Source organism: Boleophthalmus pectinirostris, unplaced genomic scaffold (genome assembly GCF_026225935.1).
Source record: "Boleophthalmus pectinirostris isolate CB_2022bp ecotype Guang Dong unplaced genomic scaffold, ASM2622593v1 HiC_scaffold_4, whole genome shotgun sequence".
NCBI classification, from domain to species: domain Eukaryota; kingdom Metazoa; phylum Chordata; class Actinopteri; order Gobiiformes; family Gobiidae; genus Boleophthalmus; species Boleophthalmus pectinirostris.
This window is the reverse complement of record NW_026571353.1, coordinates 37,625,828-37,756,589: the sequence shown is the minus strand read 5'-3', so window position 1 is coordinate 37,756,589 and position 130,762 is coordinate 37,625,828. Positions and strand designations below refer to the sequence as shown.

The window sequence follows — 130,762 nt, the reverse complement described above, 5'->3', positions numbered from 1 at the left end:
TCAAACACTCAAAAGCTTTAAGATCTGAAAACTCTTATAACTTCAGTGTATCAGTAGGGATGGGACCTCACGAGACAAAATATTAAAAATGATCTTTTTCCTCATGTTTTTATGTTTGGATTGACAAAATAAGAGCACCGGTGAGTTAGAGAATGTGTAATCAGAAGAGGTGGGACCAAGTCGATGATTTGCAAGTCTCAAGTAAGTCTCAAGTCTTTGACCTCAAGTCCGAGTCAAGTCCCAAGTCAAATACAGGTAAGTCCAAGTCCAGTCTCGAGTCACTGGCCCATAAGTCCAAGTCAAGTCCAAGTCAAGTCTTTAAACCAAAGTACCAAACATTGCTTAGATTTTTGCAATTTCATGAATTTTAAACTAAACTGTACTTAAAAGTCATGGTATATTTATATAAGAGTTGTACAAATGCAATTTTTTTTTCTTTTTAAATGTCTTGACAAGATCTTAGTGTGAATCATTACGGTCAGAACAGAAAGAATTCAGATTTAAAAGAGCTAAATACAGTTATTTTGTCATGAAGGATCATATTTTATGTAGTTCCCTCTGTGTTACTGTACTGTTTTGTATATTACTGCATTTTACTGTATTTTACTGTAGTACATTTGAGGATTCCACATCACAGTACTTCAGTTTCATCCAAAGTACCAAACAGAAGTGGGAGGGACATGTTCCAGTTTGTTCCTGTAAAGTTAAACACCTGCATTTATCAACTGTGAAGAGAAAAGTATTTTCTAAAAACATGATGTTCCTCCAAAAAATCAAGTCTTCTCAAGTCACAGGCCTCAAGTCTAAGTCACCTTCAAGTCCCAAGTCTTAGTCCATTTTATCAAGGTAAGTGTCAAGTCCTAAAAATAGTGACTCAACTCTGACTCGAGTCCAAGTCACGATCTGCAAGTCCCACCTCTGGTCAGGAGAAAAGCAGAGCCACAATGAAATATGAAATAACGTAAGTAAAAAATGGTGAGACTAAATTGCACAATGTATTTGTTGTAGCCTAAATTATTTCAAAATCTCGGCTCATTCTCCTCGATCCACTTTTGTATCTCGTCTCGTGGAAATTGTATCTCATCCCACCCCTTTGTATTAGTCGAATCATTTTATGAGGACAGAGAGAGGAGAGACTGATGAGGAGAAAAGACGCAGGAGAGAGGGAGGAGTGAGAAGGAGGAGAAGAGAGACTGAGGGGGTGAGGGGCAGGTGCTTTTTATCTTTGAAAAATCACAAACTTTGCACCAAGGCCAAAGGTCAAAGTGAAGTGAAGAGGTCAGCCCACCCAGGCCGCACGTCCCGGACACGTCCAAACACTGAACAAAAGAAATAAATACCCAGAGCAGGGGTCTCCAACCTTTTTCCTCCTGTGAGACGCTTTTACAAAACAAAAATGCCAGAGAACTGCTCATTTTAGCGATCACAAAAAACTGAGCAGAAGAAAGAAGAGGGCGAGCCTTAGATGGGGCAGAGTTGGATGCCGATACAACATAAACCATTTTTGCATTTATTAGTGCAGAAACTGAGACTCAGTGGTAATAATCATGTAATTAATACATTTTGAGTTATTCAGCACAATATGTATAATTCAGAAATCCCTTGGAAGAGGCTGGAGAGCTACAAGGAGACAGGGATGGAGACCCTGATATGTATCGGTTTTAGGAGCACAGATCTAAGGCTGCGTTCACACTGCAGCCTGAAGTGACCCAAATCAGATTTTTTGGCCCCTGTGTTCCTGTATCTGATCTTTTAATGACAGTCTGAACGACACAGAGCCGATTTTTAAAAATGTGACCCAGGACACTTGGATATGTGCTCCTGAAACTGATACATATCTGATCTTTTGACATGTGACTTCAGTCTGAACGGTCAAAGTGCATTCATCCACCTACACGTTATCAACAAGACACAAGCGTCACTATTCTGCGCTGAAGTAGGCGAAAATTGTTAATGAACTCCGTGTCACTGAAGTGAAGCACATCACCACTCACCACTCTTGGCTCCGTCTCCACATCCACACGTTCCTTTCAACGGATGTCGCTGCCGCTGTCCCACAAAACACCACGACCCAAAACCTCGTCCTTCTCCTTCTCAATCTCCTCCTTAAAACAAGTAAGTTGTTCATGTTCTGGCTCCGGTACGAGAGGAACTTTAAAATCTCCAGGTGCTCGATGCTGCGTCCATGTTTGGACAACTTCTGTAAACACAGAGACGCTCGCTGCGGTTGACGTCGTCGTGTCTCCAGTGTCACATGTGGGACACTTTTGGGCTGTTTAATGTTCACACTGGAGTCACATACAAGTCACATTTAATTGTAAATGTGAACGACCTCGCAAAAACATCGGATTTCACAAAAAAATCTGAATTGAGCATAAAGCCCTGCAGTCTGAACGTAGCCCAAGTGTCCTGGGTCACATTTGAAAAAATCGGATCTGTGTGGTTCAGTCATTAAAAGATCAGATACAGGAACATAGAAGCCAAAAAATCAGATTTGGGTCACTTCAGGTGCAGTGTGAACGCAGCCTATGTGTTTCTTAAATGTCAATGTCCGGTCCAACGTCAGTCCCAGGGATTTAAACTCTTCGACGAGGCTGAGCTCCATCCCGTCCAGAAAGACATTGGACCTCTGTAGCTCAGTTGTTTTGTTTTGTTTTTTTTATTTATTTTTTATTTTTTTTAAGGATTTTTAGTTTTTCGTTTATGGTCGTACAGACTAATAATAATGTTAACGAAGCCGAAAAAGTTTATCGTTTATGATCGTGCGAAACAAACAACGATGAGAATGAAAGAATGTAAGGATTATTTGTTTTTCGTTTATGGTCGTACAAACTAATAATAATGTTAACAAAGGAGAAAAAGTTTATCATTTATGATCGTGCAAAATAAACTACAATGAGAATTAAAAGTAAGAACATTTTGTTTTCGTTTATGGTCGTGCAAACTAATACTAACATTAACGAAAGGCACAAAGGTTTATCACTTATCATTGTAATGTTGTTTTTTTTTTTACTGAACATCATGCAGACGGTTTTCTTCATAATCGTGATAATGATTTATTCCGTAATTTATCTTGGTAAACTAATTATGCTCATTTACATATTTTAGGTATTTAGAAATAAGATTTGAACTGTGTTTTTGTGTTTTTGTCGCATACAATCAGCACTTTGAGCTCTAAATAAAACAAAACTTATCTACAAAACGTCATTTATCACGTTGGTTCCACCTTGTCGCACCACAATGCAACACACAAAACCTCTAAACCATTTGAGGTGGTCGCTCGAGTGTTGATGTTTTCACCGTTTATGATTTTAGGAAATGCTCAGAAATGTAAAATCACACTTTAAGATCACACGTTATCAGATTGTGTATTCAGTTTCTTTCTTCGGAGCACGTCCCCAGAGCAGGTGGAGCCACACACGGACACACATGAATGAGATTTGTGTGTTTGTTTTTTAGGTCCAGATGCAGTAAAGAATCAGCACAGTCCCGAGTGTGTGAAGAACGCCGCCCGCTGTGACCCGAGACGCGCCCGGGGAAAGGTCAGATCACACACTCTGCTGTAGGTTTTACACAGTGTCGGGGAGTAACAGATTACATGTACCGGCGTTAAGTAATCAGAGTACAAATTATGAGTAACTGTATTCAGTTACAGTTACTGTTTCAGTGAGTGGTAATTGGATTACAGTTACTTTGTTGAAATAAATGGATTACATGGCGATATTTTCCTGTTTTTACATTTTGGGCTAAACCAGGACTGAAGAAGATTTGAAACCAGGACTAAACTAAGACTAAACCAGGTCTAAACCAGGGCTAAAGAAGATTTAAAACCAGGACTAAACCAGGACTAAACTAGGACTAAACCAGGTCTAAACCAGGACTAAACCAGGACTAAACTAGGTCTAAACCAGGACTAAACTAGGACTAAACCAGGTCTAAACTAGGTCTAAACCAGGACTAAACCAGGTCTAAACCAGGACTAAACTAGGTCTAAACCAGGACTAAACCAGGACTAAACCAGGTCTAAACCAGGACTAAACCAGGACTAAACTAGGTCTAAACCAGGACTAAACCAGGACTAAAGAAGATTTAAAACCAGGACTAAACCAGGACTAAACTAGGACTAAACCAGGTCTAAACCAGGTCTAAACCAGGATTAAACTAGGTCTAAACCAGGACTAAACCAGGTCTAAACCAGGACTAAACTAGGTCTAAACCAGGACTAAACCAGGACTAAACCAGGTCTAAACCAGGACTAAACCAGGACTAAACTAGGTCTAAACCAGGACTAAACCAGGACTAAACCAGGTCTAAACCACTAAACCAGGTCTAAACCAGGACTAAACCAGGACTAAACTAGGTCTAAACCAGGACTAAACCAGGTCTAAACCAGGACTAAACCAGGACTAAACAGGTCTAAAACCAGGACTAAACCAGGTCTAAACCAGGACTAAACCGGACTAAACTAGGTCTAAACCAGGACTAAACCAGGACTAAACCAGGTCTAAACCAGGAATAAACCAGGACTAAACCAGGACTAAACCAGGTCTAAACCAAGACTAAACCAGGTCTAAACTAGGTCTAAACCAGGACTAAACCAGGACTAAACCAGGACTAAACTAGGTCTAAACCAGGACTAAACCAGGTCTAAACCAGGACTAAACAGGACTAAACAGGTCTAAACCAGGAAACCAGGACTAAACCAGGACTAAACTAGGTCTAAACCAGGACTAAACCAGGTCTAAACCAGGACTAAACCAGGACTAAACCAGGACTAAACCAGGACTAAACCAGGACTAAACCAGGACTAAACCAAGACTAAACCAGGTCTAAACAGTAGTGTGGACATAATTTAAAGCAGCAGTGATCTCATATAAAAATAATTTCTCTATCAATAATCTTTTTAATCTGGTTAAGGACAGACTGGACTTTCTGTGGCTTTGATCAGATAAAACATCTTCGTCTTTTCTTCTCTACAGTAAAACAAAAGCCTCTTCATGGAGACTTGGGCTCAACAGACAATTTGAAGAGAACAAACAAGAATTTTCAGGATGTGGTTTTTACATTCATGTCGTTTTAAAAAGCAAGACAATATCAAGTAATCCAAAGTATTACATTACTCACTTTAAGTAATTTAATGGATTATGTTACAAACTACATTTTGGGGTATGTAATCTGTAATCTGTAGGGGAATACATTTTAAAAGTCACCTTCCCAACACTGGTTTTAAAGGTGCAAACAGTAACATCTCCGTCCAGGTGGCAGATACACACCGCAGAGAGGTCTCACAGTGCGTCTTTAACATACTTTTGAAGTGTATTTGCGTTTTTAAACATCAGTGTAAATCTTTAACGTGTAAATATTGTGTTTGTTTTACTTATAGTTCATTTTAAAACAGGCACAGACACAGTACAGAGTGTGTTTGTCTCACAATGCACAGAAATGTTGCATATGTGTTGCCCTCTGCTGGCCGTTTGAGGTAACAGCGCCTTAGAAAACAAACAGGGCTTCTTTCTTTTTAATTAGAGTAAAAAAAACAAAAACAAAAAAAACAAGCATAATCAGAAATAGCAACCTGGTCCCCATGAGGCATTGGTGGGGTGAGTTCATCACCACAGAAGCAGTTTATGAGGAGCCCAGCCCATATCACATGATCATTATATCCACAATACAATGTGTGTATCTGTACAGTGTCCATGAACATTTATGTGGTATAATTTTTCATGAGTTGTGCATATGTTAGTTGTGTGACTGTAGATCAGTGTGTTGTGTATCACCAGAAAAACAAGAAATGGAAATTATTTTTAGAATTAGAATTTAACGGCTACACTGAAAGAGAAAGGAACTGTTATAATTAGTGATTATCTCGAAAACTATTCATATTTTACTATACAAATGTTAAGATATACTGGTCGGACCCAAATATGCAGAAAAAAAGGTATTTTATGAACAAAAACAGGGGGGGTGGGTTCCAGGGGAGGCAGGACAGGTCCAGGTTGGCCGCAGACGGAGACTGACCAGAGGTGATGTGACGTTCCGTATCGAGGCTTCGAAGCGTGTGTCGAGTAGGGAGGGGGCGTTTCCATGATGCGCGTATCGAGGCTTGCTTCATTTAGGGGAGGAGCTGAAAATGATGATGTCCGAAGCCTCGTTGCCCGGCTGTACCACGTGACTGATTCAGGAAATGGTTCGGATTTTGCTGCGATTTCCATTTTCATCATTTTCAAATAATCATTTTCCATCCTGCCAGTACATAGACACACACTACACTGCCATCACTACAATATACATGTTTTACATACTTACACTTTATTTTGCTGACAGTTTTATTCACAGACTTTCTGCAAAATGTCACACACTTCAAACTCATGTCAACTGATATTTTTGTGTCCAGTAGATCCTGTTAGAGCAAATGAAGCTTCAAGAAGCTTCGCGTTAGAGTGAACCAATTGGATGAAAGGCTTCAATGCGTCTTGAAGCTTCATTGGCCCATCACTACTGACCGGAGGCTTACGGTACAGGTGGCAGCGGGATGAGGCTGGCTCCAAACGGAAGTGCTGGGGATCGGACAAAAAGAAAGTGGTAAGTATCAAAATCTTCGGAATTCTCAAAAAACATACGAAAAGCCTGAGTAGTTCACCACTTGAATGACGGAACGATCGGGCAGTGGAGAGCAGGTCAGCAGGTCTTTTATGGCACCGCCCAGGAAACGCCAAACAAGGTAAGGAGAGAGGGAGCGGGGAAAGGAGCAGGATGAAACCCTCACAACAAATGCATAGAATTATAAATAGATAATATTTTTTCTGAGATTTTGAGACCACTCCCGTTGCTCTCGCTCGATCCTTCGTGGAGTTATAACCAAAAACACATATTTGAACTGGTGACCTTGACCGGTTTCAACCTGTAACATCCAGTGTGCCCCGGTTATGTCTGTGCCAACTTGTGTGATGATTGGGTGAATATTTTATGCCGCAGACGGTTCAGAAATTGCTGAAATTGCCTTTATTCTTTATAATGGCGTGACCTTTCAGTTGACCCGGGTGACCTCAAATGATCATCACCAAACATGTTTTTTGCAGCATCGGGCACGAGGGCTTGACCCACGTACCAAATTTGATGACTATTGGTCCATAAATGGCGGAATTATCGCGGGTGGACACACACACACAAGGTGAATACAAAACCTGGTCAGCCCTTCAGGGACCAGGTAATCATGGAATCCATTTATAGACCAAAATGTTTTGACTCCTGAAAGTGTCCACCTTTGGCAGATATAACAGATGAACACACTCATGACTCGTTCTTTTTACAACGAAATCAAATATTCTTCAGAAAGTTCTTCCCAAGTCTGTTGCAGAAGTTCTCATAAATGTGTGGCCACTTGTCGGTTGCTTCACTCTTCTGTCCAGTTCATCCCAAACCAGCTCCATGGGGTTTAAGTCTGGACACTGTGCTGCTGCTGGACACTCCAGGTTTTCAAGATTTACCATCTTGTTCTTTTGTCCTGAGGCAGTTTTGGCAGAGCTTGGACTTGTGTGTCTTGTTTTATCTTTTATGCCGGAGCCTAAACCCAGTTTTGTAATTTTTTCATTACTGAGATAATCATTCTTATTTAGTTTGATTTAATATTTACTTAAAATGTATGATTTTTGGTAATTTTGGTAATTCTTTATGGTTAACATGATAATTTGTTGATAATTTGTTGATTATTTGCTAAAAAATCATTTGATCTATTTACATTTTCCTTTCAATTAATTATTGCTACGTTAATAAAAGTAAAATTTCACTTACAGTAAGTAGTGTTTATTTTTTTGTCTTATTTTGTGTCTTTGGCTCCTTGTTTAAGGCAAATTCCTCTAGTGTTAATTTAACTTCCTTTAGTGTTAATTTGGCATCCCATGAGAGAAGACCAGCTTGAACCAGTTTTGTGCATAATTTCTAATTAAAATAAAGTGTAAAAATAAAACTCCTCTGTGTGTTGTTTTGCTAAGTCACAATAACCCTACACAGTGTTATCTGTTTACTCTCAAAACGTGAATATAACTCTTGATTTCGGAGTTAAACAGGAATATTTCCAAAAATGTAAAATTAGCTCTAGAACAGATTGGACTCATATAAACCCTGAGAAAATGTTAAAATTGATTCTGTGAGAGTCAATTTTAACACTCCACTTCTTCTGTTAATTCAACTTCCCTTAGTGTTAATTTTCCCTCTTCCCACCCACCACTTCAAACTCCCGTGACAGAAGACCAGTTTGAATGAAATTAACTAAAATAAAGTGTAAAAGTAAAACACCTCTGTGTGTTGTTTCGTTAATCAGAATAACCCTATAAAGTGTTCCGTTTACTCTCAAAACATTACGATAACTCTTGAATTGGGGGTTAAATATGAACTTTGGTCCAGTGTTTTCTTAATTAACATTTCCAAAAAAAAATGTAAGAAAATGAAAAAAACAACAACTATTTTCTTCATTATTTATCTCCAAAATCAAAATGAAAAACAAAAACAAACAAACAAACAAACAAAAACAGGTAACAGGTGTTTCTGAGATGCCGGACTGAAACAGGACTAAACCAGGACTAAACCAAGACTAATCTTGGACTTGAGCGCGAGAGAGAGTCCTGGTTCAGTCCTGGTTCAGTCCTAGTTTAGTCTAGATTTAGTCCTGCTTTAGTCCTGGTTCAGTCCTGGTTTAGTCTAGATTTAGTCCTGGTTCAGTCCTGGTTTAGTCTAGATTTAGTCCTGGTTTAGACCTGGTTTTGTCCTGGTTTTGATCTGGTTTAGTCCTGGTTCAGTCCTAGTTTAGTCTAGATTTAGTCCTGCTTTAGTCCTGGTTCAGTCCTGGTTTAGTCTAGATTTAGTCCTGGTTCAGTCCTAGTTTAGTCTAGATTTAGTCCTGCTTTAGTCCTGGTTCAGTCCTGGTTTAGTGTAGATTTAGTCCTGGTTCAGTCCTAGTTTAGTCTAGATTTAGTCCTGGTTCAGTCCTAGTTTAGTCTAGATTTAGTCCTGGTTCAGTCCTGGTTTAGTCCTGGTTCAGTCCAGGTTTAGTCTTGGTTCAGTCCTGGTTTAGTCCTGGTTCAGTCCAGGTTTAGTCCTGGTTTAGTCAAATTAACTCTGGACCAGATTGGACTCATATAAACCCTGAGAAAATGTTAAAACAGCTTCTGCGAGAGTTCATTTTAACACTTTTTGGTGTAAACACGAGCGCGTCGTCGGACTGTGGCCCTTGTTTTGATGATCCTGGGCGGTTTATGTCGACGCTCTGAAGCCCCGGGTCCCGCTCTGTTGTTGGAGACCGCGGAGCCCCTCGCACTCGTCCACAAAGACGTTTTGTTGGGGTTCACTGGGTTCGTTCCTGGAGAGCCCCGGGCATCACAGGCAGGATATGGCAAACTCGCCCCTGAATAGAGAGCGGGGGCCCTGGAGCGCTGAGGGCCACCGTGACCTGTGTGCGCGATTTGGCCCCTAAACCTGTTTCATCTCGGCGGCTTTCACATGGGCCTGAATGCGTCTCCTGTGTTTGGGGCTGCGGTGTTCACGCGGCGCTGGAGACGGTCGGATTCGCCGCTCGTTGTGAGGTGTGACAGCGCGGCCATTCACTCAGAAATTGGCCTCAATTAGTGCAATTATGGTGATTTTAGTGTGTCCCTCAGAACAGAGCGGAGGCTGTGCACACAACACTGACCCATCAATCATCCCCCGAGTGCCCGGGCACATTCCTCCAGCTGCTCTTCACACGGACACCGACAGACAACACACCTGAACCCGAACTGTGCTGAGACCTACGTAGAGTGACCACCGGCATGACGATGAAAAGTACAACTATTATTGGTCTGTTACGATTAGTGTCTCCGCTCAATTTAATTTCTCTCCAGCAACTAGGTCAGGAATCAGAATACACCAGACGGTTCACAAAAACCCCGAAAGTGTGAGTTCAGGCACCAGCCAATCAGCGAAGAGACATATATTCAGTGTTGGCAACGATTCCCGAGATCGAGGATTTCATCAAGGGCAGGGGTGGGCAAACTTTTTGGCTCGCGGGCCACATAAGGTCCTAAAATTTGCCTGAAGGGCCGGACAGAACACAGGACATGACGTGTTAAGAGCTCAGCTGCATTATATTCGTATTTACGCTTATGTAGGAAGCGCACTACGACATCGCCGTGAAAGATCAAGAACACACAAAAATCAACAGATCTGCTCCACTGCACACCACAGGCGAAGGTGAATTATGAGGAATTAAATTTTACTAAGAAACAGAACCCATGCTACGACATCACATGCAATTAACAGGACTTTTGAGACGTTCTGTGGGTTAAGTCCTATAACACAACATCTATAAAGTTCTTGTTTTTGATTTTTACCAACTCAAAATGGAAGCAGTGCAAAGTTATATCTTGAACACCACTACTTCACTCATGGTCCGAATAACTCCTGTAAGAACACTTTCCCATAAAGCATTGCGGCCAACATAATACGCCGCACCTCAATGTATATTTATATAGTGCGCCATCTACTGGGAAACACCGGAAATGCATGAAAAATAAAACATCAACAAGGTTTATTATTGTAATTTATTCCAGTTCGGCGGGCCGGATTAAAAGGTTTAAAGGGCCACATATGGCCCCCGGGCCGTAGTTTGCCCACCCCTGATCAAGGGAAAAGACGTTATTGTCCTTCTTCCTACGGGATTTGGGAAAAGCTTCATATGCCAGTTAGTCCCGGTGCATTACACACGTCACGACCAAATAGCAGCGATTGGTTAAATGATAAAAAGTACCCGCCTACTGTTGGGCGAACGAAATCTAACACTGCGACGTCAGACGGTTTGTACAAAGTGAAACGAAGTAAAACCGGCTGATGAATCAGGCTACCAAAAGTGTAGCCAGATATTTAGGCAGTTGCTTTTGTTCAGCGTCCGAAATGAGGACAAAATGAGGACAAAATGAGGACAAAATGAGGACAAAATGAGGACGCATAACACAGGTCCGGACAGAAGGCTTTGTTGTCATGACGTTTAAGTAAAGAAGTATGTTTTTTATTTATATAGCACTTTTCACAGACAAATTTCACAAAGACACTTTACAGAGCATTATTCTGTCACTCCACACCCGGTGGTGGTAAACTACTGTTGCAGCCACAGCTGCCCTGGGGCAGACTGACTGAAGCAAGGCTGCCAATCTGCCACTCTGACCAACACCATCACTCACACACACACCACTTTCATACTAGGCAATGTGGGTGAAGTGTCTTGCCTAAGGACACAACAACAGTTTTTGTGACTGGCGCCACACTGTGGCTCCTGATTTTCCCAGACGTCTCCCTCCAAGTCCCACCCAGACCCACAGACCCACAAACCCACAGACCCACAGACCCACAGACCCACAGACCCACAGACCCACAGACCCACAGACCCACAGACCCACAGACCCACAGACCTACAGACCCACAGACCCACAGACCCACAGACCCACAGACCCACAGACCCACAGACCCACAGACCTACAGACCCACAGACCCACAGACCCACAGACCCACAGACCCACAGACCCACAGACCCACAGACCCACAGACCCACAGACCCACAGACCCACAGACCCACAGACCCACAGACCCACAGACCGAGCTGAGCTTCTGAGATCTGACAGGATCAGGCTTTCACAGGTATGGACACTTTTACAGACACGTCTGCTGCAGTTTTCTAACACAGAAGTCAGTGCACTTGTTCTTTTATTAAGTTGTTTTAGATCAATTTTGTGATTTAAAATAATAAATCTATAGATTATAAAAATGTGTAAGTGTCTAATTAGGGCTGGGAATCATTACGAAGTTACTGATATGATACAAACATCGACACACAAGTCACAATACTTATCTTGACACAGTGAACTTTTGGTTCAATATGATTATATTTCAAATTGGTTCGATACGGTTCAATAAAAATAATGTTTAAATCACGGCTGTGATACTAAAAGTCTTTGTTAAATCACTTCTTGTGCAAAGTTCATATGAAACAAACATTTTAATCATCAAAACAGTGAAAATGTCAAATGTGTCGCACAAACGAGTTTCCTTCCTCTAAACAAACTGCAAAAATGTAGTGCTGAAACAAAATGATTTTGTAAAATATATTAAAAAAATACTCTTGGCGATATATCGATACAGCAGCTCATGATATCGATACTGTATCATCACATTAAAAGAGACATGTCAAACTCAGGCCTGGGGGCCAAATTTGACCTGTGACATAATTCTATTTGACCCACGAGATCATATGAGATGTGTATTAGAGCTGCCCATCGGCTACAGATTACACATTATTTATATTCAATTTAAAGTTTAATTATTTTATATTTTGCTTGTTTTGGGATCAATGTTTAAGCAAAACTATTATTAAACATTTATTTTAATAAGAAAAGATTTAACATTACATATATCGAAAGAAGAGAAAACATGCAGATGTTGTTGACATGTTTCAATAAATATTTAGTTTGGCCCTCGACTTAGTCCCAGTTTTTAATTTCAGCCTCTGTGATTTTGAGTTTGACACTTCTGCATTAAACGATACGATAATATAATACGATATATAACACGAAATATTTTGATATTTTTGCACACTTCTTAATCTAATTCTAACAAACTGATCCACAAGTATCACAGATTATAACTACAGAGCACATACAAGCACAGTACGTTTCTTTAACTTCTGTACCTTTTTTTCTTGTTCCTTTTTTTAATCAACATTACATCCTGTTTACAAATGTTACTGGTAGAATCTCTCCTGAATTCAGCTGAATAAGTTTTCTTCATATCTGGGGTCACGGTTGGGTAATATTTATCACATAATTAAAAAAAGATCCTTCGCACACACTCTTGTTGTTGAAGACAGGATGAAATGTGGCCTGGACGGTGGCAGATCAAACCGGCCGGGCTCTTCGGGGGCACACACGAGGAGAATGCTGGAGTTTACTTTACATTGGTATGTGTCAATACGAGCAGCGACGGACAAGGCCCTCATTCAGCCCGGCTCTTTAAAGTGTGAGGCTCTAAGTGCAATACTTCCGCTCGTTTACCAGAAAAACACACCGGGCCGACAGCGCTGCAGCGCTGTCCACGGACAAAACAACTCAACAACTCAAACTAAAGAAGAGCTGCTTTTCAGGCGCCACCACGTGATGGTGTCAGACTCTCAAACTAAACTAAGACTAAACCAGGACTAAACCAGGACTAAACCAGGTCTAAACCAGGACTGATGATGTCAGACTCTCAAACTAAACTAAGACTAAACCAGGACTAAAACCACTAAACCAGGTCTAAACCAGGACTAAACCAGGTCTAAACCAGGACTGATGATGTCAGACTCTCAAACTAAACTAAGACTAAACCAGGACTAAACCAGGACTCAGGACTAAAACCAGGACTAAACCAGGACTAAACCAGGTCTAAACCAGGATAAACCACGACTGATGGATGTCAGACTCTCAAACTAAACTAAGACTAAACCAGGACTAAACCAGGACTAAACCAGGACTAAACCAGGACTAAACCAGGACTGATGATGTCAGACTCTCAAACTAAACTAAGACTAAACCAGGACTAAACCAGGAAAAACCAGGTCTAAACCAGGTCTAAACCAGGACTAAACCAGGTCTAAACCAGGACTGATGATGTCAGACTCTCAAACTAAACTAAACCAGGACTAAACCAGGACTAAACCAGGTCTAAACCAGGACTGATGATGTCAGACTCTCAAACTAAACTAAGACTAAACCAGGACTAAACCAGGACTAAACCAGGTCTAAACCACGACTGATGATGTCAGACTCTCAAACTAAACTAAGACTAAACCAGGACTAAAACCAGGTCTAAACCACGACTGATGATGTCAGACTCTCAAACTAAACTAAGACTAAACCAGGACTAAACCAGGACTAAACCAGGTCTAAACCAGGACTGATGATGTCAGACTCTCAAACTAAACTAAGACTAAACCAGGACTAAACCAGGACTAAACCAGGTCTAAACCAGGACTGATGATGTCAGGACTCTCAAACTAAACTAAGGACTAAACCAGGACTAAACCAGGACTAAAACCAGGACTAAACCACTAAAACCAGGACTAAACCAGGTCTAAACCAGGACTAAACCAGGACTAAACCAGGTCTAAACCAGGACTAAAGATCTAAACCAGGACTAAAACCAGGACTAAAACCAGGACTAAACCAGGTCTAAACCAGGACTAAACCAGGTCTAAACCAGGTGTAAAACCAGGTCTAAACCAGGTCTAAAATCAGGACTAAACCAGGACTAAACCAGGACTAAACCAGGACTAAACCAGGTCTAAACCAGGACTAAACCAGGACTAAACCGAGTCTAAACCAGGACTAAACCAGTCTAAACCAGGACTAAACCAGGTCTAAACCAGGACTAAACCAGGTCTAAACCAGGACTAAAACCAGGACTAAACCAGGTCTAAACCAGGACTAAACCAGGTCTAAACAGGACTAAACCAGGACTAAACCAGGTCAAACCAGGACTAAACCAGGTCTAAACCAGGTCTAAAACCAGGACTAAACCAGGACTAAACCAGGACTAAACCAGGACTAAACCAGGTCTTCTAAACCAGGACTAAAACCAGGACTAAACCAGGACTAAAACCAGGTCTAAACCAGGTCTAAAATCAGGACTAAACCAGGACTAAAACCAGGTCTAAACCAGGATTAAACCAGGTCTAAAACCAGGATTAAACCAGGTCTAAAACCAGGTCTAAAACCAGGACTAAACCAGGTCTAAACCAGGACTAAACCAGGAATAAACCGAATCTAAACCAGGTCTAAACCAGGTGTAAACCAGGTCTAAACCAGGACTAAACCAGGTCTAAACCAGGACTAAACCAGGTCTAAACCAGGTCTAAACCAGGACTAAACCAGGACTAAACCAGGTCTAAACCAGGTGTAAACCAGGACTAAACGCTGCACGTGGGACATTTCTTGTATAAAACTGGGACTAATCGGTGGTTTTGTATAAATCTAGTGGCTCTGGTCTCAAATCTGGGCCTGTCCCGGGTAAACAGGGACGCGTGGTCACATTAACTCGAGTTTTTTTTTTTTTTTTTTTTTGTAAAATCAGAGTTCATTTGTAAAAAAAAAAATAAAAAAAATAAAAAAATCCAAGCCTGTTGTCTCGCCTCTGCTCTTCCGTCTCCCTGTTTGACCCCCTCGTGTCCGCGTCCGGGGAGCGGGCTGTGTTTAGGACCCAGCGGAGCGCGCGGGGGACCCTCTCTCGGCTTCAGTTGTCTCCGGGCTCCGAGTGTTTCGAGTTATTTGTGCGGAGGCGCTGCTGTAGCCATTTCCCCCCCCCTCCCTCTCCACTCCACTCCACTCACACACACACACACACACTCACAGTACGGTACAGGCCGGCGTCCGCACCGCGCTCGGATCTCCCGCTGAACGTGGCCACGGCGAGCACGGAGACGCGGAAAAAAAACAACACACACACGGGAGCGCGGCTTTGACCACGGCGCGGCACTCTCCCCGAGCCTCCCTCCCTCCCCCCCGAGCACTCCGTCCTCCCCCGCCGCAGAAAAAGAAAAACAACGCGGCGGCTCCGGGGAACGCAGGACACAAACTTCGGGATCCCATGTGGAAAGCGGCGGTGTGAGGAGGACGCGACGCACCGACGACCGCCTGTGGTTCCACTGCGGGGCACCGGGGCTCCACTCGCCCGCTCCGGAAAAACCTTCTTCTTCTCCCGAGTCTGGCTCTTCCGTCGGACACTCTTCTATGAGACCCCCGCTCGGTTTTGGGGGAAGTTTGCGTGTTTTGCGGTGGAGGAGTCGGTGAAGAGTCGGTGTGAAAAAGTAGCGGGGGAAGAAGATGGTTCGCGACGGCGCTTGGGGAAGGAGCTTACTGTGCGTCCTGGCTGTTTGTCTGGGCTTCGTTTCCCCGCCATGCAAAGCCCGGATTTACACAAACCACTGGGCGGTCAGGATAGCCGGGGGGACCGAGGTGGCCGACAGGATAGCGGAAAAGTACGGCTACAGGAACATGGGCCAGGTAAGAGACTTTGTGCCGCGGAACTCGTCTCGCACGCTCCGCTTTTCTGCTCGTTTTCGCTCCTCCAAAATGTTTGCCCGACCTTTCACCTGAACATTGTGCTCCGTGCCAAAGCAAAAGTCCAAAAACCAGCCCGGCACAACAGGTGTCACGCTAAAATCTGCAAAAATCTGGTGGTATCTAAATGAGGTGACGTGCAGACCCGAGCCCAGGGTGAGCACACGTCCCTGTTTACCCGGGACAGTCCCAGATCTGAGTCCAGTCCCACTAGATTTATACAAAACTACAGGTTTTATTCTAGAAATGTCCCAGGTGTCCCTGTTTTTGACAGATTTGATCGAAACCTGGACTAAACTAAGATTATATCATGACTATGTCAACTCTTTAAAAAGGACTAAACAGGAGACTAAAAAGGACTAAAACAGACTAAACCAGGACTAAAACAGGACTAAAACCAGGACTAAACCAGGACTGCGTCAACTCTAAACTAAGACTAAACTAAGACTGCATCAACTCTAAACCAGGAGTAAACTAAGACTAAACCAGGACTAAACCAACTCTTTAAGCCGAGACTAAACTAAGACTAAACCAGGACTACATCAACTCTTTAAACTGGGACTAAATTAAAAATAAACCAAGACTAAAACAGGACTAAACCAGGATTACATCATCTCTAAACCAGGACTAAATTAAGACTAAACCAAGACTGCATCAGGTCTAAACTAGGACTAAACTAAGACTAAAACATGACTAAACAAAGCCTCAACCAGGATTAAACTAAGACTAAACCAGGACTACATCAACTCTTTAAACTGGGACTAAATTAAAACTAAACCAGGACTAAATCAGGATTACATCAACTCTAAACCAGGACTAAACTTGGACTAAACCAGGACTAAACTAAAACCAAACTAAAACTAAACCAGGACTAAACTAGGACTAAACCAAGACTACATCAACTCTAAACCAGGACTAAACCAAGACTAAACCAGGATTAAACTAAGACTAAACCAGGACTATACCAATTCTAAACTAAAACTAAACCAGGATTAAACTAAGACTAAACCAGGACCAGGAACAATCTGAGTGAGGATGAGTGAGGATAGCCGGGGGGACCGAGGTGGCCGACAGGATAGCGGAAAAGTACGGCTACAGGAACATGGGCCAGGTAAGAGACTTTGTGCCGTGGAACTTGTCTCGCACGCTCCGCTTTTCTGCTCGTTTTCGCTCCTCCAAAATGTTTGCCCGACCTTTCACCTGAACATTGTGCTCCGTGCCAAAAGTCCAAAAACCAGCCCGGCACAACAGGTGTCACGCTAAAATCTGCAAAAATCTGGTGGTATCTAAATGAGGTGACGTGCAGACCCGAGCCCAGGGTGAGCACACGTCCCTGTTTACCCGGGACAGTCCCAGATCTGAGTCCAGTCCCACTAGATTTATACAAAACTACAGGTTTTATTCTAGAAATGTCCCAGGTGTCCCTGTTTTTGACAGATTTGATCCAAACCTGGACTAAACTAAGATTATACCAGGACTACGTCAACTCTTTAAACCGAGACTAAACTAAGATTAACTAAGACTAAACTAGGACTACATCAACTCTAAACCAAAAGTAAACCTGGACTAAACCAGGACTAAACCAGGACTAAACTAAGACTAAACTAAGACTAAACTAAGACTAAACTAAGACTAAACTAAAACTAAACCAGGACTAAACTAAAACTAAACCATGGCTAAACCAGGACTAAACTAAGACTAAACCAAGATTACATCAACTTTAAACCAGGACTAAATTGAGATTAAACAAAGACTACATCAGGTCTAAAACAGGACTAAACTCAGACTAAACTCAGACTAAACTCAGACTAAACTCAGACTAAAACAGACTAAACTAAGACTGCATCAGCTCTTTAAAAAAGGACTACACCAAGACTAAACCAGCACTACATCAGGTCTAAACCAGGACCAGGAACAAAAAAAGTCTAAGGCTGTAGAAACCTTTTAAAAAAAGAGTATAAAGCGTTATATTTTGAAAGATTTAGAGCTCTGGAATTAATGAATTATGCTTTAAATTTAGTTTGTTTTACTTTATATTTTGTCTCTTATATTTACAGTAAATTGTAAGTGAAATTGTAAATCCAAACTTCCTCTTCGCACGCTGCTTTTTTCTTGAAATTCTTTCATTTTTAGTTGAGCCTAAACCGTTTCAGTCATGATTTATGAGGTTGTAGTTTGTGTTTTGTTTTGTAGTGCTGCAATATGACCAAATAAACTACTACTAACTCAACTCTAAACCAGGACTTTCACAATTTTTGACTAATCTGATCTGAAGAGGAGCATAAATTGTTATTTCTTTTGCCAAAATATTGAAATCCGTGTTTGTGAATGACCATAAAACCAAAAAAATGCAACAGTCAGAAGTCCCTCAGATCATGACTGACACGAGAATCCACAATGTTACACAATATTTTCACAATTTTATTCATACCAACCATCCCAACCCCAGTGTGTCCCAGTTTAGAATTTTTGAAATTCTGGTCACTCTACCCAGACCACATTTATTTATTTAATTCTCCCATGCATCTATTACAAAGATTTATCGATAGAATTCAGTTAAAAGTGAATTATTTTAGGTTTAAATGAAGTCTAAAGGAAGATGCAACAATGATTTGATGATGTCCTGTCAATTATTAGACTTAAGACTTAAACTTTTTTGAAATTATTTGGACAGAGAAGCTCACACGTCACAATATAATATAAAAAAACAAAGTGTAAAAATGTAGATTGTGATCATAAATTTTAAATAAGTAGCAAAAAAGACAGTAAATATATCTACTGTATCAACTCTAAACCAGGACTAAACTAAGACTACATCAGGTCTAAACCAGGACTAAACCAGGACTAAACTAAGACTACATCAGGTCTAAACCAGGACTAAACTAAGACTACATCAGGTCTAAACCAGGACTAAACCAGGACTAAACTAAGACTACATCAGGTCTAATCTAAATCTAAACTAAGACTACATCAGGTCTAAATCAGGTCTAAACCAGGACTAAACTAGAACTACATCAACTCTAAACTAGGACTAAACGAAGACCAAACCAGGACTAAACTAAGACTAAACCAAGACTACATCAGGTCTAAACCAGGACTAAACTAAGACTACATCAGGTCTAATCTAAGTCTAAACTAAGACTACATCAGGTCTAAGCTAAGACTAAACCAGGACTACATCATCTCTAAACCAGGATTAAACAAAGACTAAACCAGGACTAAACTAAGACTAAACCAAGACTACATCAACTCTAAACTTGGACTAAACGAAGACTAAACCAGGACTAAAACTAAACTAGGACTAAACTAGGACTAAACCAAGACTAAACCAAGACTAAATTAAGACTACATCAGGTCTAAACCAGGACTAAACTAAGACTAAACTAGAACTACATCAACTCTAAACTAGGACTAAAGGAAGACTAAACCAGGACTAAACTAAGACTAAACCAAAACTACATCAACTCTAAACCAGGACTAAACTGACACTACATCAGGTCTAAACCAGGACTAAACAAAGACTAAACCAGGACTAAACAAAGACTAAACAAAGACTAAACCAGGACTAAACAAAGACTAAACAAAGACTAAACCAGGACTAAACAAAGACTAAACCAGGACTAAACAAAGACTAAACCAGGACTAAACAAAGACTAAACCAGGACTAAACAAAGACTAAACCAGTAAATAATGATGTAAATGTACAAGTCAATGATATGTCTAGAATTTATTGCCATTTTTAATGTTTTTTACTCTTTGTTTTTGTATTATATCGTGATGTTTGAGCTGCAGCGTCCAAATAATTCCCCTTTTTGGATCAGTAAAGTTTGTCCAAGTCTAAATCTTAAAGGTTGTATGGGGGATTTTTTTTTTTTTTTTGTTAGGGTTAGGGTTGTTAGGTTTGTTTCAATGAAAGTTTAAAATACCATTACAGAGACGCAGCAGCTTTGTAATTATGATGATCAAAAAAAAAAAAAAGAATGAAAATCCATCAACTGTGGACGTGTTGAGGCCAGATAAACATCAGCCAATAGAAAACAAGACTCCCTCATTTTCTATTGGCTGTTAGGTTGTCAATCAAATTCCCTAGTGTAAGTGACTCGCCGGCGCTTGGGGATTATGTGGTTTACGCAGCGGTTCTTGGAGGCTTTTTTAAACTGTCGCTTCCTCGCATTTCGCACAAAGCTTGTTGAGACGGCGGACGAGAATCCATGACCAGTTCGCCGCAGAAGAAAGTCCGTTTTTGAGGTCGCTGAAAGAAAGAGAGAAGGGGAAAAGGAGCGAAGACAAACTGAGGTGATTCTTGGAGATTCCTTCCACCGACTGAAGCAGACGAAGGGTCTAAAAACTGACGCGTCGGTCGATAAATTACCTCTAGACGGGAAACTTCAACAGTGATTCTGAACGCGCACAAGGACTCTCGCTGTATTTCTCTTCCCTTAAAAAAAATCCTCTATACAACCTTTAAGTCTCGTAAGTCGGCGCATCCAGGGAGAAACCGTTGAGAGGTCAAACTGGTGTTGAAAAAACGTGGATTAGAGCGTGTATTGTGAGCCCCACCTGTTGTGTTCTGGTTGTTATGGGGAGGCTGGTTGTAAAATCATTGAGTAATCTCTCGTGTCCCCGGTCCTGTTTGTGGTGAGACACATCAAAGCGGAGCCACAACAAGCGTCAGTCTGGACTTCAGTCAAAGGGCGACCACATGAGAGCGCGCCTGTGTGGGCTGGCACCGGGCACGGGCACTGAAACGCCGTTATTATGACGACGCCGACCTGTACGGCTCCGCGATAACAGTTTCAGGCTCTTTTTACGAATCTAGTAGCGAACTGTCTTTCTGACCAGTGTTGGGAAGGTGACTTTTAAAATGTAATCCCCTACAGATTACAGATTACATACTCCAGAATGTAGTTTGTAACGGAATCCATTAAATCATTAAAGTGAGTAATGTAATCTGAATACTCTGGATTACTTGATTTGCTGTAGAGAAACAAAGACGAGGAAATCTTCACCTAAAATGTTTTGTCTGTTAAAAGAAAATAAAAAGCCCAGATTTTACTGAACCAAATTAAAAATATTATTGATAGAAGAAGAGGAGACACGGTCTGCACAGCATGGATTAGTCCTGGTTTTAGACCTGGTTTAGACCTGGTTTTAGTCCTGGTTTAGACCTGGTTTAGACCTGGTTTAGACCTGGTTTTAGTCCTGGTTTTAGACCTGGTTTTAGTCCTGGTTTAGACCTGGTTTAGTCCTGGTTTAGTCCTGGTTTTAGACCTGGTTTTAGACCTGGTTTTAGTCCTGGTTTTAGTCCTGGTTTAGTCCTAGTTTAGACCTGGTTTAGACCTGGTTTTAGTTCTGGTTTAGTCCTAGTTTAGATCTGGTTTAGACCTGGTTTAGACCTGGTTTAGTCCTAGTTTAGACCTGGTTTAGACCTGGTTTAGACCTGGTTTTAATCCTGGTTTTAGTCCTGGTTTAGACCTGGCTTTAGTCCTGGTTTTAATCCTGGTTTTAGTCCTGGTTTAGTCCTGGTTTTAGTCCTGGTTTAGCCCAAAATGTGAAAACAGGAAAATACCGCCGTGTAATCCATTTATTTCAACAAAGTAACTGAATACAGTTACTCATAATTTGTACTCTGATTACATAACTCTGGTACATGTAATCTGTTACTCCCCGACACTGTTTCTGAAAAGCATTGCAGTTTCTTTTGTGATTCATGTTTTGTTTTTGTTTTTTGGACTAGTATTTAAATTATAATAATTAATTATATTCTCGTTTTACCAGATCTTTAGCATTTTTTTAGCCTGATTCATGAGACGGTTTGACCTCGCGGCTTTAAAATTCGTTCGTAGGCAGGAACTTTTTTTTTTTATTTAACCAATCGCTGCTGTTTGGTCGTGACGTCTATAATGCGCCGCAATCTAGTGGAGAGTCGAGTCAAAATGCTTAACTCAATTCTGCATAATATTACCATATTTTCTGCACTACAGTCTGACCGTCTGACCTCACAGTGTTAGGATTCATTCACTCGACAGTCGGCAGGTACATTTTTTATTTCACCAATCGCTGCTATTTGGTTGTGAACTGGTATATGAAGCTTTTCCCAAATCCCGTAGGAAGAAGGACAATAACGTCTTTCCCCTTTGATAAAATTCACCAAACATTGTCTTTGTTCTGGCTTTAAATCCTTGATGTCGGGAATCGTCGCAAACACTGAATGTATGTCTCTTCGCTGATTGGCTGGTGCCCGAACTCGCACTTCCGGGGTTTTTGTGAACCATCTAGTGCAGGCATGTCCAAACTATGGCCTGGGGGCCAAATGCGGCCCTTGGACAAATTTTTCTTGGCCCTCAGGCTTCCAAGTGAATTGGCCCAAATTACCTTACATCAACAAAAAAAAAATTTATTGCAAGTTTTTTGAAAATTTACCTTGATAAAGCAAATAATTAATATTTAGTGTGTGGTTTTAAGGATCTTAGCATGAATAAACTCTGACAGCTCACTCCAATATGTTAAACATGCAAATATTTCAATTATTCACTGCATTGAGCATCAGTCTACGGCCCTGGATCGGCCTCTGTGTCATCTGTGTTTAGATATGTGGCCCGTGAGGAAAAAAGTTTGGACACCCCTGATCTAGTGTATTCTGATTCCTGACCTAGTTGCTGGAGAGAAATGAAATTAAGCGGAGGCACTAGGTGGCATTGGCTAACATTTTTTGCCCTATCAACATGAAAATTGGCACTGCACACACCAGTACCATTACGATGACACCCTCTGAATTTGAGATCGGTCGGATGAGCGCTTCGAGAGTTATGTGTTGGAACAGACAGACGTTCCTTGCATTAATAGATAGATTTATTAGATTAATTTTTGTCATTTTGAGGGGATGAATACCCAGCACATTAATAACAAAACAGACATAAGACATTACAAAATATAAGACTAACAAACAAACACAAAACAAAAGAACAATAAATAAAGAAAAAGCGCTGGGGTAGAGTTGGGCATCATTAAGAAGTTGCCGATACGATACATACCTCGATACGGTGAAATTCGATTCTATATGATATATTTCAAATTGATTTGAGACAGTTCAATAAAAAATAAAGACTAAATCATGGATGCGATACTAAAAGTCTTTGTTAAACCACTTCTTGTGCAAAGTTCATATGAAAAACAAACATTTTAATCATCAAAACAGTAAAAATGTCAAATGTGTCGCATAAACGAGTTTCCTTCCTCTAAACAAACAACAAAACTGTAGCTGTAACAAAATAATTTAGTAAAATAAACCCAAAAAATACTCTTGGTGATATATCGATGCAGCAGCCAACGATATCGATACTGTATCACCACATTAAACGATATGATATATCGATATTTAGATCATTTTGCACACCCCTAATGTGCGTAGTGTAGTGTTTGCATGTGTGTATTTACTAAAGGTTTGCAAAAATATTGAGACTCCGATATATCGTATGGTTTAATTTGATGATACAGTATCGATATCGTGGGCTGCTCCATCGATGTATCGCGCACTTTGAGTAATTTCTGGTATATTTTACAAGATAATTTTGTGTAAGAGCTACAAAAGTCTTGATATTTTCAGTTTTGATGAGTAAAATTGGTGTTTTTCAGTCCAACATCACGTCCATGATTTAGCCTTTTTTTTTCTAAACCTGATTTGAAATATATCGTATTGAATCGAAAGCTCACTGTATCGAAAAGCGTATCGTATCGTGGCCTATGTAACGAGGTATGTATCTGCAGCTTTTTAGTATTTACATTTTAGGGCTTTACATATTTTTTTTTCCCTTATATCTTTTGTTTTCTGTCTTATTCATCTTTTTATATTTAGATTTTTTTTTTTCTGAGGGGTGGTTTCATGTTCTAACGAGAAAATTTACAAAAAGACTTCAATCTGAACTGCCAAACTAATAGAATAATCACGTTTGAGAGCACGGTTCACGGTCTTGATGCAAATAAGACCGAAGAGTTTGTTGTTTGTGGAAGAAAAGAAATTATGGCACTTCAAAAACTGCCTTCGTGATTTACTAATTGCGTCCGTTCTGATTTAATTGCGATTAATCCCGCAGTTGCAGCCCTGTGATTCACAAAAGGACAAAAATACAAAAAGGAAATCACTAAGGTCGACGTTATTTAAGCTTCAATTTCCTCCGCAAATAACTAAATATCCGGCCTTATCTGTAACCCTACAAACATGTTATGAAACGCACGGGATTCTCTCTTTTAGTTTAGTTTAGTTGAGTCTTTGCAAATTCTAACGCTTGAGGCTGTGTTTAAATTCGCAAACTCTTCACAATTAAAACATTCTCTGCTAATCTAACTTGCTCATCAAATAGATTTTCCTGTTAGATTTGATTAACCTCGTTGGCCTTGAACCGAAAAGCACAAATAAGCGTAGTTAAATATTGACGTAATCATGGCAGTGGAAATGTTTATACTTGGAACTGTCTCAATTCTGGAGCGTTTTCGAAGGATTCTCGTAAAATCGCGTTGCGTAATATCGCCTCGCGCTTTGCGTAATGTAAAAAAATGCAAAGACAAGGAAATAAACTGCTGACTGGAGAAAACTAGAACTGCGCGTTTGCTGTGAGTGACAAATAAACGAGGAGATAAAAATCATCATAATCCTGGATCTTTACAAGTCTGCAAACACCTGGAGTGGGACTGTGCGCAGGATCACGGAGCACCTCTTAAATTTAAAGCTGCTGGTTGGAGAAAAAAAAAACTCTCCTTGGGTCTGTGTTTAGGTGCATCTGGATGGGACAGAAGAGCCACGTTAGCGCCACCTACTGTCTCTGCGAAAATTTCTTTTTTCAAAAATTTTATTTACTGAAGCAGATTACACCGTTCAATGTGTAAAATTAAATCACATGTTTCTGCTTTTACATTTTTTTAGTGTTGGGAAGTCCTGGTTTAGACCTGATTTAGTCCTGTTTTAGACCTGATTTAGACCGGGTTTAGTCTTGGTTTAGTCCTGGGTTAGTCCTGGTTCAGACCTGGTTTAGTCCTGGTTTAGTCCTGATTTAGTCCTGGTTTAGTCCTGGTTCTGTCCCAGTTTAGTCCTGGTTTAGACCTGGTTTAGTCCCAGTTTAGACCTGGTTTAGACCTGGGTCAGTTCTGTGTTAGACCTTGTTTAGTCCTGGTTCAGTTTTGGTTTAGTCCTGGTTAAGTCCTTGTTTAGTCCTGGTTTAATCCTGGTTTAGTCCTGGTTCTGTCCTGGTTTAGTCCTGGTTTAGACCTGGTTTAGTCCCAGTTTAGACCTGGTTTAGACCTGGGTCAGTTGTGTGTTAGACCTTGTTTAGTTCTGGTTCAGTTTTGGTTTAGACCTGGTTCCAACCTGGTTCAGTCCTGGTTCAGTGCTGGTTCAGTCCTGGTTTAGACCTAGTTTAGTCCTGGTTCAGTCCATATACAGCGCAAAAGTTCAGCATCTTCAGTTATTTTGTTGAGAGTAATTTAAAAATGCTGTAATAGTCATGTCATGTTTTATATTTTAAACACAGTAATATTATAATGTAACAAATGACTTTGAAATGACAGGTCGTTCAGGTTTGAGCCACTTCCTTGTTATTGCCTTTTCACTTGCTGCCAACAGAATATCGCGTCATCTCTTGTTTGTGTTGTTAAAACCGTCTAATATCAAGTTACCGAGATACAAGGCTTCAAATCTCTGAGCGGTTTTCTTGGATGACCCGTCTCCGCTCAATTTCATTTCTCTCCAGCGACTAGGTCAGGAATCAGAATACACTAGAAGGTTCACAAAAACTCCAGAAGTGCGAGTTCGGGCACCAGCCAATCAGCGAAGAGACATATATTCAGTGTTGGCGACGATTCCCGAGATCGAGGATTTAAAGCCGGAACAAAGAGAGTGTTTGGTGGATTTTACCAAGAGGAAAGACGTTATTACCCTTCTTCCTACGGGATTTGGCGCATTACATACGTCACGACCAAATATCAGGGTAGCCTTAAAAGTCTTTAAAAGGTCTTAAATTATGTTGTCCAAGTCTTTTTTTTTCACATAGGTCTTAAATTTCAGTGCAGTGTTAAATGGAGGGGAAAAAAAACAAAAAAACTACGTGAGCAATGAGTAAACGACCAGTAGAGTGGAATAAGACGTTGGATGGATCATGGGGAAGTGTAGATTTAATCCACAGTGGCTTCGTAGATTCTAGATATAGTACCGTAGTTGGTTGGACATTATTAGAGTTGGATTTGGTGTTTTTCGCCCGCATAATGGGTGCGATGTTGTCTTAAAAAGATCTTTAGAAAGTCTTAAATTTGGAGTAGTCAAACCTGCGGATACCCTGAAACAGCAGCGATTGGTTAAATTAAAAAAAGTACCCATCTACCGTCGAGCGAAGGAATCCTAATGCTGCGAGGCTGATGAATCAGTCTAGGCACAGAAGGCCTCTCTGGAGAATTGTAATTGCACATTTTCAGGAGGTCCAGAGCTCGCTTCATCAACACTGACATCACCCAAACCAAACCTGGGCATTGTCCAGCTCCAGGACCTCATATGTCCCTTTGTTTGACTCTGACCGACCCCTTTAAACTAATTTGGGATTACAGAATAAACATGTTTTATAATTTAACCTCATGCATGGACTAAAGCTGCATTGCTTTTATTTTAAAGGTGTTTTTAAATGACATTTTTGTAAGGCGACTTCACTTTTTCATTGCTTCGTCAAAACATAAACTCTTACCAGTCTGACCAGCTCATCAAAACAATTATATTTACTGCTTTTTATAAAGAAATACATTTAATATTATGCAGAATTGAGTTAAGCATTTTGGTCTGGCCCTCCTCAAGATTTTCTGTTTCTCATGTGGCCCCATGGAAAAAATAATTGCCCACCCCTCACCCAAACGTACCCTTAAATAGTTTCTATTTGAATATTCATGATTTGAGTGTTTAATTAAATCAGTCTGAAAAGTGTTAAACTAGAACGGTGATGGTTTTGTGGAGGTGAGCGCTGCTGTGCACTTGGGTCCTGAACTGGCCTCCTCGCCTCGTACTGATCTATTGGAAATAATGTTAGAATCTTCAATCAAATCAAATCCTGACTCAAAGTTTGTCGTGAAATGTAAGTGTTTGCTTTGGACGATGGATCAATGCAAAGAACTGAGACTTACACTTAGACTTTATTGATCCACAAGGGAAATTATTTGGACAGAACAGATCAGGTTTGTTCTGCTAAAGATGCAAATGAGCACCTCTGTAATCTGGCACATCTACACTGGAAGAAGTAAAAATGTTTAACAAATACGTACAGGTAAAGCGACTAAGGCTACGTCCACACGGCAACGCTCCTGGATTTTTTTGTTTTTTCTATTTAATAATGTAGATCTCATCACTGTTTTTTAAACTTTAAGGTAATTTAGCAGATTTTGGATGTATCCCAGAAATATCGCCGTTTTGTTTTGCAAAAGTTAAACATAAGTCACAGAAAGAACCCATACATTCCACTGAGTCGTTTTCTTTAGTCCGACAGAAGCTGAACCTCATCAGCGCACAAGGAGCGAGCTGTTTTTATCAGAGCGATTCATTTATGCAAATGAGCCATGTGGTTTTAAGTTTCGTTTCTGTAAAACGTAAACAAATATGCTCAAAGCTGTGTGGATAGAGAAGACCTGCAGACACAGAAACGACGTGTCTGGACACAGATCGTTTCTGATACGGTGATGCGCGGATTCGTTTCAGTGTAAACGTAGTTGATCTGTGTGCGTAATCTGCGGTACGTGTTCTTAACATCAGCATTAGCGCGTGTCTCGGTTGCAGGGCGATGTGAGCGGCTCCGTAGGCAGCACCTGTCCCATTTTGGCGACGCTCTTGCGGTCTGTGGAGGCTCGTTCGAGGGCTTCGATGCATCGGAGGACCCTGGCAATGACGGGATTGTGACGTCATCATTTTCCAAAAGCTGCAAACCGCACAAAAACGTGATGCTGGCATTCTCAGATTTCTCTACTCTGGAGCCCGTTCTCAAAAAAACTCAATTTTCGCCCACCCGAAACGCTGGCTCCGTGTGGACAAAAGGCCAAAACGAATACAAACTTCTCAGTTTTGACCAAAAAAAACCCGCCCCTAAACCTGATGCCCGCAGCTCGTGTTTTGAGACTCTGTCAGAACTCACACGGGCCGCTGTGTCCTGCCCGCCCCTCAGCCTGGTTTAGCTCTCTCTTGCCCCTGTGCGGTGCAGCGTTTGGGGGCATTCTGACAGGTTGTTGTGGGGTAGCCTAGTCAACAGCTTTTGGAAACCCCTGTCGGGCCCGGTCCAGCCCGCCCACCCACTCCACTCCCTGGAGAGCGGCTCTAATGGCCCCTCTTTGACGGGTATTAAAGTGTGGAGGGCCCCCACCCCAGAGGAATTCCCCGCACCCCCAGCGCGCCCTCATTTCCATCTCAATATGTGGCCCTCGTTGGACTTTGACACCTCATAGACAAGAGTTTTACTTCACTTCCTGGTTTAGGGGTCAGCTCAGATCCACTCTCATGGGAGCAATAACAGCCCGGCCTGTTTCCCAACGTGAACTTTGACTCTGGCCCATAAACCCGCCCACGCCCATCGCAAAGTTTATCAAATTGATTCATGACATTTTGAACGCAGTTTGGTTTGGGAGGATAGTTTTAATGACTGAAATGAATAATATCACATTTTTATTGCTCTTTTTGTTTTGTTTTTGTAAAGACGTGGTGCTTTAACATTTAAAAGAAGACAGAATAATGAGGTGATCTGATGTGCAGTGTTGGGAAGGTGACTTTTAAAATGTATTCCCCTACAGATTACACTCACCAAAATGTAGTTTGTAACATAATCCATTAAATTACTTAAAGTGAGTAATGTAATACTTTGGATTACTTGATATTGTTTTCCTTTTTAAAACGACATGAATGTAAAAACCACATCCTGAAAATTCTTGTTTGTTCTCTTCAAATTGTCTGTTGAGCCCAAGTCTCCATGAAGAGGCTTTTGTTTTACTGTAGAGAAGAAAAGACGAGGATGTTTTATCTGATCAAAGCCACAGAAAGTCCAGTCTGTCCTCAACCAGATTAAAAATATTATTGAAAGTGAAATTATTTTTATATGAGATCACTGCTGCTTTAAATTATGTCCATCTACTGTTTAGTCCTGGTTTTAGTCCTGGTTTAGACCTGGTTTTAGTCCTGGTTTAGTCTTGGTTTACCTGGTTTAGTCCTCGTTTAGACCTGGTTTTAGTCCTGGTTTAGTCCTTGTTTTAGTCCTGGTTTAGTCCTGGTTTTAGTCCTGGTTTAGATCTGGTTTTAGATCTGGTTTTAAACCTGGTTTTAGTCCTGGTTTAGTCTGGTTTAGACCTGGTTTTAGTCCTGGTTTAGTCTTGGTTTACCTGGTTTAGTCCTCGTTTAGACCTGGTTTTAGTCCTGGTTTAGTCCTTGTTTTAGTCCTGGTTTAGTCCTGGTTTTAGTCCTGGTTTTAGATCTGGTTTTAGATCTGGTTTTAAACCTGGTTTTAGTCCTGGTTTTAGTCCTGGTTTAGTCCTGGTTTAGCAAAATATGTGAAAACAGGAACATCCCACCGTGTAATCCATTTATTTCAACAAAGTAACTGTAATCCAATTACCACTCACTGAAACAGTAACAGTAACTGAATACAGTTACTCATAATTTGTACTCTGATTACATAACGCCGGTACATGTAATCTGTTACTCTCCAACACTGCTGATGTGTGAGGAGTTGGTGTTTTCTTAGATCAATACAAACTAGAATCATAAATAATTAGGGATGTAACGATATCGAAGTCTCACGATACGATATCATCACGGCACGATATTTATTACGATCCAAATCTCTCATTACGATATTTTGTGGAGGCTAATATGCGACTTCTTCCTCTTAAAATGCCTCGACAAGACTTAATCCAAAGACTTAAAAGTGTTTAAACTGTTATTTCTTCTTGTCGTCTGCACTGAAATGGAGCAAAGGATCATGGTCTTTGTAGTTCCCTCTGTCTTTCTTTTATCTATTGCTGCTCCATAACTCTTAATTTAAGCAAAGAGACTCATAATTCGATATATTGCGATGATCCACGATATTATTGTGAGAACTTTGACGATATTTCGATTATTGTTACATCCGTATAAATTATTGATTGTATTTAGATGTGGGATAAACATAATGTTGCTTTCTGCTCATTATTTTTTGGAAATCTTATTCAAATCAAAGTGAAAACAAACACTAGGGGCTTAAATACAGGGCTGTCAAGTTTAGGTGCAAAATATAAACAGCATTTCTAGGTGAATCGCAGCTTTTTAAATGATCTGAGTCAAAGCGGTTGTCGTTCTGTCGCCGTTCAAACAATGCCGTTTCTTTCAACACAATTGTGATCAATCTTGGAGCCCGAACATTTGTTGCAGGGTTGATCTGTCAGTCTTCTAGGAACGAGACGAGTTTGGAGGGGGATGGGTGAGTGAGAAATCCCGCAAAAGGACAATATGTTCACAAAGATGGAGCGGACGGACACGAGGAGAGAGAGAGGAGAGCGAAAGAACGAGAGGAGAAAGAGAGGAAAGTGAGAGGAGATAGAAGAGCGAGCTGGAGGAGCCTTGGCCTGGAGTGTGAGAGCTCCTCATTGGGGAGTTCTGACTAATCCTCTTAACCGTGAAGCCCCCTTCCCAGACGCAGACACTGCCCCAAATTGAGTCTACATCAGCTGACAGTCCCGGCCATGGATCCTTCCACCCGCTCTGGAAAACAGGCACAACATTCAGATCATTTAGAGCGTTCATCTAAAACAAAAGTGCACAAACTATGGGCCTCTGACTAGTTTTGTTGGCCTTAAATCAAAAGTAGAGATTGAGCAATATGGGTTTATCTGTGGATGATGCAGATTATGATTTGTTCCATGTACAGATCTTTTGGGCCGATATGATTGATTCATTTGTTTTTTTATTTCGAGTTTGTGCCAAGAGAGAAACTATAGTCATACACATACTACGTACTACTACTATTACTACTACTACATTGTACAACAACAGAAAAGGAAAAGTTCTACAAAAGGAGTGGGAAGAAGAAAAACAAACCCGCTTCTATTCATGACATAAATGATGTGGTTTCTTTTGAACACTGATCACAGAACTTTACAAATATTTACATAATAGTAAAATACATTTCATACTCTGGTCGTAATGACAAAGAAGGCACAGAAGTCCATCCCCGTAATCTCCGCAAACAAGCACTTTTACATTTTTATAATATGTATTGTTTGCTTGGGGGTGGGAAGGACAAAGACAACTAATTATTTTGGTTTAATAAAAAACAAAACAACAAAAAAAAAACAAGCAAAATGAGAATGAGTAAAATGTAAGGATCCTTTTTGTTTTCATTTATATGTAGAACAGTGCAAATATTAACCTGGTATATCAGCCAATCAGCAGATACTGCTCTATAGTCATCTCTGGTCAAAACCTACGGCTACGTCCACACGACAACACAACTGGATTTTATTTTATTTTATTTTTTTTACAGGCTGAAAAACATTCACGTCCACTCACGCATCGGATCAATAAATATTCACGTCTAGAACGGAGCACTGAGTGAAAACGATGTAATACCTGTTTTAGATGTGTCCCAGAAATATAGCCATGTTTTTTCGTTTTTAGCCATAAGATTTGGTTTTAGCCATAACTTGGTCTCAAAATGCAACAGTTTAATGACCTGTAGATAATCTTTGTTATTGATCCGTGTGTGTAATCTGTGGTGCGTGTTGTTAGCATTAGTGTTAGCGGCGTGTCTCGGTTGCTGGGCGACGGGAGCGGCTCTGTAGTCTACACCTGTCACATTTCTGTAACACTCTTGCAGTCCGCGGAGGCGAGTTTGAGGACTGCGGGCTTCGCTGTATCTGAGGACCCTGGCGATGACGGGGTCGCGACATCATCGTTTTCCAAAAGCTGCGGTTTGCTCGTCCACACGACAACGCGACGCCGGCGTTCTCAGATTTCTCCGCTCTGGAACCTGTTCTCAAAAAACACAATTTTCTCCCACCTGAAACGCCGGCTCCATGAGGACGAAAGACCAAAACGAATACAAACTTCAGCGTTTTGACCAAAATCGCCCCTAGTCCTAGTTCCAAAACCTAAAGTCTGTCGCTCTTTGCTTCACATATTGTTGAGTTTCTTCTTCTTCCTCTGTAAACTCTGACGCCTTGAGCTAAGTACATAGATCCATGACTGTTCTGACAGGTGATGTTTTTTCTCAAATGTTCAGCCCTATAGATCAGTCTGTGTCCTCATGTCTGCTGAACTCTTAATGCAGTAATGCTGTGCTGGGCCCTGCCTCCCAGATCCATCAAAGAGCAGCATATGGGAGCCATACACACAGCCCTGAAATCTAACTCTGTTTCTCGGTTTCAAACACATGTGAACTCCAACCACATTTAAACTATTCATTATAAGTACATGTGCCCGGCTCATGGGTTGGGTGGACTTGTTTGTAGGTTCAACTGCAGAGTTTGTACACGAGGAGGATTAAGTCTCAGGAAATCTGCAGCTTTTTTGATTCGATGGAGATGAATGAACGATGTTTTTTTACTCCGGTGTGATCAGGGACACTGTGTGACTCAACTGTGTGAAACAGTTAGTATAAAATGCCACCAGGTCATTATAAGTCCCACAAAAAGAGGACGATGATTTATTTAGTGTGTCTCTGTGGGTGCAGAGCTCTCCCAGCGGGTGCTGCGCGGAGGTGGCTGGCTCGTTTACGCGGACTGAGGCAGGTGACATGTTCAGACGTGTCGAAGAGATGAAAGGCATTTGTTTATGAATGCAATGCAGTCTTATGATGCCAGCTCGTGTGTGTGCGTGCCTGTGTGTGTACGTGTGTGTGTGTGTGTACGTGTGTGTACGTGTGTATGTGTGTGTGCGTGCGCTCACTCCCCAGCTGTGCTCACTCTTGTGTTTCCCTGAAGTGTTTCTAGTGCATCTGCAGCCCAGGAACAGAGGCTAATGCTAAGCTAACGTCAGAGCCTCTGGAGCACAGGATCAGTGACAGGTCACATGACCCCCGGCCGCCATGACAGGAGGCTGTATCAATTATTCAGACCCTACACCTCCTGCAGCCGCTGTTAAAGATCACACAAGAGTTTTACTTCACCTGAGAGCAAACGTTTCTCTACATTCAAAAGGCCCAGTGAATGTAACACATCAAACTTCAACTTCAAAAAATCTGAGACAAATACTTCGGTTTTAATCGCCGAAGCCCAATATCTACCAGTCCAATACCAGCACAGACACTCAAAATGGATGTTTCTTTCCTCAAATCAATCTAGCTGGTGGCGGCACGGTGGCTGAGTGGCTAGCACTCATGCCTCACAGCAAGAAGGTTCTGGGTTCGATCCCCAGGTCGCCCGGGCCTTTCTGTGTGGAGTTTGCATGTTTCTCCCCGTGTCTGGACGGGTTTCCCCCATCAACCCAAAACATGTTACAGGTCTCCAGAACAGTTGATAGTTAAGTTCAGTTAAATACAATCAATTCAATCATTGTGTCCTTAGGCAAGACACTTCACCCACATTGCCTAGTATGAAAGTGTTGTGTGCATGAGTGATGGTGGTGGTCGGAGGGACCGATGGCGCCGATTGGCATGGCAGCCGCGTTGTGGCTACAATAGTACCTTACACCAGGTATAGAGTGAATGAATAATGCTGAATAATGTTCTGTAAAGCGTCTTTGGGGACAGAACATGTCTGTGAAAAGTGCTATATAAATAAAGTCTTACTTAGACTTACTATCCAGTAACTCTTTATGAAAGGGAACATCTGCGAAATTGACGTTTTTCAACTTTTCACAAACATATTTATAGATTTATTTATCTTATTTCTCGCTCGCTTTAGTTTTCCCGTGAGGTTGTTTTCTGTATTTGCATGAACAGAACATGAACCTGGAAGTTTACTGCTCAGATTTGAAGTCCATAAACGATCACCAGACTCAAACTGCGTGCGTCACCTAATGACTTCTTTAATCATTAGCAGAGGGTATGCCAAAGCCTAAACACTCAACAACTCAACAGCGACATGTTGGGACGATTATTAAGTCAGAGTAAAATCAGAGAAAAATAAGTGCGTCCATGTGGGTAAGTTGTAAAGCTTTGCTGTGTGTGTTTTTCAGATTGGGGATCTCAAAGACCATTATCATTTCTTCCACAGTCGAACCATCAAGAGGTCAACGTTGTCCAGCAGGGGGCGACACAGCTTCATCTCCATGGAGCCAAAGGTAAATTATCTTTGATTTTCGCTTTGACCAATGCCCCACACTGTTCACATGACGGAGACTTAGGCTTAAAGGGCCTAAACTGCACTGTTTTTCATGTTAGTATTGTTCAGTTGTTTTGTTTCGTTCATTGATTTGCTGAGTTCTTCTCTCAAACAGAAAAAACACTGTTCCACCTTATGATGTCATATGGTAATACAGGAAGTCCACTGTTTTTTAAGCAATGTACTCCTTCACTAGAATCATTTGGATAAGTTCAGCTCTGGAATTGCCGATCTCTACTGAACTAAGGCCCTGTCCACACTAGTCGTATTCGAGTTGTTTTCGTTGTGGATGCAGTGTTTGTCCACCGAATGAAAACAGCTTCAGAGACGGAACGATCTGGTGCCGCCAACTCCCACGAATTCACCTGAGTACAGATCTGATCAGGCACTGTGTGGACGCCTTAAAACACTGATACTCTGATGTAGGTCTATGCGCCGCAAAGTAATTCACCGCCAAGAGGTTAACGCAAAGAGGTTAGAATATATGTCCATTCATATAAACGGTCTGTGCGTACGACCTGCAGACGAAAAATCTCTGAAAAGTTTCACATGAACCATCTCCAACGTGATAGAAACACAGAACAGACTCACCATCAGCAGAACATCCCTCTATCACAGAAAGAACACTCACCTTCCTCTGAGTCGTGTCCTTACGCTGCCCGCCCGCTGCCGCAAAGAATTTTAATTTTCAGTCCCGCTCCCGCTCGCATCTGCAAGTCCCGCAGGATGGGAACCTTTGCTTTCTTAAACTCTATCAAACACGGAGAAGGGAAAGGAATTGGGCTGCGTACGGGAGGAGGTGCGGTGGGCGATCCGGCGGCATGGTTAAGTCCTGGCTAAATCCTGTTTTAGTCCTGGTTTTAGACCTGTTTTTACACCTGGTGTAGTTCTGATTTTGTTGCGCAGGCCGCAAGACGTATGGAAGGAGGGACTGTTCGCACGGCGTACGGGACGGGGGGGACTGTTCGCACGGCGTACGGAACGGTGGGGGGACTGTTCGTGCAGCGTACTTGGAAGGAAGGACTGTCTGCGCGGCGTACCGAAGGAAGGACTGTTCGCACGGCGTACCGGACGCGGGGGGGACTGTTTGCGTGCTGTACAGAAGGAAGGACTGTCCGTGCGGCGTACAGGACGGGTGGGTCAGTCTTGGACGGTCTGCTGCTTAAAATCTTTTTATTAATGCCAAATAAAATCTCCAGCACAAATTATGCATGATGTGCTTATATTCATCTTTTGTATATTTTATTTATACTCATATTTAGTTTGCGGGACTGCAGTTTATCATCCCTCCCGCCCACTCCCGCGTTGTTTAGTCCCACTCCCGCCCGCGCCCGCAGCGAGCTTTCAAAATGTGTCCCGCCTCGCAGTGGTTTGCGTCTGACTGCAGGGCTCTACCACACATCACTCTTAGAAGGTTGAAAGCTCTGAAAAGTAGATTTTGCATGAGATGGGCCCTTTAAAGCTTCTGGCACTTCTGGCTTTTACAGTCAGCATTATGACTTTACCTCTTGACCCTGACTGTTTGCTGAATGTCTCTCCCCTCTCTCTCCTCATTTCATGCTACAGCTGGCCTATCCAACATAGCCTTTGGACGTGTACAATATGCAAAGCACTCGTGTTGGGTTGACCCAGAGTGAAGTTTGCCCTACAGTAACCCCTGCTCTCCAAACCCAGGCTGAATTATGCACCGCCATTGTCCCAGGCGCTCTGAAGAGGCTGCAGCCCTCTGACCATAAAAGGATTTCCACTTACGGCACAGGCTCTTGTGCCGTAATGCTCCTGAACAAAACACAACACGGCACGGGATTCCCATCAGGCTTTTTTTAGACCAGCGTTTCTGAGTAACTGCTGCGAGCTCAAAGCACAACACTCTCAAATGTTACAGTCGTTTTGGGGCATTTCGACTTTCCCCTGTTTATATAATTAGAATTTGCCACAAACTCATCCACAATCCTCTTTTACAAACTGGATAATAGAGCAGAGGAGTCATGTTTATGCATTTTATCATCTTCAATCCGTGTATCATTCGTTCATTCGTTTTTCAAAATAAAACAGAAAATAAGAAAACGAAAAAACAACGATTTTCTTCATTATTTATCTCCAAAAAACAAAATGAAAAAAACAGATAATGATTCAGTTTTTGATTTTGTGTTTAAATGAAAAATGGAAAAAACAGATAACGGACTGTTTACGTGACTTAAACTGCAACGCTGGACTGAACCAGGACTGAACCAGGACTGGGATCAGACCGGGACCAGACCAGGACCAGAACGTGATTGATACCGGGACTAGACCGGGACTAGACCGGGAGTAGACCGGGAGTAGACCGGGAGTAGACCGGGACTAGACCGGGAGTAGACCGGGAGTAGACCGGGACCAGACCAGAACGAGACCAGGACCAGACCGTGATTGATACCGGGACCAGACCAGGACCAGACCAGGACCAGACATGATTGATACCGGGACTAGACCGGGACTAGCCCGGGAGTAGACCAGGAGTAGACCGGGAGTAGACCGGGACCAGACCAGGAGTAGACCGGGAGTAGACCGGGACCAGACAGAACGAGACCAGGACCAGACCGTGATTGATACTGGGACCAGACCAGGACCAGACCAGGACCAGACCGTGATTGATACCGGAACCAGACCAGGACCAGACTGTGATCCAGACCAGGACCAGACCGTGATTGATACCGGGACCAGACCAGGACCAGACCAGGACCAGACCGTGATTGATACCGGAACCAGACCAGGACCAGACCGTGATCCAGACCAGGACCAGACCGTGATTGATACCGGGACCAGACCGGGACCAGACCAGGACCAGACCGTGATTGATACCGGGACCAGACCGTGATTGATACCGGGACCAGACCAGGACTAAGACTGGGACCAGACCAGGACTGAAAATGGTTTAGTCCTGGTTTAGTCCTGATTCAGTCCTAGTTCATTATTCATTTAAACACAAAATCAAAAAAAAAAAAAAAGAAGTATTTTTTCATTTTGGTTTTGCAGAGAAATAATGAAGAAAATAGTGTTTTTTCATTTTCTTATATTTAGTTCTATTTTGAAAAACAAATGAAACGAACGATACACGGATTATCTTCACACCAAAGCAATTAATGCAGATTCTTTAGGCAGCAAAACAAAATATCGGCCGATCTAAGGCAGATAAAAGTGCAAATATCTCCAGTGCCAATGCGACGTAGTTTGTTCCAGCTGCAGAACATAATGATTTTTACGGTTTCCAATTGACAACAGCAGCATGAAACATTTAAGTATCAAGTAATTTCCCTCGTGGATCAATAAAATCTGTCGAAGTCTAATGTTTCTCGAGAACTGAATGTTACTCACTGAGCTCGTGTGGCTTCCCCAACCGCAACCACAGTTTAATTGTTTCCCAGAGAAGTTGTCTGATGCTTCTTCAGACTGTGTGGGGAGTTGTGCTCAGTCACAGTGCAGGGGTTTGCAGCTCTGTGTCCCGCTGCTTTTCTTTAAAAATGTTCTCTAGGCTTAATTCATTTCATGTTGCAGTGATTGAATTTAATCCGTGTTTCATTTGTTCATTCGTTTTTCAAAATAAAACCAAAAATAACAAAATGAAAAAAGCAACTATTTTCTTCATTATTTGTCTCAAAAATCCAAAATGACAAAACGGATAATGATTCGTTTTGTGTTTTAAATGAATAATAGAAAAAACGGACAAAGGCCGATTCCGTGACTTAAACTGAGATGCCGGACTTTTTGCATTGCATACGGACTCAACCAGGACTTAACCAGAACTGAACCAGGACTCAACCAGTCTCAGTCCTGGTCCCGGGTCTCAGTCCTGGCCTGGTCCTGGTCCCGGTTTCAGTCCTGGCCTGGTCCCCTTTTCAGTCCAGGCCTTGTCCCAGTCTCAATCTCAGTCCTGGCCTGGTCTCGGTGTCAGTCCTGGTCCCGGTCTCAGTCCTGTTCTGGTCCCGGTCTCAGTCCTGGCCTGGTCCCGGTCTCAGTCCCGGCCTGGTCCCGGTCTCAGTCCCGGCCTGGTCCCGGTCTAAGTCCCGGCCTGGTCCCGAGACCGGTCTCAGTCCCGTTCTGGTCCCGGTCTCAGTCCTGATCACCCGACAGTCTACGTGGGCGCATCTCTAAGCCCGTCCCGACACTCCTGGTTCAGTCCTGGTTTCAGTCCTGGTTTCAGTCCTGGTTTCAGTCCTGGTTTCAGTCCTGGTTCAGTCCGTTGTGGTGCACAAGTCCAGCATCGCAATTTAAGACACGGAAACGGGAAACGGCCGTTATTTGTTTTTTCCATTTTTCATTTAAACACAAAATCGAAAACTGGAAAAATAAATAAAAAATCATTATTCATTTTTTCATTTTGGTTTTGGAGACAAATAATGAAGAAAATAGTTTTTTTTTTCATTTTCTTATTTTTGGTTTTATATTGAAAAATGAATGAACAAATGATACAAGGATTTTACTTAAATATTCATTTGTCAAAGTACACCTGGAGCTGCAGAGACGCCAAACATGGGCAAAGCTGCAAACAAACGTATTCTTAAAAACGTCAATTTACACCAGAGCTGCTCCTGCAACCACGACCTCTGGATATTCTCACGTTTAAACATTACACAGTTTTGTATTGCAACATATTCACTGTTGATCAGACGTTTTGCGTTTTAAAACTGTACAAAAGAGGGACGATATTTTAAGTAAAGCTGGTTAACGTTGTAAAGTGTATTTATTCCCCAAGGTTATAAACTTTCCGTCGTCCATCATGAGTCATTCCCCGAGGTCCTGAAAGTGACGCACGTTTACGCGACTGTAGTGTTTTCAGAAAACTTATTTTGAGGGCCTGTTTAGACGAGAAAACTTGCGGGTAAAAACAACAAATTATTTTATGAGAAGTGGCTTTCGTTTAGACGGTGACGGTGTTTTTGGGGCTTAAAAACGCAAAAATCTGAAACCACCCTCCAGAGTGGTAAAGTTGAATACACTCCGCCGTAGTGTTTCCGTCTACACTGCCCAAGACGCAAAACTCTGGTCAGATCTGCTCATGTCGTGTACACGTTTACGTCACATACATACAATACACAGAAACAAACACGTCGGATCATTTCCATGCGTCGGACGTTCAACCACCACCGAGCCGCCTGGCATGCATGCCCAATCGAATTCCACACACTTTTGCATCGCGGATTTCCTCCCAAAAACAAGACACCACGCCGTCATCATATAAACGTAGCCTGAAAGGGCATCGGAAGTTTATTTTGACACCACATGTCTGTTTTCCTGTGTTTCTCCTGCTGACGTTCAGGCTCTAAAAACTTAAAACGTGTCGTGTAGAGATGGGCATGATTAGTCGATCAATTGATAATTGACCATTAAGAATTTCGTCAGTTACGTTCATTTTTAATCGACAAACCGAATGTAGGTTGCTGTGTGTAGCGTAGGGTGACCAAACGTCTGTTTTTCCCCGGACATGTCCGTTTTCCACGTCTTGTCCTGGCTGTCCAGTTTTTGTTTGTTTTTGTTTTTAATAAAGTGATGCAGATGTTCAGGTTTTCATGATCTTTCATTGGGCCATTAAACTGAGGGTCTTTCGTAGCTCTCTGTAACTCAGAAGGAGCGAGCAGACACAGACAGTGGGTCAGCCTGCAACACGCCGAAGTGCAAATGAGTATTTAACGATGACTTGTACAAGAAATTCCCCGCTTTTCAACCCGGTCAAAACAAGTGTGAGGCCATGTGGACAGTGTTCAAAGCAGCACGTATGTTTCGGTGTCCAGTGGTGGTGCCAGGGACCTCAAAAAAAAAAAACATGAAAAAGCTTTGCCAGGTGAGAGTAACGCAATGTCGATGACGAGTCCCCACCTCCCTCCCCCCGTACGGTGTCCTGGTTTTGACAAACGCAAATATGGTCACACTAACCTGTATTCACCTGAGTCTTGTCCTTTAGTCTGACAGAAGTTGAACCACATCAGCGACACAAGAGCTGTTTTTTTTCCCTTCAATTAGTTTATGCAAATTAGCCATGTGGTTTTAAGTTTTGTTTCTGTGAGAGTTGCGCAAAGCTGCATTAAACACATTATAATGTCAAACGGGCTGATGTGGCTCTAGAGTCGTTACGGTTTATGTGTTGTGAAGTTTAATTTATTTATGCAGATTAGTAGTAAAAATAATAATGATCGATAATCAATCGTTAATTCTCCCGACGATCGATTAATGAAATTTCATCGAATGCCCATGCCTTGTGTCGTGTAATGTCGTGTGTGCCCACTGGACGCGGTTGTGACTCTGCTGGTGTAGATTGTTTGACTGGTTACAATGAAAAGTGATTCCTACACATTTTCTGCTATACGACGCTGTTACTGATTTGTTGTTTTAGTTTTTTTTAATGCCCTTAATAACCCGTCAGGTGAGGGTTAGGTGTTTTTTTTTTTTAATGGGGGCATTTTGGGGACACCACACACAATATATCGCAGTGGAAGTTCAAATATCAGCCGGTGTGAGATAGTATATTGACCCCGGGGTCGCTATAGTAAAGTGATCCCCCCATACGATTTTGACCCCCCTGACTTTTTTCTTTAGTCGTTACTTATCTGATCATTATTTCTCGTGTAATTTACGTTTATTATATATTACTACATATTCACTTTCTTTTAAGGTATTTTAAGGAATGTTTTGATGAAGAACGACTTGATATTTTGTGTAAATGTAACGTATTAAAAGTTAAAATTGCATATACGTAACAATCTTGTCACTTTTTATATTGTATTTTACATTGTTATGGTTTTTAGTTTGCTACGTTCAGATAATCCACATTTTAATTTTAAATTTTAAGTGAAGTTATTGATTACAGAAACCATTTAACAAATCTTATCCTATCATCTATTTAACTTCTCTATTGATCTTTAGCAAATCTTCTCATATCCCCTATTTAACTACTCAACTGATCACTCCTGTCTGTTTTAACAAGATTCCAAATCATTACACATCACTTTGATTACCTGTCTAATTAATAACTACTTATCTAATTTTCAGTGTTTAAACAACTAAGTCATTTTTAACATTCAAAAGTTATAATCAACATAAAAAAATGCATCTGAGTTCTTCAAAAACACTTTAATTTGCAGATATAGTGTTAATATTCAAAGTTTTTCTATAGAATTCAAGTTCTTTATTAATAAAATATAGATTTTCATAGGGGGTCAGCATATCATAATAGGATTCTGACCCCGGTGTCAAAATACTATATTGTATTTTGACCCCGGAGTCACCTCACCGCGGGGTCAAAATCCTACACCACACCGGTTTAGTTCCACAGTGAGTTTGACACGACAGCGCAACAAAGATGAGAATAATAATTATGTCAACTCAACACAATCTGTTTATTTTCTCTTGGGAGCGTGTGTCTAAACAGCGCATGTTAATGAACGATTACTACTGAAGATAAACATAACACACAATAGTACGATATCCTGTGTAAACAAGGTCCCGGCCTCATGTTTAATGTAGAGCCTGAGCAGATCCGGTGCAGTGAAACGGAGCTCTGTGGCTGCATGAGAAGGACACTTGTGCTGTGAACTCTTCCCCAGTTTCCTCTGAGTGAGAGCGAGCACCTGCAGAGGCACAGAGATGCACTGAGCATCTGTGAATGACCACAGAACACATTTAGATGCACACAACTCGACCACTGCACTGTGTGTCCTGTAGTCTGATGAGTCTGATCCGTCCAGAGAACAGAGCAGACCACACTCTGCCCTGTCTGGACTCAAGCCAGCAGGTGAAATACTGGAAACACACAGCGCTGACACATTCAGGGTGTGTGGGAAATGAGGATTAGCGCTCAGACTTCGTACATGAAGAATAACATATGTGGTGTGTAGTTTTGTCTCTCAGCTCCTCAGGATAATGACTCTGCTCTCCTGTCTCAGACCGAGTGAGTTACAACCTAATGAGGACTGAGACAAGACTTGATTTGGTTCACATGTGTCTGATCCTGGCGCAAAACGAAGCCCAGAGCAATAACAGAGGGACTAAAGCTCAATCTTTAAGGGTTTCTAAAAGGGTGACAAGGGACAGGCTCTTAACATTCAAAAAATGTGTGTCTGGAAATGGGAAAATTCCAGTGAAAGCCGAGCGACTGCTTCCAGGAATGCCTTGGTCTCGACGCACGCCCATAACGTCTGACAGATTAATGTTACCACGGAGACGTGTTTGTAGACCAGGCCTGAGGAAGAGGGGTCTTCTCTCTGCAACTGCACAGTCAAGTTATGAAAGACATTTACTTTAGTTATCTCTGGTTTATTCTTCAGTAAAGATGTGTTATTACAAGAGAATCCTTTGGGTTTTAAACTCCTTTTCAGTTTCTGTTTGTAAACACAAGTTCTTAGTCATCATTTTACAAGCCCTAGCGTCTCACTCTGAACTTTGTTTAACTCAGATGTTTCATCTGTGAACAACAAACTGTAGTGTTGATTAGACAGTTCTGTTGCCTGAGCAGCCAGTCCAGCCGACATTCTGTTCAGATCCAGAGGGTTTGGAATCAGATCATGGAGTGAAACCTCCACGAGAACTTGGGACTGTCCAACCTAAAGACAGACTGACAGTGTTGGGAAGGTGACTTTTAAAATGTATTCCCCTACAGATTACAGATTACAGATTACATACACCAAAATGTAGTTTGTAACGTAATTCATTAAGTTACTTTAGGTGAGTAACATAATCTGAATACTTTGGATTACTTGGTTTGCTGTAGAGAAGCAAAGACTCACATAAGATGTTTTGTCTGCTAAAATAAATAAAAATAATAAAAAGCCCAGACTTTACTGAACCAAATTAAAAATAGTATTGATAGAAGAGGAGGAGACACGGTCCGCACAGCATGATTTAGTCCTGTTAAATCCTGTTTGGACCTGGTTTAGTCCTGGTTTAGTCCTGGTTTAGACGTGGTTTAGTCTTGGTTTAGACGTGGTTTAGACATGGTTTAGTTTTGGTTTAGTCCTGGATTAGATCTGGTTTAGACCTGGTTTGGACATGGTTTTAGTCCTGGTTTAGACGTGGTTTAGTCTTGGTTTAGTCCTGGTTTATATCTGGTTTTAGACCTGATTTAGTGTCCGGCAATAAGTGGAATTACCGAGGAAAGAAAAAAAAAAAAAACAGGGGGGGGGGGTATAGCCCAAAATGTGAAAACAGGAAAATATCGTTGTGTAACCCATTTATTTCAACAAAGTAACTGTAATCCAATTACCACTCACTGAAACAGTAACTGTAACTGAATACAGTTACTCATAATTTGAACTCTGATTAGGTAACTCTGGTACATGTAATCTGTTACTCCCCAACACTGCAGACTGATAATATTTCTTGGCGGATATTTGGACTTTACGTATTCTGGTGTAAATCTCCAGCACAGGCCAATACTTGGTTTTGGTCAATTTACTGCCTAAAATGCACCCAAAGCTTTAAACACTTTCATATGGAGAGATAATTGCACTGGCTTGTGGTGAAAAGGACTGTGGGTGGGATTGTAGTAAATTTAAATGACATCATTTGAGGAAAATAATCAAAATTGGCCCAGTATATTGGCTTAAAAATATCAGCTCAGCTTATCGGCCAACAGTTTCTCTGGATTCTAAACATTCGGGCAAGAGGCAGTTATCTCTCATGTCGTGTTTGCTGCTTTTTGCCTTGGTTGATGTTGTTATTCCCGTTTACTGGTGCAGTTCTTGGCGTCTTTTTATCTGGACTTGATTACGTAAAAGTCCTCCTCAGCATCACCGTTGTGGCTGCAGTGGACTTTGACTCTCTGTCTCTGTTTCAGGTGGAGTGGATCGAGCAGCAGGTGGTGAAGAGGCGGATCAAGAGAGATTACAAACCGGTCCCGCCCCTTTCGCACTCCAGCCCCGCCCACAACAGCATATACTTCAACGACGCCAAGTGGAGCAACATGTGGTACATTGTAAGTACTCAGGCCACAGGAGACGGGCGGTAAACAGTATATCTGATGATCTAATTCACAGGTGTCACACATATGGCCCGGGGGCCAGATCCGGCCCTCCAAGACCTTTAATCTGGCCCTCAGCTGATGTTCTACTAAAATATTTTAATTATATTTTCTATTAAAATATTGGTAATTTTCTGCTGTGTTTATCACAGCAGCGTCTCCAGCGTCTCTGTACGTGGCCCCTCCCACCAGAGCAGCACAAATGAAGACTTGTCTCTTTCCAAACGCTCTTAAAGGACGATCGTTTTTGACTGTTGACCGATCAAAGTAGGTTGGATACGGCCCCCGGACCAGAATGAGTTTGACACCCCTGATCTAAATGATGCAAAACTAAATATCACTCTGACATGATCGGTTTAGGTTTAGCTCTGCTCCCACTGCACAAATCTGTTCTGTCATCATTAGTGTTTATTGTTTCTGCACATTCTCAGGGTTAGTGCAGCTCTGCGGAAGTTTGAATGCAAATGATATGAAATTTTAATTTCATATCTGTCCCAAAATATATTAAAACAAGAGCCCATGTACATGAACTCACTGGCTTGGCCTCAGTAAGTGCGCTCTTATACAGGCGGATCTGCGTCTACGTGTGTTGAGCTTCACTTCCACATGATTCTTTTGTAGGTCAAAGGTCGTGTGAGGGCACAGCGCTGTTCTGATCTATCGTCTAAGGAACGTGTGTCAAAGTTATGAGACGGGGTTTACTCCGGTGACTTATGTTAACATATTTTCCGGACTATAAATCGCTCCGGAGTATAAGTCGCACCAGCCAAAAAATGCTCTGTGAAGAAGAAAAAAACATATATATAAGTCGCACTGGACTAAAGGCTCCTTCATCTCGGCTGATGGTGCTCTATTTGAAATTAAATTACCGTATTTTCCAGACTATAAGTCACTCTGGAGTATAAGTCGTACCAGTCAAAAAATGTGCAATGAAGAAGAAAAAAAACATATATTTAAGTCGCACTTTTTGGGGAAATGTATTTTATAAAATCAGAGACCAGGAACCGACATTTCATCTTGAAAGGCAATAGAAGAGAGAACAACAGGATGAATAGGTGTTAATATGTTAACGTTAAATATGAACAGTTATTTAGATAATTATAGCATAAACAACAGAATATAAGTTTACCAATCTCACGCTCTCACTCCAAATCACTTAATCCATTAAATTCTTCATGTCACTTTTGCTTGACCTCTGGAGATAAACCATAGATCCATGAGGTAAACAGAGCAGCACTTCCTCTTCTGTGTACCGTATTTTCCGTGTTATTAGACGCGCTCTTAAGCCTCTAACTCCATCAAAAAATGACCGCGCGCCCCGCAAGCCAGAGCGCCCTATACACGAATCCACTCGGGTGTCACAGCACGACTTCAGTAAACTACAAAGCCGCAACACCTGCAGAACACACAAACACACACGGAGCAGACAGCGACCGCACAGCGAAAAACACCCACAGACACACTCATCACTCCACGCCGACGAGGAACGGAGGAACGAACCAAAAAAGCGAGTGCAATGTGCCAATCTGAGTCACAACTGAACAACTGAGTCACTGGGACCAATCCGTTGGTCCCAGACAGCACCCTCCCTACACGCCACATCTGAACAAAGCCCAGAGTCACCGTGAACGCCACAAACAAACAAAACCACTGACCCATCCAACTGTTGTTTCGTTTAAAGTCCAGTGCGGTTTATTTGTGAAAAAAGAAAATAGACCATTTAATGACAGTGCGCCTTATAATCCAGAGCACCTAATAGCCAGGAAAATACGGTAGCTGTTGTCAAACTCAGAATCAGCTCCAGTTAGAATCATTCCGGCCTTTCTGAATCCCGACAGGATGGTTTCTTTGTCACTGAAGTTCGGGCTTTGTCGAATCATCCAGTGACTTCCAGGAAAGTTACATGGTGCATCCTCCTGGTTCCTGTGAAGCTGTGTTCTCCATCCCCCGCATTCCTCCAGTCCCTCACAAGTTTCTTAGTTACTCCAAACTTTCTTTCTTTCTGCTGCTCAATTACCATTTTCAGCTGAATATTTCTCTATTTGCAGCAGAACATCGGCTTTTTCTACAGGAGACATGCGCAGTAGAGTGAAGTGACAGTGTTACAGGCGTAATAGTCGTACTAGATACTGACACACAAGACTAGAGCCTCTTGTGACTGTCAGTCTGAAAATTTTAATATATAAGTCGCACCGGAGTATAAGTCGCAGGAAACACCCAAACCATGAAAAAAAGCGTGACTTATAATCTGAAAATACAGTATATATTAGTCCATTAATACATATATTTAGTCCAGATCACTTTTTGTCAGACTTGATCTTCAACTAATACTTTTACACTCATGATTTATCACATTTTTGATGCACTGTCAAAAAAAAATCTGGTTTCTTTTATCACTCTCCGCCAGTACGTTTATATTTCCAGCACTTTCATTTGCTTTGCTTTGTGTAATCTCCAAGTCAAATCTCTGTGGAGGTGAAAACATACTTTGTACAGAATAGTTTGTGTTCAAAGTCTGATAGAGGACTGATTCAGAGGTTTATCAGGAGTGTGCGCACGTGCCTCCCCCCCCCTTCGTCCTCTTCCTCCTCCTCCTCCTCCCCCCGCTCATCTCTGCTATCTCTTACCTCTGTGTCCTCAGCCCTCATTAATGGATAACTCCAGTCGATAAGGGCTAATACTTTGATCACATGGTGAACTGTTTGTCAGAAGTAGGACAGAACCCTCTGACCTCTTACTGTAGAGGCGTGTGTTACCACTGGGGGAGTTGCACAATTATTTTTGGTTCCTGGCAGCGACTGGCTTTGGCTTTATGTCTTTATTTCCTTTAAGCAGAGAAGTTTGTCAGTGAGACGTGTTTACCGTGGCAGGTTTGGGCTTGATCTCGGTGGTGTTATGTCATTATCAGCTGCTGTTACTTCCTGTAGGCGTGGTCAACCCGATGGAATAATCGAGTCGCTCAGGCTGACCACGCCTTTTTACGCTCGGTGAAGGGTGCCCCAGGTGTGTGAGAGGAGAAAGGCTCCTTCGTCTCAGTTGATGTGCTCTGTTTGAAATTAAATTACTGTATTTTCCAGACTATAAGTCGCTCTGGAGTAGGGGTGTGCAAAAATATCAAAATATTGATATATCGTATCGTTTAATGTGCTGATACAGTATTGATATTGTGGGCTGCTGTATCGATATATCGTCAAGAGTATTTTAGGTATATTTTCACTAAATTAGTTTGTGTAAGAGCTACAGTTGTGTTGACATTTTCACTGTTTTGAGTAAAATGGATGTTTTTCACATTCACTTTTCACAAACTTAGTGGACTTTTAGTATTAGAGCCATCATTTAGCCTTTTTTACACTGTACCGTATCGAATCGATGTGAAATATATTGTATCGAATTGTATTGAATCAAAAGCTCACTGTATAGAAAAGCGTATCGTATCGTGGCCTGTGTATCGAGATATGTATCGTATCGGTAACTTCTTAACGATACCCAGCCCTACTCCGGAGTATAAGTCACACGAGCCAAAAAATGCTCAATGAAGAAGAAAAAAACATATATAAGTCGCACTTTTTGGGGAAATGTATTTTATAAAATCAGAGACCAGGAACTGACATTTTATCTTGAAAGGCAAGTTCTAGTAAAAACATTAGAACAGAGAACAACAGACTGTTAATGTCACATATTTCACAGTTCTTCAGATAAACTATAACAGAAACAACAGAACAGAACAAGTTTAACAAACTCTCCATCTCACTCCAAATCACTAAATCCATTCAATTCTTCATCCTCGGTGTCACTTCTGCTCAACCTCCGGAGGTAAACCATAGATCCATGAGGTAAACAGAGCGTCGCTTCCTCTTCTGTGTAACTGTCGTCAGACTCGGCATCAGTTCCAGTTAGAATTATTCCGGCCTTTCTGAATCCCGACAGGATGGTTTCGATTGTCACTGAAGTTCAGGCTTTGTCGATTCATCCAGTGACTTCCAGGAAAGTTTCATGGTGCATCCTCCCGGTTCCCGTGAAGCTGTGTTCTCCGTCCCCTCTTTCCTCCAGTCCCTCACTCACAAGCTCCTCGCTCACTCCAGACTTTCTTTCTGCTGCTCGATTACTGTTTTCAGATGAATATTTCACTATTTGTGGCGAGACAGCGACTTTTTCTACAGGAGACATGCGCAGTAGAGTGAAGTGACAGTGGTACAGGAGTAATAGTCGTACTAGATACTGACACACAAGACTAGAACCTCTCGTGGCTTCAGTCTGAAGATTTTAATATATAAGTCGCACCGAAGTATAAGTCACAGGAAACACCCAAACCATGAAAAAAGTGACACATATAGTCCGAAAAGTAGTCAGAAGTAAATAAACTGTAAAATTATGTTTGTTTTTTTGTTATTTACGTTTGAACATTGCGCACAAATGATTCTCTCTAAATGAACTGTCCCTGTGTTCGTCAGCACTGTAACGATGACGTCCATAACTGTCAGTCGGACATGAACATCATGGGGGCGTGGAAGAGAGGCTACACCGGCAGAAATGTGGTGGTGACGATTCTGGACGACGGCATCGAGAGGAACCACCCAGACCTGTCTCAGAACTACGTGAGTGTGTATGTATGCCCCCGGGCAGTTTGACGGTACTGTGTGTGTGTGTGTGTGTCTGTGTGCGTCTGTGTCTGTGTGTGTTATAGTGTGTGTTAGTGTGCGTCTGTGTGTGTGTGTGTGTGTGTGTGCATCTGTGTGTGTTAGTGTGTGTTTAGTGTGTGTTAGTGTGTGTGTGTGTGTTAGTGTGTGTTAGTGTGCGTCTGTGTGTGTTATATAGTGTGTGTGTGTCTGTGTGTGTTAGTGTGCGTCTGTGTGTGTTATAGTGTGTGTTAGTGTGTCTGTGTGTTAGTGTGTGTTAGTGTGCGTCTGTGTGTGTTATAGTGTGTGTTAGTGTGCGTCTGTGTGTGTTATAGTGTGTGTTAGTGTGCGTCTGTGTGTGTTAGTGTGTGTGTGTATAGTGTGTGTTGTGTGTAGTGTGTTAGTGTGCGTCTGTGTGTGTGTTAGTGTGCGTCTGTGTGTGTTATAGTGTGTGTTAGTGTGCGTCTGTGTGTGTTATAGTGTGTGTTAGTGTGTCTGTGTGCTGTGTGTGTGTGTGTAGTGCATTAGTGTGTGTTAGTGTGCGTCTGTGTGTGTTATAGTGTGTGTGTGTTATAGTGTGTGTGTGTCGTCTGTGTGTGTTAGTGTGTCTAGTTAGTGTGTGTTAGTGTGCGTCGTGTGTGTGTGTGTGTTATAGTGTGTGTTAGTGTGCGTCTGTGTGTGTTATGTGTGTTAGTGTGCGTGTGTGTGTTATAGTGTGTGTTAGTGTGCGTCTGTGTGTGTGTGTTATAGTGTGTGTTAGTGTGTCTGTGTGCGTGTGTGTGTTATAGTGTGTGTTAGTGTGTGTTATAGTGTGTGTTAGTGTGCGTCTGTGTGTGTTATAGTGTGTGTTAGTGTGCGTGTGTGTGTGTTATAGTGTGTGTTAGTGTGCGTCTGTGTGTGTGCATTAGTGTGTGTTAGTGTGCGTCTGTGTGCGTCTGTGTGTGTGTGTGTGTTAGTGTGCGTCTGTGTGTGTTATAGTGTGTGTTAGTGTGCGTCTGTGTGTGTTAGTGTGCGTCTGTGTGCGTCAGTGTGTGTGTGTATCAGAGGTGGAAAAAGTACTGAAAAATTGTAATTTATTAAAAGTATCTTTACTTTGCTGAATTCTTACTCAAGTAAAAATAAAACTAAAAGTAATCTAAAACTACTTGCATAAAAGTAAAAAAGTGTTTAATTTAAAATGTAATTTGAGTAAAAGTTACTTAGTTACTTTCAATTATTTGATGTAAAAAAGGATACGTCATAAATCTTATCCAGCACAAATTGTTTTAATCAACTTTTGATACAGAAAAACTTTGTTCAGTCCAAACTTTGTACATTTTAAACACAACTGAGGTTATGAACACTTAATAACACTGAGCTCTTCCTTCTTTTTATAGAACTTTTTAGAACATAGAACTTTAATTGCATAACAAATTACACAAATTAACAACAACAACAATTTTGAGCGCTGACAGCTCTGTCTTGTGGGGCAGACACATTTTGCATTATTCCCTATTTTGTGTTTGAACGCAAATATCTGTCTGAGGTTTGGCCAGAGGTTTCCTTCGCTTTCCTCTCGAGAATTATTCGATGCACCTTCTTCTTGAAAATCGTCCATGTCGCCCTCGATCTGCGGCTCGGCACCGGTGTCATCCAAGTTGATCCAAGACAGACTGACGGTTCTGAACAATGGCTGAACATTCTATAGTGAAAATGCCGCTCGTGACACCCGTGCAATTTCTTTTCATTTACCGCAGATTAGGTTTTTTGTCGCATTTCATTTTTTTGCTCTACAAATCAGATTTTACTCAGTAACGAGGGCGGGTTCCACTGTAATGAAGTTAAAATATTTGGGTCAAAATGTACTCAAGTAAAAGTAAAATGACCTATTTCAAAAACTACTTAAAAAAATTGCAAATTACTCACAAAAACTACTCAAATACAGTAACGTGAGTAAATGTAATTCGTTGATGTGTGCGCCCCAGAACAGTTTGAGGGTGCAGTTCGTGTTTCCCAGTGTGCATCTCTGTATCGACAAACACATTTCCATATCGATATTTATGAACAGACGTTTCTCTCATTGCGCCTCACCCGAATCATTTGACCTTTAATTTAATAACGTTTCTCTTGCGCCCCCTGCAGGACGCCCAGGCCAGCTACGACGTCAACGGCAACGACGGGGACCCCATGCCCCGATACGACGCGACCAACGAGAACAAGTAAGAGCGTCCGGGGGCAGAGTTCCCATGTGAGAGTGGAGCGTTTGGAGGGAGCGCTCCGGTGTCTGGGCTCTGAGGCTCTGAGGCTCTGAGGCTCTGAGGCTCTGAGGCTCTGAGGCTCTGAGGCTCTGAGGCTCTGAGGCTCTGAGGTTCTGAGGCTCTGAGGCTCTGAGGCTCTGAGGCTCTGAGGCTCTGAGGCTCTGAGGCTCTGAGGCTCTGAGGCTCTGAGGCTCTGAGGCTGAGGTTCTGAGGCTCTGAGGCTCTGAGGCTGAGGCTGAGGCTCTGAGGCTCTGAGGCTCTGAGGCTCTGAGGCTCTGAGGCTCTGAGGCTCTGAGGCTCTGAGGCTCTGAGGCTCTGAGGCTCTGAGGCTCTGAGGTTCTGAGGCTCTGAGGCTCTGAGGTCTGAGGCTCTGAGGCTCTGAGGTTCTGAGGCTCTGAGGCTCTGAGGCTCTGGGCTCTGGTTCTGAGGCTCTGAGGCTGGGCTCTGAGGCTCTGAGGCTCTGAGGCTCTGAGGCTCTGGCTCTGGGCTCTGGGGCTCTGAGGCTCTGAGGCTCTGAGGCTGGGCTCTGGGCTCTGAGGCTCTGGGCTCTGAGGCTCTGCTCTGAGGCTCTGAGGGGCTCTGGCTCTGGGCTCTGGGCTGGGCTGGGGCTCTGAGGCTCTGAGGCTCTGGGGCTCTGGGCTCTGGGGCTCTGGGGTTCTGAGGCTCTGAGGCTCTGGGGCTCTGGGGCTCTGGGCTCTGAGGCTCTGAGGCTCTGAGGCTCTGAGGCTCTGAGGCTCTGAGGCTCTGAGGCTCTGAGGCTCTGAGGCTCTGAGGCTCTGAGGCTCTGAGGTTCTGAGGCTCTGAGGCTCTGAGGCTCTGAGGCTCTGAGGCTCTGAGGCTCTGAGGCTCTGAGGCTGTGGGGCTGTGGGGCTGTGGGGCTGCGGTGCCAGTTTGGCTCAGAGTTTTGGCACCGGCTCAGTCCCGGCTGGTAGTGCATCCACTTAAAGAGACAGAGCGCACAGATATGATAACTCAGAAATGTAAACTGAGACGAGGAAAGTTTTACTGATGCCGTCTCCTCATGATTCCAATTCATAACAAACTCACACCACAACCTGCTGGAGTTTAGACTGGGTTTATGAAAGTGGTTATGTGAAGAATCCGTGTGTCATTCGTTTATTCGTTTTTCAATATAAAACCGAAAATATGAAAATGAAAAAAATAACAGTTTTCTTCATTATTTGTCTCCAAAAACCAAAATGAAAAAACAGATACTGATTTTATTTTTTCATTTTTCGATTTTGTGTTTAAATGAGAAATGGAAAAAACAGATAATGGACATTTTCCGTTTCCGTGACTTGAACTGCGATACCGGACTTTTGCACAGCATGAACCAGGACTGAACCAGGACTAAACCAGGACTAAACCAGGACTAAACCAGGACTAAACCAGGACTAAACCGTTTTCAGTCCTGGTCTGGTCCCGATCTCAATCCCGGTCTCAGTCTCAGTCTCAGTCCCGGTCTCAGTCCCGGTCTCAATCACGGCCTGGTCCTGGTCTGGTCCCTATCTCAGTCCTGGTCTGGTCCCAGTCTAAGTCCTGGTCCCAGTCTGGTCCCAGTCTCAGGCCCGGTCTTAGGCCTGGTCTCAGTCCCCGTCTCAATCCCGGTTTCAATCACGGCCTGGTCCTAGTCTGGTCCTGATCTCAGTCCTGGTCTGGTCCCAGTCTGGTCCCGGTCTCAGGCACATTCTCAGTTCTGGTCTCAATCACGGCCTGGTCCTGGTCTGGTCCCGATCTCAGTCCTGGTCTAGTCCCAGTCTAAGTCCTGGTCCTGGTCTCGGTCCCGGTCTGGTTCAGTTTTTTTCCATTCTTCATTTAAACACAAAATCGACTGAAAAAACGAATCATTATCTGTTTTTTCAGTTTGGTTTTAGAGACAAATAATGAAGAAAACTGTTATTTTTTTGTTTTCTTATGATACACAGATTTTGAAAGGTCACACATTTTCATTTTGTTTCGTAGACTTAAGTAAACTTATCTCCTGTCTCTTTATTCTCAGTCACTCTGCTGGTTTGTCTAGAGCTTTGGTTCACTCCAGAGTCTGACGTCGTGGCTCTTGTGCTCACCAACACGTCGCTGAAACCTCAAATTAAGTTCTTGTTCTCGTTCAGTTCTGTTTTATTGAATGAATCGTGTTCTGTGCATCTGGCCTCTGACGTGCGCTCACATCACGTTCGGTCTGAGGACTCTGCTGTTCCTGTGAGGGCAGAGTTTGCTGTGAGACTGAGGCGCAGATGTGCAGAGGAGGGAAGCAGACCATTTTATTGAGTGAAGTCTGCTCCAGAGGTTCAGACGCAGATCCAGCTGTTTGGGCCTGAGCTTAACCCTTCACTGTGTCTCCTGTCCGTATAACCAAAGCACGTTTAAGAGCATACACAAAAATATATTTATGATTAAACCCTTTCAGAGGAATAACCAAAGCGGACCCCATGATCATTATTTAGGCTGATGCTTGTGCCATTTACACACAGTTAGACTTTATAAATGAATATCAATTTAAACCTTTTAACCTCTTGTGGTTGATTTTAGGAGCTGATTTCTTTGGCAGGGTTTATTTTAAGGGAGTACTCCTCATGAAAATTGCCAGTTTGGCGCCACCTAGTGTCTCCGCTCAATTTCATTTCTCTCCACTGACTAGGTCAGGAATCAGAATACACTAGACGGTTCACAAAAACCCCGGAAGTGCAAGTTCGGACACCAGACAATCAGCGAAGAGACATGTATTCAGTGTTGTCAACGATTCCCGAGATTGAGGATTTAAAGGCGGAACAAGGAGAATGTTTAGTGAATTTTATCAAGGGGAAAGACGTTATTGTCCTTCTTCCTACAGGATTTGGGGAAACTTAATATAATTAGCCCCGTTGGCGGCGCATTACATCACGACCAAATAGCGACAGTTGGTTAAATGATAAAAAAATACTCACCTACTGTCGAGTGAATGAAATCCTAACTGTGAGGTCAGACGGTTTCTGCGAAGTGAAATGAAGTGAAACTGGCTGATTGAATCAGGCAGTCATGAAATGGAGAAGGAATGAGGAACAGTCCAATGAGGTTCATTTGGTCTTCCGATATTTTATGTTATTAGTTTTTTTTTTTACAGACCAAGAGTTTGTTTTCATACCTGACAGTTTCGACTGCTCACTAGTGGTCTTCTACAGAGTGGTCACATGATGTTGCTGTGACGTGTCACTCAGCTGATGTAAACAGGTTTTAGCGCTGTCTTCCTACCGGTGGAGGCAGGACGACAGCGCCATCTGCAGTCCCACTTCCTCAGGACAGTATCCCAGGTGTGTGTGAGTAAAAAAGCCCCTCATCCCGGTTTATAGTCCCGTGGGCACTGCAGATGGCGCTGTCATCCTGCCAACAGTTCTTAGAACTGTTATTTCTTCTTGTAGTCTGCACTAAAAGAGCAAAGGATCATGGTCGATGTAGTTCCCTCTGTCTTTTTTTTATCTATTGCTGCACCATAACTCTTAATTTAAGCAAAGAGACTTGTAATTTGATATATTGTGATGGTCCACGATATTATTGTGAGAACTTTGACGATACAATATCATGATATTTCGGTTGTTATAAGGACTGCACTTAAATTTTGTTGTATCTGTTACAATGGCAAATGAAGATATTCTAATCTATTCTTCTGCGTCTGTCACTCCATCTGTCCCTGATGCTTTGTTTTATCGTAGTATTGTTGATGTTTGGTGGTTATGATCTGACAGAGCAGCTCAGAGTCACACTGACACGAATACATGAGCAGCTTCAAAATCTCATAAGAAGACACAAAGTCGGGTCACACCTCCTCAAACCCGTGGAGAAGTAAATCGCAGCTTTAGTCGGGCACGTTCTCTTGTAGTGTGTGGTCACCTTTAGTCTTGGTGGGCAGATCTCCAGTGCACAGGAGCTGCTGTAAATACTGCAGAATGTTATGGACATGTTCATTCAGGCACATGGACAGATGTGTGAGTCTGTGCTGATCTGAGGAGGAGGACGATGTTTGTTTGCACTGGGCTCGGCCGCCATTGTCACCGCGGCTGGAATGCCCCCCTGGACTGACACTGACACAAAACATCTCCAGAGGATTGACTCAGGAATGACCATTTTCATCAAACATTTCATCAAACCTCCACTAAGTCTTAAATCAATTTTTTTAAATTCTAAAGTTTGCCCTCAATTGAACCTAATTTTTTTCACCAAAATATATATGGTCCATTAGAAAAACGACGACTAAATGCGGTCTACAGTTTTAATCTCCACAGTAAAACTTAATCAAGAAAATTCAATTCAGTCAAAAGTAAACACCGTTCAAGGGCCAGACTCATAATAAACGACATGTTCCTCCTCTGTTTCTCCTCAGACACGGGACGAGATGCGCTGGTGAAGTCGCTGCAGCTGCAAACAACTCCCATTGCATTGTGGGAATCGCTTACAACGCCAGAATTGGAGGTATGTGACGTTTACCTTCACAGGGACAGTGGTTTGAGTTAATGGTTCAAACATCACCAAGTGTGTACTGTTGTCGTGCCCCTGAGCAGGACATTTTCCTCTGCGGTCGCTGGGCAGGGCTCTGGAGGCAAAGATGTGGGCACTCGCTGCAGTTGTGTTAGAATTACCCATTTACAAAAACTGCTGATACTGGACATATATAATGAAATACCACTGTTTTTTATGAATCCTTTAAATTCCCTTGACCCTGTCTCGTAGAGTTTAGACGGGTTTCATCAAATAAATCAAAAATATTCTAAAATATCAATGGGGCTTAGTTATTTTACCTCTTTTTACTTCATGTCTGAGGACACAGATGGTGTAATATTATGGAATACATAAAAAAAAAACATAAAGTAGCTCCTGAAAAGCTCACAGAGGCCTGTGTGTTTTTGTGTTTCTGTGGCAGGTGTGCGGATGCTGGACGGTGATGTGACTGACATGGTGGAGGCCAAGTCCCTGAGCCTCCACCCTCAACACATCGACATCTACAGCGCCAGCTGGGGCCCGGACGACGACGGCAAGACTGTGGACGGACCCGCCTCTCTCGCACGGCAGGCCTTTGAGACCGGCATACGCATGGTAATCATGATCAGAATAATCTTTATTCATGTAGCTCCTTTTAAAAGTATGAGACGCTCACATCACACTCACATGTCCCACAGTGTGTCCCCGACAGTGTGTCCCCGACAGTGTGTCCCCGACAGTGTGTCCCCGACAGTGTGTCCCCGACAGTGTGTCCCCGACAGTGTGTCCCCGACAGTGTGTCCTCAGCAGTGTCCTCTAACAGTCTAATACTTTGCTGCCAGGTTTCCTCCCAAACACTCGCGCTCAGGCATATGTGCACTGCTCTGCTCCAGGTCTGGACTGCTTCCCGGACTCACCAGCTGTAACATAAAAACCTGGACTGTCCCTGTGGACTCCTGCAGTATAGGCAGATCTCATACTGTTGTATTGTTTTTGGCTCTTCTGAGTGTTCACAGGTTTTTGCCATTTCTTATTGTGATTCATAATAAATAAAAGGTGCCTGGGACATGAAGAGCTCGGCTTTACTTGCACGTACCTGCTGTAATAACTCAACATTTCCTGACACAGATTGTTAAACTGTTACATTGGCAGTGTGTTCCTGCGGAGGATTAGTTCACACTCATGATCTCACTGATGGTGTGTTTAGGGGAGGAAGGGCCGCGGCTCCATCTTCGTTTGGGCGTCAGGAAACGGCGGGCGCAGTCGAGACCACTGCTCCTGTGACGGATACACCAACTCCATCTACACCATCTCCATCTCCAGCACCGCCGAGAGCGGCCGCAAGCCCTGGTACCTGGAGGAGTGTTCCTCCACCCTCACCACCACCTACAGCAGCGGGGAGAACTACGACCGCAAGATCGTAAGATGTGCTTTTAGTGTTTTACATTACAACATTTAGTGTTGACATTACATCAGTGCAGTGTCCTGGATCCCAGAACAGATTCGGCTTGATAAACAAACATAAACAATCCTCACGCGACAAACCAGTGCCTCCTGAATGATTCGGTGTTAAACATGCACTAGAATATTCATAACTATTCTTAATACAAGTGGACATAGTTATGGAGAATGTTCTTCATTATTGACAACTGCATGATAACTGTCAAACTGTGCTGAAACCTGCACAAAAGGTTTATTAAAGAACAAACACTGTTGACGTTTAGCTTCTCACTTCATTTTTTTATTTATTTTTTATTAAATATAATCTAAAGCTTGTCTGATTCATCAGCTGGTTTCACTTCATAGAAACCGTCTGGCCTCTCAGAGTTAGAATTCATTCGCTCGACAGTAGGCGAGTACTTTTTTTATTTAACCAATCGCTACTATTTGGTCGTGATGTATGTAATGCGTCGCTAACGGGACAAACTGGTATATTAAACTTTTCCCAAATCCCATAGGAAGAAGGACAATAACATCTTTCCCCTCGATAAAATTCACCAAACATTCTCTTTGTTCCGGCTTTAAATCCTCGACCTCGGGAATCGTTGCCAACACAGAATCTCTGTCTCTTCGCTGATTGGCTGGTGCCCGAACTCGCACTTCCAGGGTTTTTGCGAACCCTCTAGTGTATTTTGATTCCTGACCTAGTCGCTGGAGAGAAATGAAAATGAGCAGAGGCACTAGGTGGCACCAGCCTGGCTAATCTAAAGCTACATGCCATACAAATTGTTTTTAAGATGGACTTTTTAAATCCTGTAAACGGAATGAACCAGTCTCTTCTGTACAAGGAAACACCTGTGTAGATCATCTCAGATTTACTAGTGTCACAGTAAAATCACCGGAGCAGCTTCACCTGACAGTCCTCTCTGATGTTTAGTTGCAGAGGTGGACGTCTTTGTTTTTAGAGCGTGGCCCTGGAGCCTCGTTTTCTCTCTCAGTTTTGCTAAATTCTCCATGGTGATACGACAAACTCCTCAGTCTGTCCGAGCCTCGTCCATCTAAATGTCTGATCGAACCTCTCCCCGTGGACTTAAACTGTTTCAGACGACCTGCGTTTGTGTCCATAATCCTCCTCACGCTCTCCTCCCTCCTCTCACTCTCTCACTCTCACTCCCTTCTCTTTCCCTCTTACTCTCTCTCTTTAACTCTCTCCATCCCCCACTCTCTCCTCTTTCCTCCTTCTCTACCTCCCCCCTTTCTCTCCCTCTCTCTTCCCCCCCTTCCTCTCCTTCCCTCCCCCTCTCTCGTCCTCCCTCTTTCTCTTGTTCCTCAGGGGAGTCAGACGGGAAGTGCTCCAAGCTCTTCTTGGCTCGGTGTCAGTCAATCTGTCTGAGGCACTTTGTCTACACGCTCAGACTCACCGCTCCGGCTGCACGTCTGCCCCGCCGCTCCTCGTCCTCTGTCACCATTCACTCCGCAATTAAGACCAAATAAATAACGCGTATCTTGCTTTCTATAGTCGTGAGATTTGATTTGGGGAATTTATGTTTTTAAAATCAGAGTGCAGATTCCAACACATCCAGGTGCCTTCATGTTTGGGAAGAAAAACAGAAATACAGTTTGCCAAAAGAATCTCTTTAGATTATTGAACATGTTTGAAGAGATCCAAACTTGAGGCCTGTTTACACGAGAACGCTCACGGGTAACAACTAGGGATGGGCATTCGATTCATTTTTCTTAATCGATCGTTGGAAAAATTAACGTTCGATTTTCGATTAATCATCAACGTTTTTATATTAAAATTATCATCGTTATTATTACTATCTGCACTACTAATCTGCAGAAATAAATTCAACTTTACGACATATTAAACCATAACCACTCTAGAGCCACATCAGCCCGTTTGAGATTAGAAAGTGTTTAAAGCAGCTTTGTGCAACTCTCACAGAAACAAAACTTAAAACGTCATGGCTAATTTGCATAAACTAAGTGAAGAAAAAAACAGCTCTTGTGCGCTGATGTGGTTCAAGTTCTGTCGGACTAAAGGACACGACTCGGTAGAATACGCTGACGCACAGCAACCTACATTCGGTTTGTCAATTAAAAAGGAACGTAATCGATGAAATTCTTAATGATCAATTATCGATTAATCGACTAATCATGCCCATTCCTAGTAATAACGACAAAATATTTTATGAGAAGTGCCTTTTTTTTAGACGGTGACGGTGTTTTTGGGGCTTAAAAACGCAAAAATCTGAAACCACCCTCCAGAGTGAAAAAGTTGAACACTCTCCACTAGGGCTGGGTGACAAGGAGCAAAAATATATATTGATATATTTTGTTATAGCTCGATATCTGTACAGGAAAAAATAACCCCCCAAAAACTACTGCAAAAACAAATATGCCAAATTCCACAAGGTCTTTTTTTTTGAAGTGCAAGAGGTGGGCAGTTCATGTAGGAACAAAGTGCTTCTGCCACATTTAAGATGACGAAAAATCCCATATTACATAAATAATAATTTAACTGTAAAATAAAAGCCGCACACAGAGAAAGCAAACGAGCAAAGCGGCGAAATCAGAACTGAATATAAGCAAACATAATATTGGTATATATATATACGATATGTGAGAATCCATATCAAGTTTAAAAAATATCTCGATATATTTAAAATATCGAGATATCGCCCACTCCTACACTTCGCCGTAGTGTTTCCATCCACACTGCCCAAGACGCAAAACTCTGGTTAGATCTGCTCACGTCGCGTACACGTTTATGTCACATACATACAGGACACAGAAACCTGGCGTGCAAACACACTCATTGAAACGCGGGATACAAACTGAAGACGCGATGCCACTTTTGCGTCTTCTGTTCAGACCGTCGTCATATAAACGTAGTCTGAAGCTTTAAGACGACTCGTGGAAATGTGATGTTTGTTATGAAGCTGAGTGTTCTCTTGTTTTGCAGATCACGACGGACCTGAGGCACAGATGCACAGACAGTCACACCGGGACGTCCGCCTCTGCTCCTATGGCCGCCGCAATCATCGCTCTTGCTCTGGAGGCAAAGTAAGATCTGACTCCACTTTTACTCTGCTCCACCTTATGACTTTTAATAATGTCTTATCATTTGTGTTTTTTATTTATTGCTGCAGCTGCTGTTATTTGACCTTAGCACTAGAGTCCAAATGGTTATCTAGAGTTAAATAGAGCTTTATTTTATATTTCTATTGTATTTTATATGTACGGTATTTTCCGGACTATAAGTCGCACCAGCCAATAAATGCGCAATGAAGAAGAAAAAAACATTTACAAGTCGCACCGGACTATAAGTCGCACTTTTTGGGGAAATGTATTTTATAAAATCAACATTTCATCTTGAAAGTCAAGTTATAGTAATAAAACAGAACAGAGAACAACAGGCTGAATAGGGGTTAATATGTTAACATAACATATTAAGTTATTCAGATAATTTTAGCATAAACAACATAAGTTTACCAAACTCACAATCTCACTCCAAATCACTAAATCCATTGAATTCTTCGTCCTCGGTGTCACTTCTGCACCATAGAACCATAGATCCATGAGGTAAACAGAGCGCCGCTTCCTCTTCTGTGTCGCTGTCGTCAGATTCAGCATCAGTTCCAGTTAGAATTATTTCAGCCTTTCTGAATCCCGACAGGATGGTTTCGATTGTCATTGAAGTTCAGGCTTTGTCGAATCATCCAGTGACTTCCAGGAAAGTTTCATGGTGCACTTGCCCGGTTGCCATGAAACTGTGTTCTCCATTCTCGCTTTTCCATCAGCCCCTCACAAGCTTCTCACTCACTCCAAACTTTCTTTCTGCTGCTCGATTACTGTTTTCGGCTGAATATTTCACTATTTGCTGCAGGACAGTGACTTTTTGTACAAGAGACATGCGCAGTAGAGTGTGAAACGACAATAGTACAGGAGTAATAGTACTGCTAGATACTGACACACAAGACTAGAACCTCTCGTGGCTTCAGTCTGAAAATTTTAATATATAAGTCGCACCTGAGTACAAGTCACAGGAAACACCTCAAACCATGAAAAAAAGTGCGACTTATAGTCCAAAAAATACAGTATATTACGCAGCACTTTACTGTCCATGTTTATGTAATGTGCTTTATAAATGCACTGGACTGGATTGCTGCAGGGCCTTGAGCGCTGAGCACCAAGACCTGGACCTAAGTGGACAGTATGTAGTCTACAGTCTACAGTCTACATCAGTGGCGCATGAAGATGGGCTCATGGGCCAAACACTGTCTTCCAGGGGAATGGATATATTTTTGCCCACAAAGGGTGCTGAAATTTGTAAGAAATATCTACGTGGAATGATTTTTTTTATTAAGTTCCGATCGGTTTTGACACACTTTGACATTAAACAATCAAACTGACTCGCTGCTGGTCGTAGGTTTAGTCGAACTGAAGCCTGAGCGTTCGTGAATCTCACTACAACAACAAACCATGCGTGTTCAGGACCGTCTGCTCGCACTGGGACATGTGTGGGCTGTGCTCAGGTCATGGGGTCAGCTGAGGTCAGCAGAGGTCAGACCACAGGAAACACGTCCAGCTTTAAGCTTTTTACTCTGTAGAAAAACACATGAACAATATGAGCAAATTTGCCGTGTTTGCAGAGATGCATTTAAAATGAAAAAATGATCAGATATGGATTTAGGGCAGAGGTCTCCACCTTTTTCTCCAGTGAGCTTCCTTTACGAACCAAAAATGCCAGAGAGCTACCAATGTTAGCAGTTGCAAAGAAATATAACAGTAAATCTAAGAGTAAATATAAGAGCCACGGTGAGTCAGATGGGGAACAGTTAGATGTTTATAAAGCATAAACCATTATCCATTTATCAGTGCAAGTTAGGCATCAAAATTATGTATTTACAATTAATTAATCAGTAATTGATCAAAATTGACTTATTATCCACAATACATAGAATTCAGAAATCCCTTGGTGAGCTGCTTGGTAGGACCCGACCGGTGTTTTGGTTTGCCGATATTATCAACCGATATGGGCTCCTGGAAACATATCGGCGATCGGCCTAAATCTTGTCGATATTTCACGTGGGCATGTTATACCTCATTATAAAGCTTAGACTCTCTACATTATGTTCATTTAATTCAATTTACTGACAGATAAATGTCCTAATATGTGGCTCCACATCAGTATTTATCTGTGGTGTTATTTGTCTGTGTGTGTGTCCTACTGTCCCTGAACACACCACAGAGTCACGTGCTCTTGTTTACACTCGCAGACACAGATCCAAACACTGAGATTAGATTCTTTTTACGAACAATCGGTTTGAGTCTGGATTAAAAGGACATTTATTAGTGCAGACTTGTGATGTGAGGAGGAGCCTGTGTGAGCGGTGAGTGTTGGAAATGTGTCGGTTTTGAAGCTGGTTTTTGTTCTTTCTCATTGTTTAGCTGCTGTAGCTCCCGCACATAAACAGACTGTTTTCTATTGGTCTATTGTAAAGTGACTATATTGGCCGTATATTTGTTACTGGACCTGCGTTGATATGCAAATGACCTGTGAATAGAGATGTGAATGATCGACATTTACACATGTAATTAATCACCGCGACGCGCAGCATTTACATCTAAAGGCTAATAGTGGTAGTTGACTTTCTTTACTCGCTAGAATGTGATGCAAAAATGCCATTAGGCCGACCTACTGTCTGTAAATACGACGTAAAAAGGCAGAATAACAATAAATGTTGCCTAAATAAACCCAATTTAAAATCCACTAGAGCCAAACCTAATTTTTTTTTAACAATTCAAAGTTTACAGTGAATTTTTAAATCACTAAATATATCGGTGATTATAACGGCTATCGGCAGCTTCAACTCCCATTTTATCAGTATCATATCGGCCGCAATAAAATCCATATCAGTTGGGCTCTACTACTTGGAAGGGGGTGGAGAGATACAGGTTGGAGATCCCTGATTTAGGGAGAATAGAGTGCTGTGTTGTGGTTTATAGTAAATAATGTAAGCGTTTTGTAACTGTGAGTTCACGTTTATAGCTAAAAGGTGAGTGGGTTCATGCCCTCTAGTTCCTCTGGTTCCTCGGTTCAGCGTCTGCCTCCTGTAATGTCAGCAGCATGAAAGCGGCCGCTCGGTTAAACTGTACTTTTAGTCCGAGTGAGTGTCTCAGAGGACAGAGGTTTGTGAGTCGTGGCGCAGGCTTCAGAGCTGCTCCTTCTCTCAGGTCAGTGTGTTTAACCTGATAATCCACTCCAAATCCTTCACACCAGAATGTTCAGTGTCACCGGGCAGAGGCTGCGCATAAGCCTGTTTCCTCCTCTGGATTATCACACTGCTCGTGGTCAGCATGTTACCGCGCTGCACACTAACAGCACGGCTCTGGTGTTGTGAAAAGTTATGTAAAGTCGTGAAAAGAGCTTAATAATTTATGCACAAAGTAAGTGAGGAATAAGCTTGGACCCACTGCAAGATGTTAAAAATGAGCTTGTTCTGTTTTTCCATGTTTTAATTTAATTACATTTTCTTGTTTCCATGTTTGATTTTCTTTTTTTCCGAGGATGAACTATAGAAGTTGTAGGCGAAAAGCCGAGGGAGGCATTTCAGGGAGGTTTAGAGTTTTGTTTTGAACCTCAGACACTTCAATCATTCGTTAAGAACTCGAGGAAATATCTCTCCAAACAATTCCAATAATCACAACCACATTACTGGGATTAATCCGAAGTAGTCAGAGCTCCTCCACACGAGATGCCAGCGTCTCGAGTCTTTAATTAGGTCCGTTTGGGGCTGTTTGCAGTCCTACTGTACGTGCACAGCTGGGTGGGTGGTGGAGCCTGGAGCATCTGGTGGGCAGATGAGAGAGAAGGGAGTCCCAGGAAACACTCTGACCCACTTCCTGTTTGAGAGCGGCTCCTCAGATCAAAGGGACGCGGACATCCCATAATGCCTCTGACATCCCATAATGCCTTTCACGTGAGCGCTCACACCGGGGGCACTTTACGCTGTTACCGCTGAATCGGCTCTTTCAAACCTCTTCCATAACCTCCCTTTGTGACCACGGGCTTTTCATTTTATGTGGAGCTGTAGATTATTATGTGGCTCTGAACAGACTCGATGCCTCTGAGCCACCAGATCTGGCTCCGGAGCGGGAGTCTGCATGTTCTCCTCGCGTTTCAGTGGTTAAATCAAGGTCCAGTTTAAATACAAAGATAACTATATTTAAGAAACGGGAATAGGACGAGCGCTCCAGACACTAGATCTTGCAAGAGAATTTTTTCCGTGTGTTTACATTTGGTGTGAACAAAAAGGAGGTTAAGTACTGGTGAGTTACGGCTCTTCAGAGGCTGTAGTTCAATTGCAATGACAACAAAAATATATTTTTTTAATTAATTAAACTGTGTGGCCAAAATTGTCAACAGGATTACGCAATTTACTTCAGTCCAGTCCATCTTTAGTTGTATAGCACATTTTATAAACAATACTGTTTCCAAAGTGCTTCACAAACCAATCTAAAACGTTTTAGTTAAAAAAATAAGAATAAAAAAAAAGTAGAATTATGTTTCAACCAAGAGGAAACTAATAGAATCAATAAATAAAATTATAATAATAAAATCAATGAACAAAAATAATAAAACCAATACATAAAAGTAGTACCAAAAATAAAAGAGATAAAAACAATAAATAAATTAAATCATTATATAAATATATAAAATATAAAATAATATAAAATATAAAATAAAATATAAAATATATATATAATAGATCGTATTGTTTAATGTAATGATGCAGTATCGATATCGTGGGCTGCTGTATCGATATATCATAGTATAGTATAGTATAGATAGAGCATTTTTTGGTATGTTTTACTAAATTATTTTGTTACAGCTACAGTTTTGTTGCTTGTTTAGAGGAAGGAAACTCATTTGTGCAACACATTTGACATTTTCACGATTTTGCTGATTAAAATGTTTGTGTTTCATATGAACTTTGCACAAGAAGTGGTTTAACAAAGACTTTTAGTGTCACAGCCATGATTGAATCATATCAAATCAAAAGTGCACTGTATCAAACATATGTATTGTATCGAGGTATGTATCGTATCGGCAACTTCTTAATGATACCCAGCAGGGTTGGGCTTTAATACGGTATTACGTTGTACCGTATTAACAGTATCAGTTTCATTACCGTCATAAAAAAAAAATCTGCAGCACATAAAGACCTAATATAATATTATAATTTACTGATATATAAATTGGTTGTATTTTCAATTTAATGCGATCATGATTTAAATCTAATAGTGTCTATAATGTTTCTTGGGGAGATGACGTTCGATTAGTTTCATTCCACTGTCACGTGACGCTCATAAGGGAGACCAAAACAAAACGACAAGTCCGAACTGTAAGAGAGTTGGTCCCCCCCAAAAATACTAGTACTTCTGCAATTTGGCAGCATTTTGGCTTCAGGCGCACATTTCTTTGTTTTACAGAAATGAAACTTAAAACCGCATGGCTAATTTGCATGAACTGTAAGACACAGTGTAACTGTAAAAACAGCTCACTTCTTGTGCTGCTGATGCGGTTCAACTTTTGTCGGACTAAAGCACACGACTCAGTGGAATATATGTTTTTTTTCTGCGACAGAGGATGTTGTGGCTGACGGTGAGTCCGTTCTGTGCGTGTGTCGTGTTGGAGACAGTTCGTGTTTTAACTTTACAGAAATTATGGACCTGGCTCCACTGCATGTGCGTATTTCACCCTACGAAATACGTGACCCAACCCTAATACCAGCCCTACTGACGATGGGACAAGTCCATGCAATTAAATTTTATTTATTCAACGCCTTTATAAACAAAGTTATAACATTTTCTACTCATGTAAACAAAAATAAAATATGATATAATGAAAATGATAACAATAAAATCCAATATTGAATCCAAACTATTCAGTCATCTAACGTAGGTATTCTGCCGCAAAACTTCTGCCTCGGGAGCTCAAATCGACGAGTAGGCCTTTTCGACAGGATACTTTATCATCGAGATCGACCAAAGATCTTACGAATCTGGAATTTCCTGGATGGGCGCGGATCAGTGCAACCCTACTGACAAGAACATTTATTACCACTAACACAGGGTCTGTTGTACCGCATGACCTGTGTCCATCTTTGAGCTGTGGTGTTTTTTTTGTTCTGACTTTGGCTCTGGTAGAAAAGCAGTTTATGAAACGCATTATCGCTGTAGTCAGTTTTATCTCTGTAACATAAACGTGATGAAGTGTGTTTCCTGCAGCCCTCTTCTGACCTGGAGAGACGTGCAGCACATCATCGTAAAGACGTCCAGAGCGGGACACTTGAGCGCCCCCGACTGGAAGACCAACGCCGCAGGATACAACGGTACAAACAGACACACATGTCACACAAAACTCACAAAACCACTCGGTACAGACGCCCATGCTGACACAAAATAATATCTTTTGGCTTAATCTCAGTCACAATATTTAGACAATTGATACTTTGCAGATGTCCTCAACATTCTCTGGGGGCGTGACGTTAATTACAGGCACTTCTCTGTCTGATCTGAAGACCTTTTGGACTATAATCGGATCTTTATGGTCAGATTGTGTTAAAATAAAGACCTGACTTTCAGACTGCAGCCTGAAGTGACCCAAATCTGATTTTTTTCGTTCTATGTGACCCGTATCTGATCTTTTAGGCTACGTTTTTATGATGACAGTTTGAACAGAAGACGCGAAAGTTGGCGTCGCGTCTTCGCTTTTTGTTCTGTGCTTAGACGAGTGTTTTCGAGAAGAAATCTGCGTGCATACGGTGACGCAAAAGTGTGTGGAATTCGATTTGGTATGTATGCCAGGCGGCTCAGTGGTGACGTATGTGACGTAAACGTGTACGAACGTATTAAACTTTTCCACTCTGGAGGGTGGTTTCAGATTTGTGCGTTTTTAAGCCACAAAAACGCCGTCACCGTCTAAACGAAAGGCACTTCTAATAAAATTTTTTTGTCGTTTTTACCCGCAGGCGTTCTTGTGTAAACAGGCTCTAAGGCTACGTTCAGTCTGCAGCCTGAAGTGACCCAAATCCGATTTTTTGGCCTCTATGTGACCTGTATCTGATCTTTTAATGACAGTCTGAACGACACAGATCCAATTTTTCCAAATACGACCCAGGTCACTTGGATATGTGCTCCTGAAACCGATACATATCTGATCTTTTGACATGCGACTTCAGTGTGAACAGTCAAAGTGCATTCATCCACCTACACGTTATCAACAAGACACAAACGTCACTATTCTGCGCTGAAGTAGGTGAAAACTGTTAATGAACTCCGTGTGACTGAAGTGAAGCACATCACCACTCACCACTCTTGGCTCCGTCTCCACATCCACACGTTCCTTTCAACAGACTGAACCTCAAAACACCACGACCAAAAACCTCATCCTTCTCCTTCTCAATCTCCTCCTTAAAACAAGTAAGTTGTTCATGTTCTGGCTCCGGTACGAGAGGAACTTTAAAATCTCCAGGTGCTCAATGCTCACGTCCATGTTTGGACAACTTCCGTAAACACAGAGACGCTCGCTGCGGTTGACGTCGTCGTGTCTCCAGTGCACATGTGGGACACTTTCGGGCCGTTTACTGTTCACACTGGAGTCACATACAAGTCACATTTAACTGGAAATGTGAACGACCTCGCAAAAACATCGGATTTCACAAAAAAATCGGAATTGAGCGTTAAGCCCTGCAGTCTGAACGTAGCCTTAATGAATGACACAGATCCGATTTTTTTCAAATGTGACTCAGACCACTTGGATATGTGCTCCTAAAACCGATAAATATCTGATTTTTGGCTTCAACTTCAGTCTGAACGGACAGGTCACATTCATCCCACCTACACGTCAGGCTCAGAGTCTAATCACTGGAGGGAAAGCGAGGTTAGCGAGTTTATTAATATTTGGGAGGATCACTGTGTTCAGGACAAATTGGAGGAGTCTTATCGGAACCGGGCGGGTTTTGAAATGACTGCCAAAGAAATGCAGACGGTCCTGGCTCCAGTGTCAGTGAAAATAAAGAGCCTGCGAGACAAATACAAGGAGGCTAAACGAACGAAGAGGCCATGGACGTGTAACCTGTCCATTTTGCCAAGAACTGGACCGTATTTTGGGAGACAAGCTCAGCGTTTAGGCGACTTCCCTAAACACTGAGCACGTTTGCTGTGTGTGGTGTCGTTGTGTCTTCTGATGCGCATGTGGGACACTTTTGGGGTGTTTAAAGTTCACACTGGAGATCACATACAAGTTGCATTTAATGTGAACGACCTCGCAAAAAAATAAGATTTCACCAAAAAATTTATATTAATTGAACATTAAGCCCTGCAGTCTGAACGTCGCCTTAAGTTGGAACCTACAACAGTTTTTACATTTCAGTTCGTCACACGCAATTTTTTTGTTGAATTTTGAGTTTTTGTCTTGCTTTTTAGACAATCTTAAAACATTTGTGGTAGTTATTGCTACTGTGTGCATTGTGTCACCATGGGAACTGCTTACCATTCCACTATAGAGACACATGTAGGACCCCCCCAGCGAGATGTCACTGCAAAGTATCAGTGTTGATGCATCAGGAAAGTGCTAAAAGTGCTAAAATGTGACTGTAAATGTCTACTCAGTGCGGTGTCAGGGGCAAGGGGCATTTGACTGCACGAGCTTTTATAGTTCATGGAAGATTTCTTGGTTATTCTAACACATTTTTACACATTTTTGCACATATGTATTTCCTTTAGTGAAACATGTGACCTTGTTTCTCACTACATGTCATGCTTAAATACAGGATCTTCCTCTAACTGTACTCAAAACCGACTCTTGTGACTCTTGTGAGCTTAGTTATAATGTTGTTACCTCCTCAAAAACACACACGGAGTTGTTTTGTTTCACGTTTGTTTGAGTAACTCTTTATTATGAGTCTGTCTGCATCTCCAAAGCTCAAGATGCTCTGTTCCACTGTGTGATGTCATGTCGTTTTTTCAGTAGAGATTGGAAATTCCAGGGTTCAAATCATCCATATGATTCTAGTGAAGATGTGTGGAGTTTAAAAACACAGTGGAGCACCTCCCGTATTACCACATGACATCATAAGGTGAAGGTGGGAGTGTTTTCAGTTTGAAGGAAGAGCTTGGCGTAAATCTGCAGGGTTTGTGCGTTAAACATGGGAATGAAACAAAACACAACTCCGGGTCTGTTTGTGATGAGGAAACAACATTATAACAGAGATCAGAAAATGACCCGATGTGGTTCTTTAACGGGAAGAAAGAAACGGACTTGGAGTCGCAGAGAGCAGAGAGTCCAGACTGGGTTTGGTCAGACATGGACCTGAGCAGCTGCTGTGTGTCAGAGTGTTTCATAACGTGTGCGGCTGCTGCTGCTGCTGCTGCTGCAAACCTGCGAGTGAGGGTCAGCCAGTCTCCTCCAAACACAGACACGGAGGAGAGGGAGGGAGAGAAGGAGGGAGAGAAGGACGAGGAGAGAGAAACAGGGGAGAGAAAGGGACGAGGAGAGAGGGGATTGAAGAGCGGCGGGAGGGAGAGGGGAGAGGGACAGGGAGGAGGACGGAGAGAGAGGAGGGACAGAGAGAGAGGGGAGAGAGGAGAGAGGGAGAGAGAGAGAGGGACGGGAGGGGGACAGAGAGAGAGAGAGAAGGAGAGGATGAGGGAAAGAGAGAGAGATGGAGAGAGAGGGACAGAGAGAGAGATGGAAGGAGAGGGGGTGAGGGAAAGAGAGACGGACGGGAGAGACAGGGGAGAGAGAAAGAAAGAGAGAGTGAGTAAGTAAGTCAGTCTTTAGGGAAAGAGAGGGACAGGAGGGGCGGGGGGGACAGAGAGAGAGAGAGACAAAAGGAGAGAGATGAGGGAAAGAGAGAGGAAAGAGAGATGAGCTATAGAAGGAGAGGGGTGAGGGAAAGAGAGAGAGAGAGGAGGAGAGAGAGAGAGAGAGACGGTCGAGGGGGGAGAGACAGAAGGACGGAAAAGGGATGGGATAGAGAGAGCGAGGGGGATGGGAGAGAAGAGGACAGGAGAGAGACAGAGAGGGACGCAGGAGAGACAGGGATGAGAGGAGAGAGAGGAACAGGGAGAAGAGAGAGAGAGAGAGGGATGGGGGAGACAGATGGAGAGACCACATCTGCCCTGGCACTGTAAAAGTATCTGCCAACAGCCTCTCCATCCGCCTCTTAACCCTCACTCACCACACAGACTCTTTGCCCAACGGCACAACTGTACACAGCTGGAATTGAACAGATTAGTGGATGAATCCTCCTCTGAGCCTCTGCCACCCCCTGCTGTGTTTCATATTGTCCGTAATCTTGAAATGTTGAGATGTTTTGCTGTTGTGTGCTGCAGTGAGTCACCTGTACGGCTTCGGCCTGATGGACGCGGAGGCCATGGTGAAGGAGGCGGAGCGGTGGAAGCAGGTCCCGGCGCAGCACGTGTGTGTGGAGAGCGCGGACAGACAGATGAAGTATGCACCTTTCTCTTTCAGTCTCTCTGAACAGTGTCAGCAGTGTTGGGAAGGTGACTTTTAAAATGCTTTCCCCTACAGATTACAGATTACAGATTACATACACCAAAATGTAGTTTGTAACATAATCCATTAAATTACTTAAAATCTTAATCTGAATACTTTGGATTACTTGATATTGTCTTGCTTTTAAAACTACATGAACGTAGCGACCACATCCTGAAAATTCCTGTTTGTTCTCTTCAAATTGTTCTCTTCAAAGTCTCCATGAATAAGAAACTGTTTTGTGTAGAGAAGCAAAGACGAGGATCTTAACATAAAATGTTTTGTCTGCGTAAAGACAATAACAAGCTCAGTCTTTCATTAACCATATTAAAAATATTATTGATAGAGAAATGATTTTTATATGAGATCATCTTAGATTATGTCCACCTACTGTTAGGTGTCATATTATTTAGTCCTGGTGTTAGTTCTGGTGTTAGTCCTGGTTTAGTCCTGGTTTAGTCCTGGTGTTAGTTCTGGTGTTAGTTCTGGTTTAGAGGCGCACAGGAGGAATCGCGAGAAAATTCGGTCGACATGCGGCGCACGGGAGGACGGCGGTGTCCGCGCAGTACAGAAAGAGTTTATGTAGTTCTCTCTGTCTTTTTTTAAGCTGTTGCTGCACCATAACTCTTAATTTAAGCAAAGAGACTTGAAATTTGATAAATTGTGAGGCTCCACAGTATAATTGTGAGAAATTTGACGATATGATATCACGATATTTCAGATATTGTTACATCCCTAGTATCCTGGATTCTCATATCCGGGACACAGCCTTATTCGGGATAATGAAACCGGGATAGTGCGTTTACATGCACCACGACGAAACCAGGATACTCTAAAAACCATAATAAGCGGGATACTGATGTGCATGTAAACGCTTTCAGTGTGAAGAGTATTGTGTTACGCCTGTGTGCTCGTCTAATCATGACTATTGTGCAAAATGACAGGCTGTGTTTCCATTATGTCAGAAAATGATCCTAAATATTATTCTTCTAACCTGTCATATACACTTTAAAACTACTAAAGGGACTAGATAATGTTCAGGCCTGTCTCACTGTAAAGCCTGTTCCTTTGGTGAAATGTGCCTCTGTGTTTGTGAGAGCAGTTGTGCAAGCTGCACCGTGACACAGGCCAAGCATTAGTTCTGGCACAGTGCTTCTCACAGCCGCAGCTTGTTGTTGTGGTGCAGCTGGAGCGGTGTGCAGGGCCCTGGCTCTGGTGCAGCTGGAGCAGTGTGCAGGACCCTGGCTCCGCTCCGCTCTGCTCTGCTCTCCGGCCTCATCAGTCTGTGCAGCTCCATGTGACCGATGTCTGGAGGATGTGCTGCACGGCTTACAGCTCACAACTAACTACAACTACAACTACAACACCTACACTACACACCGACTACACGACTACAACTACAACACCGACTACAACTACAACACCACTACCACACACACCAACTACAACTACAACACCGACTACACAACTACGACAACAACACCGACTACGACTACAACACCGACTACGACTACAACACCGACTACTACGACTACAACTACACACCGACTACAACTACAACACCGACTACAACTACAACACCGACTACACTACACCGACTACAACAACACCGACTACAACTACAACACCGACTACAACTACTACAACTACACACCGACTACGACTACAACACGACTACAACTACAACACGACTACAACTACAACACGACTACAACTACAACACCGACTACAACTACAACACCGACTACAACTACGACTACAACACAACACCGACTACACTAACACCGACTACAACTACAACACGACTACACGACTACAACTACAAACACCGACTACAACTACAACACCGACTACAACTACAACACCGACTACAACTACAACACCGACTACAACTAACAAACACCGACTACAAACTACAACACCGACTACAACTACAACACCGAACTACACAACTACCGACACAACTACAACTACAACACCGACTACAACACCGACTACAACACCGACTACAACTACAACACCACCGACTACACACTACACACTACAACACCGACTACAACACCGACTACACTACAACACCGACAACTACAACTACAACACCGACACTACAACTACAACTACACCGACTACACCGACTACAACTACACACGACTACACGACTACAACACCGACTACAACTACAACACACGACTACAACTACAACACCGACTACAACTACAACACGACTACAACACCGACTACAACACACTACAACACCGAACACTACAACACCGACTACAACTACAACACCGACTACAACTACAACACCGACTACACCGACTACAACACCGACTACAACTACAACTACAACACGACTACAACTACAACACTGACTACAACTACAACACCGACTACAACTACGCTACAACACCGACTACAACTCACAACACCGACTACAACACCGACTACAACACCGACTACAACTACAACACCGACTACAACTACAACACCGACTACAACTACAACGACTACAACTACAACTACAACTACAACACCGACTACAACTACACAACACCGACTACAACTACAACTACAACTACAACTACAACACCGACTACAACTTACAACACCGACGACTACAACTACAACACCGACTACAACTACAACTACAACTACAACACGCGACTACAACTACAACACCGACTACACAACTACAACACACGACTACAACACGACTACACTACAACTACAACACCGACTACAACCACAACACCGACTACAACACCGACTACAACACCGACTACAACTACAACACCGACTACAACACTGACTACAACTACAACACTGACTACAACTACAACACTGACTACAACTACAACACCGACTACAACTACACAACACTGACTACAACTACAACACCGACTACAACTACAACAACACCGACTACAACTACAACACCGACTACAACTACAACACCGACTACAACTACAACTACAACAACTACAACACCGACTACACCGACTACAACACCGACTACACCGACTACAACACCGACTACAACTACAACTACAACACTGACTACAACTACAACACCGACTACAACTACAACACCGACTACAACTACAACACCGACTACAACTACAACACCGACTACAACTACAACTACAACACACTGACTACAACTACAACACCGACTACAACTACAACACCGACTACAACACGACTACAACTACAACACCGACTACAACTACAACACCGACTACAACTACAACAACACGACTACAACACCGACTACAACTACAACACCGACTACAACTACAACACCGACTACAACTACAACTACACCACGACTACAACTACAACACGACTACAAACTACAACACCGACTACAACTACAACACTGACTACAACTACAACAACACGACTACAACTACAACACCGACTACAACTACTACAACACCGACTACAACTACAACACCGACTACAACTACAACACCAACTACAACACCGACTACAACTACAACACCGACTACAACTACAACACCGACTACAACTACAACTACAACACCGACTACAACTACAACACCGACTACAACTACAACACCGACTACAACTACAACACCGACTACAACTACAACACCGACTACGACTACAACACCGACTACAACTACAACAACACGACTACAACTACAACACCGACTACAACACACACGACTACAACTACAACACGACTACAACACCGACTACAACACCGACTACAACACCGACTACCGACTACAACAACAACACCGACTACAACTACAACACCGACTACACAACACAACACCGACTACAACTACAAACACCGACTACAAACCGACTACAACTACAACACACCGACTACAACTACAACACCGACTACAACTCACAACTACAACTACAACACCGACTACAACTACAACACCGACTACAACTACAACACCGACTACAACTACACGACTACAACTACAACACCGACTACAACTACAACACCGACTACAACTACAACACCGACTACAACTACAACACGACTACAACTACAACTACAACACCGACTACAACTACAACACCGACACAACTACAACACCGACTACAACTACAACACGACTACAACACCGACTACACACCGACTACAACACCGACTACAACTACACACACTACGACTACAACACGACTACAACACCGACTACACACCAACACGACTACAACACCGACGACTACAACAACACCGACTACAACACCGACTACAACTACAACACCGACTACAACACCGACTACCGACTACAAACCGACTACAACTACAACAACTACAACTACAACACCGACTACAACTACAACACCGACTACAACTACAACACCGACTACAACTACAACACCGCAACTACAACTACAACTACAACACCGACTACAACACCGACTACAACTACAACACCGACTACAACTACAACACCGACTACAACTACAACACCGACTACAACTACAACTACAACACCGACTACAACTACAACACCGACTACAACTACAACACCGACTACAAACACCGACTACAACACCGACTACAACACCGACTACAACTACAACACCGACTACAACTACAACACCGACTACAACTACAACACCGACTACAACACCGACTACAACACCGACTACAACTACAACACCGACTACAACTACAACACCGACTACACTACAACACGACTACACAACTACAAACCGACTACAACACACACGACTACAACAAACTACAACACCAACTACAACTACAACACCGACTACAACTACAACACCGACTACAACTACAACACCGACTACAACTACAACACCGACTACAACTACAACACGACTTACAACACCGACTCACGACTACAACACCGACTACAACTACAACACCACAACTAACAGACTACAACACCGACTACAGACTACAACTACAACGACTACAACAACATCAACTGTACAAATAGTTGTTAAACTACAAGTAGTAGTTGTAAGTAGTGTAGTAGTGTAGTTGTAGTAGTAGTAGTAGTAGTTGTCGTTGTAGTTGTAGTAGTTGTAGTTGTGTAGTTGTAGTAGTTGTAGTAGTAGTAGTTAGTATTGTTGTTAGTAGTAGTTGTTGTAGTAGTAGTAGTAGTAGTAGTAGTAGTTGTAGTAGTTGTTGTAGTTGTAGTAGTAGTTGTTGTTGTAGTAGTTGTGTAGTAGTTGTTGTAGTTGTAGTTAGTAGTTTGTTGTAGTTAGTTGTAGTAGTGTAGCAGTAGTAGTTGTAGTTGTAGTAGCAGTAGTAGTTGTTGTAGTTGTAGTTAATGAATAAACAAATAAACTAAAACTAAACTAAAAAGAAAACCTATTTTTCATGTGTCTGTTATATAGATATAACCTACACAGTAAAAACTGGAGGGTTAAAATTTCAGGGTTAAAATTGTTTAGTTGAGTTGGTTTTAACACAAAAAGTGTTATTTTAACAATTTTAAAGTTAAATGGGGGTTCGAGTTGGGGTTATTTGTCAAAGTTGATATGGTTGAAGTGAATTCAACTTCCCCTAGTGTTAACTCAACTTCCCCTAGTGTTAACTCAACTTCCCCTAGTGTTAATTAAACTTCCCTCAGTGTTAATTTAGCACTTCTCACCCACCACTTCAAACTCCCATGAGAGAAGACCAGTTTGAACCAGTTTTGTACAGAATTTCATCAAGTGTAAAAAATAAAACTCCTCTGTGTGTTGTTCAGCTAAATCAGGATAACGCTACAAAGTGTTATCTGTTTACTCTCAAAACATTAATATAACTCTTGATTTCAGGGTTAAACAGGAACTTTGGTCTAGTGTTATTTAATTAACTTTTCCAAAAAGTTAAATTAACTCTAGAACAGATTGGAATTATACAAACCTGAGAAAATGTTAAAATTGATTCTGTGAAAGTCAATTTTAACACTCCACTTTCTTGCTGTGTATGACGCTCGTGGATCGTTATAAGTTTCATATAATTTTGCGTTATAATTTGCTCATCTAAAATTTAATAAACAACACCAGTCCATTGACTTCCATTTTCAGAAAACTGCAGTGCCCAATAGGAGCAGATTTTGCTGTAAAAGTCATCACATCAAAAAGTTGTGTAGCTTTTGGCTCCTCTTATGGCCACTAAGTCTCACGATACAATATCTTCTCGTGTGAACCTCACGGTATGATATTTATTCTGATATCATGAAAAGGCTCACGATATGGTGGGGAGGCTCACGATTAGGGATGTAACAATATCCAAATCTCTCGGTATATATTATTATTTCACGATACACATCTCATGGTACAATATTTATGGAGTTCCTCATACAAAATGTTCGCTGCAAATTCGGGATGATTTATTAGTCAGTCAAATGTTTCCTTTTTGGTTCTTCCTGTGGATCAATCCTGCCCATCACCTTCACCTTTCACTATTTTTCAATTCCGTTGGGAAGAGAAACAGTTTGATCGGAGATTTGCAGTCACTCACATCTGATTCACGTTTGCAGTTATGGAATTCGCAAACGTCCGAAGTCCATTTCTCGAGCCTGTTAGGTTCCAACAACCACACAATTACGATGTCCGAATCCCAAAACTAAAATATGACAATATCAGATCCAGAAACAAAAGCGATACGGTTCAAAACACTTGAAAAGATCGGCTTTGACAATAGACGCATCCCACTGTGAAATCAAACATGACGATTGGATGCTCACGTTTTCGGAGGACACTTCCCAGTATGCATTACGTGACAACCTTAAGTCTGAAATTCGTGATGCATGTATTGTAGTCGTATGTAGCGTTGTGTTTTTTGCGTGTGCGTGTTGTGTGGTCGCTGTTGTCGCTTTAATGTGCGTTAATGATAAATGCTTCCTAAAGTGGTGGAGCTGGTCCATGTGGAGTCGGATCCTCTGGCCGGCTTCAGTCTGTGTAATGTCTGTGTGTGTGTGTGTGTGTGTGTAATGTCTCTGTGTGTGTAATGTCTGTGTAATGTCTGCAGTGAGTTGGAGCAGAGACAGCGGTGACGTGTGCTCTGGGCCTGCTCCTGATCAGCTGCTCCACCGCCGCATACTCCTCGTGTTTTAGGCCTTTTCCCTGAGCCCCACTCCCCCCCCTCCCCACCCAGTGTTCACACGCACACGGACCCGCTCACATACTGTGTGATCGGTCCGCTGAATAGTACTGATACTCTGCAGTGACATCGCGCTGGTGGTGTTTACGTACATCTCTGTGGTGGATTGTTTAGCTGTTACCATGGCAAACGCTGTCAAAAAAGTTTCCATTTTTGGTCCAAAGAAGAAAAAAAAAAGGATTGCAAAATGGATTTCAACAGTTTTTTCTTCTGGAGCCTGTGATCAATATGAGTGAAAATTGAACTGAAAAAAATAGCTGTAAAAAATTGCTGTGTTTTTTTAACAACACAAATCAGCTCACGTGTCGTCGTTTCAGCTAAAGTTCTTCAGTTCTTTCTGGTCAGTTTGTGTTAAAACTCACTGTTGGACAAGTTACTTCAAGACTGTAATATGTTGTTTGTTTATGACTTGTTGCTGTTATTTCAGAGTAATTTGTTACATTTCAAAATTAGTGTATTTAAAATATAAAACATTACACGACTATTGCAGCACTTGAAGAGACTCAACAAAATAACTGTCGCTCATCGTCAAATAACAATCAGCGAGCGAAGATGCTGAACTTTTGCGTCGTATATGGACTGAATCGAGGACTGAACCAGGACTAAATCAGGTCTAAACCAGGTCAAAACTAGGACTAAACCAGGTCAAAACTAGGACTGAACCCAGGACTGAACCCAGGACTGAACCCAGGACTGAACCAGGACTGAACCCAGGACTGAACCCAGGACTAACCTTGGACTAGGACTTGGAGTCTAGGGCCGCCCCTAAGAGACCAAAGCGCGATCGGACATCAGCTGCTTTGTTTAGCCCCGTGGAGCGTGGAGCTTTGCGCCGGTTCTTTTGCCCGTGGTCACCTGAAGGTCTAGGTGCACCTCCTGGTTTACGTGGGTGCACCTCTGGGCCCATCCCGACATTCGGAACCGCAGCGATGGTGTTTCACCGCTGCTGACATTGTGGTGAATTTAGCGAAAAACCCACCACTTCAATCCAGAAAATGTGACTATACTGACTCACATTAGTGCCGAGTGCAGAACAGTTTTCCTTCATTATGAACTCATTTCACAGTTTTTGTATTTTCAACCACCAAATAAACAGGGATGTCCCAGTTTTTTATTCTGAAAATCTGGTCACCCTAAACGAAATATCGTGATATCGTATTGTCAAAAGTCTCACCATAATATTGTGGGCTGTCACAATATATAGAATCACAAGTTTCTTTGCTTAAATGCAGGTTTTATAGTAGCAACAGCTTTAAACATCGGGAACTACATATCCCATGATTCTTTTCAGCACAGACAACATGAAGAAATATGTTTTTTACTTGATTTCTTGGGACTATGATGGAAATAATTCACATCAAAACCTTGTCAGGATATTTTAAAAGCAAAAAAGTGTCCCATCTACAAAATATCGCAATAAATATCGTACCGCGAAATGCATATCGTGATAATATCGTACCGAGAGATTTGGATATCATTACATTCCTAATAATAAGTTTGTTGTTTTTTTTTGCTTGTTCTTTGGCTCATGGGGGCAGTGACTGAAAATGTAAATGAACTCAAACCATATGAACTAATCTAAAACTCCTGGTTTTGTCGTAGAAACATCCGTCCGGAGCATGTGGTGCGCTCCGTGTACAAGGCCACAGGCTGCCCCGACAGCCCCAACAACCAGGTGATCTACCTGGAGCACGTGGTGGTCCGCATCACCATCCTGCACCCGCGCAGAGGAGACCTGTCAATCAACCTCACGTCACCCTCGGGCACCAAGTCGCAGCTGCTGGCCAACAGGTGACGCACGCACACACACACACACACACACACACACACACACTATAGACACTGTTATTTATCTGTGTACATGTGTTTTACTGTACTTCCTGCTCAATATTCAGTGTGTTTCTTGAGCCTGAACTGTGTGTTTGTGTGTGTGTGTGTGTGTTTGTGTGTGCGCAGGCTGTTCGACCACTCCACCGAGGGCTTTAAGAACTGGGAGTTCATGACAACACATTGCTGGGGCGAGAAGGCGGCAGGTGACTGGGTCCTGGAGATCTACGACTCTCCTTTCCAGCTCCGCAGCCAGAAAGTCCCTGGTACGACCCTGTGTCTGTGTGTGACTGTGTCTGTGTGACTGTGTCTGTGTGTGACTCTGTGTCTGTGTGTGTGACTGTGTCTGTGTGTGACTGTGTCTGTGTGTGTCTGTGTGTGTGACTGTGTCTGTGTGTGACTGTGTGTGTGACTGTGTCTGTGTGTGACTGTGTCTGTGTGTGTGACTGTGTGTCTGTGTGTGTGACTGTGTGTGTGACTGTGTCTGTGTGTGTGACTGTGTCTGTGTGTGTGACTGTGTCTGTGTGTGTGACTGTGTGTGTGTGTGACTGTGTCTGTGTGTGTGATGTGACTGTGTCTGTGTGTGTGACTGTGTGTGTGTGTGACTGTGTCTGTGTGTGACTGTGTCTGTGTGTCTGTGTGTGACTGTGTGACTGTGTGTGTGTGACTGTGTGTGACTGTGTCTGTGTGTGACTGTGTCTGTGTGTGTGACTGTGTGTGACTGTGTCTGTGTGTGACTGTGTGTGACTGTGTGTGTGTGACTGTGTCTGTGTGTGTGACTGTGTGTGACTGTGTGACTGTGTGTGTGACTGTGTGTGTGTCTGTGTGTGTGACTGTCTGTGTGTGACTGTGTGTGTGTGTGACTGTGTGACTGTGTGTGTGTGTGACTGTGTCTGTGTGTCTGTGTGTGACTGTGTCTGTGTGTGTGACTGTGTGTCTGTGTGTGTGACTGTGTGTGTGACTGTGTCTGTGTGTGACTGTGTCTGTGTGTGTCTGTCTGTGTGTGTGACTGTGTCTGTGTGTGTGACTGTGTCTGTGTGTGTGACTGTGTCTGTGTGTGTGTGTGTCTGTGTGTGACTGTGTGTGTGTGACTGTGTCTGTGTGTGACTGTGTGTCTGTGTGACTGTGTGTGTGTGACTGTGTGTCTGTGTGTGTGTGTGACTGTGTCTGTGTGTCTGTGTGTGTGTGACTGTGTGTCTGTGTGTGTGTGTCTGTGTCTGTGTGTGTGACTGTGTGTGTCTGTGACTGTGTCGTGTGTGTCTGTGTGTGTGTGTGTGTGACTGTGTCTGTGTGTGTGACTGTGTCTGTGTGTGACTGTGTCTGTGTGTGACTGTGTCTGTGTGTGTGACTGTGTCTGTGTCTGTGACTGTGTGTGTGACTGTGTGTCTGTGTGTCTGTGTCTGTGTGAAGAGCTCCTGTGTGTGAGGAGCTCCTGTCACCTGTTGCTCTGAGTCTCGTGTGCTCAGCTTTGTCATAAACATGAACACAAAAGTCCAGACTCGGTATCTGTGTGTTTCAGGTAAACTTAAAGAGTGGTCTCTGGTTCTGTACGGCACGTCTGTGCACCCGTACACCCGCAGTGACAAACCGCGCTCCGTGGAACAGCCCACAGAGGAGGAGTTCACCGAGGAGTACAACGGTAACAGCTCAGTTTAACCAGTGATTCTGATCAAAACTACAGTCTGACTTCAAACCAGTGAGAGATTCTACAGACGCAAATCTGTGGATCATTCGTTCATTCGTTTTTTCAATATAAAACCAAAAATAAGAAAACAAACAAACAACTGTTTTTTTCATTATTTGTCTCCAAAACCAAAATGAAAAAAAGGATAATGATTCATTTTTTCATTTTTCGATTTTGTGTTTAAATGAAAAATGGAAAAAAAAACAGATAACGGCTGTTTCCTGTTGACATGAATTAAACTGTGATGCTGGACTGAACCAGGACAGAAACAGGACCAAACCAGGTCTCAGTCCTAGTCTCAGTCCCGGTCTCAGTCCCAGTCCTGGTCTGGTCCCGGTCTCAATTCTAAACCACGACTAAACCAGGACTGAACCAGGAATGTTGGGACTGGCCCGGATGTGTGCCCGCGTAGACTGTCGGGTGATCAGAAAACCGGGACTGAAACCGGGATCTGAGACCGGGATCTGAGATCTGGTTTAGTCCTGGTTCAATTCTTGTTTAGACCTGTTGAGTTCTGGTTTAGTCCTGGTTTAGTCCATATGCGGCGCTAAAGTCCGGCATCTCAGTTTAAGTCACGTAAACAGGAAACAGGAAACCGTTGTTATCTGTTTTTTTTCCATTTTTCATTTAAACACAAAATTGAAAAATGAAAAAAAATGAATCGTTCGTTTTTTCATTTTATTATTTTTGGTTTTATTTTGAAAAACAAATGAACGAATGATACACTGACTCACTCAAACATATGTGAGAAAATTCCTTTGACAGACACTGGGCTGTTGATGCTCGACACACCAACACTTTTCTGTGGAGCTTCGAGCTTTGTGCATTTGGGTGATCCGGACCAAAATCCCGGTCTTGGACATGACCTCTTGACCTCTGAGCTCACCTGTAGGGCAGGTGAACACCTGCAGCGTCCTGTGTGGTCCTGACTCTGTGTTTGTGCCCAGGCCCCTGTGACCCCGAGTGTAACGAGAGCGGCTGTGAGGGCCCCGGACCCCACCACTGCATCAACTGTCTGCACTACTTCCTCAAGTTCAAGAACAACACCAGGTGAGACCCGCTGACCTCTGACCTCTGACCTCTCACACAGGACGTGTCTTTGTGTTTCTCTCTGACACTGTCGGACGAGTGACTTTAAAACTGTCATGTGTGTAAAAGTAATTTGTAACATTAAAATATTACTGTGTTTAAAATTTAAAACTTTACACGACTATTACAGCACTTTAATTTACTCTCAACAAAATAACTGTGAAGATGCAGAACTTTTGCGCCGTATATGGACTGAAACCAGGACTCCAAACCAGGACTAAACCAGGACTAAACCAGGTCTAAACCAGGACTCTAAACCAGGACTAAACTGAACCAGGACTAAACCAGGACTAAACCAGGACTGAACCAGGACTAAACCAGGACTAAACCAGGACTAAACCAGGACTGAACCAGGACTTAAACCAGGACTGAACCAGGACTAAACCAGGACTAAACCAGGACTGAACCAGGTCTAAACCAGGTCTAAACCAGGACTAAACAGGACTAAACCAGGACTAAACCAGGACTAAACCAGGACTAAACCAGGACTGAACCAGGACTACTAAACCAGGACTGAACCAGACTGAACAGGACTGAACCAGGTCTGAACCAGGTCTAAACCAGGCTAAACCAGGACTAAACCAGGATTAAACTAGGACTAAACCAGGACTCTAAACCAGGAACCAGGACTAAACCAGGACTAAACCAGGACTAAACCAGGACTAAACCAGGACTAAACCAGGACTAAACCAGGACTAAACCAGGAACCAGGACTAAACCAGGACTGAACCAGAGCACAGACAGGGGCACAGACAGGGGCACAGACAGGGCACAGACAGGGGCAGGGCACAGACAGGGCACAGACAGCACAGGGCACAGACAGGGGACAGACAGGAGCACAGACAGGGCACAGACAGGGGCACAGACAGGGCACAGACAGGGGGACAGCACAGACAGCACAGACAGGGGCACAGACAGGAGCACAGACAGACAGGGGCACAGACAGACAGGGGCACAGACAGGGGCACAGACAGGGGCACAGACAGGGGCACAGACAGGAGCTCGATCATCAGCTCCTGATGTGAACCGCGGGGGACCTTTAATGAGGACAGGGTCACGTCAGGACACACACTTTATCTGAAAAGGCGCGAGGAGACGAGGACACAAAAGGTTTAGAGGAGTTTTTCTGGACGTTTGGCTCCGGGTTGTTGGACTTTCTCGCTCGTGGGTCTGAGGTCAGAGCGTCTGTCGTCCTCGCCGGTCTCTGAGTTTGTCCCGCGTCTGTTTCTCCGGGTCTGACAGCCGTTTCCTGACACGTTGGACTCGTGTTTTGGGAACACCTCTTCCTGAAAACACCACCCCAAAAATTCTGTGGGATTCAGACAATGACTCAATAAATTACGTCACAACGGCGTCGAAACTGTGGAAAAGACCGAGTCAAGTTCGGGCTGCGAAACAAACAAAACACGTCATCTCACACGGGAGAATCTGTGTATCAAAACCAATAATAAGAAAACGAAAAAACAACTGTTTTCTTCATTATTTGTCTCCAAAACCAAAATGAAAAACAGATAATGATTTGGTTTTTTTTTAGTTTTTGATTTTGTGTTTAAATGAAATGGAAAAAACAGATAACGGACGTTTCCCGTTTACGTGACTTAAACTGTGATGAAGGACTGAACCAGGACTGAACCAGGACTGAACCAGGACTGAACCAGGACTAAACCAGGACTAAACCAGGACTGAACCAGGACTGAACCAGGACTGAACCGGGACTGAACCGGGACTGAACCGGGACTGAAACGGGACTGAAACGGGACTAAAACGGGACTGAACCGGGACTGAAACGGGACTAAAACGGGACTAAAACGGGACTGAACCGGGACTGAACCGGGACTAAAACAGGACTAAAACAGGACTAAAACAGGACTAAAACAGGACTAAAACAGGACTAAAACAGGACTGAACCAGGACTACACCAAGTCTGGGACAAGATCGGAACCAGACTGGGACTTAGACTGGGACCAGGATTGAAACTGGGACCGGGACTGAGATCGGGGGACTGAGATCGGGGGACTGAGATCGGGGGACTGAGATCGGGGGACTGAGACCGGGGACTGAGACCGGGGAGACTGAGACCGGAGAGAGGGGACTGAGACCGGGGGACTGAGACCGGGACAGAGACCGAGACCGGGACGGACCGGGACAGACCAGACCGGGACTGAGACCGGGACTGAGACCGGGACTGAGACCGGGAACAGGATCAGGACTGAGACCGGGACTGAAAATGGTTTAGTCATGGCTTAGTCCTGTTTTAGTTCTGGTTCAGTCCTGGTTTAGTCCTGGTTTAGTCCTGGTTTAGTTCTGTTTCAGTCCTGGTTTAGTCCTGGTTTAGTTCTGTTTCAGTCCTGGTTCAGTTCTGTCTCAGTCCTGGTTTAGTCCTGGTTTAGTTATGGTTCAGTCCTGGTTCAGTCCTGGTTTAGTCCTGGTTTAGTCCTGGTTTAGTCCTGGTTTAGTCCTGGTTTAGTTCTGTTTCAGTCCTGGTTTAGTTCTGTTTCAGTCCTGGTTTAGTCCTGGTTTAGTCCTAGTTTAGTCCTGGTTTAGTTCTGTTTCAGTCCTGGTTTAGTCTTGGTTTAGTCCTGGTTTAGTCATGGCTTAGTCCTGTTTGTTTCAGTCCTGGTTTAGTCCTGGTTTAGTCCTGGTTTAGTCCGTTCCATTTTTTCCATTATTCATTTAAACACAAAATCGAAAAATGAAAAACAAATCTTTATCATCAATCAATAATGAAGAAAACAGTTGTTTTTTCATTTTCTTATTTTTGGTTTTATTTTGAAAAACAAATGAACGAATGACACACGGCTTCAGGATCCACATCATAAAACTAGACTCAGTTATTTTAGAGAAACATGAGAGTTTTCTCAGTGTACAGTTTGTGATTTTGTGTTTTAACATGAGAACGTCTGAGTGATCTGATCCGTGTCTGGTGTCTGTGTCCAGGATGTGCGTGTCCGAGTGTCCCAGCGGTTTCTTCCGTGACGAGCGTAAGCGCTGTAAGAAGTGTTCGTCGTCCTGCGAGACGTGCGTGGGCAGCCGCAGCGACCAGTGCAGCACCTGCCGCTCCGGGTTCCACCTCAACGAAGGCTCCAACACCTGCGTCGCCAGCTGCGCCGACGGGTTCTACCTCGACCACGGTACGTACGCCGAGTCCCTGATCTGCTCGTTGGTCAATCCTCTACAGCTCGAAGCGTATCGGAGTATAAAGAAAAAAGTACAATAAATATCAGTGTTGGGCAAAATACTTCAAAACTGTAATGTGTTATTTATTTATGAGTTGTTTCTGTCGTTTCAAAGTTATTTTTTACATTACAATATTACTGTGTTTAAAATATAAAACATTACACCAGGACTAAACTAGGACTGAACCAGGGCTGAACCAGATTTAAACCAGGTCTAAACCAGGACTACACCAAAACTGAACCAGGACTGAACCAGGACTAAAACAGGACAAAAACAGGACTAAACCAGGACTGAACCAGGACTGAACCAGGACTGAACCAGGACTGAACCAGGACTGAACCAGGACTAAAACAGGACAAAAACAGGACTGAACCAGGACTGAACCCAGGACTGAACCCAGGACTGAACCCAGGACTGAACCCAGGACTGAACCAGGACTGAACCAGGACTGAACCAGGACTGAACCCAGGACTGAACCCAGGACTGAACCAGGACTAAAGGAGAGGACTGAACCCAGGTCTAATACCAGGTCTAAACCAGGTCTAAACCAGGACTACACCAAAACTGAACCAGGACTGAACCAGGACTAAAGGAGAGGACTGAACCCAGGACTGAACCCAGGAACTGAACCAGGACTGAACCCAGGACTGAACCCAGGACTGAACCAGGACTGAGGACTGAACCAGGACTGAACCCAGGACTGAACCCAGGACTGAACCCAGGACTGAACCCAGGACTAAAGGAAAGGACTGAACCCAGGACTGAACCAGGACTGAACCAGGACTAAAGGAGAGGACTGAACCCAGGTCTAAACCAGGTCTAACCAGGTCTAATACCAGGTCTAAACTAGGACTAAACTAGGACTAAACTTGGACTAAACTAGGACAAAACCAGAACTGATCCAGGTCTAATACCAGGTCTAGTTTTGTCCTAGTTTAGTCCTAATTTAGACCTGGTATTAGGCCTGGATCAGTTCTGAACTAGGACTAAACTACAAACTAAACCAGAACAAAAGACTAAAACGGGAAACCAGGACTGAACAGGTCTAAACCAGGAAACTGAACTGAACCAGGACTGAAACCAGGAACCACTGAATACCAGGTCTAATACCAGGTCTAAACTAGGATTAAACTAGGACAAAACCAGAACTGAACCAAGGAACTGACTCTAAACCGGACTGAACTAAGACAGGACTGATCTTGGACTAAGACTAGGACTGATCTTGGACTGAGACTAGGACTGATCTTGGACTAAGACTAGGACTGATCTTGGACTAAGACTAGGACTGATCTTGGACTAAGACTAGGACTGATCTTGGACTAAGACTAGGACTGATCTTGGACTAAGACTAGGACTGATCTTGGACTAAGACCGCTCCTGGGAGAACCCCGAACCCGTGGTCAGGCGTCTGAAAAGCTCGATCGGGCCTCGGCTGTTCTTCGTCCCGTGCAGCGTGGAGTTCTGCGCTGATGCTTTCTCTCGTAATTACCCGACGGTTTAGGTGCACCTCCCGATCTACGCAGGTGCACCTCCGGGTCGTCCCGACGCTCTGAACCGTAACGATGATGTTTCACCGCTGCTGATATCGCAGTGATTTTAGCGAATTTGTATGAAAAAAAAAAAAAGAAAAACCCACCACTTCAATCCAGGTTAAAAAGCACTGTGATGCGCGTTACTCACATTTGTACCGACTAAAATATTTACATTTTTCTCCCTGTAGTGCCACATTACTAGTCAGTCTGGCGCCACCTAGTGTCTCCGCTCAATTTCAAATCTCTCCAGCGACTAGATCAGGAATCAAAATACACTAGACGGTTCGCAAAATCCCCAGAAGTGCGAGTTTAGGCACCAGCCAATCAGTGAAGAGACAGATATTCTGTTTTGGCAACTATTCCCAAGGTCGAGGATTTAAAGGCTTAACAAAGAGAATGTTTGGTGAATTTCATCAAGGGGAAAGACGTTATTGTCCTTCTTCCTACGGGATTTGGGAAAAGCTTAATATACCAGTTAGCCCAGTTAGCGGCGCATTACAAACGTCACAACCAAACAGCGGAGATTGGTTAAATAAAAAAAGTACTCGCCTACCATAGAACGAACGAATCCTAATGCTGCGAGGTCAGACGGTCTCCACAAAGTGAAACCGGTTGATGAATCAGGCTGTTACATTACTGCGTTACAGCAAAAAGCGACGCATTACAGTAATTTCGTTACTTTTACTCCCAACACTGATAAATATTGACCTTCAAAAATGATTCTCATTGTAATTCACACAGAGATATTGGAATAACAATATGTGGAGTCAATGGAAAAAAAGAGGACAGGAGCATAAATCACTGTGTCTGTATCACCTTTTTAATATTTTAACCATGTTTCAATAATAATCCCGCTCACAAAGCATCTAATTTTTAATTCTCAGTGTAAAAACAAAGAAATACTGAATTTTAAGGTGAAGATGACCTTAAAATGCAGAATACGCCCAGTTTAATCTCCATGTCCTTGTGTTTTTTCCTGCTCTGTGTGTGACTGGGATTTTCTCTTTCTCCAGATTCAAACATTTGTCGACGATGTCCTGAAAACTGTAAAAAGTGCACAGGCTCCAGCGTCTGCACCGAGTGTAAACCGGGCATGAGGTAAGAGTCACCGCACACACACAACAGGACCTGCACCAGTGTGTCTCATCTGTCTGTGAAATGTGTCTTAGTCCAGTTAAAACATTTTTAAAAAGCATGTGCTGATTTTGAGTTTCCACACGTAGTTTGTTTTCACTCTGAAGAAGGCTAAGGTCAACCCGTCTAATCTGTGTATCATTTGTTCATTTGTTTTTCAAAATAAAACCAAAAAATAAGAAAAGGAAAAAACAACAGTTTTCTTCATTATTTGTCTCCAAAACCAAAATGAAAAAACAGATAATGATTAATTTTTTCAGTTTACGATTTTGTTTTTTCAATTTGCGATACCGGGGCTGAGACCGGGGCTGAGACCGGGGCTGAGACCGGGGCTGAGACCGGGGCTGAGACCGGGGCTGAGACCGGGACCTGGTTTAGTCCTGGTGTAGTCCTGTTTTATTCCTGGGATTGGTCCTCAGTCTGGTCCTGGTCTCATTCCTGGTCTCATTTCTGGTCTGGTCCCGGTCTCAGTCCCGGTCTCAGTCCCGGTCTCAGTCCCGGTCTCAGTCCCGGTCTCAGTCCCGGTCTCAGTCCCGGTCTCAGTCCCGGTCTCAGTCCTGGTCTAGTCGAAAACTGAAAAAACGAATCCTTATCTGTTTTTTCATTTTGGTTTGGAGACAAATAATGAAGAAAATAGGTGTTTTTTCGTTTTCTTATTTTTCGTTTTATTTTGAAAAACGAATGAACGAATGATACACAGATTCTGTCTCTCGTATAAACTCTGGTGTCTGTAGTTTTAGACCTGAGTGAGTTCTATTTTCAGCTCCAGTATGCACTTTAAAATGAACCCGGTGTAATGAACATGGTGTAATAATCTCAACACTTCCTCCTCGTTTAAGAATCCCGTCTTTTATTAACTCACCTCTGTGTGTTCAGTCTCCAGGGAAACCGGTGTCAGATGACGTGTGACGCAGGGACGTATTACAACGGCCACAGACGAACGTGTGAGCCCTGCCACCGAGCGTGTGCCACCTGCGCAGGTACGCTCCCGAACACACACTACACATACACATGCACATACACCGACACACACTCTTGATTTGGCCCTGACACACTGTATAACCACTGTGAACTTTTAAAGAAACATAATCTATTTAATGTTGAAAATTTTACCAATTTTAATCATCTTAAATTAATTTTTAAGTGTCTTGACTCTGATACACCACTGAATTCAGAATTTGCCAGGACCATAAACTGCACACACAGAGCTAAAACAAGAGGTGCTACTCGTGGTAATTGTGTTGTCCCAAAGTACAGGATAAACTCTTGGTCAGTCTCTTTCTCTGCCAAAGGGACCAGACTGTGGAAGTGCTACCAGCCCATTTAAAACTGGAAACCAATCGCAACAAATTTAACTAAAAATAAATTAAAATTGTTGTATGTTTCCAACCAAAAATGCTCTCACTGAAAATGTAATAATGCTGCATCTGGTGTTGTAGTACTGAGACTGATTTTGGTCTTGAGATTGGCCTCAAGATCATTTTTTTACAGTCTTGGTCTCGTCTCGGACTCGACCTCTTTGGGACTCGGTCTCGTCTCGGTCTTGAAGGTGCTTGTTCTCTGTCTTGTCTTGGACTCGAGGTCTGACACTCGTCAAGTCTGATCATCTTTCATTACGGCTGCTGTCGGCAATAAACTTCTTACTGCGACATGTGGCTGAAGTTTGCTTAACAAAAGTGCACAAACGCATCTGTGTTTGTCACGACGTGTGTTTGTTAAATGTGCAGAGGCTGTTTAGACAGGCTGGCGCCACCTAGTGCCTCCATTCAATTTCATTTCTGTCCAGTGTCTCAGGAATCAGAATACACTAGACTGTTCACAAAAACCCTGGAAGTGTGAGTTTGGTCACCAGCCGATCAGTGAAGGGTCTGTGTTGGCGATGATTCCTGAGATCAAGGATTTAAAGCCGGAACAAAGAGAATGTTTGGTGACGTTATTGTCCTTCTTCCTACGGGATTTGGGAAAAGCTTCATATACCAGTTAGTCCCGTTACTGGTGCATTACATACATCACGACCAAATAGCAGAGATCTGTTAAATAAAAAAAGTACTCGACTACTGTCGAGCGAACGAATCCTAATGCTGCGAGTTCAGACGTTTCCACAAAGTGAAAGCGGCTGATGAATCAGGCTGGAGGCTGCTAAATCCCACTGCAAACCCTGTAAGAGAATGTAACTCCAGTTATAAACTTGAAAAAACAGGTTTAAAAATCCTGCCCACTTTATTCACTTCCTTCAGTTTTGTGTAAAGCGCCAGTGGAAGTTCTTTTAAAGAGGTTCTGAAAGTGTGGCTGAGGGTAGAAAAAAAGAGGCACAGAGTGTTTAAGTACAGTACAGTTTTCTTGGCTTATTTTAGGCCTAAATGAATGAACATTAATCCAATAAAATGAAGATGGATTTATATAAAAAATTGATATAAATGTGCCAAAATAACTATAAAATACAAATAAATGAAAATGACAAAGATGGTCTCGATTTGGTCTCGATGGGCCGTGGTCTTGGTTTTGTCTCGGGTTTGACCTTTAAAAGTCTTGTTCTTGTCTTGGTCTCGACCCTCAGTAGTCTTGGTCTTGTCCTGGCATTGGGACCCTGTGGTCTTGGACTGGTCTTGGTCTCGTTTAATGTGGTCTTGACCACAACACAGCTGTATCTATGTGTAACTAATGTGTCCTGTTTGTTTTCAGGCACGGGGATCGAGGCCTGTACAAAGTGCGCAGACGGGTACATTCTGGAGGACTGGAGGTGTGTGTCCACCTGCAGCAGCGGGTACTACCTGTCCGAGACGCAGGACCAGGGACAGGTGCAGCGCTCCTGCAAGAAGTGAGTCCACACCCCACACCTGTCAGTTCATTAGGCTTTGTAGAGAATTAGTTTTTTTCGACATATTCTCCCAACACTCGCACTTGTTTTTGTTTTTTTTACAGATACTGTTCTTCTGTTTTTTGCTTGTGATGTATTTTTCACAAGCTTTAAAGCTAAATACGGTAATCAACTGAACGACTAAAGGTCTACAGACTTATTAGAGACACAGATCACTAGTATCACTAATAATCATCTGCCTGTGAAACCTGGTCGCTATGAAATGTGACTCTTCAAAATAAAACGACACCGCCTCTACACTTCTCGTCTTGTGTTGTGCTGCAGGTGCGACCACAGCTGCTACGAGTGTCTGGGCCCCGGAGAGAGGAACTGCAGCACCTGTGTGAGCGGATACAACCTGGAGGGAGGGGCCTGTGTGGTCAGCACAATCTGCAAAGATGGTGAGTCCAGATGTGCAGCAGAGAGCGGAGACTAGAGCTGCGCTGGGGTCTGCTGCGGGCTTTAACACGGGCACAGGAGGGAAACTTCTGTCAGCAGATTTAAAAAGTCATCTAAAGCCCCGGTGTCCACTGCAGGATTTTGGCCGATTTCTGAGCTGATCGTGGGGTGAATCTTGAGTCGTGGCTAAAAATCGTGGGTTGTAGGTGTCCGGTGTCCCGTCGATTTGAGCTACCTAGTGCTACTACGCATGCGCACGACCCACAAGCGCTTTTACAGTTTAAATATCGTCGATTTGAGCTCCCCAGGCAGAAGTAAAGTAACAAGTAACATTTTAAAAGTGTACTGGTTTTATTTTACGTTTTTACTAGTTAAGCAGCAACATGTCAAACTCAGGCCCGGGGGCTAAATTTGGCCCGCAGTATAACTAAATTTGGCCCGTGAGATCATATCAAATCTGTATCAGATCTGCCCGCTGGCTACAGATCGACTTTAGAGACATTATTTATTTAAAATTTTGTTATTTTATGTGATACTCCTTCTGGATTCAATGTTTGAGCAAAACTATTATTAAACATTTATTTTAATAAGAAAATATTTAACATTACATATCTCGAAAGAAGAGAAAAAATGTAGATGTTGAAATTTTTCAAATACAAATTTAGTTTGGCCCATGACTTGGTCTCACTTTTTAATTTTAGCCTCTGTGAATTTGAGTTTGACACTCCTGAGTTAAGCATATAAACATCGACATGTGCGTGTTAGATTTGCGGGAGAATACCTACATTAATATTTGATTTGATCATATTTAACGCTGTTTAATATAAAGATTTCAGTGTTTCCAGTCATTTCTTTCTCTTATATAGTAGGAGCTTTATTTGATAGAAGATTTAGACCTGTGGAAATGAGCCACATACCTCAACCCAAATTCATATAAATAAGTAAATAATGGTGATTCTACAGTAGGAGCATTATTCAATGGCTAAATTGGCCTGTCGATATGTGCTACCTTTAGTCGGATCCTTATTTGAGCAGAATATGACTGTCACAATGAAATATGCAAATTCATGTAAATTAGTCTTTTTGCATATATATTTATTGCTTTTTAGTTTAAACTAAATAGTCAACAAAATAATAGCAATATAAACAAAACAAAACAAACATTGGCCCATTCATATATTAGACACAGATACATCCATGTCAAAATGTAATAGCTGAAATCTCAAGTCCAGTGTACATCAAAAAACGTTCTTAAAAATATTATTCTTATGATGAAGCGACACGTCAGGTAATCGAGAGAAACAAAACCAAAAACTGTCTTCTGTCATGACTAGTTGACTTTTTCTCAACTACACCAAGGAGTAGAAATAAAGAATTATTAGTCAGAATTTACAGACAGTTTCTAAATTTTACATAATTATGGTGTAAAGTCTGATCACCGTGTGCAAACAGAATCAAACCCACGTCTCTAATCCAAAGAAATATGTTGTAAAACTTTAGGTCAAGGTTCAGGTTTGGCTTTATTGGATCTGTACAACTGTAAACAGAAAAACGTAAGGTCGCTTATTTCAACGGGGTGAATCGACTGTCGATTTAGGCCGCGGGGAGCTCATTTCGACAGAACACCGGGACAAAGATTAAACAAAGAGAAGCTGTGACTGAGATCAAGTTTGACCTCATCTCACTGCTTCTGCGATTAAACTTTGTGACCAACAGTAAACTCAAGAGCTCCTAAATGTACAGCCAAATGTAAATGTAAAAATGATGCAGTGGACACGTGACTTTAGGAATCTGTGCGTCACTCGTTCATTCGTTTTTCAATATAAAATAAAAAATAAGAAAACAAAACAACAATTTTCTTCGTTATTTGTCTCCAAAACCAAAATGAAAAAAAGGATAAGGATTTGTTTTTTGAATTTTCGATTTTGTGTTTAAATGAAGAATGGAAAAAACATTTACGTGACTTCCGTGACTGCGATGTCGGACTTTTGCACCGCATATGGACTGAACCAGGACTGATCCAGGTCCGGGACCAGAGCGGGGACCAGAGCGGGGACCAGAGCGGGGACCAGAGCGGGACCAGAGCGGACCAGAGCGGGACCAGAGTGGACTCCGAGCTTTGACTCCAAGCCTCAGCTTTGAGCTCCAGCCCTGCCGTGGGCTCTGAGCCTCCGGTCTGGTCCCGGCCTCATCTCGGTCTCAGTCCTGGTCTGGTCTCGGTCTGGTCCCAGTCTGGTCCCGGTCTGGTCTCGGTCTGGTCCCGGTCTGGTCCCGGCCTCATCTTGGCCTCAGTCCTGGTGTCAGTCCTAGTCTGGTCTCGGTCTGGTCTCAGTCTCAGTCCCAGTCTGGTCCCAGTCTGGTCCTTGTCTGGTCTCGGTCTCAGTCCCGCTCTGGTCCCGGTCTGGTCTCAGTCTCGGTCGGGTCCCGGTTTCAGTTCTGATCTCGGTCCCGGTCTGGTCCCGGTCTGGTCCCGGTCTGGTCTGGTCCGGTCTCAGTCCTGGTCTGGTCCCCGTCTGGTCCTGGTCTGGTCTCGCCCTGGACCTGGATCAGTCCTGGTTCAGTCCATTTTCTGTTTTTTCCATTCTTCATTAAAACACAAAATCGAAAACTGAAAAAAAACGACTCGTTATCCATTTTTCATTTTTGGTTTTGGAGACAAATAATGAAGAAAACTGTTGCTTTTTTATTTTCTTATTTTTGGTTTTATATTGAAAAACAAATGAACAAATGATAAACGGATTTTTAGGGCTGAATATTTGCAGTCTGGTCTCTGTGGTTTGTTGCCGAATGCTTAAGTGTTGTAAGTTTAACTGTATTAACCGCGGTGTCACTAACGCTCTAACCTCCTGCTGTAGTCGAACTCCCAGCATCAGTGCTCCTTTTGTGCTTTGGCTCAATGTTCATGCGACAAACTAACACTAGAACTTTAACACTAGAACTATAACACTTTAATAGAAACTAAAGCGCTCCACGTGTCTGTCGGGTCAGTAGTGTTTGTCTTTGTCTTTGCTGCTTCTCCTGTGATCTGTGCTTCAGATTTTGCATGTTGCTTTGCCTTTTTCTCTGCTTCTGGTGACTCTTTAATGTTTGTCTTAGAAATCCAACTGAACCTGGTCTGAAATCCGCTCTCAGGTTGTGTCCACGTTTATCCGTTTGAGGTTTAACAATTTAGAAGTTGATTAAAATTTAACTATAAGGCAACTTTTTTGATTCCGCCAACTACTGTGTTATGTTTCCATGGAGGTGTTATTGCTTTCCCTCAAAAGTTTCATCGCAGGGTGTTGTGTTCGGTGTACTGTTCGTTCTTTTGAATTTCAATTAAGAACGAAAAACAATAAAATGGGAAAACAGTTTGATATCTCATTTTAGTCTTTGTTTTAGTGTCAAACAAAAAAACCCAGATTTCGACCTCTTTTTCTAATATGTTATTTAAACATTTTTGCTGGAAGGTCCATCACATGCTTACTTCCAGGGTAATTGGACCGGAATTAAACCTCTGCAAAGACTCATAGTCAGAATTAAATTAATGTAATTTAATCATTTAACTGCAGTTGAATAAATGAAAAAAAAAAAAAGTACAATGGGTCCATGTACGTTCCTCCCCTCACCTGTGGTCATGAGCTCTGGGTAATGACTGAAAGGACGAGCTCACGGATACAAGCGGGAGAAATGAGTTTCCTCCGCAGGGTGTCTGGGCGCTCCCTTAGAGACAGGGTGAGGAGCTCAGTCACACGGGAGGAGCTCGGAGTAGAGCCGCTGCTCCTCCACGTGGAGAGGAGCCAGTTGAGGTGACTCAGGTATCTGTCTCGGGAGGTGTTCATGTCCCACCGGGAGGAGGCCCCAATGAAGACCCAGGACACGCTGGAGGGACTATGTCTCTGGGCTGGCCTGCGAACGCCTCGGGTTCCCCTGGAGGAGCTGGAGGAAGTGTCTGGGGTGAGGGAAGTCTGAGAGTCCCTGCTTAGACTGTTGCCCCCACGACCCGCCCTGGATAAGTGGAAGAAAATGGATGGATGGGTCCATGTACCGTTCGTTCTTTTGAATTTCAAATAAGAACGACAATAAAATGGGAAAACAGTTTCCTATTTAATTTTTCCATTTTATTGTCAAACCAAAAAATAAATAAATGCAGATCTGAATCTCTATTTCCAATATTTAATCCATCCATCCATCCATCCATTTTCTTCCGCTTATCCGGGGTCGGGTCGCGGGGGCAACAGTCTGAGGAGGACCTCCCAGAACTTCCCTCTGCACACACACGTCCTCCAGCTCTTCCAGGGGGATCCTGAGATGTTCCCAGGCCAGCAGAGAGACATAGTCCCTCCAGTGTGTCCTGGGTCTTCCCCGGGGCCTCCTCCCGGTGGGACATGCCCGGAACACCTCCCGAGGGAGACGTCCAGGAGGCATCCGGAACAGATGCCCGAGCCTCAACTGGCTCCTCTCGACGTGGAGGAGCAGCGGCTCTACTCCGAGCTCCTCCCGTGTGACTGAGCTCCTCACTCTGTCTCTAAGGGAGCGCCCAGCCACCCTGCGGAGGAAACTCATTTCGAGCGCTTGTATCCATGATCTCGTCCTTTCGGTCATTAAACACCAGTCAAAAAAACCATCGTGCCTGTTTCATTTATAATATTTTATTCTCTCTGGTTTATTTGCCCTGGAAGTTCTGCTGCTCAGCGCCGCGTGTGAATTTAGTGTCACCTGAACAAAGAGTTTATTGTTGCTGCCTGTTTCTCGTCGTAGAGTTTCAACAATGACTTTTCAACAATGTGTCGCTATAAAAGAAGACGACATGTTTGTCCATAAAATTTCACGATTTTTCAGGTTGAGTCCTTCTCGCAGCAGAACGTCTGGAGCAAGTAAACCAGAGAGAATAAAATATCAGAATTTAAATAGGCTCGATCTGTGTGATTTGAAATAAACTTTAAATTAAATGTTGGAAAAAGAGACTGAGATCTGTTTTTTTGCTTGACACCAAAACAGAATAATGAAATAACAAAATGTTTTCCCCATTTTATTGTTTTTCGTTCATAATTGAAATTCAAAAGAACGAACAGTACATGGACTCGTTATACATATTAATTTTTTCATTGACTCAACTGTAGTTAAATGATTCAATTACATTACTTCTGACCATGAGCCTTTGCAGAGGGTTTAATGCTGGTCCATTCACCACGGAAACAGAAAGTTACACAGTGTATCTTTAAACCAATCGGAGCAGCGGCGCTCATGGTCCAAGCGAGACGAAGCGTAAACACTGGGTTATGTAATCCCACGTCTCCGTCGCAGTATAATTAAACAAACCTGCCGTTGTTGCCGCTTGAGACCTTTACCCTGCGCTGGAACTGCAAAAGACGAGCAGGTGGTGTCTCCGTAGCACGTTACAGGTCGTAGCTGCGGAGAGGCGAGTCAGATCAAGCTGTATGTTTTGTAATTGAATAGTTATACTGTTTATTTTACCAGACACAGCGATAAGAACAGTTTCATTTTGACAGTGTTGACGTGTTTAGTTGCTTTCTTTACTGTGGAATAATCGGAGCAAGTCAATAACATCTCCATGGAAACGGCTAATCCCAAAAGTTTACGCAGTGCAGCTTTAACGTCATTTATGTATCAGGAGGAGCGTGGACCTGAACCGGAGTTTGAACTTTTTATGAAAATTCTACATGAATCTAGGGTCTGTGTACCATTTGTTCTTTTGAATTTCAATTAAAAAAGAAAAACGGTTTGAAATGGTCACGATGATTTGTTTTTTTGATTGGTCAAATGAAACAGAAAACGCACGCCGAGGTTCTTGTAGACGTGCAAATGCAAGGAGCAGTAGAATAAAAGTGAAAAAATGTTTCATTTGTTCATTCGTTTTTCAAAATAAAACCAAAAATAAGAAAATGAAAATACAACTATTTTCTTCCTTATTTGTCTCCAAAACCAAAATGGAAAAACAGATAATGATTCGTTTTTTCAGTTTTGATTTTGTGTTTAAATGAAAAATGGGAAAAAAACGATAAAGCGTTGCCCGTTTACGTGACTTAAAGCTGCTATGCCGGACTGAACCGGGACTGAACCAGGACTGAACCGGGACTGAACCAGGACTGAACCAGGACTGAACCAGGACTGAACCAGGACTGAACCAGGAGTGTTGGGACTAGCCCGCAGTTGCGCCCGCGTAGACTGTCGGGTGATCAGGAACCGGAACCTGGACTGAGACTCGGGACTGAGACTCGGGACTGAGACTCGGGACTGAGACCGGGACTGAGACCGGGACTGAGACCGGGACTGAGACCGGGACTGAGACCAGTTTAGTCCTGGTTTAGTTCTGGTTCAGACCAGACTGGGACAAAACTCGGGACTGAGACTCGGGACTGAGACTCGGGACTGAGACTCGGGACTGAGACCCGGGACTGAGACCCGGGACTGAGACCCGGGACTGAGACCCGGGACTGAGACCCGGGACTGAGACCCGGGACTGAGACTGGGACTGAAATCAGTTTAGTGTTGGTTTAGTGTTGGTTTAGTGTTGGTTTAGTCCTGGTTTAGTCCTGGTTTAGTCCTGGTTTAGTCCTGCTTCAGACTCGGGACTGAGACTCGGGACTGAGACTCGGGACTGAGACTCGGGACTGAGACTCGGGACTGAGACTCGGGACTGAGACTCGGGACTGAGACTCGGGACTGAGACTCGGGACTGAGATGGTTTAGTCCTGGTTTAGTTCTGGTTCAGTTGTTTTTATTCGTTATCCGTTTTTTCCATTATTAATTTAAACAAAAAATCGAAAACTGAAAACACAAATCATCAGTTTTTTCATTTTGGTTTTGGAGACAAATAATGAAGAAAATAGTTGGTTTTTTTTCTTTTTTCTTATGTTTGGTTTTATTTTGAAACACAAATGAACGACCGACACACGGGTTGTTTTCAGTTTCTTGCTTTTGACGTGAGGAATAATAAAACACCTCCCCAGGTTTATTGTTTTCTGTCCTTCATTGAAATTAAAAAAAGAACGAATGGTACAGGGATTTTCTTTTTAAAGGTTTTACACTGAAATGACTTTTGACTGTGACGTCTACATTTTGCTAATTGTGTGTCGTTTGTCTCTTCTTTCTTTCTCTCCTCTTCTCTTCTGAAACGGACCCGCTCCCTCCGCCGGAACCACCACCGCCCCGCCCCCCCTCCCCTCCTTCGACCGACTCTACCTCTGATCGGATCAAACCGCTCCGCCGTGTTGTCCAATCGCGCGGCTCTGATTTCCCCCCCTGTGTGTTTCCTCTTCCTGTATCTCTTCTTCCTGGTCTGTGGAAAGCAAATGAAGAATCTTGGGCGGAGGGCAGTTTCTGTGTGCTCGTAAAAAAGAACAATCTCTGCCAGAGGAAAGTTCTGCAACAACTCTGCTGCAGAACATGTTCTCAAAAGGGCTGAGCTCGGAGCAGGCCGCCATTTCACATAATTTATACAAGAATCTGTGCCTCTAACGGACTGCAACGGAGGCGCGATACAGGACTACAACAAACCTACCTTTTCTGTACAGGGACTCACCGCCAGGGACGAAACATTCAAGTTATGTGACCAAAGCTTCGATGCCAAAACTCTTTCTTCTTTTTGTTGCCGGTGTAGGTAGCTCCAGGAGCCGGGGGGAGCCCTCTGCGTTTTTGGCTCCTCTTTCTGGTCTCTGCAGGAGGATCATTTGGATGGGAGAAGTATAGGCCGATTAATATTGAATAATAAAAGGAAGCGTTATCAATAATGTGAAAAAGTGTGTCTGGACTTGACTTTGGCCGTAGACCTCGCACATAGAGATATTATTATTATTATTATTATTATTATTATTATTATTATATATATGCACATGTTCTCAACCGACTTCACCCGATTCTCCAGCCCAGACGACACTTTCCACGGACGTTTTCCGCTCTTAAAATCCTCGGCGCCAGCTCCACTCGTACGTCCTCGACTCTTTTTGTGCTCGGTAGGGGTGTAACAGTAACCGAAATATCGTTTAAAAGTCTCGCAATAATATCGAGGGCGGTCGCAATATATCGAATCTAGGGATGGGCATTCGATAAAATTTTCTCAAACAATCGATTTACGTTTTTTATATTAAAATTTATCATCATTATTATTACTGTCTGCGCTTCCAATCTGCGTAAATAAACTCAACTTTACGACATATAAACCGTAACCGCTATAGAAACTTTAACTTCTTGGGTTCTTTGGGTTGTAACAATAACTGAAATATCGTGATATCGTCAGAACTCTCATAATAATATCGTGGACCGTCAAAATATATCGAATTGCAAGGTTTTTCACTTATGGTATTAAAACTTAAAAACTTAACTTGGGTATTAAAAAAAGAGGGAACTGCACAGGCCATGATCCGTTACTTACTTTACTACACAATAACTGTCATTAAGCAAGTTTAAATCTTATTTCTTTGGAATATGGCAGTAATGATTCACACTGACGACTGTTCGAGGTATTTAATTAAAGGGATGGGCATGCGATAAAATTTGCTTAATTGATCGTCGAGAGAATTAACGATCGATTAATCATTAACATTTCTATATTAAAACGATCATCATTATTATTACTATCTGCACTACTAATCTGCAGAAATAAATTCAAGCTTTACGACATATAAACCGTAACGACTCTAGAGCTTTTTCCCACTGGACACTGAAACATATGTGCTGCTTTCAGTGTTGGGAAGGTGACTTTAAAAATGTTTTCACCTACAGATTACAGATTACATACCCCAAAATGTAGTTTGTAACGTAATCCATTAAATTACTTAAAGTGAGTAATGTAATCTGAATACTTTGGATTACTTGATATTGTCTTGCTTTTTAAAACGACATGAATGTAACAACCACATCCTGAAAATTCATGTTTGTTCTTTTCAAATTGTCTGTTGAGCCCAAGTCTCGTTTAGACCTGGTTTAGTCCTGGTTTAGTCCTGGTTTAGTCCTGGTTTAGTCCTGGTTTAGACCTGGTTTAGTCCTGGTTTAGTTCTGGTTTAGACCTGGTTTAGTCCTGGTTTAGACCTGGTTTAGTCCTGGTTTAGACCTGGTTTAGTCCTGGTTTAGACCTGGTTTAGACCTGGTTTAGTCCTGGTTTAGGTTTAGACCTGGTTTAGTCCTGGTTTAGTCCTAGTTTAGACCTGGTTTAGTCCTGGTTTAGTCCTGGTTTAGACCTGGTTTAGACCTGGTTTTAGACCTGGTTTAGACCTGGTTTAGTCCTGGTTTAGTTCTGGTTTAGACCTGGTTTAGACCTGGTTTAGTCCTGGTTTAGACCTGGTTTAGTACTGGTTTAGTTCTGGTTTAGACCTGGTTTAGTCCTGGTTTAGTTCTGGTTTAGACCTGGTTTAGACCTGGTTTAGTTCTGGTTTAGACCTGGTTTAGACCTGGTTTAGTTCTGTCTTAACCCAAAATGTGAAAACAGGAACATCCCGCCGTGTAATCCATTTATTCCAACAAAGTAACTGTAATCCAATTACCACTCACTGAAACAGTAACTGTAACTGAATACAGTTACTCATAATTTGTACTCTGATTACTTACCGGTACATGTAATCTGTTACTCCCCGACACTGGCTGCTTTATACACTGTGCACATGGACTCACACTTGTCCCGAACGCAACGGAAAGTGTGGAATTTCTTGTACAAATCATCGTTAAATCCACATTTGTGCTTCGGTTCGTTGCAGACTGACCCACTGTTTGTGTCTCGCTCCTTCTGATGCAGAGAGACACATTCGGTTTGTCGATTAAAATGAACGTAATCGATGAAATTCTTAATGATCATTTATCGATTCATCAACTAATCACGCCCATCCCTAATCAAATCACAAGTTTCTTTGCGTAAATACATGGTTTTATAGCAGCAACGGCTTCTAAACATCGGGAACTACATATCCCATGATTCATTTCAGCGCAGAAAATGAAGAGATGTGTTTTTTACTTGAATTCTTGGGATTATGACGGAAATAATTCACACCAAAATCTTGTCAAGGTGTTTTAAAAGCAAAAAAGTGCCCCGTCTACAATTCTGTTCGCCTCTCCAAAATATCGCAATAAATATCGTACGGTGAGATGTTTATCGTGATAATATGCAAATAAATGACTGTTACTGAACCCTCCCAACAGAATCACAATAAATATTTTAGATTTGAGTGAAAACTGAGCGTTGTTACGTCCTTAAACCTCATAAAATTCCAAAAGCCAAATTCACACATTTTGAGGCTGATTATTTTTGTTATTTAGGCCCAAGAACTCACACTATTACAACATAATATAATATCCAATATGTATTAAACCTTATTGGCCAGTACAGTGTGGTGACGTCATCTGAAACTCAGCAATATCGCAATTTTGGAGAAACAATTATGGGAAATTGACTTCAAAATGAGCAGGACTGGTTTGTTCCATAAAGTTATGTCCAAAATCTCATAATATCTTGGAAGTATTGAATCACTACGTCATTTGCCCAAGTGTATTTTCTCGTCGCAGAGCTGCTGAATAGTGAAAATACTCACTTCCCAACAGAATTCAGTGCCGAAAATGAAGAGATACGTTTTTACTTGAATTCTTGGGATTATGACGGAAATATTTCGCACCAAAATCTTGTCAAGGTGTTTTAAAAGCAAAAAAAAAAAGTGTCCTATCTACAATTATATCAGCCTCTCCAAAATATCGCAGTAAATATCGTACCGTATCGTGATAATATCGTATCGTGAGTTTGGATATCGTTACATGCCCAGTACTCAGGTTTTCTCGTTTAGGAAAAGGCGAGGCAAGTTTATTCGTACAGCGCAATTCAGACAAAAAGTACCGTAATTTGCGGACTATAAGCCACTACTTTTTTGTCACACTTTGAACCCTGCGGCGAATAAAACGACGCAGCGAATAAATATATGGATGGATAAACGGTCTGTGGTTTGGTATCACAGCAGATACGAGCAGCCTGAGTGCAGAAATCGTCGTTGTCTGTGCGGTTTACACGTGGATCTACGGTAGACGTTTACGCGGGACAGAATTTTCAGTCTGCGTATGGGAGGAGGCGCAGTAGGCGGTCCAGTGGCATGGTTAAATCCTGTTTTAGTCCTCGTTTACACCTGTTTTAGTCTTGGTTTAGACCTGGTTTAGTCCTGGTTTAGACCAGAAAATGAAAAAAACAACTGTTTCTTCATTATTTGTCTCCAAAACCAAAATGAAAAAACAGATAACGATTCGTTTTTTCAGTTTTCAATTTTGTGTTTAAATCAAGAAAGGAAAAAATGGATAACGGCCGTTTCCCGTTTACGTGACTTCTGTGACTGTGATGCTGGACTTTTGCACCGCATACGGACTGAACCAGGACTGATCCAGGTCCAGGACCAGACCGGGACCAGAGCAGGACTGAGACCGGGACCAGGATGGACTCCGCGCTTTGACTCCGAGTCTCCGCGGGGTAGGAGCCTCAGCTTCGAACTCCGGCCCTGCCGTGGGCTCTGAGCCTTTGGTCTGGTCCCGGCCTGGTCTCAGTCTCGGTCTGGCCCCGGTCTGGCCCCGGTCTGGTCTCGACCTGGTCCCGGTCTGGTCTCGGTCTGGTCTCAGTCCCACTCTGGTCCCGCTCTCAGTCCCGGTCTGGTCCCGGACCTGGATCAGTCCTGGTTCGGTCCGTCATCACAGTCACTGAAGTCACGTAAACGGGAAACGGCCGTTATCCATTTTTTCCATTCTTCATTTAAACACAAAATCAAAAACTGAAAAAACGACTCGTCCGTTTTTTCATTTTAGTTTTGGAGACAAATAATGAAGAAAACTGTTGTTTTTTCATTTTCTTATTTTTGGTTTATATTGAAAAACAAATGAACGAATGACACACAGATTTAAAATCATGTCTTTACTTGTATTTTTGGAGTTAAAATATCAGAGAAATGTGAAACTACCCACAAAAGTGCAGTAATGTCACTTTATACCCTTATTTGGAAGCTTACGATACATGTTTTGATACGTTTTTCAGTTTTAATCAGCCTTTTGCGGCGTATTTTTACTGCAAACAACATTCTCGGCTTATCTTCAAAACAACATTGACTATTACATAAACATTTCCGTGATCTGCCCTCGTCGTGTGTCTCGTGTGTGTGTGGAGCCGCTTGGAGCCGACTCGTCTTTACCCTTTGCCTCGTTCAATAACTGTACACACGGTTATTTGCGCGGACCCTCGACCCTCGCCAGCGTTCGCCGTCGCCAACAACGCGGTACAGTAGGAGGCGGGTACGTGCGAGCAGAGCTGGGTACGTGGAAAGAAAAAAAAAAGAGAAACGTCCTAAATGATTCCAAGTGGTGCTCAGAGTCAAGTCGACCACTATTCCAAACTCTGCGGTGGGCGGTGATCGGCTGCTTTTACCGGGGATGCACTTGTACGACCTTCGATCTTATCACGACGTCTATGACCAAACAAAAAATCGGTTTTACGGAGCTGAACAACACCCACAAAGCTCATTTCCCATTCATTTTCCCCACAGACTTCCATTAAAAGTCAATATTAAAAGTCTGAAACCTCCTTCGGGACTAATCAGGTACTAAAAATATGAAATTAAAACCTGAAAGTTGACAAAATAGACACACTTTTTCCCTCTTTTTTTCAATGTTTTTCTTGCCACATACCAGGTTAACCTACGTCATGTCTTTAAATTCTTGATTAGTGGTGTTTTGGTTCTCCAATGTGATGAAGTCATGCTCCCAGATGAGGTCAGGAGTCAGGTTTTCCTGTTTTTTTCCCCATTTCATAACACTGTCCTTTGCGATTAAATCTCCACAAAGGCAAATTCACACGTTATTTTTATTATGTAGACCCAAGAACTCACCGTGTTACAACGCAAATCTGCATTTTAACTTTACTATATCCGTTTTAGTTTGCGTCTTATTGGCCAAGACGGTGTAGTGACGTCATCTGAAACTCGGCAATATCGGAATTTTGGGCAAAATTATGGGAAATTTTCTTCAAATTGGACAGAACTAGTTTGTTTCATAAGGTTATGTCAGAAATCTTGTAATATCTTGGAACTATTGAATCATTATCTCATTTGTCCAAGTGTATTTTCTATTTTCTAAGCACAGGGAAGTTGAGAACTACAAAGACCATGATCCTTTGCTTCTTTACAGTCCAAGAACAGAAACAAATTACTCTCACTGAACACTAAAATGATTCAACTTGAAAAAAAGCATAATTTCTGTCATCAAATATTTTAGATTTCACCCCAGCAATATCAGAATTTTGGAAAAAATTTATGGGAAATTTACTTCAAAGTGTCTCACTTTGCCCGAGTGTGTTTTGTCGTAGCAGTGCTGCCGCGACAAGAAAATATTCACTTCCCAACAAAATCACAATAAATATTCTAGATTTCAGTGAAAGTTGAGCGTTGTTGCATCCGTAAACCTCATAAATATTATTTTATAAGATTATTTTTATTACTTAGACTAGGGATGGGCATTCGATGAAATTTTCTTAATGGATCGATTATCGATTAATCATTAACATTTTTATATTAAAATAATCATCATTATTATTACTATCTGCACTACTAATCTGCATAAATAAATTCAACTTTACGACATATAAACCGTAACGACTCTAGAGCCACATCAGCCCGTTTGACATTATAATGTGTTTAATTCAGTTTTGTTCAAATCTCACAGAAACAAAACTTAAAACCACATCACTAATTTGCATAAACTAAGCAAAGATAAAACTCCAGCTCTTGTGTCGCTGATGCGGTCAGTTTCTGTTGGATTAAAGGACATGACTCAGGTGAATACAGGTTAGTGTGACCAGATTTGTGTTTGTCAAAACCAGGACAGCGTACGGGGGGAGGGGGCGGGGACTCGTCATCGACATTGAGCGACTCTCACCTGGGAAAACTTTTTCCCACTGGACACAGAAACATATGTGCTGCTTTATACACTGTGCACATGGACTCACACTTGTCCCAACGCAACGGAAAGTGTGGAATTTCTTGTACAAATCATCGTTAAATCCACATTTGTGCTTCGGTACGTTGCAGACTGACCCACTGTTTGTGTCTCGCTCCTTCTGATGCAGAGACACATGTACACACCTGTTTGGTCACGATACACACAGCAACATACATTCGGTTTGTCGATTAAAATTGAACGTAATCGAGGAAATTCTTAATGATCAATTATCGATTAATCAATTAATCATGCCCATCCCTAACTTAGACCCAAGAACTGACTGTATTACAACACAAATCTGCATTTACCAATATCCGTTTTAGTTTCCCCCATCTGTATTAAATCTTATTGGCCAGTACAGTGTGGTGACGTCATCTGAACCCCAGCAACATTGGAATTTTGGGGAAAATTTATGGGAAGTTTACTTCAAAGTGGACAGGACTGATTTGCTTCATAAGGTTATGTCCAAGTGTATTTTCTTGTAGCAGCAGCAGAGAGAAGTTGATAACTACAAAGACCATGATCCTTTGCTTCTTTACAGTCCAAGAACATAAACAAATTACTGTTACTGAACACTAAAATTATTAAACTTGGAAAAAAGCATAATTTCTATGACATTCGCCTCCCACCCAAATCACAAATATTTTAGATTTCAACAAAGCAATATCAGATTTTTGGGAAAATGTATGGGAAATATACTTCAATGTGGGCAGAACTCATTTTTTTATGTCCAAAAATCTGGGAATTATTGACTCACTCTCTCATTTGCCCAGATGTATATTCACTTCCCAACCTAATCACAATAAATATTTTAGATTTCAGTGAAAACTGAGCATTGTTACACCTCTAAACCTCATAAATATCACACATTTTGAGTTTGATTTTTTTCATTATTTAGACCCAAGAATTTGCTGTATTACAACACAAATCTGCATTAGTTTTAGTTTCCCCCATCTGTATAAATTTTATTGGCCAGTACAGTGTAGTTATGTCATCTGAACCCCAGCAATATCGGAATTTTGGAGAAAAAATTATGGGAAATTTACTTCAAAGTGGGTAGGACTGGTTTGCTTCATAAGGTTACGTCCAAAATCTCGTAAAATCTTGGAATTCTTGAATCATTATCTCATTTGTCCAAGTGTATTTTCTTGCAGCAGCAGCAGAAGGAAGTTGACAACTACAAAGACCATGATCCTTTGCTTCTTTACAGTCCAAGAACAGAAAGAAACTACTGTTACTGAACACTAAAATTATAATTTTTTTAATGATAGCACTGAAGAATTTCTGTCACATTTGCCTCCCAACAGAATCACAATAAATATTTTAGATTTTATTGAAAACTGAGAATCGTTAGGTCCCTAAACATCATAAATATTTGAGGCTGATTATTTTTCTTATTTAGACCCAAACACTCCCTCTGTTAGAACATAACATAATATCCAATATGTATTAAATCTTATTGGCCAGTACAGTGTGGTGACGTCATCTGAAACTCGGCAATATCACAATTTTAGACAAAAAAATTATGGGAAATTGACTTCAAAACGGGCAGGGCTGGTTTGTTCCATAAAGTTATGTCCAAAATCTCATAATATCTTGGAATTATTGAATCACTGCGTCATTTTTCCACGTGTATTTTCTTGTAGCAGCAGCAGAGAGAAGTTGAGAACTACAAAGACCATGATCCTTTGCTTCTTTACAGTCCAAGAACAGAATCAAATTACTCTCACTGAACTCTTAAATGATTCAACTTGAAAAAAGCATAAGTTCTGTTACATTCGCCTCCCACGCAAATCATAAATATTTTAGATTTCAACCCAGCAATATCAGAATTTTGGGGAAAATTTATGGGAAATTTACTTAAAAATTTAAAGTGGGCAGAACTCTTTTTTTCCCAATTATTGCCCAAGTGTATTTATTCACTTCCCAACCGAATCACAATAAATATTCTATATTTCAGTGAAAACTGAGGTTTATTACACCCCTAAACTTAATCAATATCCAAAAGCCAAATTTACACATTTTTAGGCTGATTATTTTTATTTCTCAGACCCAAGAACTCACAGTATTACAACACAAATCTGCATTTCCCTGTAACAGTTTTAGTTTCCCCCATCTGTATTAAATCTTATTGGCCAGTACAGTGTGGTGACGTCATCTGAAACTCAGCAATATGACAATTTTGGAGAAAATATTATGGGAAATTTACTTCAGAGTGGGCAGGACAGGTTTGTTCCTTAAGGTTATGTCCAAAATCTCATTTTTCCAAGTGTATTTTCTTGTAGCAGCAGCAGAGAGACGTTGACAACTACAAAGACCATGATCCTTTGCTTCTTTACAGTCCAAGAACATTAACAAATTACTGTTACTAAACACAATTATTTTTAAAAAGCACTGAAGACTTGAAAAAAAGCATAATTTCTGTCACAGTCGCCTCCCAACAGAATCACAATAAATATTTCTAGACCCAAAAACTCACCGTATTACAACACAAATCTGCATTTACCAATATTCATTTTAGTTGTCCCCATGTGTGTTAAATCTTATTGGCGTGACGTCATCGGAAACTCAGCAATATCACAATTTTGGGAAAAATTTTATGGGAAATTGACTTCAAAGTGGGCAGGACTGGTTTACTTCATAGAGTTATGTCCAAAATGTCATAATATCTTTGAATTCTTGAATCACTACGTCATTTTCCCAAGTGTATTTTCTTGTAGCAGCAGCAGAGGGAAGTTGAGAACTACAAAGACCATGATCCTTTGCTTCTTTACAGTCCAAGAACACAAACAAATTTCTGTTACTGAACACTTAAACGATTAAAAAATATATCTACATAGCTCTGAAGACTTGAAAAAAACCATAATTTCTGTCACATTCGTCTCCCAAGAAAAAACACAATAAATATTTTAGATTTCAGTGAAAATTAAACGTTGTTTCTCGCCTAAACCTCATGTTCTTTCTACACAGCATGGAACCGCTCTAACCTTTTTCTGCACAATGTTCAGTTTCTATATCGAGAAAGTTTTTAACCCCTATTGATACTTTTTCGTCAACATTCCTTGTGAGGGCAGGGGGGGTAAAGTTAACTGTGGGCACTGCTCTGTCTGAAGCTCTGTTCATCGAATTAGACTCGATCTGAGCTTTTTTTTTTTTTTAACGCAATCCAACCGTTACAGTCACATTCAGCTTTTTATTAAAAATCAAACTCTTTAACGCAGAGGTGTCAAACTCATTTTGGTCCGGGGGTCGTATCCAACCTATTTTGATCCCAAAGTGTCCGGATCAGAAAACTCATGTCATATAAACCCCAAAAATAGCAATAAATTCAAATCTTTGTGCAGAGAAACGCAAATCTTTTACAAAAATCTTTTATAATTGATGAACTCTATCTTTTACAAATATTATAATATTATGAACAACCTGAAACTTTAAGAAAAATACAATTTCAACACAATGTTTTAATATGAACTTGTTTGCAAATAGGAATTACATTTTTCTTGGAAAATCCTGCACTCGGCTCCACTTTTATCATGTTGGACATTTTTCTGATGAGGGTGTCACAGTCAACAGTCAAAATGATCGTCCTTTAAGAGCGTTTGGAAAGAGACAAGTCTTCATTTGTGCTGCTCTGGTGGGAGGGGCCACGTACAGAGACGCTGCTGTGATAAACACCACAGAAAATTAACAAGATTTTAATAGAAAATATAAGTAAATTATTTTAGTAGAAAATCAGCCGAGGGCCAGATTAAAGGTCTCGGAGGGCCGGATTTGGCCCCTGGGCCGTATGTTTGACACCTGTGCTTTAACGGGACCGAGAACGATCGAAAACGTGCTCTTTTTAAATCCGTTTGGTGTTTTTCTTGAGTTTTCAGACAATCTAAAAAACACATGGCTGTGGCTGCGTTGCGATGCGTCGCCATGGTAACCGCTGAACATTCCCCCACGCACGCACATGCAGAACCCCCCCAGAGTGCCGTCGCCGCAGCGCAGGGGTAGCCAAGTGCATCCCCGAAACGTTCCAACCCACGATTTAAACCGTTTTGAACACGTCCCGTTCAGTTTTTCCATTTAAAATTCCCTCTCATCATCCGAACGTTTTCCCGAGCTCTGTACTGTACGGCGATTGGTTCTTTTAATGATTTGTAATAAAGTCGTTCCCGTGGAAACAAAAACAATTTCCTGGTCGATAAAATGACTTGAAAATGAACGTTAGCTCGTGTGGTAGTCGACACACGCCTCGTATTATAAAGCTGTTTATATTGTGTACCATATCTGTGACAATGCATCTAGTGTTACTCAGATCCTAGTTTTGAAAATCTTTTTTACTTAAGTGTACTTATTAAAATTTTAATCTGTGTTTTAAGTTTTGTTCTGTTTTTTATGACCACTGTATTCTCCCAACAACATTTATTTTTTCGTAAATGTGAACATGATTTTTTTTTTTTTAATAACTAAATTCTAAACTTTCTGTGTATTCTTCTTTTACTTTTGTAGTACCTTTAGATACTTCGTTACTGCAAAGTGATGAGTCGGCTGGAAAAACAAAAAGACTGATCACAGTTCATATTTCAAATTAATATTCTTATTTTTAATCGCTAAACAGTCTGGGATTCTTATATGAACAGTTCAGATGAAAGTTTTCTCCAGGGAGCATAAAAAATGTAGGTTTGGACTCAGTTTTGGTGGACGTTATAAATCTGTGGGTCATTCGGTCGTTTTCAATGTAAAATCAGGACTAAAACAGGACTGAACCAGGACTAAACCAGGACTAAACTAGGACTAAAACAAGACTGAACCAGGACTAAACCAGGACTAAAACAGGACTGAGCCAGGACTAAAACAGGACTGAACCAGGACTAAACCAGGACTAAACTAGGACTAAAACAAGACTGAACCAGGACTAAGACAGGACTACTAAACCAGGACTAAAACAGGACTGAACCAGGACTAAGACAGGACTAAGACAGGACTAAAACAGGACTGAACCAGGACTAAAACAGGACTGAACCAGGACTAAACCAGGACTAAACTAGGACTAAAACAGGACTGAACCAGGACTGAACCAGGACTAAAACCAGGACTGAACCAGGACTAAGACAGGACTGGAGGACTGAACAGGACTGAACCAGGACTAAAACAGGACTGAACCAGGACTGAACCAGGACTAAAACAGGACTGAACCAGGACTGAACCAGGACTAAAACAGGACTGAACCAGGACTAAATCAGGACTGAACCAGGACTAAATCAGGACTGAACCAGGACTAAAACAGCTCTAAACCAGAATTGCACCAGACCCAGACCACAGACCCAAACACCCGCAGGATCTACTCGCTGCGGCGCTTTTAAGGACGTCAAATCTTTGGACTTTCCCGGTTTAATAAAATGAAACTCTTAACTTTTCCCTCTTCGCCGTGTAAACCCGACGCTCCGCTGTTTGTACACGTGGGTCTGAACGGGCCGAGCGGAGCGGTTTGTGAACGGGACGCTCTCTCTCTGTCGTCTCCGTACAAACAAGCCTCATTGTTCGATACGGAACAAAGAGCGCGGCGACACACGGAGCAGCCTGTCCCCGGACGGACGCTGTGATCTGAATATCTGAATAAGAGCCATTAAACAAAAAGACGCCGCTCTGTTCTGATCTGAAGCACGTCGAGTACAGATTAACCCTTTAAACTGAGTCACAGGAGACCAGAAGGTGAGTCTGAAGAGTCCAGTTCCATCCCATTTACACCTGCAGATGTCCAACCTGCATCTGGATTTATAAAACTGTTTCCTAAACTCTGTGTCTGTTCCTCCAAGTTCATTTTAAAACTTCACTTTTAATCATTTTTTATAAAGATTCTTCATTTTTGTCCTTCCACACGGGAGGAGCTCAGAGGTGGAGAGGAGGTCTGAGCATGTCCCACCAGCAGTGTCAGGGAGTAACAGATTACATGTACCGCAGTTAAGTAATCAGAGTACAAATGATGAGTAACTGTATTCAGTTACAGTTACTGTTTCAGTGAGTGGGAATTGGATTACATGGTGGTATTTCCCTGTTTTCACATTTTGGGCTATATCCCCCTTTTTTTCTTTTTTTTTTTTTCTTTTTCCCCGGTAATTCCACTCATTGTAGGAAACTAAACCAGCTTTAAAACCAGGACTAAAACCAGGTCTAAAACCAGGTCTAAACCAGGTCTAAACCAGCTTTAAAACCAGGTTTAAAACCAGGTCTAAACCAGGTCTAAACCAGCTTTAAAACCAGGACTAAAACTAGGTCTAAACCAGGTCTAAACCAGCTTTAAAACCAGGACTAAAACTAGGTCTAAACCAGGCCTAAACCAGCTTTAAAACCAGGACTAAACCAGGTCTAAACCAGGATTAAAACCAGGACTAAAACTAGGTCTAAACCAGGTTTAAAACCAGGACTAAAACCAGGTCTAAACCAGGTTTAAAACCAGGACTAAAACCAGGTCTAAACCAGGTCCAAACCAGGTCTAAAACCAGGTCTAAACCAGGACTAAAATGGTAAAATGGTAAATGGTCACATTTTTCTATAGCGCTTTTCCACCTTCAAGTCACTCAAAGTGCTTTACAACAAGGAACCACTCACACATTCACACACCAGTGTACGCAGACACTGTGGGCAAGGTGGGTTAAGTGTCTTGCCCAAGGACACAACGACAGCATTCATCTGTGGGAGCTGGAATCACACCAGCCAACCTGTGGGTCAGTGGATCTGACTGCTCAACCTGTGATGTTTATGTTGAGAGCTGGAATCAAACCACCAACCTTCAGATCAGTGGGCGAATGCTCCACCAACTGAACTACTGCCGCCCCAACAGGATTTAACAGGACTAAATCATGCCGCGTGAACCGTGTCTCCTCGTCTTCTATCAATAATATTTTTAATTTGGTTCAGTAAAGTCTGGGCTTTTCATTTTCTTTTAGCAGATAAAACATCTTATGTGAAGATTTCCTCGTCTTTGCTTCTCTACAGCAAATCAAGTAATCCAAAGTATTCAGATTACATTACTCACCTCATGTAATTTAATGGATTATGTTACAAACTACATTTTGGTGTGTGTAATCTGTAATCTGTAGGGGAAAACATTTTAAAAGTCACCTTCCCAACACTGGTCACCAGAAGGAGATCTGAGGAGGACGAAGGACACGCTGCAGGGACCTGGGAGCGTCTCAGGCAGAGGCGGAGCTGCCATTAGGCAAAAGGAGACGGCTGGCTAGGGCCCCTGAACCTGGAGGGGCCCCCACTAATGGATGAAGCCTCAGAGCAATTTGATTTTCTCTCAGTATGACATTAAATAAGAGTAGTTTTACTTTTAAACAAAAAAACACCATCGAAATAGTGTCTGATTGTCAGATTTATTTTAACTGTCAAAATATTCTCCACTTTCATGTTACAATGGACGAGTCAGTTTGAAACTGATTTTAACAGAATCGTAACATAATAATCATTATTAATCCATGTGTCATTCGTTCATTTGTTTTTCCAAATAAGACCAAAAATAAGAAAATGAAAAAAAACAACTATTTTCTTCATTATTTTTCACCAAAACCAAAATGAAAAAAGAACAGATAACGACCATTTCCCATTTCCATGACTTAAACTATGATGCTGGACTGAACCAGGTCTAAACCAGAACTCAGACCAGGACCAGACCAGGACTGAGACAGGGACTGAGACCAGTTTAGTCCTGGTTCAGTCCTGGTCTTGGTCCTGGTCTGGTCCCGGTTTCTGACCTGGTTTAGTCCTGGTGGAAGTGTCTGACGATGGAGTCATCCTGTACAGTCAGGGAATATAGTTACTGAATCAATGTGGTGCACGTTGGGCCACAGCGATCACCACACGTGACCAACATGACCCCACCCAGAGTCCTGCACCTGCCCACACCCGTTAACATTCCACTCATTACCGCCCGTGATAACCCAGGACTAACTAAGGACTAAACCAGGACTAAACCAGGATTAATTCAGGACTAACCCAGGACTAACTCAAGATTAACTCAGGACTAAATCAGGACTAACCAGGACTAACTCAGATTAACTCAAGATTAACTCAGGACTAAATCAGGACTAAACCAGGACTAACTCAAGATTAACTCAGGACTAAATCAGGACTAAATCAGGACTAAACCAGGACTAACTCAAGATTAACTCAGGACTAAATCAGGACTAAACCAGGACTAACTCAAGATTAACTCAGGACTAAGTCAGGATTAACACAGGACTAATTTAGGACTAAACCAGGACTAACTCAGGATTAACTCAGGATTAATTTAGGATTAACTCAGGACTAATTTAGGACTAAACCAGGATTAATTCAGGACTAACCCTGGACTAACTCAAGATTAACTCAGGACTAACCCCGGACTAACCCCGGACTAACCTAGGACTAACCCCGGACTAACCCCGGACTAACCCCGGACTAACCTAGGACTAACCTAGGACTAACCCCGGACTAACCCAGGACTAACCTAGGACTAACCCAGGACTAACCCAGGACTAACCTAGGACTAACCCCAGGACTAACCCTAGGACTAACCCAGGACTAACCTAGGACTAAGGTGCGTAAGTAAGTGTGGCCGTCGCCTGATCGCACCCGCTCCACTGGCTCAGGGTTCTCTCTCTCTTAAGTCCACAAGTACCCGACCTGGTGCAGGACTCTGACCCGACCTGGTGCAGGACTCTGACCCGACCTGGTGCAGGACTCTGACTCGAGCTGCCACAGTGAGAGCTGAAGAGATGCAGCGACACTTGTTCCAAAACCAAATGTCACTTCTCCCACTACACACACTATATCCACACGACAACCAAGACACACGTGCATCTGCAACAAGAGAATCATCAGAGTTTTCAGAGGCGCTGGAAATGTTTTAACTCCGGGGAATGGGGGGTGAGGGAGGGGCTGCGCCTTATTTTCTATTTTGCACTTAAAACTATAACATGCTGCCAGTGTGATCAGAAACATAAATACCAGCTTGTTTTTTTTTATCTCAAAGTGCGTAAGACACTTTTCTATTTTTCCTAATTCTGACTTGGTTTTGCGGTTTAATACTTGTGTAAATGTTTTCACGAGTCGAGAGTCAAGTAGCAGCTTGTGAGGAAATATCGGAATAAAAGTTGTGTAATTCAGCCGACGGTTAAACAGAATTTAACAAAATACAAATGTCGTACGTATTTGTGAGACGACTGTAAATGAGACGTGTTTTGGGCCCGTGTTGGCGAACAGTCTGGTCTCAGTGGCAACGGTTATGGAATGTTACGGGATGTCATCATTTCCAATCAGGAAGTAACCACAAAACCACAAATTGTCAAACTGGGAAAACACTGGTTAAATGTTACGCAAAATCATACGTATAATTATGTGAACTGTATTTAGTGAAACGACTCTAAAGTCTCATAGGTACTTTAAATATAAATACTATTGTTTTTGATTCCTGTTACTGATTTGGTTTTATTGTGTAATTAACCAGAAATATTTCGGACCTACTGTGTGTCACTTATGGTTTGATATTTTCTTGTTTTTAAAAAAAGTTTTTCTTTTCTCAGCACATTTTCCTTCTGGTCCCTGGTCTGAAACATTGTGAGTGTTCAGGAGGGAACGTGAGCGCCCCCTGGTGTGTTCAGGAGAGTGCAGGGTTCCCACGGTCATGGAAATCCTGGAAAAGTCATGGAAATTGAAGATATCATTTTCCAGGCCTTGAAAAGTCATGGAATTTTGTAATTTCAATGAAAGTTTTGGAAAAGTCTGAATTTTAGTATCTCTTTCACACAACTACAGCGTTCTGTTAAATCAGCAGTGTTGGGAAGGCGACTTTTAAAATGTTTCCCCTACAGATTACAGATTACACACACCAGAATGTAGTTTGTAACGTAATCCATTAAATTACTTAAAGTGAGTAAAGTAATCTGAATACTTTGGATTACTTGATTTGCTGTAGAGAAGCAAAGACGAGGATATTGTAACATAAGATGTTTTGTCTGATAAAAGAAAATAGTTCAGTCCTGTTAAATCCTGGTTTAGTCATGGTTTAGACTCAATTTAAACCTGGTTTAGATCTAGTTTAGACCTGGTTTTAGTCCTGGTTTAGACCTGGTTTTTGTCCTGGTTTTGTCCTGGTTTAGACCTGGTTTAGATCTAGTTTAGACCTGGTTTTAGTCCTGGTTTAAACCTGGTTTTAGTCCTGGTTTAGTCCTGGTTTTGTGCTGGTTTAGTCCTGGTTTAGACCTGGTTTTAGTCCTGGTTTAGACCTGGTTTAGATCTAGTTTAGACCTGGTTTTAGTCCTGGTTTAGTCCTGGTTTTAGTCCTGGTTTAGTCCTGGTTTTGTGCTGGTTTAGTCCTGGTTTAGACCTGGTTTTAGTCCTGGTTTAGACCTAGTTTAGACCTGGTTTTAGTCCTGGTTTAGTCCTGGTTTAGACCTGGTTTAGATCTAGTTTAGACCTGGTTTTAATCCTAGTTTAGACCTAGTTTAGACCTGGTTTTAGTCCTGGTTTAGACCTGGTTTAGTTTCCGGCAATGAGTGGAATTACTGATTAAAAAATAAAAATAAAAAAAAAGGGGGTGGGGGGATATAGCCCAAAATGTAACTGTAAAAACTGTAACTGAATACAGTTACTCATAATTTGTAATCTGATTACTTAACGCTGGTACATGTAATCTGTTACTCCCCAACACTGTAAATCAGACATGTCAAACTCGGGTCCGGGGGCCAAATTTGGTCCGTAATATCCTCCTGAGGCCCGGCTCATTCATTTGTGTCCTTTATATTGGACACTGAGTTCACCAGTTTATGTTTTAAGTGTTTTGGAACAGACTCTTCATGGGGGGAATAGATTCATCTGCCTAAACAAGTCTGAGGGATTATAGACACTATCATGTCCAGGATTAAAAAAAAAAAACTCACTGGGTGTTAGTTTGTGACGATATTAAAAGGAAGTGTAAAAACCTTTTGATTCATCTTTAGAAGCTTGTCAGAGATGTTGGTCATCGAAAAAAGTTGTTTTTGTGAGGTTTTTAATTTCACGTGGATTTAACACCAAAACATCCCCTGCGTCCTTTACAGAGAACATGTTATAAAATTATAAATCAAAACTCAATGAACAAAATCTAAATGCTAAGGTGTTCATTTACCTCCAAATAGACAGAAAATCATAAAAAAAAAAAAATACTATTGCAATACTTTTTCTTCAGGTCCCAGGAGGATATAATTATATTTAGTCCGTCAGCTACAGACAGACTATAGAAACATTTTTTATTTAAAATGTTATTACTTTATATTTTGCTTATTCTGGATTCAGTGTTTTTAGCAAAACTATTATTAAACATTTATTTTAATAAGAAAAGATTTAACATTACATATCTCGAAAGAAGAGGAAACATGCAGATGTTGTTGAAATTTTTCAATAAATATTTAGTTTGGCCAACGACTTAGTCCCAGTGTTTAATTTTGGCCTCTGTGAATTTGAGTTTGACACTTCTTTGTTAAATTCTCATTAGGATATTCAGATTATTTCTGAATATTTGCGTCTTTTGTTCAAAAGAGACGACAATAAATGCACTGACAGGATTTTGAATGTTGAACTATAATCCCAAACCATAAGGTGAGTGGAAAAAGTTCACATTTCATATTTAGCCCTAAAAGTCTGATCAATTCTACACATGTAGGTGCCAGAAAGTCATGGAAAATTTACTTTAGGTCCTGAAAAAGTCATGGAAAAGTTCTGAAATTTTGTCAGGGAAAAAAAGTGGGAACCCTGATGAGAGAACATGAGCGCCCCCTGGTGTGAGTTTGTGTTTGTGTTCAGGGGAGTACATGAGCGCCCCCTGGTGTGAGTTTGTGTTTGTGTTCAGGGGAGTACATGAGCGCCCCCTGGTGTGAGTTTGTGTTTGTGTTCAGGGGAGTACATGAGCGCCCCCTGGTGTGAGTTTGTGTTTGTGTTCAGGGGAGTACATGAGCGCCCCCTGGTGTGAGTTTGTGTTTGTGTTCAGGGGAGTACATGAGCGCCCCCTGGTGTGAGTTTGTGTTTGTGTTCAGGGGAGTACATGAGCGCCCCCTGGTGTGAGTTTGTGTTTGTGTTCAGGGGAGTACATGAGCGCCCCCTGGTGTGAGTTTGTGTTTGTGTTCAGGGGAGTACATGAGCGCCCCCTGGTGTGAGTTTGTGTTTGTGTTCAGGGGAGTACATGAGCGCCCCCTGGTGTGAGTTTGTGTTTGTGTTCAGGGGAGTACATGAGCGCCCCCTGGTGTGAGTTTGTGTTTGTGTTCAGGGGAGTACATGAGCGCCCCCTGGTGTGAGTTTGTGTTTGTGTTCAGGGGAGTACATGAGCGCCCCCTGGTGTGAGTTTGTGTTTGTGTTCAGGGGAGTACATGAGTGCCCACGGGCAGTGCCACCTGTGTGATGCCACCTGTCAGCAGTGCTCCGGCCCCGAGAGGGAGGACTGCATCCACTGCCCCCCCACCAGGTCAGGACATCGCCGCACCCGTCCATACAACTGTTGTCATAGTAACTGATCATTTAAAAGTGATTATAATATCTTATGAATGGTAAAGTCCTCAAAACTGTCGCCTATAACTGGAACCTATGAATTATAAAATATAGACAATAAACAGTATTATTGAAACTAATTGATGCCACAGACACAATAACCCAGAGCAGATTTAAACCACTAAAACTATTTTAAATCTACAATATTGTTTAAAAAAATAAAACAAAAAACATGAGCTTTTAATTTCACACCTGTAATGAGTCATACAAGTTACTCAATCAACCTTTTATGGCTTAAATCTGATCATAAAGCCAAAAACTAACCATACATTTCTCAGTAATGCAAAGAAAATGTACACACTTTAAATACTGAGCCCCAACAGAAAAGTTTCAGCTTTCACATATTGAACGAAAGGTAGAAAAAGTGATTATTGTGACAGACTGAGTCTGGTCTGAACTGCTGGTCACTCGTGCTGCTGCAGGAGCTCAGCCAGATGTGTTCTGTTTGAGTTTTTGAACTATACCATATAAAATACAGTGAGTAAAATACACATCTCCAACTTTGAACTATGGAGCCACAGCTGCCCTGGGGCTGACAGGCACTGGCCTTTGTAACTCTACACGAGAATCACTGTTTTGAAAGAAATCCCCAAACCAACAAATGTTTCTCCTTCTCATAATTTTTTTGTCACATTAATCTTATGTCTTAAAGTCATTATTCAACCCCAGAGACGTGGTTGTTGTCGGGTGAAAGGGCTCCACTTTCTGAAGCTGCTCTGAAAAGATCATTTCACTTTTGTTTATTGATACTGACAGAGAAGTCTTGTGTGTCAGTTTTGTTTTGTTTCATGTGGACAGTTTCAGTAATTACAGAAATATGAATCATAAACCAGATCAACAAATCTGTGATCTGACAGTTCCACAACAAACTCCACCTGAGACTCTCACCTCTTTTCTTAATTTTAAACCATTAAAGATTCCATGATGTTGTGCGTCACGTGAGTCTATTAAACTCACCCCAAACACTGTAGAGGATCCTTTGAGCTGTCCCCAACAGGAAACACCTTTTATTTGATTTAAATTGACTCCAGAGTTTTTCAACTCAAACATATTGCAAGAATTCATCTTTGTGGTTAGAAGGTTAGAAGGTTGTCACAAATCTCTTAAAAATCTTGACAAATCCACATCTTTGCAGGTTTTTTGATGAAGGGCACTGTGTCATCCGCTGCCCAAAGGGGCGCTACACCCTGGACAAACAGTGTTACCCCTGTCACCACACCTGCCACGAGTGCACGGACGCTGGGCCCGACAACTGCACCAGCTGTGACAAAGGTACGACACACAACTGCACCTACAACAGCTCAGGGAGTCTTGACCTAGTCAGGCTGGCGCCACCTAGTGCCTCCGCTCAATTCACCTGGAAGCCTGAGGGCCAAGAAAAAAATTGTCTGAGGGCCGCATTTGGTCCACGGGCCATAGTTTGGACATGCCTGCACTAGACGGTTCGCAAAACCCCTGAAGTGCGAGTCCGAGCACCAGCCAATCAGCGAAGAGTCATACATTCTGTGTTGGCGACGATTCCCGAGATCGAGGATTTAAACCCAGAACAAAGAGAATGTTTGGTGAATTTTAACAAGAGGAAAGACGTTATTGTCCTTCTTCCTACAGGATTTGGGAAAAGCTTAATATACCATTTAGTCCCATTAGCAGCGCATTACATACGTCACGACCAAATAGCAGCGATTAGTTAAATAAAAAAGTACCTGCCTACTGTCGAGTGAACAAATCCTAATGCTGCGAGGTCAGACGGTTTCCATGAAGTAAAAACGACTGATGAATCAAACTAGTCCTGACCAAGATGAGGTTCAGCTTCTGTTTCTACTAAAGGACACAGTGACTCAGTGGAATATGAGTGTTCTTTCTGTGACAGAGGGGTGTTCTGCTGATGGTGAGTCTGTTCTGTGTTTCTATCACGTTGGAGATGATTCATGTTAAACTTTTCAGAGATTATACGTCTGCAGGTCGTACACACAGACACACGTTCATATGAATGGACATATATTCTAACCTCTTAGTGTTTTGGCGGTGAATTACTTTGAGAACTACATCAGTGTATCAGTGTTTTCAGGCGTCCACACGGTGCCGGATCAGATCTGTACTCAGATGAATTCGTGGGAGCTGGAGGCACCAGATCGTTCCGTCTCTGGTGCCGTTTTCAGTCGGATTAGTGTGACTGAACACTGCATCTACAACGAAAATGACTTGAATACAAACTAGTGTGGATGGGGCCTAAGAAATGAGGTCCTATGTCCAAAATTCTGGACTCTCCCTTTAAGTCTGGACACTGTGCTGGACACTCCATGTTTTTAATTTTACTATCTTGTTCTTTTTTCCTGAGGTTGTTTTGGCAGAACTTGGACTTGTGTTTTGTATCTTTTATCTCTTTGGCTGTTCAGTTTTTACCTTTGTACCACTTAAAGCTCTTCACTGGACTTGCACGACTTGAATTGCAATAAATAACTGGAAAAATTAGGCTGTTCTAAAACCTTTGACCGGTTTTGTATGTTTAAAGAAATACTGTGGAATATTCCTGGCCAAGCAACAACCTCTGAGCCTTTAAGTCGTCGGCCTTTTCCACCTGTTTTTCGAGAAGTCTGAAAGCACAAATTGATCTGGTTCTAAAAAAGGGCCGGAGCGCCGCAGAGATGCTTCGACGACGCGTGTTTACCAGGATCTGAAGTGCAGACAGGAGCACTCACTCAATTAGTCCTGCTCAGACTCGTTAGGATGTGAGAGTTTTAATTAGAGTCTGTCTGGTTTAATGAGACATGATGCAATAAGACGACACGAATGAAAAACAACCTGGTCTCACCTCCCACAGACAGACGAGGAGAAAGGCAGAGGAACCGAACGCTCTTCACAGGTTTGACATTAACGGTGCACTGAAGTCACTTTTTTGGGTTCGTTACCTTCTCGTAAAGAGTAAAAAGTAAAAAAGTAACGCCGCCAAGCCAAGTTACACGTCAGATCTGCGGAGAGCTGACCCTGCTTGTGTTTTTTTAAAGCAATAAAAACACCTGTAATTAAATAAATCCAAGATAAATAAGTTTAACGCTACTGGGGAATGTTTCAGGCAAATCTGTAAAGCAGGAGTGTCAAACTCAAAATCACAGAGGCCAAAATTAAAAACTGGGATTAAGCCGTCGGCCAAACTAAATATTTATTGAAAAATTCCAACAACATCTGCATGTTTTCTCTTCTTTCAAGATGTGATGTTAAACCTTTTCTCATTAAAATAAATGTTTAATAATAGTTTTGCTTAAACATTGAATCTGGAACAAGCAAAATATAAAATAATAACAACATTTTAAATAAATAATTTCTTTTTAATTTTATATATGTATATCTTTTTTCACAAGCCAGTAACCAGTCAAAAATAACAACTTGCCTCAATGAAAATCCAATCGTTCAACTGTGAACAGTCAAAAATCATAAAGAAAACATTCATCCAAGCTCAGTTTGCTCGACTGATTTACTCTGATGCACACGATAGTCCAAGGAAGAAACAAATATATTTGGCATCTCTTCTTAGATACAAGTTTTATTTTATTATTTATTTATTTATTTATTTGGTCATCGGTCACAGGTATATTTTGACATTAATTCACAAACATTCATATTTAACATACACAGACAGAAAAGGTGCAGGCTGAAGCTTAAGCTTATTATGCCTTTACTCTTTATTCCTTTGTCAGAGCTTCATCTTGACATCAGTTCATCTTCATAAATACAGCAGGAGGAAACAAACTAATCAGTAACAGAACAACAAAGTTCTACAGCACAAACTAAGTCTCATATTTCATGTTTCTGTCCGGAGTTAAACATTTAAACTTCTTTATGAAGTGAAAGAAAGTGGTGCACAATTTTAGGTTTTCTGTACAGTTTGTTCCACAGCTCCGCCCCTTTAACAGATTTTACAAAATTTCATTAATGTTTGTTCTGATTTTCTTTTTAATAAACACGGTCGTGCCTCTGAGCTCATATTGGCTCTTTCGGATTTTGAACATGTTCTGTAACGACTTTGACAGGAGATTGTTGTTTACTTTGAACATGATTTTCAGAGTATAAAGGTAAAGACTAAATCATAAAATTTCAGCGTTTGAAGGTTTATAAATAATGCATTGGTTGGTTCGTTATAAGTTGATAATGTGATGCTCTTATTGCCTTTTTTTGCAAGACTGACTTTGTATTCGTCTTATATGTATTGCCCCAAATCTCAATACCGTAGGTTATGTAGGTCATTACCAGCGAGTTATATTTAATAAAAAGACTGTTTTTATCTAGGGTATATCTATATTTATATATAATTGCGGTCACTTTGGATAATTCATCAAAGTAGTAGTATTAGTAGTCGTAGTATTAGCGGTGCAGGAGCCATACTGGAGCGGCTGTATATGATATGAGCTCAAAGGACACATATTGTTGTTATTGCTGTTGTGGAATATCTCTTAACACTTTCTTTGGTGTCTGTCCCTGCACTTCCCTCAGACGTCCATGGGGTGGCGCGGTTCCTGTTCGAGGGTCAGTGTCGTCTGTCGTGTCCGGAGGGTCACTTCCACTCCCCGCGCAGTCGCTGTGAGCTGTGCCCCGACCACTGCGCCTCCTGCTCCTCCGCTCTGCTCTGTCAGCACTGTGAGCCCGGCTACAGGCTGAAGGGGGCGCTGTGCGTGCCGCTGCAGTGCGCCAAAGGTCAGTCCACGCCGCAGTGACGTGTAAATACAGTCTAAAGTCCACAGTACAGTACAGTATCTCGGGAAATGAGATACCCGGGTCGTAATAAACAAAAGGATTTTTCCCCAGCGAATGGTATAAACTGCAAAAAAACAAACAAAAAAACAACTCAAATGTCAGACTTAACTGCATTTTTTCACCACACCACATTAAAATGGGACTAAACAGAATTAAACCTGAAATAGAACAGATTATAATCGCAACTAAACCAGGGTTCCCAGAGCTTTAACCTGCAGACAGAGACACATCCAAGTTTGTTTCAGTCTCATGTGAAGCTCAAAACCTCCAGAATTCTCTCCCTGAAACGTCGCCTAGAACAAAAAACTGCAACCTATGAATTGTAAAATATAGACAATAAACAATAATACTGTATCTAATTGGGGCCACAGAGCAGATTTAAAGCACTAAAACTATTCTAAATGTACAATATTATCAAAAAAACCTGCAAGCTGCAACAAATAAACAGCAGAATGAGTCTGTAATGAGTCGTACAAGTTACTCAATCAACTTTTTACCGCTTAAATCTCATCATACAGCCAAAAACTAGTGCAAAGAAAACTAAACAAAACAATGGAAATGTCAGATTTTGCTGCAATTTTCTCACACTTACAACATCAAAATGGGACTAAACAGAATTAAACCTGATCTAGAACTGATTATAATCACGACTAAACCAGGGTTTCCAGAGCTTTAACCTGCAGACAGAGACACATCCAAGTTTGTCTCAGTCTCAGTTTATGTTCAGCCATCGTGTGAAAACTCAAAACCTCCAGAATTCTCTCCCTGAAACGTCGTCTTGAACAGGAAACTGTAAAATATAGAAAATAAACAATAATACTGAAACTAATTGATGCCACAGAGCAGATTTAAAGCACTAAAACTATTCTAAATGTACAATATTGTTAAAAAACTAAACAAAACTGCAAGCTACAAAAAAGCTGCAACAAATAAACAGCAAAATGAAACACTTGAGTATTTAGTTTACATCTATAATGAGTCTTACAAGTTAATCATTCAACTTTTTACGGCTTAAATCTCAATTTACAGCCAAAAAGTAATGCAAAGGAAACAAAACAAAACAATGGAAATGTCAGATTTTGCTGCAATTTTCTCACACTTACGACATCAAAATGGGACTAAACAGAATTAAACCTGCAGACAGAGACACATCCAAGTTTCTCAGTTTATGTTCAGAACTCATGTGAAGCTCAAAACCTCCAGAATTCTCTCCCTGAAACGTCACCTAGAACAAAAAACTGTAAAATATAGACAATAAACAGTAATACTGAAACTAATTGATGGCACAGAGCAGATTTAAAGCACTAAAACTATTTTAAATGTACAATATTGTTAAAAAAAACAACAACCTGCAAGCTGCAAAAAAGCTGCAACAAATAAACAGCAGAATGAAACACTTGAGTATTTAGTTTACATCTATAATGAGTCTTACAAGTTAATCATTCAACTTTTTACAGCTTAAATCTCATTTGAAATGTCAGATTTTGCAGCATTTTTTCTCACACTTAGACACTTACGACATTCAAAATGGGACTAAACAGAATTAAACCTGATCTAAAACAGATTATAATCACGACTAAACCAGGGTTTCCAGAGCTTTAACCTGCAGACAGAGACACATCCAAGTTTGTCTCAGTCTCAGTTTATGTTCAGGCGTCGTGTGAAAACTCAAAACCTCCAGAACTCTCTAACTGAGAGAACAAAAAACTGCAACCTATGAACTGTAAAATATAGACAATAAACAATAATACTGTATCTAATTGAGATTTAAAGCACTAAAACTATTCTAAATCTACAATATTGCTAAAAACAAACTGCAAGATACAAAAAAGCTGCAACAAATAAACAGCAGAATGAGTCTGTAATGTGTCCTTTCAACTTTTTACCGCTTAAATCTCATCATACAGCCAAAAACTAGTGCAAAGGAAACTAAACAAAACAATGGAAATGTCAGATTTTGCTGCAATTTTCTCACACTTACGACATCAAAATGGGACTAAACAGAATTAAACCTGATCTAGAACTGATTATAATCACGACTAAACCAGGGTTTCCAGAGCTTTAACCTGCAGACAGAGACACATCCAAGTTTGTCTCAGTCTCAGTTTATGTTCAGCCGTCGTGTGAAAACTCAAAACCTCCAGAATTCTCTCCCTGAAACGTCGTCTTAGAACAAAAAACTGTAAAGTATAGAAAATAAACAATAATACTGAAACTAATTGATGCCACAGAGCAGATTTAAAGCATTAAACTATTCTAAATGTACAATATTGTTTAAAAAAAACAAACAAACCATGAGCTGTAATAAATAAACAGCAGAATGAAACACTTTAGTATTTCGTTTACATCTGTAATGAGTCGTACAACTTGAACTTTTTACAGCTTAAATCTCATCAATCAGCTGAAAACTAAGCATACATTTCCTAGAAGTCCAAAGAAAAAGAAAAAAACAACAACAAAACAACTCAAATGTCAGACTAAGATGCATTTTTTCTCACATTTACACGCGGAACATCAAAATGGGACTAAACAGAATTAAACCTGAACTGGAACAGATTATAATCACAACACAGACACGTCCAAGTTTGTCTCAGTCTCGGTTTATGGACAGGCGTCATGTGCAGAGGCGGCGCTACCATTAGGCAAAAGTAGGCGACCACTTAGGGCCCCCAAACCTGGAGGGGCCCCCAAACAATTATCGTTGGAATTTGCAATTGGAAAGTCATGGAAAAGTTTTGTCTGTAAAAAATAGTGGAAACCCTTTATCTGTGTGTCTGTATATGATTTTGCTGAATTTTATATGAAGCACTTTGGTGAGCTGAAGTTGTTTTTAAATGTGTTTTTTAAAGGCCCGGTCAAGCAGAAGTAAACAGCAAGGCCAAAAATTTAGGTTAATGCATCTGATATAAAAATATATTGAACAGATACATATGTTCTCTAGTTTATGAAACTGTTGACCTTTTTTCTGTACCATTTTTGGTTCTAAAGTTCCAGACGTTTTAAACAGACCATGTATGAAACATGGAACAAAAATTATTTCCCAAATTTCAAAGACCTGCAAATCATGTAAATAAATGGATGTATTTCATCATATCTTGTGTTATTTGATCTTTGAACTGTTGATGAAGGTACAGTATTAAAAAAAAAGTATTTAAAATGATAAAAATGTTCTTGGAAGGACTGACATATTTGATAGAAATAGTTTCCTTTCATTTTGAAGTAATATTAAAGTATTCGAAAGAAAAAAACTGACAAATTATACAAAATCCTGCACCTTCTACTTGTTTGTACAATTTTCCCTCCGTTACTTTTCCCTCCGTTACCATGACCTTTCTTAATAAAAAATCTCATGAGTCAAAAAGTAAGAGGTTTTTCAACCTAATCTTGTACCATATGGTAGAAAACCATATGAAGCAAATACTGTTTACAAATACAAATCACTGTTTGTATTTATTGCCCAAAAAGTGCTGCATATTTCATTCCCTCCGTTGCCGACATGAGTTTTTTTAATTTTTTGTCAACAACTTGAAAGAATATCACAGGTTTAACTTGACCCTGTTGGAGTGTAACTCTTTCCTACATTCTGATACTTTACTTATTTCAATAGTCCCTCTAGTTTCTGAATAAGAGACATTTGAATGTCAAAAATCTGCCCGTTTCCCTCCGTTACCACTTGACCGACCCATAAATAAACTTGACTTGACTCGGACTTGCTATGGAAATGTAGACGAGGATCTAAGCCGGGTCCAGAGCAGGTTTAAAGGTCTGATCTGAACTCTTTTCTCTTGTCCAGGTGAGGTGACAGACGCCCGGGGAGAGGTGTGTGTCCCCTGTGACGAAGGCTGTAAACAGTGTAAACACAGTGAGTAAAACACACACAGTAGAGCTGAGTATCAGTGAGAAGTTGCCAATATGATACATACCTCGATACAGTGCACTTTCAATTCAATATGATCTATTTCAAATCGATTTGATATGGTTACAAAAAAATAAAGGTTAAATTGTGGCTGTGATACTGAAAGTCTTCATTAACTCACTTCTTGTGCAAAGTTCTTATGAAACACAAACATTTTAATCATCAAAACAGTGAAAATATCAAATGTGTCAAATAAACGAGTTTCCTTCCTTTAAACAAGCAACAAAACTGTAGCTGTGACAAAATACTTTAGTAAAATATACCAAAAAAATACTCTTGGTGATACATCGATACAGCAGCCCACGACAGAGGTGGGACTTGCAAGTCGTATTTTTAGGACTTGAGACTTGACTTGATAAAATGGACTAAGACTTGAGACCTGTGACTTGGGAAGCACTTTTAAATCTTAATTCTTTCTATTCTGATTGTAATGACTCACAGTAAGATCTTGTCAAGACATTTAAAAAGGAAAAATTAACTAAATTAATTTCTACAACTCTATAAATACTCTTATATAAATATACCGTGACAATTTAGTTTAAAATTCATATAAATTGCAAAAATCTAAACTATATTTGATACTTTGGTTTAAAGACTTGAAAAGACTTGAAGCTCAAATCAGACGACTTGGACTTGACTTGGACTTATGGACCAGTGACTCGAGACTGGACTTGGACTTACCTGTATTTGACTTGGGACTTGACTCGGACTTGAGGTCAAAGACTTGAGACTTACTTGAGATTTACAAAACAAAGACTTGTTCCCACCTCTTGCCCACGATATCGATACTGTATCATCACATTAAACGATACGATATATTGATATTTTGATATTTTTTGCACGACCCTCGCTACAGTTTTGTTGCTTATTTAGAGGAAGGAAACTCGTTTATTTGACACATTTGACATTTTCACTGTTTTGATGATTAAAATGTTTGTGTTTCATATGAACTTTGCACAAGAAGTGGTTTAACAAAGACATGATTTAACCTTTATTTTTTATTGAACCATATTGAATCGATTTGAAATGTATCGTATTGAATCGAAAGTGCACTGTATCGATGTTTGTATCGTATCGGCAGCTTCTCAATGATATCGAACCCTGGCACTGGCCTTTATAACTCTATAGGAGTGTCGCTGTTTTTTGAAAGAAATCTCCAAACCAACAAATGTTTGTCCTTCTCATTATTTGGGGAATCGGCTCCACAAACTTTTCTCTCTACTTTCTGAAGCTGATGTGAAAAGATAATTTCACTTTTTTTTATTTAAAGACAGACGTCTTTACATTTTGTGTCAGGTTTTGTTTCATGTGGATAGTTCCAGTAATTACAGAAATATGAACCATAAACCAGGTCAACAAATCTGTGATCTGACAGATTCACACAAACTCCACCTGAGACTCTCACCTGTTTCTCAATTTAAAACCATTAAACATTTGTGACGTCACCTGAGTCTATTAAACTCACCCCAAACACTGGAGAGCACAAGGTCCCCAAACCCCCAACCCCGGACCACAGACCCCCCCTCCCCCACACGCATCTCTAAACCAGGACTAAAACCAGGACTAAACCAGAACTAAACCGGGATTTAACCAAGACTAAACCAGGACTAAACCAGAACTAAAACAGAATAAAACCAGCACTAAACCAGGACTGAAACATAATTAAACAAGGACTATACTAGGACTACACCAGGTCTAAACCAGATCTAAAACAGGACTAAACCAAGACTAAAACCGGGACTAAAACCAGGACTAAACCAGGACTAAAATCAGGACTAAACTAGGTCTAAAACCAGGATTAATCTAGGATTAAACCAGGTCTAAAACAGGACTAAAACCAGGTCTAAACCAGGACTAAACCAGCTCTAAATCAAGACTAAACAAGATCTAAACCAGATGTAAACCAGGACTAATCTAGGATTAAACCAGGTCTAAAACAGGACTAAACCAGGTCTAAATCAGGACTAAACAAGATCTAGACCAGATCTAAACCAGGACTAATCTAGATTTAAACCAGGTCTAAAACAGGACTAAAACAAGGACTAAACCAGGACTAAACCAGGTCTAAACCAGGACTAAACCAGGTCTAAACCAGGTCTAAACCAGGAATAAATCAGGACTAAACTAGATCTAAACCAGGACTAAACCAGGTCTAAACCAGGACTAAACCAGGTCTAAATCAGGACTAAACAAGATCTAAACCAGATCTAAACCAGGACTAATCTAGGATTAAACCAGGTCTAAAACAGGACTAAAACAAGGACTAAACCAGGACTAAACCAGGTCTAAACCAGGACTAAACCAGGTCTAAACCAGGTCTAAACCAGGACTAAACCAGGACTAAACCAGGTCTAAACCAGGACTAAACCAGGAATAAATCAGGACTAAACTAGGTCTAAACCAGGACTTAACCAGGACTAAACCAGGACTAAACCATGCTGCTCCGCCGCAGCCCCAGTCCTTGAGATATTGTTGTTCATAAACCCGTGGAGGCTCTGTGGAGTTACAGAGCTTGAGGAGCACTGAGGCGGAGGATCCTTTGAGCTGCCCCCAACAGAACAGACCTGTTTTAGATTTGTTTTAGATTTGTTTTAGATTTGTTTTAGATTTGTTTTAGATTTGTTTTAGAGCGACTCCAGCCCCGGGCCAACTCCTCTGCGCTCACCTCTGGAGTCGCTCTAAAACAAATCTAAAACAAATCTAAAACAATCTAAAACAAATCTAAAACACATCTAAAACAAATCTAAAAAATCTAAAAACATCTAAAACACAATCTAAAACAATCTAAAACACATCTAAAACAAAAAAAAACAATCTAAACAAATCTAAACAAATCTAAAACAAATCTAAAAACAATCTAAAACAAATCTAAAAAATCTAAAACACATCTAAAACACATCTAAAACACATCTGAAACAAATCTAAAACACATCTAAAACAAATCTAAAACACATCTAAAACAAATCTAAAACAATCTAAAACACATCTAAAACAATCTAAAACAAATCTAAAACACATCTAAAACACATCTAAAACAAATCTAAAACACATCTAAAACAAATCTAAAACACATCTAAAACACATCTGAAACAAATCTAAAACACATCTAAAAACAATCTAAAACAAATCTAAAACACATCTAAAACACATCTAAAACACATCTAAAACAAATCTAAAACACATCTAAAACACATCTAAAACAATCTAAAAAACAAATCTAAAACACATCTAAAACACATCTGAAACAAATCTAAAACACATCTAAAACACATCTAAAACACATCTAAAACACATCTAAAACACATCTAAAACACATCTAAAACAATCTAAAACAATCTAAAACAAATCTAAAACACATCTAAAACAAATCTAAAAAATCTAAAAACATCTAAAACAAATCTAAAAACACATCTAAAACACATCTAAAACAAATCTAAAACACATCTAAAACAAATCTAAAACAAATCTAAAACACATCTAAAACACATCTAAAACACATCTAAAACACATCTAAAACAAATCTAAAACACATCTAAAACAAATCTAAAACAAATCTAAAACACATCTAAAACACATCTAAAACAAATCTAAAACAAATCTAAAACACATCTAAAACACATCTAAAACAATCTAAAACAATCTAAAAACATCTAAAACAAATCTAAAACACATCTAAAACATATCTAAAACACATCTGAAACAAATCTAAAACACATCTAAAACACATCTAAAACACATCTAAAACAAATCTAAAACACATCTAAAACAAATCTAAAACAAATCTAAAACAATCTAAAACACATCTAAAACACATCTAAAACAAATCTAAAACACATCTAAAACACATCTAAAACAAATCTAAAACACATCTAAAACACATCTGAAACAAATCTAAAACACATCTAAAACAAATCTAAAACACATCTAAAACATATCTAAAACACATCTGAAACAAATCTAAAACACATCTAAAACACATCTAAAACAAATCTAAAACACATCTAAAACAAATCTAAAACACATCTAAAACACATCTAAAAACACATCTAAAACAAATCTAAAAACAC

The 130,762-nt window shown here is 41.7% G+C and overlaps 2 protein-coding genes across 3 annotated transcripts in view; both read left to right on the top strand.

The window, feature by feature from the left end:
- The first annotated feature begins 15,739 nt into the window (after window positions 1–15,739).
- pcsk5b (proprotein convertase subtilisin/kexin type 5b) lies at window positions 15,740–100,536 on the top strand. 2 transcript variants are annotated; one of them, XM_055161353.1, is made up of 21 exons: window positions 15,740–16,058; window positions 34,270–34,374; window positions 44,221–44,358; window positions 48,855–48,998; window positions 51,141–51,217; window positions 55,611–55,699; window positions 56,148–56,320; window positions 56,913–57,125; window positions 60,114–60,214; window positions 66,446–66,549; window positions 70,556–70,673; window positions 79,441–79,629; window positions 79,795–79,931; window positions 81,185–81,304; window positions 82,297–82,399; window positions 85,376–85,569; window positions 88,161–88,245; window positions 89,158–89,261; window positions 90,964–91,099; window positions 91,424–91,539; window positions 98,839–100,536. In XM_055161353.1, exons 1-21 carry the CDS (start codon window positions 15,879–15,881, stop codon window positions 98,943–98,945), a joined length of 2,733 nt encoding a protein of 910 aa, XP_055017328.1. In that variant the 5' UTR covers window positions 15,740–15,878; the 3' UTR covers window positions 98,946–100,536. The 2 variants fall into 2 exon arrangements, with proteins under 2 accessions (XP_055017328.1, XP_020782611.1); XM_020926952.2 differs by having other exon boundaries at window positions 98,830–100,536.
- Window positions 100,537–117,254: 16,718 nt separating this feature from the next.
- The window catches only part of LOC129411333 (proprotein convertase subtilisin/kexin type 5-like), a 36,917-nt gene continuing 23,409 nt past the window's right edge, over window positions 117,255–130,762 (top strand). Inside the window, exons 1-10 of the mRNA XM_055161970.1 lie at window positions 117,255–117,270; window positions 117,339–117,362; window positions 117,431–117,454; window positions 117,523–117,546; window positions 117,615–117,638; window positions 117,707–117,730; window positions 117,845–117,947; window positions 119,166–119,302; window positions 122,519–122,719; window positions 126,573–126,641. Of these exons, the coding sequence (XP_055017945.1) occupies window positions 117,255–117,270; window positions 117,339–117,362; window positions 117,431–117,454; window positions 117,523–117,546; window positions 117,615–117,638; window positions 117,707–117,730; window positions 117,845–117,947; window positions 119,166–119,302; window positions 122,519–122,719; window positions 126,573–126,641 (646 nt within the window). The remainder of the gene's footprint in view (window positions 117,271–117,338; window positions 117,363–117,430; window positions 117,455–117,522; window positions 117,547–117,614; window positions 117,639–117,706; window positions 117,731–117,844; window positions 117,948–119,165; window positions 119,303–122,518; window positions 122,720–126,572; window positions 126,642–130,762) is intronic.

Excerpts from the sequence above, each read along its gene's own strand:
- pcsk5b (XM_020926952.2), top strand. The coding sequence starts at position 15,879 with ATGGTTCGCGACGGCGCTTGGGGAAGGAGCTTACTGTGCGTCCTGGCT. Across the intron at positions 55,700-56,147 it reads TTACAACGCCAGAATTGGAG|GTGTGCGGATGCTGGACGGT; the intron begins GTATGTGACGTT and ends TTTCTGTGGCAG. Across the intron at positions 57,126-60,113 it reads AGAACTACGACCGCAAGATC|ATCACGACGGACCTGAGGCA; the intron begins GTAAGATGTGCT and ends CTTGTTTTGCAG.